The sequence below is a fragment of the Vombatus ursinus genome, unplaced genomic scaffold (genome assembly GCF_900497805.2).
Source record: "Vombatus ursinus unplaced genomic scaffold, bare-nosed wombat genome assembly UNPS02014770.1, whole genome shotgun sequence".
Classification (NCBI taxonomy): domain Eukaryota; kingdom Metazoa; phylum Chordata; class Mammalia; order Diprotodontia; family Vombatidae; genus Vombatus; species Vombatus ursinus.
The window spans coordinates 8,122,133-8,266,311 of NW_020954548.1; the positions used below are offsets into that span (position 1 = coordinate 8,122,133).

A 144,179-nucleotide genomic window follows, 5' to 3' on the forward strand; every position below is an offset into this window, starting at 1 on the left:
GGCTCTCACCACTTCACACCTAGACTATTAGCTGTCAAAGTGATCTTCCTAATGCAAAGGTCTGACCTTGCTAGCCTCCCATCCTCCCATTCAATAAACTCTAGTAACTCCCTACTGTCTTTAGGATCAAATATAAAATACTCTGGCTTTTAAAATACTTTGTAATTTGGCCTCTTTCATTTTAAATGGCTTTCTTTTGCCCTTCTTTGCATTTCCAAAGCTTAGCACAGAACTTACTATATCATAGGTGCTTAAAGGCTTTGCAAACTTATGTAACACTATATGAATGCTAGCTATTATTGTTATCCTGATATACCCCACAGGGCAGAATCAGGAACCAAGAGTAAAAAAGTTGCTGAGGCAAATTTGAGGCTTAAAAAGAAGTTTCTTGTGATTAGAACCATCCCAAAGAAGAAGGGCTACCTTGGAAGGTAACAGATCTTCACTGGAGGTTCACTTGAAAGTGAAGGCTAGATGCCTAGACCCAAGTGAGATTGTTTGACTCTTCAGATTCTTGTAGTCCTTCATCCTCTGGGAGATCATCTTTCAACATTGGAATAAGCCCTGGAACAGAACTGACTTGGCCCAAGATTGGAGACTGCTTGTCTTAAAACAGGACTCACACATTTATAACCAGCCAAACCTCTAGGACTCCTGCTCACCCCAGCCTGGATCTCCAGGAAGAACCAGTGACTCCTTACTTGGTCAGCAGATGCATATGCCTTACTTCCTTCCCCTACCAAATCAGGGACTGATAATCAAATCAACAGTATCATAGCTTCTTTGAAAAACACTTATGGTTTCAATCACAGGGATTCTAAGCTGTTGCTAGGCATGAGCTCCCTTCCCTGACCACCAATCCCTATCCCTTCATACCCACCCATGTCAGTCCCTACATTTCATTGTGTCTTTCTGAATTCCTATTGTTACCCAAATTGCCCTTCATATTAGACATGTGCCCTCCCCCTGGAAATTACTTTGTATATATTTTATTTTCCATGAATGCTACTTTTAGTGAATAAATGTCCCTTCTCCTTGCCAAGGTCAACTTTTCTGTATGCACTGTGTCCTTGATCACAAACCCTCCCAGCTTCCAGCCAATTGTCCCATATCTTATCTTCATTCTCTCATTATCTACAAATGTTTTTGATTAATGATGAACTTAAAAAAAAAAAAGCTTGATTCTACCAGATCCAGCTATAGTCTCATGTCTCCTCTCCTTAACTAAACTTGAAAAAGCTATCTGATTACATTAGGTGCTGTTTCTTCCCCTTCTCTCTTAATAAATATTCTGTTACCTGGCTTTAAACCTCCATCATTCAACTGAAACTACCCTCCAATTACCAGTGATAAGCTAGGTGGCACAGTGGATAGAGTGCTGGGCCTAGAGTCATGAGGACCCGAGTTCAAATTCAGCCTCAGACACGAGCTGTGTGAGCCTGGGCAAGTCACTTCACCCTGTTTGACTCAGTTTCCTCATTCGTAAAATGGGCTGAAAGAAATAGCAAAGCACTCCAATATCTTTGCCAAGAAAACCCCCAAATGGGGTCATGAAGAGTTGGACATAACTGAAATGACTCAAAAAATCTAAATTGCCAAATTTGTCTAATCTCAATACTCAGTCAGACTTCTCTGAAGCATATAACACTTCTGATAACCTTATGGATACACCCCTCTCTGAGTTTTTATGACACTACTCTTTTCTGTTTCTCCTGTTTCATACCTCCTCAGCCTCCTTTGCTGGACCTTCATCCAGGTCATGTCTACTTTGTATGTCCCCCAATACCCAGTCAAACTAGTCTCCTTTCTAAGCTTACACAATTTTGGATTACCACTTTTGAATATCTGGAAATAGATATCCCACAGGCATCTCAAACTCAGTTTATGCCCAAAACAGAATCTAAACCCTCTTTCTAAACCCTCCCTTCTTCAGAACCGAGTACTGCCTAGTACCATGCTAATAGTTATCCAACTTCACAATCTTAACTCTTCTCTCACCCTACATATTCAATGTTACCAAATTTTACTATCATACCATTACATCTTACTTTTCCCATTAAAAAAAATACTTTACCCTTTTTCACATGGGTACAATCCAGCAACATAGGACTACTTATTGTTCCTTGCATATGCACATGACATTTTATCTCCTGAGTGCATTTACATTGGCTGTCCCCAAACCTACAATGTTCTCATTCTCCACCTTCATTTCATTTCCCTGGCTTTCTATAATTCTCATGTAAAAACCCACTTTTAGCAAGATGTCTTCCCTTCTGAGGTTACCTCATTTACTCTGTATAATTTAATATGTATTTATGTCTTTTCCATTAGAATGTGAACTCTTTGAAGGCAGAGAGAGCTTCTACTTTCCTTTGTATCACCAGTACTTAACAAAGTGACTGATACACAGCAAGCATTAAAATGCTTTTCGGTTCCCCCCCAATAGAGAATGCAAGCTCCTAGAGGACAAAGACTGCCCTCTATTCGTATCCCCAGCACTTTGTTCCTGGCACCACCTCAACCGCATGGATGAAAAAGCAATTCACATGCTTATTATGTGCCAAAGGCTGAATATCCAGAGATGAAACAGTTCAAATCTCCAAAGGCTGGTCTCAGGTCCAGAAGGCAATGAGGCTAGTGAGAAGATGGCTGGGGACCTGGGAGGGACATTTAAAAAATGCTTGTTGGATCAGACTAATTCTGCCGAAAGGTAGTCACAGCTACCAAAGACCAGAAAAGAAAGTTTCCCCCACTAAAGTTCTTGGCAATGTCCAATGGTTCAACAACAAAAACAGATTTGGTTCTATCAATTAAAGAAGATGCATGTTCAATCTGACTTGTAGTTGAGACATTCTAAATGGGTTGTGTCCTCCATTATAAAGTGAATTTATTTCACAGACTGTAAGGTCTACATTGACTCACTTTCCGTACCCACACACATTCTATCTTCCATCTCAGTGCCTTTGTACAAGCTGTCCCACATAACCAAAATGTACTTGCATCTTCATTTTCAATGCTCAAGTTAAGCAAGCTTTGAAAATATTTCTATAAGGGTGTATATGTCTTTGCAGTCTTTTTTGACCCACTACTATAAAATAAAAAAAGCACATATTTAGGTTAATAAGGAAGCCAAAATGCATACAGTATTTTGTGCTGTACTTTTGATCTGATTGAGACCATGTACAGTTTTTGTAGGCTGATAATTAAACCTTCTCTGTCAAACATTTCAACCTTTGAGAACAAGAGAGAAAGGATTTCTGAGAGCTGACAAAAGTAGTCTGGTTTGTTCTACCAGGAATTATAAACTTGCTTAATTCTTCATTTTATTTTTTTGAGAAACCATGCATAAGCCATCATGGAAATCTGAACAGAGGGAAGGCTAAAAGAATAGCAGGGTTTTTTTTTGGTTTGTTTTTAAATCACAGAATCTCAAAATTACTAAAGGATCTAAGAGGTGATTCAGGCCAGCCTACACTAAATAATACTTGCTACAAACACACCCAACATGTAGTCTCAAAAGTCTTTGCCTGAAAACTTTCTAGCATGAGAGAATCTACTACTGTAGGAAGCAGCATATTATTTCACTTGGGGATAGTTCAGGTTCAAAGGCACTTCAATGGAGACTTCTCTCAAAGTTGGCATTGATTCATTAATGAATACTCTTTGGATCCAGTCATTCAACCAATTCTTAATCCATTTAACTGTACTATTATAACCTATCCCACCTCTCTCCACATTTCCCACAAGAATATCATGAAATATTTCAACAGTAAGTACTTGCAACTGTATAGTTGCCAAAACTCCTTTACCATTAACAATTAATTTGCTTAGAAAGAACTGTTGGTTAATCATGACTATATCAGTTGGAGCTCTGAAACATATCAGTAGTTATTATGAAGTTAAATCCTATCTTAATTCTTATAAGTTCTTAACTCAAATAATTGTAGAACATTTAAAAGACTCAATGAATTTTTCCATTTCCTCTTTGAGATGCCTTAAGTTTCCATTTCATAGCTCAAATTCATTTTCTATTGTCATAATATCCTGTAACATTTTCTATTACCTTTTTGACATATATTTTTTGTTACTGATCATTATGATAAAATCAACAATAAGTAGAACAATGAAGATTTGCGCCTATTCTACCTTTCAGCTTCAGGTATCCTATTCTAAACAATGATTTTATTCACTTGTGGCATGCAACAAAACATACAAATTCTTAATGATAATGGACTTGAATTTCAGGTTTCTTCATACTTTTAAACATATTAAGACGAGTATGGCTTGGATGGGATTAGACCAACCACGGTTAATGTACTCGCCAGTCTGCTATACTAAGAAACTGTCAAGATAAAAATATTCACATTTTCAGATAGACATTTAAAAATTAAACTACATAATAGCATTGTGGGAAAAAATCATAGTTTTGTTTATTTTCATAGGAGACAGAAGGTAACGAGTGCATGACATAGAAGCTCAAAAAAGCATCATCATCAAGCTGTGCTAAGGATATTGCAAGAGGTTACTTCAGGGAAAAATCTGTGCAAACTTCATCTTCCTACTCAGCATCACAGAGTCAAAATAAATTCAAAATTAGTTTTTTAAATAGTTAAGTTTATGTTAGGCCAAAATATCTTTGAGAAACAAGAGTGTAGATGCCTGCCCTCTCTGAGGATCAATTACCAAGATTTACAAAGGGAAATAAAAAGGGTAAAACAAAACAAAAGAAAGCCAACACTGCTATTAAGATTTTCCTTTTAATATGCCATGAGTTACCTTGATTGTTTGTCTATTTTCCAAAGTTTCATATCTTACCAGCTTCCATTTCCCAACCCTCCCAATAGGTTTTGCCCCTTTTTGTTCTAATGGAAGAAAAGTTGCTGGAGACAGTTCTATGCACTTTTTTTTTTTTTTAAAGAAAGCAATACAATGCCAGTGGCTTGAGTTGGCCATATACTCCTGCATGAGAAAGGGGAAAGTGTACAAGCATCAGAAAACTAGTTTTGAAATATCTCCTTCAATTTTATACTGGATCAGCTTTTTAATCAGTTAAAAAAGGTAGCAGTTGGAACTCAAAACATTTCTGCTGAGGGGAGGGGAGAGAGAAGGGAGAGTGAATGCTACATTTCTCCATTGGCCCCAAAAGTGCTCAGTTCACAATGGGATACATCAAAAGCAAACATGCAATGGTTATTTTAAAACTTTTACTGCAATATAACATTGAAGTAAACAGTAATTAGATTTCTACCATTTTTTCACCAAAAGAAAAAAAATCATCAACAGGAAAATAACTTTGCCTGTATGTGTACAGCTTCTTAAATCATGTTAGAAGGGGTCTCACATTCAATGATCAAGGAATTTTAAAATAGCAGTAATGATTTTTGTCAGAAAGGATTTCTCCCTGCCCCCCAGCAATTAACATGAAAGAATGGGCTTTCTTACATTAATTTCATATATATTTGAAGCAGCAAAAATAACCACCTATAATTTGGCATTTATGTTTACAGTTGCTCCAAAAATCTTTTGAATTTCACAAAGCCATCATCCAGTGTTGCCATGAAATAGAGATTGTAGATTCTAGGTAGCAAAGGCTCTCTCCAAAACCAATGTTAAGTCAAAAGAAACAAGAAGCAGGGCATTACACTAAATTTCTGGATCTAGTACACTAAAAAGAGTGAAAACCTAGGAAAAGTTACCTACAGTTTTTATAGAAGGAACTAAATACCTGCAAAAGCTGATTTTTGGTTGTATAGTATTTTACACTGTGTGGATTTTCTGCATCTGCTAATTTAAAGCAGACATGCACTGTATTTATTCCTGCCCTATTTCCTATATCCCCTCCCACCCCACCCCCAACCACCTACTACCTTATACCAAGTATTACGGATATGAGCCCAAATCATCCCAGACAATCCAGTGAACAAAGTTAGTGTAATGCACTGGTGTGAAATATGAGATTAAAAAAAAAAAAGTCCCTTTCAATCTTCATCAAAGTTCTGCTGTAGAAGAAAATTGGCAGCCAAATTTTCATTCTTCTCACAAGCAAAATAAGCCTGTATCACAAGTCCTTCAGGGAATCCTAATGCCTTTAACTGGAAAGAGAAAAAAATACATTTAGAAATGAAATCCAACACATTTGTAGTAGCACATGAATGGAAGTGTAAATTGCTAGTGCACAAATTCAACTGTAAAGGATCTTATCATTAACAAATAATTATTCATCAATAATGTGCTGAGGATAACCAAACATCTGAAACATTTTAAGCCTTATCAAAACTCAGTACGTGGATTAATCACCTAAACTAGAGGCTAGCTACCCAGAGCACCACTCTCATCATACCTCTACTTTTATTTATCCCATAAGCAAAAGAACAGATATCGTGGGTCAGGCTGCTGGGTGAACTAGAACCTCCCACATTCCCACAACATGAGACAGGTCTATAGTAAGTAAGAAGTTGAGGTACAGACCAGACAAGTTTGGTTTAACTTTGGTTCCCACTGGATTGATGTGAGACCCAGTTGCGGGCTCCTTAGGCAAGAAGAGTCTAACCATATGGAGTTCACAAGTCCTGAGGGATCTCTTTGATGAATACTTTATAACCTTTTGGCCAGTAGCCTTTGTTTGTGTTTATCCCTAGACTGGCTTCTTCTAAACTGTTTAGAGAACTGGAATATTATTTTTAATAAAATCACTGTTTGTTTGAACCTTAGTGCTCTAAGCTATCCATTGTACGAGACACAAATAGCCAAAATGGCAAGATTGCCTGGTTTTGTAATATTCCCTCAAAAACAAATGAGGGCAGAAGAAGGGCTATTAAAATACTTGGGACCATTTCATGCGATTATTGTTTTAAGAAAAAATCATATCCTGCTTTTTATGTCTATGTAGTCTAATTTTAAAAGAAGTCTAAATAAAACACTGCTCTTTGTATTAGATTTTACTATTTAAACTTATTCCAACCTAGTATTTTATACCAAAAAATGTCTAATATTTTATTACTAAGGAAAATTCTATTTAGCAGGATAACTTAGAAATGATCTTCTAAGATTACTGTTAATAAGAAATATTCTGTGATGTAAAGACATGGATAATGGCTTTCATTCTGCCTAATTTAGTAGATTTTAGATTAACACTGCATGTTAATTTTTCTTGTATACTTTTAGAAAGAGTTATTAACACCAAAATGCCTAGCAAAAATGATCACTGACGATAACTTTTATGAATCTTCAAAAACTGAAATTCAGAGAGATAACTAGTTTAGTTCATTTTCAGGTTATTATTGCAGCTTTTCCACATAAACATATTTATTATAGACCAATCCTAGCACTTAACAAAACTGTCTACATGTCCACCCATAGCTGGATGTTATCCTTAACAGGAATGGGATAAAGAGATGGGTCAATCCTACTATCAGTATTTCTGTGATATTCATGCAAATTGAAGAGAAGTGACAAAACTGAATAGAATCAACAGATTACACCTGGGAAATCTCTTACACAAGAGCAATGAAAGAATCAGATTGCAGAAAACAAAATTAGGACCTTTTTGTTGAATTGCTATCACGAGAACAATTTTGAACAAAGAATATTTTCCTCAAAAGAATAAACTTGCAGCATAAATTAATCATTTCTAATGAAAACAAATTCCTTCATGTTTCCCTACTGATGAATTTACAAAATTCACTGAAAAATGATGCCTTTAATACAAAGTGGAGAAATGGTACTCTCACTATTAAAAGATTCATCATGACAAATACAGAACCACAAACAAGGGCTTAACTAGCATGGTATTGCAGAATGAAATTGATTTGGAATCAGAAAATATGGGTTCAAATCATTGTTTTATTACTATGACTAGTACTGCTAACTTACTATCTGTGTGGTGTTAGAACCAATCAATTTAGTCAGTTGATAAGCATTTATTAAGTGTTCATGATGTGCCAGGCACTATGCTAAGCACTGGAGCTACACAGAAAGGAAGCATAGTTACTGCTCTCAAAGAGCTCAAATTTTAATGAGGGAGACAACATACAAAGAACTACGTGCATTTAGGATATACACATTAGTGGAAGGGAAGAACTGAGAAAAGTACCTCTTTTATTTGCAGAGGTGGGGAACCACGGATATGGAACATTCAATGTACTGTTAGACAAAGATGTAGTTACGTAAGACAATAGCTCCAGAGATGGAAGAGAGCTCAGAGGGTATATAATCCAACCCCTCATTTTACAGATGAAGAAGCAAATTGTTTTGTTGTTACAAAAACAGCTTATTAAGTAGGGGGCAGGGTGGAGGGATGGATATACTAGGGAATGAAGTGATGTAAACATAAAATATATCAGTTAAAACAAATAATATATGTTAAACATTCCACTTTGAATGTTTACGCTACTGATGTTTAGTAAATCCCCCTTTAAAATTATGCCAAGTTCTGCCTTATCCAAATAAAATTTTCGAGTTAGTGGGGTGTATTTTCATATTAGGCAGCTAGGTGGCACAGTGGATAGAGTGTCAGTCCTGGATTCAGGAAGACTCATCTTTCTGAGCTCAAATTGAGCCTCAGATACTAACTATGTAACCCTGGGCAAGTCACCCAACCCAGTTTGCCTCTATTTTCTCATCTGTAAAATGAGCTGGAGAAGGAAATGGCAAACAACTCTAGTATCTTTGCCAAGAAAACTCCAAATGGGGTCACAAAGAGTTGGACATGACTGAAACAACTGAACAAAATTTTCATGTCACTTTCAACAATGAGGAAAAAGCTGCTTCCAATGTGACTAAACATCTATGAAGGGTTCTTAAAGTTGATTAACCTTCAGTAAAATGCACAAATTTACTTTCATGGCATTTTGTATGTTTCGTGCACATATTGTTCTACTTTTTAATAAAAAATATTATTGACCAAACTATGATAATCTGGAGTATTGTCATATTTAATAGTTGTTTTGGTGCTGGGTCTTTATTAATTATTGAGATTCTCAGCTTTTCAAATACTGATAATTATATACTCTCATTCACTTGCCTACTGTATTCCTGACACACTATTATCAACCCTTTGGCTTCACAGCAGAGAGAAGCTGCCTTTATTACAGTAATCTCCTCACCTCTACTGGACATCTCTCACCAATTAACTACCTAACCTCCTTCATCTAATTCTAAAAAACTGTTTTCCCTACACATATGAACACAAATTTTAAAGAAGACCAGGACATTTATGTGGTTGTCTGATAGATTGTACATAACTATTTTAGCATGGGATGGAGTGTGTGATGTTAGTTTGGTACTAAGGAGATCTGAATTTAGTTCTGGCTCTACCGCCATGGGTGGGCAAGTCATATCAGTCCTCTGGCCCTAAGTTTTCTCATCCATAAAATGTGGAAGTCAGACTAAATGATCTCTTAATTCTCTACCACCCCTTACGTGATTCATAAGTAGTTACAATAAATTCATCAAGTCCTAGACCTACGCTACTATAGAACTTCTTTTACCAAAAGATAATTGAATTATATTGTATTGCATTGCATTATTTAGTTAGACAAAGCAAAAACTCCAGATAGCTGCTAATTTCATTTATATGAAGAATTTAAAATAGTAGATAGACTATAGGAAAAAAACAACCCAAAGACAACTTACCCTTTCTATAGCTTCTTTTTCCTGAGGTGTTACTTGAATGTAGTTCATGTGACCGCTTCCAGCTTCCGCTATTCCTCCACTGCCACCCCCACCTCCTCCTTGACCACCAGATTCTTGAACTGGTTCATTTAGCATTTGAATAAAATGCTCTTGATGTTGGCTGATTTGCTGCGGTGCATTGGAGGACAGAAGGAAACAATACACTGAAATAAAGCATTGTTGGTCTTTCTGATTGGTTGTTACGAACTATAAACAGTAATAGGAAGAAATGCTGAGTCATACAGAATTTTGTTGGACCTACTTTATATGCGTTAGCAAATCTATAAGTAGTTACAGTTTCTTAAAAAGCACAGTGCTTAACCTTATGTTTACATGTATTTACTATACTAAAAGCTCATTAAAGACAGAGGGACTCTGTCTTCTATTACTCAATAATGAATGTTCTTTAACTCATTAATGACTGGGCAAGAGCTGTAGCTTACTGGGGGGTGGGTCGGGCATCCACAGAAAGGAGTCTTTTGCAGAGCAGAACAAACACCCTAAAGTTAATGATGACTAAAAATACTGCTTAAAAAGTCACCTGCAGTAACTGCGGATTTTCTCGTCCTATTTGCTGTAACAAGGCTGGCAGAAGGGAAGGATTCTGTTGAATAATTTGTCTCATCTGCTGGAACTGAGGCTGGTTCCGTAAAAATTCAAGTGGATGTCCTGAAATTCACATAAGATTTTCCCATAAAAGAGAGTTGTAAATCAGAAAGGTAACATAAGGCATTCAGATATTTAACAATGAAAAATGAAAACAGAGACTTAAACTCTGCAATAAGTTTAAAAGGAGTAAATGAATTAAGTATCTTTTAAGTCTAAAAGTTTAGGAAATAGTCTAAAAAGTAAAAGGCTACAAATTTATCATAAAATGGTTGCTATCCAAATAACACATATCCCATTTAATTAAAATAATAGACATAAAGGATTTCTACTGGTCCAAGATTCATGAGAACAAGTTATTTAACCCACCAATTACTAAATGGCACACAAAGCTAAATGCAAAATAAATAACCGTCTGTACCCTCCCCCTAGAGTAGTAAATAATGTAAATTTCAAAAATAGTTAAGACATTAGGTCTCAGGAAATTCTAATTAATGAAAGTGGGAAAGGGATGTTTAAAATACAGTGAATAGAGAAATGTCACAAAGACTTTTTTTCCTCTCAGTTTCCTGATTTTCTTCTCATTTTAGCTGCACTGGTTTTGTTTGTAAATTTTTAAAAATATTATATAATCAAAATCATCCATTTTACCTTCCATAAGCCTTCTCTATCTTTTGTTTAGTTATGAACTGCTCTTCTCCTCTCCATAGATCTGATTGGCAATTTCTTCTATGTTCTACTAATTTGCTTATGATGTCATCTTCTATGTCTAATTCATGTATACATCTGAAGCAAATCTATACCTAGTTTCTGACAATTTCCCAGTTTTCCCAATAGTTTTTGTTGAATTGTGAGTTCTTGTCCAAGGATTTGTCACTAGACTACTGTGCTTGGTGCTTCTGCATATTGTGAATCTAATCTGCTCCATTAATTAACCTCTCTATTTCTTGCCAAATACCAAATTGTTATGATAATAACAGCTTACAGTATAGTTTGAGATATGGTACTGCTAGGACTTCTTCCTTTCCATTAAAAAAAAAAAAAGATTTTCTTGATAATTCTTAACCCTTTTTTCTACCACATGAAATTCTTTTTTAAAGCTCTATAAAAAGCAATTCTTTGGTAACTTGATTGGTACAGTACTGAATAAGTGAATTAATTTAGGTAATATAGTATTTTTATTATTTCTTTAATTATTTAAGTATATTCTTGTGTGAAGAGTGTTTTGTAACTGTGTTCATATAGTTCCCTCTGTGTGCCTTGGTAGATAGATTCCCAAGTATTTTATACTGTTTATAGTTAGCTATTTATAGTTATTTCAAATGTAATTTCTCTATCTCTTCCTTCTGGAGTTTGTTGGTAATATAGAGAAATGCTAATGATTTGTGTGGGTATGGTTTACATCCTGGAACTTTAAGTTAATTGTTTTGATCTTTTTAGTTGACTCTTTAGAGTTCTCTAAACCAGGGCCTTCTTAAACTTTTTCCACTCATGACCCCTGCAGCACTTCTTAAACTGCAACCCATATAGGGTCGCGATTCACAGTTTAAGATGCACTGGGAGTGTAAGCCATCATATCACCTGGGAAAAAAAGTGATAATTTTGTTTTCTCTTTTCTTGTTCATTCAATTTCTTTTTCTTCTCTTATTGCTATAGCTAGCATTTCTAGTACAATATTTAATAGTAATGGTAATAATGGATATTCTTGCTTTGAAAAAACTCTTAGTTTATCCCCATTATAGGAATGCTTGCTCTTGATTCTATAGATAGATACTATGTATTTTAAAGAAACCTCCATTTATTCTTGTGCTTTCTAGTGTTTAACAGGAATGGATGTTGTATTCTGCCTAAAGCTTTTTCTATATCTAATGAAATAATACAATTTTGTAGTTCTGTTATTAATATGGTCAGTTATGCTTATAGTGTTCCTTATATTGAATCTTTGCAGTTATCTCTGATAAAGATCTCACTTCTAAGAAATATAAGAACTGAGTAAAATATGAGAATAAGAGCCATTTCCCAATTGATAAATAGTCAAAGGATATGAATGTTGCTGTTCATCCTTCATTTTCAAAGACCATGAGCAATGTCTTGGTCTGCCCAATAAATCTAAGCTACCAATGCCAATTGAAAAAATGCTCTAAGTCACTAATAATTAGATAAATGAAAATTAAAAGAACTCTGAAGTACCATCTAACACTCAGATCAACTAAGAGGGGCTATGGGAAAATAGGCATAGTAATGCATGGACAGTAGAACTACAAATTAGCTCAACCCTTCTGCAAAGTTACTTGTAATTATGCCTCCAAAGGTATTAAACTGTGCATACCCTTTAAGTCGGTAATATTGCTGTTAGATCTATGGCCCCAAAACAATCAAAGAAAGGACCCATATGTATAAAAATATTTACAGCAGCTCTTTTTGTGGTGGCAAAGAATTGGCCTCTGGGAGAATGCCCATTAATTGGGGAATGGCTAAACAAATTATAGTATATGAATGAGATGGAATACTCTTGTATTTTAAGAAATGATGAAAGGAATGGTTTCAGAAAACCTTAGGAAGACTTGAATGAACTGATTCAAAGTGAAGCGAGCAGAACCAGAAGAATTTATAAAATAATAACAATACTGCAATAAACAATACTTTGACTGAGTAACTCTGAACAACACAATGAACCACAATTACAAAGAACTCCTGATGAAACATGTTATCTGTCTCTACACAGAAATGTGAAAAATTCAAGAGTGCACATTGATACATATGGTGTTTTTTCTTTTCCTCCCTCCTTCCCTTTTCTTTTTTTGGTCATGGTTGAAGCAGGAATTTCTTCTGTATAACTACATGTATTTAAAATTAGCTTTCTTTCTCTTGCCTTCTCAAAGGGTGGGGAAGGAAGAGAGAGGAGAAAGAGAATTAAGAACTGAAAATAAAAGTGAATTCTACAAAATATCCTGAAATCTAGCTAGACTTGAGCTCCACATGTAAGTACAAGCAAGCAATTTTACAAAGAACTAGGTGGTTAAAAATAAATTAGGATTATAAGGCAGGTTTTTAATCATTGTAGCAAAATCTCTTTGTGTATGTGTGTTTGCATGTATAACTATAAATCGAAAAAGAAATGAACTCTAAAGAAATCTCATACTAAAAACATCCACTGAGATTAAAGTTAGCCCAACAATACAAAGTTGACAAATTAACAATACAATTTTCAAAAGCTGGAAGATGGGGAGTTATAATTGGTTAACTTTATTAGAAATTTTAAAATCTGTGCAAGAAAAGATTTAGGTAAATTTGACAAAACAGTATGACAATGTAGGTAGACTATCTCCAGCCCAACCAAAAATCTTCAAAGAATGATAATGACCATTAATATTCATATTTCTTTATAACATTTCTCAAAGAAAAAATAAGTTACTATAACTAAATTATAGTTAATGATTTAATTCTTCAAACAAGACAAATACAATGATAAAATCTTGTTAACTGTAAATAAAAGTTAGTAATGATTTGGGGTGGAAGTTTTACTCAATAAGTGCAATTACTAGTACTTTGTTATAAGAGGAGACAGTTATTCCAACACTTCACAACAGATTGTTTTTCTTTTTCAGGAGAGTGAAATTTACCAAGTTTCCTATTTATAGAAATAATCACTCCTCTATAATAAACTCTTGGGGCAGCTAGATGGCGCAGTAGATAGAGCACCAGGCCTGGAGTCAGGAGGACCTGAGTTCAAATCCGGCCTCAGACACCTAACACTTATTAGCTGTGTGACCCCGGCCAAGTCACTTAAACCCACTGACTAGCCAAAAATAAATAAATAAATGGAATTAAAAAAAAATAATAATAAACACTATTATAACAATGAAATATTATACAGATATTATTTACATTCATCTGATAGGACTTACACACAGATTTCTCTAATATTTTTTTAAGTAAAAATGTATGAGGACTATAAGTGCTTCTGGAATGACTCATTTCTCCAAAGTGTTTTTATTTAATTAAGAAGTGTGTTCAGGAGTATTCCCTCCTCAACCCAAAGACTTTCACTTTACCTCCAGAAGTAGTAGTAGTAGTAGTTGTTGCTGTTGTTGTGGCTGCAGCTGCTGCCACTGCTGAAGACTGAGCAGCCCCTGTGCTGGCAGCCTGGGGGGGATCCACCACAGCCTGACTCTCTCTATCTCCTGGGATACCCTAAAACACACACGTAATTTCTAAATTTTAATATGCCTTAACATTAAATTAGGAAAATACATAACTTAGGTAAACAGAACGAAAAATGTTAGAGATTTCTATAATACTCACCAAATTGTTATCCCTATTAATGAGTAAAGTAAGTCATGGTTCTGTGTGTATGTTCGTTCTTACTCTGACAGTTCCACCTAACATCATTACAATTAACTAGGAGATCAAAAGGTGGGATGTATATGACTGGGAGACAGTACTGGGAAATTGGATTTATAGATAATGCAAAAAAATCTTCTACTTAACATCCAAAATGCTATCATTGTTTAAGGTAAAGGCATATGCTCATTTCTTTTTAAAAAATATTGGACCTCATTTAAATTATAAACTTAGAATATGATATAAAAATGAGGCACATTGCAATTTATTAAATGTAATGCTGAAGTCAATGGAGATTAAACAGTTCCAAGTACACAAAGCTATTTGTGGGGTTTTTTTTTGGGGGGGGGAGTATCATAGCTCACAAATCTTTAACAAAATTTAAAAGTCAAATGAAGGTTATTTTTAGAGGGTTGGGGGGGAGGGTACAGATTTTATCTAGTTGGGGAACTCCGGGTGTGGAAATTCCCTCTATTTTTGCAGCCATTGGTAATTCATTTATAAATCATACTTTTGGTAGGGGAGAGGGAGGAGGAGAAGCTGTATGCATGACACACCTTTAAGGTTGATCTGAATTAACATTTTCCAACACTTTCTTATGTCTAATTAATAAACCAATAAATCAAGCCCTGATTTATAATGTTTACATTTCTGACTGGCTTGCAATCATTACCTCCAACACACCCCTGCAGGAAAGCCAACCCCTATAACAAAGAATATTTTCTTAAAGGAAAAAAAAAAAGATGAAAAGAAACAATTGTCAAAACATTGGACATCTGAAAATATTTGCAATGTTCCATCCTACCACCACCACAGCATCCTCCTACCTGTGCAAAGGAGTAGGGGGATGGGACAGTCTCATATCTTTTCTTTAAGGCCATGCTTATTCTTTGCAATTTTGTAACATTCACTTTTGATTATTTTGTGGTTTTTGTACTTTCCATTTACATTATTATAATTATTGTGTGTAATTTACTCTGCATTGGGTTCACGTAAATCTTCCCATTTTCTCTGTAGTCACATGTTTCTTGGCAGTCATATTCTATTACATTCATGACTACAATCTGTTTAGTCATTCTGCAACTAACGGACACTCACTTTTTTCCCCCCGTTTGGTGCTACCACAAAAATCAATACTATAAATATTTTGATAACTTTTTAAAATCAATGACCTCCCAGGGGTATATGTCCATTAGTGGACTCTGGGTTAAAAGGCATAGACATTTGAGGCACTTCATTTCATGGCTCCACCAACAATGCACTAAGAAGTGTCCATCTACCTATGACCCCTCCAACACAGACTATTCCCATCTTTTGACATCAGTGCCAATATGAACAACTTTTTTTTCAATAAGAATGTGGACCCTTTCCTTAAAAAAAAAAAAAAGACAACAAACACTTATATAGGAAACAAGGAAAGGAGGGAAAGAATAAAGTCCAGTCTGAGCCTTTCAACAAAATAAAGGCTCCAAGAGGAACTCACTGATTGGAGGTGATAGGCCTTAGAGAGAGATGTTCTGCTGTGCCCAAAGGGCTATAAAAATGTGGATACCCTTTGATCTAGCAATACCACTTCTAGAGCTGTATCCCAAGGAGATCATACAAATGGGAAAAGGACCCATATGTACAAAAACATTTATAGTAGCTCTTTCTGTGGTGGCAAAGAATTGGGAATTGAGTGGATACCCATCAACTGGGGAATGGCTGAACAAGTTGTGGTATGTGAATGTAATGGAATACTACTGTGCTTTAAGAAATGATGAGCAAGCAGACCTCAGAAAAACCTGGAAAGATTTGTGTGAACTGATGCTGAGTGAAGTGAGCAGAACCAGGAGAACATTGTACACAGTAATAGCCATATTCTGTGATGACTTTAATAAACTGAGCTCTTCTCAGCAATGCAAGGATCTAAGACATCTCCAGAAGTCTCATGATGGAAAATGTTATCCACATCCAGAGAAAGAACTATGGAGTTTGAATACAGATCGAAGCATACTATTTGTTTTGTTTTATTTCTTCTTTCTTGTGGTTTTTCCTATTGGTTTTAATTCTTCTTTACAACATGACTAATATGAAAATGTCTAATAGGAATGTATATGTAGAGCCTATATCAGACTATATGCAGTCGTGGGGAGAGGGAGAAAATTTAAAACTCAAAAGCTTATGGAAATGATCGCTGAAAACTAAAAATAAATTAATTTTAAAAAGAGAGAGACAGACAAAGAGACAGATGTTGAGAAAGGCTAGCAGGGTTCATTGGATGTTCCAGAGCAAGGAAGCCCTAAGCATTAAGGGGAGTTCTAGGATGACTATATACTACTATAACTGTGGTGCTCCCTTGTGAGTCTATCCCTGAACCATTTCTTTACAATTTATTTGTAACATTCACTGTATTTTTAAAAGCTTTGAATCAATGGTTAAAGCCATTTAATAATGGGAAAACCAACAATTTTTTAGACCACACTAAAAAAACCAAGGCCTAAGTAAGTGTCACATAAGACTCACCTAGCTCTAAATTGATCTGGAATAAGAATAAACAAAAATACAGATAATTTTTAATTGGCCCCAGCCAACAAGAGTATCTGAACTATTACAGGTCACAACATGACAAACCCATATCATTTGCCATTAAGGATGCCTGAATTTCACATATAGATAAATTAGTGAATTATCAGTTTTATACAAATCACAGCTATTTATTATTCACTTACATACCAAATGGGGGAAGATGGAGAGGTGACTGGTATAGTGAAAAAGGCACTGAACTAAGGTTTAGAAGTTCAGTTCAACAAACATTTAATAAGTGCATAATCTCTCTGTGTATGTGTGTATATATATGTATATATGATGCTAGGAATACAAAGAGAAAATAAAAAACCATCCCTACCCTCAAAAGTAACTTCAGGATTCTAATTTCAGTCTTTTTTTTTTTTTTTAATTAGTATTTTATTTTGTCCAATTACATGTAAAGATAGTTTAACATTCATTTTTTATGAGATTCTGAGTTTCAAACTTTTTCTTCCTCCCTTCCATCCCCCCTCCCCAAGACAGCAAGCAAAGATATAGGTTATATATGACATAGGTTATACACGTATAATCATGTAAATACATTTCCACACTAGTCATGTTGTGAAAGAAAAAAAAAAACAGAACAAAAAGGGAAAAGCCACAAAAAATAAAAGTGAAAATAGTATGCTTTAATCTACATTCATACTCCATAGTTCTTTCTCTGGATGTGGGTATCATTTTCAATCATGAGTCTTTTGGAATTCTTGGATCATTGTATTGCTGAGAAGAGATAAGTTAATTATAGATGATCATAGCACAATGTTACTGTTACCGTGCACAATGTTGCCCTGGTTCTGCTCACTTCACTCAGCACCACTTCTTTCAGGTTTTTCTGAAATCCACTGGCTCATCATTTCTTACAGCACAATGGTATTTCATTACATTCATATACCCCAAGTTATTCAGCCATTCTCCAAGTGATCGGCATACTGTCAATTTCTAATTCTTTGTCACCACAAAAAAAGCTGCTATAAATATTCTTGTACATGTGGGTCCTTATCCTTTTTTTTTTTTAATGATCTCTTTGGGATACAGACCTAGAAGTTGTATTGTTGGATCAAAAGGTATGCACAGTTTGAATGCCCTATAGGCAAAGTTCCAAATTATTCTTCAGATTGGTTGGATCAGTTCACAACTCTACCAAAAACGCATTAATGTTCCAATTTTCCCAAATCTTCTCCAACATTTACCAATTTCCTTTCTGTCGTATTAGCCAATCTGATAGATGTGAGGTAGCATATATCAGAGTTGTTTTAATTTGCAGTTCTCTAATCAATAGTGATTGAAAGCATTTTCTCATATGACTATAGCTTTAATTTCTTCCTCTGAAAACTGTCTGTTCATATCCTCTGACCATTTATCAATTGGAGAATGACTTATGTTCTTATAAATTTGACTCAGTTCTTTATGTATCTGAGAAATGAGACCTTTATCAGAAACACTGGCTGTAAAAATTGTGTCGAAGCTTTCTGCTTTCCTTCTAATTTTGGTTGCAATGGCTTTGTCTGCGCAAAACCCTTTTAATTTAATATAATCAAAATTATCCATTTTGTATTTCATAATGTTCTTTATCTCTTGTTTGGTCATAAATTTTTCCCTTCTCCATAGATTTGACAGGTAAACTATTCCTTGCTCTCTTAAACTGCTTATGGTATCACCCTTTATGGACAAATCTTACACCCATTTTGACTTTATTTTGATACAGGGTGTGGGTTGCTGGTCTATGCCTAGTTTCTGCCATATTATTTTCGTTTTCCCAGCAGTTTTTGTCAAATAGTGAGTTCTTATCTCAGAAGCTAAAGTCTTTTGGTTTATCAAACAGTAGATTACTATAGTCATTTACTACTGTGTCTTATGTACCTAACCTATTCCACTGATCTACCACTCTATTTCTTAGCCAATACTAAATAGTTTTGATGATTGCTGCTTTATAATACAGTTTTAGATCTGGGACAGCAAGGCCACCTTCCTTTGCATTTTTTCCCCCATTAATTCCCTTCATATTCTTTACCTTTTGTTCTTCCATATTGTTTTTTTTTCCTAGCTCTATAAAATAATTTTTTGACAGTTTAATTGGCATGGCACTGAATAAGTAAATTCATTTAGGTAGAATTGCCATTTTTATTATATTAGCTCAGCCTACCCATGAACAATTGATATTTTGCCAACTGTTTAGATCTGACTTATTGTGAAAAGTGTTTTGTAATCGTGTCCATATAGTTCTTGGGTTTGTCTCAATAGGTAGACTCCCAAATATTTCATATTGTCTACGGTTACTTTAAATGGAATTTCTCTATCTCTTGCTGCTGGGCTTTGTTAGTAATATATAGAAATGACAATGATTATGTGGGTTTACTTTACATCCTGCAACTTTGCTAAAATTTGTTAATTATTTCAAGTAGTTTTTTTTAGCTGATTCTCTAAGACTCTCTAAGTATACCATCATATCATCTGCAAAGAGCGATAGTCTTGCTTCCTCATTGTCTATTCTAATTCCTTTGATTTCTTTTTCTTATTATTAAAGCTAACATTTCTAGTACAATATTGAATAACAGTGGTCATAATGGGCATCCATGTTTCACCTCTGATCTTACTGGGAAAGCTTCCAGCTCATCTCCATTACATATAATATTTGCTAATGGTTTTAGATAGATACTTCTTATCATTTTAAGGAAAACCCTATTGATTCCTATGATCTCTAGTGTTTTTTAAATAGGAATGGGTGCTGTATTTTGTCAAAAATAATTTCTGCATCTATTGAGATAATCATATGATTTCTGTTAGTTTTGTTATTGATGTGGTCAATTATGCTGATAGTTTCTCTCATTCTTTTTTTCTTTTTAAGGCAATTGGGGTTAAGTGACTTGTCCAGGGTCACACAGCTATTAAGTGTCAAATGTTTGGTCTGGGGCCAGATTTGAACTCAGGTTCTCCTGACTTCAGAGCCAGTGCTCTATCCACTGCGCCACCTAGCTGCCCCTTGATAGTTTCTCTAATACTAAACCAGCCCTGCATTCCTGGTATAAATCCCACTTGGCCATAGCGTATTATCTTGGTGATAAATTGCTATAATCTCTTTGCTAAATTTTTTTAAATTTTTGCATCAATTACGGAATCAATTAGGGAAATTGGCCTATAATTTTCTTTCTGTTTTGGCTCTTCCTGGTTTAGGTATCAGCACCACATTTGTGTCATAAAAAGAATTTGGTAAGACTCCTTCACCTGTTTTTCCAAATAGTTTACATAATATTAGAATTAATTATTTTCTAAATATTTGGTAGAAGTCATTTGTAAATCCATCTGGCCCTAGAAATCTTTGCTCAGGGAGTTCACTGATGACCTGTTCAGTTTCTTTTTCTAAAATGGGGTTAAGTATTTTATTTCCTCTTCTGTTAATCCGGGCAACTTATATTTTTGTATCTATTCATCCATTTCACTTAGAATGTCAGATTTATTGGTATACAGTTGGGCAAAATAGCTCCTAATTATTGCTTTAACTTACTCTTCATTGGTGGTGCATTCACCGTTTTCATTTTTGATACTAGTTATTTGGTTTTCTTTTTAAATCATATGAACCAATGGTTTATCTATTTTAATTTTTGCCCCCATAAAACCAGCTCTTAGTTTTATTTACTAGTTCAATAGTTTTCCTACTTTCAATTTTATTAGTATCACCTTTGATTTACAGAATTTCTAATTCATTGTGTAAGTGGGGATTTTGAATTTGTTCTTTTTCTAGCTTTTTTAGTTGCATGCACAATTCATTGATCAGTTCTTTCTCTATTTTATTCACGTAAGCGTTTAGAGATATAAAATCTCCTTTAAGTATTGCTCTGGCTGCATCCCATAAATTTTGGCATGTTGTCTCATTGTCATTCTCTCTGATGAAATTATTGATGGTTTCTATGATTTTTTGTTTGACCCACTCATTCTTTAGTATTAGATTATTTAGTTTCCAATTAATTTTTAATCTATCTTTCCATGGCCTTTTATTACATGTAATTTTTATTATATCACGATCTGAAAAGGATGCATTTAATATTTCTGCCTTTCTGCATTTGATTGAGAGGTTTTTATGCCCTAATACATGGTCAATTTTTGTGTAGGTGCCATGTACTACTAAAAAAAGGTATATTCCTTTTCATCTCCATTCGATGTTCTCTAGAGGTCTATCATAGCTAACTTTTCTAAAACCCTACTCACCTCCTTAACTTCTTTCTTATTTATTGTGTAGTTAGATGTATCCAGTTCTGAGAGTGGGCAGCCTGACGCCCCCCAAAAGTATAGTTTTACTGTCTATTTCTTCCTGTAACTCACTTTACTTCTCCTCTAAGAATTTGGATGCCATACCACTTGGTGAATTTATGTGTAGTATTGATATTATTTCTCATCTATGGTACCTTTTAGCAAGATGTAGTTTCCTTCCTTATCTCTTTTAATTAGATCTATTTTTGCTTTGTCTGAGATCAAGATTGCTATCCCTGCTTTTTCTACTTCAGTTGAAGCATAATATATTCTGATCCAGCCTTTTACCTTTACTCTGTGTGTATCTCCCTGCTTCAAAAGTATTTCTTGTAAACAATATATGGTAGGATTCTAGTTTTTAACCCACTCTGCTATCTGCTTCTGTTTTATGGGAGAGTTCATCCCATTCACATTCAGTTATGATTACTAACTGTGTATTTCTCTCCATCCTATTTTCCCCCATTTATACTCTTCTCTCTCCTTTCACCCTGTCCCTCTTCACCAGGGTTTCCTTTCTGCCCACTACCTCCCCTCAATCTGCCCTCCTTTTCTAACAGCTTCCCCTTTTTATCCCCTTCTACTTTTGCCCTTTCTTCTTATCCACCCCCTCCCTTTGCTTTCCCCTTCCCACTCCTACTTTTTTTTTGAAGAGTCAACAATTTTTATTTTTTCCATTTTAGTTTTTAGCTGAGACAATACAAATCTATAGAAGGGTTTGTTTTAGATATGACTGACTGATACGGATAGAAACCATCCTATATGTTGTTTACAATGCACCCCACTTATAGTATATAGGTCCTTTGATTCTAAGCTTTTGGAATATTTTAACAGCTATTTTCAGAAGCACATATTTTTTTTATTAATTTATTTCCATAAGCTTCCATAAGCTTTTAAGTTTTAAATTTTTCTCCCTCTCACCAAGACAGCGCTCAATCTTGATATAGGCTATATATATACATTCTTATTAAACATATTTTCACATTAGTGATGTTGTAAGGAAGAATTAGAACCAATAGAAGGAACCACCAAAAAGAGGAAACAAAACAAAACAGAAGAAAAAAATAGCAAATAGTATGATTCAGTCTGCATTCAAATTCCATAGTTCTTTCTTTTGATGGGGATAGCATTGCTGGGAAGGCCTAATTCTATCAACATTAGTCATCGCACAATGTGGCTGTTACTGTGTACAACATTCTCCTGGTTCTGCTCACTCCACTCAGCATCAGTCCATACAAGTCTTTCCAGGTTTTTCTGAAGTCCACCTACTCATTATTTCTTATAGCACAATAGTATTCCATTATATTCACATACCACAACTTGTTCAGTCATTCCCCAACTGATGGGCATTCCCTCAATTTCCAATTCTTTGCTACCACAAAAAGAGCTGCTATAAATATTTTGTATATGTGGATCCTTTTCCCATTTGTATGATCTGTTTGGAATATAGCCCTAGATCACTCCTACTTCTCTATAGGGTAAGATAAATTTCTATATCCAACTGAGTGTGTATGTTACTCCCTCTCTGAGCCAAATTTGATGAGAGTAAAGTTCAAACAATGTTCACCCACCCCCCCTTCCTTCTACTGGCATAGATCTTTCATGCCTCTTCACGTGATGCAATTTACCCTATTCTGCCTCCCTGTTTCCTCTTCTCCCAGTTTAATCCTTTTTTTCACCCCTTAACTTTTTTCATATTATCACATCAAAGTCAACTTATACCCACACCCTCTGTCTATATATACCCCTTCTAACTGTCCTAATAAAGATACAGTTCTCAAGAGTTACATGTATCATCGTCTTGTATAGGGATGTAAACAGTTTAACCTTACTGAATGAGGTTTTTTTTGTTTTCTTCTTTCTTTCCTGTTACCTTTTTATGCTTTTCTTGAGTCTTGTATTTGAAGATCCAATTTTCTGTTCAGCTGTGGTCTTTTCATCAGGAATGATTGAAAGTCCCCTATTTCACTGCATGCCCATCTTTTCCCCGGAAAGATTATGCTCAGTTTTGCTGGATAGTTGATTTTTGGTTGTAATTCAATCTCCTTTGCCTTACAGAATATTATATTCCAAGCCCTCTGATCCTTTAATGTAGAAGCTGCTAAGTCTTACATAATCCTGACTGTGGATCTTTGATATCTGAATGGTTTCTTTCTGGCTACTTGCAGTATTTTCTCCTTGATCTGATGAATTCGGCTACAATATTCCTTGGAGTTTTCATTTGGGCATCTCTTTTAGGAGGTGATCAATGGATTCTTTCAATGACTATTTTAGCCTTTGATTCTAGGATATCAGGGCAGTTTTCCTTGATAATTTCTTGAAAGATGCTGTCCAGGCTCTTTTTTTGATCATGGTTTTTAAGTAGTCCAAAAATTCTTAAATTATCTCTCCTGAATACATTTTCCAGGTCAGTTGTTTTTCCAATTAAGTATTTTACATTTTCTTCTGTTTTTTTCATTTTTTTGATTTTGTTCAACTGATTTTTGATAATGTCATAAAGTCATTAGCTTCCACTTGCCCCATTCTAATTTTTAAGGAATTATTTTCCTCAGTGAGATTTTGTAATTTCTTTTCCATTTGTCCAATTTTATTTTTTAAGGAGTTGTGTTTTTCCATTTGATCAACTGTATTTTTTAAGGAATTGTCTTCTTCAATTTTTGTCCTTCCTTTTCTGAGCTGCTGACTGTCTATTGCATACCTCTCATTTCTTTTCCCAATTTTTCTTCTACCTCTTATTTGACTTTAAAAATCTTTTTTGAGCTATTCCAAGAAGGCTTTTTGAGCTTGAGGACCAATTCATATTCCCCTTTAAGGTTTTGCATGTAGGCATTTTGACACTGGTGTCCTCTACTGAGTTTGTATTTTGATCTTTGTGGTCATCATAATAGCTTTCTATGTATGGTCAGAGCTCTTTTTTAATTCTTGCTCATTTTTTAGCCTATTTTGTGGCTTTTAAAGTTTAGGTCTGTTCCTGGGGCACAGGCGGCAATGTCCTAAGCTTGTTGTGCTGGGGTCCAAGGGCCTGGTCACTGGCTTTAAGCACTGGGGCCTTGGTGCTAATATGTGCTGTGGCTAAGAGCCTCCTGCTGGCTTGCCCAGACGTCGCTACGCTGGGCTGCACTTCCCTTTTACCCAAGTGAGACAGAGCTTTCCTGAAGTCCTTCTAAGTTATCTTAAGCTAGAAAATTGTTTTACTCCTTTTTTTTTTGCAGGTTCTGTTGCTCCAGAAACCATTAGAGGTTTGATTTAATGCTGTTTCCGAGGGAAATGGACGAGAGCTGAGACAACTTCCTGGATTTCCTCTGCCATCTTTCTCTAGTCTCAGTCTTGTTACTTATTCATCAAACCAGATTCTATCTTGGGCAAATCTCAGAGTCATTATGCCCTGATTTTTAAAATGTTTCGATACCACTCACTTGACCTGATCAAAGCACTTTCTCAATTACAAAAAAAATTACGTGTGGGATTAACAGAAGCAAAAACAAAACAGCCTCAAAACAAGAAAACAGGCAAAAATATGGTAACGTATTCTATGAGAAGTAGGATTATAGCTTCTAAACAGAGTAACTATGACAATTTTTACCAGTTACTATCTAACAATCGCAAAAAAAATAGGAAAAGTAAAATAGATTAAACCATTCTTATTTTAAAATATTAGCTTAAATGTACTATCAATTTAAGAGTAAGTTCTACTTTAACAACTTTTGAAAGCTAATTCCATTTTGTACCAAGCAAATGATGCTTTCTCCTATAGATGGATATTTGTTTCCACAAAGTACCAAGAGACTGGTTAGCAGGAAAAAAGAACATGCCCACTGTAACAAAAAAGTTACCAGAGGTGACATAAAAATAAAGAATATTCTTCTATCTTTAGTGAAACACAATGTCCAAAATGCCTGCCCTCTCCCTCAAAAGTCCTGTGCCAGTATATTTGTGAGATGGAACTACTGGATTAAAAACAAAACAAAACAAAACAAAACAGAACACTTAAATAAAGGCATCTTCCAATAAGTTACCATCCCCTGCTTTCTTTTGGACACAGGTGTGTCCCAAGAGTCTAAATATGTAGCTAATTGTAGGAGTACAGCATTTATTTACACCATAAAGATCACCTGGCTTAATTCTCTTTTTACAAATGAGGAAAGTAACACCTATATTGTACTTAAACTCAGTGCCTGACACATAGCAGGTATTTAATGTCTGCTGACTGACAACATGAACAAGGCTGGAAGTAGAGCAGGAATGTGAACCCAGCTTTTCTGGTGTCAACACTAGGTCTCATAGCAGTATCAACGAGGGAAGGGTAGAAACACATTTAGTTTCATATATTTAAATTTTGTTTTGGTACTTTTTCCATGCTCCAAATCTTTCAAAGATCACCACCAGCAGCTTGTCAATCACATTAGTTAGTACTTATGCTAGTTTGTCAAAATCTGGTGACCTGAACTCATCAAGGGCAGTCAGATTCTCTTTTATCTTGGATTTTAATTTCCTATTACCATTTTTATTTGGTTCTTTCCAATACAAAAATTATCCCAACAACAGCTTGTGATATATTTACCTAACTCAAGCATTTCATTTTTCTATGCGTGGCTTAAAAATATTTTTTTTTGTTTATTCAGACAAAGTACTCTATAGTATATTCTCTTACAATGTCATTTCTTTTTCTCTGAAGATTTTCTCCTTATAGTTTCCCACTACACATCTTACTACACAATACTACTCACTACTTCATATATCCTTCCTCCCCACCTCCTGTAATAGGATATATCATCCCAGAGCCATATTCCCATTCAGGGAGTCCCAAATTATTTCTCTATTTTGAACTATGGTTATAGGAATGCAAGACTTAATTTTTAGATATCATCTTTTAAACCAGGACAAATAGCTGCCTCAATACTCCTTCAGCAAGGAGCTATATCCACTATAATTTGTCTCCATTTTTTGACCCTCACTACCAGCTAAACTTTCTCCTTAATGGTACTTATGAATTTCCATCATCATTTCTTGAAACTGAAATAACTGTTTCCCCCACAGAAGTCAGCTACTTTCCAAGTAGCTCTTCCCAAAGAGCCTCAATTAGCACAAAGTGTTCAGTCATCCTTTTTCCTTCCCCTTCTCTCTCATCACATGGCACATTTTTTCACACACAATCTTCTGCCCAGAATCCCTACAACTACTCTTCTCTTTTCTTTGTTTCCACATTGAAGCTTTTCTTCTTTCTTTTTGTAAAGTATACTTTATTAACTAATAACCTAGAAAATAGAAAGGCATTCCTTGAAGCCCTTTATCTTCCCTTCTATGACACAGATCAGTACAGATAGCAATTACCTGACTACTACTGCATACCCTGTTGTAGCTTATTGCAAAATTCTTCCTCTTCCCTAGACATACCACAAACCAGATGTTTAATCTGACCTCTGTGTTTTATAAATAAACAAACTGATCCTACAGAATTTAAATGACTTAATCAAGATTACACAGGCTGATATGGTAGGGCCCCAGTGGAACTAAATATGTTTGTTTGGGGTTGGGAGTGGGGTATAACAGTGAGAGGAGAACCCAGCTATTTCTAAACAAACAGAATCTTAGAAGGTATCTTAGACAGCATCTATTCCAACTTTCTACCAGATGTTGGAATTTCTTATACAGCATTCCCACTGATCATTCAGTAAACAGGAAGCTCTCTATATTCAATGAAGCACTCACTCCATTCTATTTCCAGATAACTTTCATTGTTGGGAGGGCTTACACACTGGCCTCTCAACAATATTTCATCTAGACTCTCTTGTTTAGCTGCCAAGGAGTCTAAGACAATGCTCATTTGTGTTGGCTTGATGGAAATCCAGATAGATGAGATTCTATTCAAATTTTGGAGGGAAAAGGGGAAATCTTTTCCACTAAAAACATAACTGGAAAGTTGTCTAGTCTCACCATCCTGCAAAAGGCATCACAAGTCAGGTCAGCTAGGTGGTACAGTGGACAGAGCTCCAGCCTTGGACTCAAGAGGAGCAGAGTTCAAATCTGGCCTCCGACACATAACACTTACTAGCTGTGTGATTCTGGGCAAGTCACTTAACCACAAATACCTCATCAAAAAGAAAAAAAAAAGAAAAAAGAAAAAAGAAAAAAGAAAAAAGAAAAAAGAAAAGAAAAGAAAAGAAAAGGCACTACAAGTCAACTCTGCTACCCCCTCTTGCCTAAGGATTTGGCTAGTTCATTCTGGGAAAAACATTTAATTACACACTGGAAGAGTAAATTAGTATTAGTTATTCCAAAGAACAAAGGACAAATATGTAAGCTACAGCATTGTAAGAGTTCTGTTCCCTAAACAGACAATAGAGAGATTTTCTGCCTTTCTGTGAACCTAGGCTCTACAGCTATTTTAAGTGGGGAATATATTGAACAAGTCCTCATCATCTGCACTAATGAGGAGGGTGGTAGTACGGTAAATTAAATAATAATTTTTATTTAGTTTTAAAAGGATCTGTTTTCAGCTAGCAGCTATGATTTCCCAAAATATTCTACTCTGGACTACTATGAGACTGCATTCCCCGAGTACCTGACGGATAAAACTTGTTAAAGGGTAAGGGAAAGCTGGTCTGGGCTTAATATTTATCAGAGATAATTAACAGAGGTTAATTGATGATTAATCATAAAATTATCACAACTACCCAGCCTATTCCTTCAAAGGGGAGACCTGAGAATGATCAAGGCAGATTTTTAGATAATGATTTCCAAAACACTTTCCGTAGGTCTTTAAGCAAAGGCTTGATAACTAACCACTTATCAGGGATGTGTTACTGAGCATTCCTAAAATCAGGCTGGACTAAATAAAGAAACTTGGGCTCAGAGTACACAAGTGACTTTCTCAAAGCCACCTGGGTAGTGAGTGACTAGCAGAGCTAGGCTGGAACCAAATCTAGAGTTTTCTCACTATACAGTAGGTTTCCTCCACATCTGATTGTCAATGATTCTATACTATCAAGTGCCTCTGAGCTCCTCTACGGAAATGGCAAAGCAGGAAACCTAAGTTCAATTCCTGTTCACCTTACAAAAAGCACCTGACACTTAGAACACTCATAACATCTCTTTCACATTAACTTCAGGTTACAAAACATCATTTATATTATATAGACCAGGGGTCTATTCCTGATAGTGTGAGGGATGGACAAAGAGCTTTGCCTGTCCACAAACAGGTTCCATCTAATTCTCACTGGTTATCTATAAATGAAGAGGCTGAGTCACAGTGAGACATCTGGGGAACTGCTCAAGGGAGACATAGATGCTAAATGTAACCAACTTACAGGTAGGAAATTTGACACTAGACCACTTCCTTGATTCTGGCCTCTACATACTTAAAAACCTTAGGAATGAAAATACCATTTAATATTTATACATTATTTTTAGAAAGAAAGATAAGGATTCCTGCAGAGAGAGGAAAAGTGAGGAGGCAAGGAAGGGAAAAAAAGAAGGGATTAAAAAAAAGGAAAAAGGAGCAGCTAGGTGATATAGTGGATAGAGCACTGGCCCTGAAGTCAGAAGGACCAGATTTCAAATCTGGCCTCAGACACCAGACACTCACTAGCTGTGTGACCCTGGGCAAGTCACTTAACCCCATTGCCCAGCAAAAAAATAAAAGGGGGAAAAAAAAGAAAAAAGTGAAGCAGTAAGATGAAACAAACCACTCACCATTAAAAGATATTCCACTGCTCTATCAGGGTTGTTGAAACTGGCTCTCAGTGCTGCAATTACTTGTTCTCGCTCATAGCCCATTGACATGATCTCAGTCACCATATTTTCATAGGATTGGCCAGTCACTGAAAATGGGAGAAAAGGAGGATGCATGAAGATCACAATTAAAACACATTAATAAGTCTTGATGCATTCAATGACTTGATAAGACATCCACTGAAACGACAGATTTGGCAATTTTTATTAAGTTTTGTTTTTTAGATTTTAAGAATTCTTACATTTTGTACTAAATTGACAGTAACAGAACAAGTACACTAAGTTTGTCCAGATAAAGGGCTTATGTTGTATTCTAGCTCAAACATTATTATATTTATTATGTACATGCTGTATGAAATTAACATTCTGTTTCATGCATGTCAACCAGTAAGCTCATTTCAGCTAGTTTTCTAAAGGACTGAAATTTAATCTAAGGGTTACAAAATAAGTATAGCTAAAGACCTACTAACAAATGGAGCATGGAGACCCTAAAGTAGTTCAAAATTCTATTAGTACTACCTTTTGGGGAAAAACATCAAACCACTGGGTCAGAGTAATAAGATCTAGCTTGGAAGCTCAGAAATAAACATTTAAGGGAACCCTAAGATTTTGATGAGAAGAGGAAAGAAAATAACCTTGCTTTTCCTCACTAATATTCAGATTAAAAAAAAAAACACAAAACAGCCAAATGAAAAACCTGTGTTTATCTGTCTACAAATCTGGTAGGTGGGAAAAATATGGGGAGTGATATAGTCCATAATGATTTTATATACGTAAGGCAGAAGAATGGCAACAGGAACTAGTCATTTCACATAAATGTGAAAACAGTGAATGTTTTTGGAGAGTGAATGTTATTCAAGTATATAATCTATTTACTCTTTAAACTATTCAGAGGAAAAGACTGAAACATAAGACAAAGTTCCTAACATTTCCTTAGATGAAAGGTGATTCCGCCCAGGTCTCTAAGTTACGGTGTTGTACAATGGAATAGGTGTATGTTTGGTGTTATCAGCACATCCTTCAGCTGCAGGGAAGGATCCCAGGGGCATGAACTCAGGGTCTAAATTTGGATACTCTCTTATTTCAAGTCTCTTTGTTGCTCAAGGAAGTATGGGAGGGTGGGGGTGGAAGATATTGGAGATAAGAGAAGATAATTAAGACAGTAACAGAAAAGTACAGTAAAATGTAGTTAGCTCAATCATGCTCTGATTCAGCCTGATAAATTTGTTCACAAATAAAGTCTGGCTTCATTAGAAAAAGTCAAACCAACAAGGATTTAAGTGCTTGCTACTGCCAGGTTCTATGCCAGGCCTGCACAACATATAGCCCGTGGGCAGCTTACAACATGCCAAAGTAGCCCATGGGTGGTATGTTGTGCAGGTCTGTTTTACTTTCTTGAAATTGGGTAGGCAGCCCGAGGGACAAATATTGTTAAGTCCTGCTCCATGGTAATTACTGGGGCTACAAAAAAGGTCAAAAAGTCTGCCTTTTCAAGTAGTTTGTAATCTAATGATTAAGTAATGGCCATGCCTCAGTAACAAAGACTCCCCAAACCATTTGTTTCTTCAAGACCAGCAGAACATAATATCTCTCTCTCTTTCTCTCTTTTTCTCTTTTAGTGAGGGAATTGGGGTTAAGTGAGGATCATAGAGATAGTAAATGTCAAATGTCTGAGGTCAGACTCAGGCCCTCTTGACTCCAGGACCAGTGCTCTATCCACTGTGCCACCTAGATGCCCTAAGAATATAATCTCTTGAGGGAAAAGACTATTTCATTTTTGGTTTTTGTATTCCTAGGGGAGAGCACAATACCTTGCTATATAGTAGGTGTTTAGGAGGTAAGGAAATGCAGATTTACAAATGAGCTAATCGGAACAATTTTAGTGAACACAGAAAGTAAATAAGTATCAATTAAAATTTTAAGGAAACCCTCAGTGAGAAACTCCTACCAATTCATATTCTTTTGTTGTTATTAATGATAATGACCAGTATTTTGAAAAAAGCTTTTAAGGTTTACAAAGCACTTTACAGATAAGTTATCTCATTTGTAGTGAGCTGGGTGCTATTATTGTCCCTATTTGACAGATGAGGCTGAGAAGTCAGGTGACTTGCCCAGGGTCTCACACACACATAGCTCATAAGCATCTGAGGCAGGATTCAAATTCAGGTCTTCCTGACTCCAAATCTAACGAGCTATCCGCTAAACCAAATGGCCTCACTTAATCTAAACTAACCTGCAAATTTTTGTCTGAGAACTGCTTGGGGCAAGAATTTAAGTGACTTGTCCAGGATCATAGAACATTTATTAAAGGTGGACTTGATCTATAAAGTCTTCCTGACTCAGGGGGCTAGCTCTCTCTCCCCCTAAGCCATGCCACCTCTCAAGCACAATATTTAATAGTGTATCTTTTACTCGGGGAAGGATGAGAAGCAAGATGAATCAGGGAATTACTCAGATAATGTTCCTTATCCCTTTCTTCCAGGATCAAATATAAAAGTCTCTGGCATTAAAAGCCCTTCATCACCTGCCTCCCTCAAATGTTTACAGTTGCTTACACCTTACACAGTTCTCCCTACTGTCCCTCACATATTCTTTCATCCAGTAATACTGACCTCCTTGTTGTTCCTCAAACAAGACACTCTATCTCCTGATTCCAGGCATTTTCCTCGGCTTCCTTTCACGTATGGAATGCTCTCTTCATCTCTGCCTCTTGGCTTTCTTCAAATCCCAGCTAAAATCCTACCTTCTACAGGACAAGCCTTTCCATATGCCCTCTTCTTTTTTGTTTTGTTGTTATTTTTTTCTTTTTGGTGAGGCAATCGGGGTTAAGTGACTTGCCCAGGGTCACACAGCTAGTACGTGTCAAGTGTCTGAGGTACTGCAATGACTCCAAGGCCAGAGCTCTATAATCCCTCTTGATTCTAAAGTCTTCCCTCCGTTGATTATTTACTATTTATCCTGTTTTCTCTCTACACTGTGAGTTCCTTAAAGGCAGGGACTATCTGTTGCCTTTCTTTGTATCCCTAGCACTTATCACAGTACCTTGCATATAGTAGGCATGTTTAATGACTGATTGTTCCACTTGTTTCCTGAAACAGTTCTAATACAATAAACTCTAGAGACTTTACTGAAAGTATAGATGGAAAGTATAATGTATACTACTTTCTGCTTAAGAAAAAAGACAAATTCGGATATAATTTTATTAGCTTGGGGTGCAGCATAAAACAAAATCACGGCACCAAGAAAATGCAACCATCTCCATTCTTATCTACCAAGAAAAACTGAAAACAGATCTGCTAAAGAAAAAATAAGAATAAAAAAACCCAGAAGTTTATAAATATTTTTTTTTCCTTAGGGAAAAGGATGCTAAGGAGGTGATATTAAGAGTGTTTATTTATGCTCCATGGGCAAAATATCAATGGGGGGAGTGGTAGAGAAATAAGTACTGACTAAGCAACCTTCAATTTCTAACTATTGTTTTCTGACTAGGAGATAACCAATCCTGGCATTTCATACAGTTCCAAATCGTACAAAGTTCCTGATTCTTTTTCCTATGCTGTTTGATGAAAACAATATATCATTCTCTTAGATTACTAACTTGTAGCAGCTTATTGTAGTGGACTAAACACTGAATACGGAATCAAAGGACCTGGGACTGAGTCCTGGCTCCCAGAAATCTGAATGAATCTCAACTTTCTCATCAGTGAAACAGGGACAAATATTACTTGGACTACTTCTTTCAAAAACTTGTAAGGAATCTGTTCCATAAACTTTAAAGCACTATGTAAACTGAAATATTACCATCACTAGCAGCAGCAACAGCAATATTTGAATACTTACAAGGTACTATGCTAGATGCAATAATAAATTTAAACAAAGATAGTGCTTATCATGAAGGAAATTACAATTTAATCATCACGGTGATGATAAAATGGATATTTATATAGTGCTTACAGATTTATACAACTTTTTTCATTTGCACTAGGAAGAGGTAGTCCCAGGACTCTAAAGCCAGTCTGATCATGTCAGATCTTTAACTCAGAAAATAAATCAGGGCAATAGTAGCTACCACTTATATGTCTTAAGGTTTGCAAAGTGCTCTACATATGTTATTTTATTTAGTACCCACAAAAATTCTGTAGGATTGGTGATATTATTACCACACCCCACCCTCAACTCTGCCCATTTTACAGATGAGGAAACTGAAGCTTAGAGGTTAAGTAAGAGTAAAGGTAAAGATCTGAGACCAAATATGAACCCAGGTCTTCCTCACTCTAAGTCCTCTTCTATTGCAATACCTAGCAGCTAATATTAATATAAAGATCAAACTATGTTAAGCACAAGAGATATAAAAAAGAGCAAAAACATAGTTCGTGCTGGCATTCTATGGAGTAGACAATATGCAAATAACTAGGTAACAACAACAGCAACAGAAGCAGCTAACATTTATATAGTGCTTACTATGTGCCAAGCACCATGCTTACAAGCTTTACAATTATCATCTCATTTGCTCCTCATAACAACCCTTGAAAGGCAGTGCTATTATTACCCCTATTGTACAGTTGAGGAAACTTAAGTAAAAACAGGTTAAGTAATTTGCTAGGGTCACGTTGCTAGAAGAACTCAGATCTTCCTGACTCCAGACTAGCACTTTATCCATTATGCCACCCCACTGCCCATATAATATATGTGTGTGTGTATGTATATGCATACACACACAGTGTAAATGGCAGGGAGTCACAGAAGAAAACTGCATAAGATAGGATGTGGAAAGCCAGGGAAGCCTTGAGGAAAAGCATTTGAAGACTAGGGAACAGTTACTGAAAAGCCACTGAATTAGGAGATGGGAGTTTCATATTTGAGGAACAGCAAATAGGTCTGTATAGCTAAGACTGTAAAATATACGGAGGGAAATGAAGCAAAAGAAGATGGAAAAGGTAGGAAGGGGTCAGGTTGTGAAGAGTTTTAAAAGCAAAATAAAGAATTTTATGTTTGATTCTGGACATAATAGGGAGCCACTAAAGTTTAATGAATGTGAGACATGTGCTTTAGGAAAATCACTTTGGTATTAGAATGGAGAAGGGACTGAAGAAGTAAAGAGACCTGAGGCAAGGAAACCAGTCAGAAGTTCTTTCAATAGTCTAGGTGTGAGGTGATAAGAGTCTGAACTGGGGTGGGCAGCTGCCTGAGAAAAGGCAATGTATTTGGGAGATACTGACAATCAATCTTCAGGTACTGGAGAGAGTCTCTACTTTATTACGATGCCCAACTTAGTTAATTCTTCAGTATTAAAATTTAGTATTATTTATGGCATGTTAGAGGCTTCTTTTTCTGTGTAAATTTTATCTTTTATAAAATACATAGTCCTAAGCTCAAAAGTTCCAATAAGTTACCAATAAACCTTGACGCATAAGCAGATTTGGGGTTAAAGGAGAAGCAGTTATTTTTGAACAATCTGTATACCTGAAAATAAGTTCAAACACTCCTTTACTCACTTCATAAGCTCCTTTTCCTCCAAGAACTACTTAAATTTAAAGACAGGACTTTTTCCAGGCATTAGATTTTACTAAACTTATGACATCCCATTTTTATTGATATCTTTTATTTTTATGTCAGGCATCAGATTTTAGAAAGCAATCTAAACCACTCTATAAGTAAACAACTCTTCTTGTCAAGAAAATGTAATACTTTCATAAAATTTTATAAAATGCACAATTAGGCAGAAGACATTTGTTTTAAAGTATTCATTCACAGGTTTCCTTTAAATGGCAGTCCTTTATAGTAGGTCAACATGATTTAATTACAGAACTTTTATTTATTAAGTAAATAGGAGCAATATCACATACAAGGCCCCTAAGAAGTCAGCTATTTTCCCATAGTTAACAAAAACAAAGGAAAGTAAGCAAAAACTCACCAAGTGCACTTGTTGCATCTTCAAAAAGGTTTGATCGAGAAGAATCACCCAGGGTACTGTAACAAGAAAAATTACACTTAAAAATGTATAAAACTGAAAGTGAACTTACAAAAGCTATATTTAACACATGAAAGAGAAAAAATTCCATTTCAATCACATAATAAATATCTTCTTTACAAATAAAATAATTAATAAATTCTTCTACAAAGTCAAAATAGCCTCTATGTGGACTAATTAGGTTTTTTTTGAGAGTTCTTTGAAATCCTTCTAAAAAAGGTAATCTAAGAAGCTATCACTCTTTCACATAATCTAAGCAATTAACAAATACTTTCCATGTACATAGCACATACTTATTAAATGTTTGTTGAACTATTAGGTAAGGGCAAAAGGATAAGACAATTAAGTTTCCATAAGGGACTTAAAATACAGTTGGAAAAATAAGACAAGCCTGTAAAAATTATCCAAATACAACAAAACAAAAGGTCCCAATTTTCAGAGAGTTTACATGATGAATTTTCCTTCCTCAACAGAATTCACACACACACACACACACACACACACACACACACACACACACACACGGGGTGGGGAGAGTAAAAGGAGGGAGAAAACATGTAACTTACAAGAATTAAGGAAGGTTTTCCATAGGACATGACTTATGAGCTGCGCCTTGAAAGAGGCTAAGAAATCCTATCTGACAGAGGTGGACAGAGTGCATTCCAGGCATGAGACACTGAGGCAGAAGATGGAATACTGTATTTGGAGATAACAACAAGAAAGCCAGGCTGGTTGGAGCGCTGTGAGTGTGAAGGGGCACAACATAAAATAAAGCTGGAGAGGTAGAATGCAGCTGGATTGTGAAGGTCGTTAAATGACACACTAAAGAATTTGCATTCTGTCCTGGAGCCAACAGAAGGCCACTGAGAGTCTTTCAGCAAGGAAGGGATGGGGTGAGACTTCTGGCTAAGGCAGATGATTTTCTCACTACGTAAAGAATGGGTTACAGACACTTCAAGCTAGAAGGTGGAAGCCCAAATTAGGAGGCTGTTCCAAAAGACCAGGTAGGTCTGAAATAGGCTGGTGGAAGTGAAAATGGAGACAAGGGGATGAACGAGAGATGTGTTGTGGAAGCAGAATTGAAAAGACATGGCAACCGATTGGATGGGATGACTCCAATCATGGCTGTGAACCCAGACATATGAAGGGATGGACAGAGTTACCCTTAACAGAAGGAGGGGATTAAAAAGAAGGGGGAGGTTTAGAAAGAAAAGTCAACGAATTGTTTTGGATATACTGGGCTTGAGATTCCTACAGAACCTGTAGTTTGAAATATACCAAAAGATAGTTGGTGATAGAGGACTAGAACTTAGGAAAGATGAGGGCTAGATATAATCTGAATTTTGCTGTGTTTTAGGGTTGTTTTCCTTTATATTACTGTGTATATTATATTGTTCTTCTGATTTTATCAATTTGCTCATATATTTAAACAAGTCTTCCCAAGCTACAAATTACTTATGTTTGTTATTTCTTATGGCACAATAGTATTCTATTACAATCATACCATAACTTGTTCAGTCACTCCCAACCCCCTATCAATGCTACAGGAGTTACTTGTATAACTATTATTTTTACTTTTTAAACAATCTCTACTGACCCAGGCTGCCTATTATATAAAACCAAGGTGGACCCCTCAAGTCAAAGCTTTTATTCACATCATCCCAAATTCACAGATGAAACCTTTCTCCTTTTCACTGAAAAACATCTCTTTCTTCATGTAAATTGTTTATCAAGGGTCGTCTCTAAAAATACCTCCTTCAGCACTGCTGTCCACTATATCTAGTATACTATTTGACCCAACTATTTCCTTACAGCAGCCATTATGAAAGTTTATCTGTACATATTTATGTCAATATAACTATACATACATATTTATGTTGAGGCAGTGTGATGTGTGGACAGAATGCTTGCCTTGGAGTCAGGAAGACCTGTGTTAAAGTGCTTCCACTACACACTAGCTAGGCGAACACAAACAATCATTTAACTTTTCAGTGCCCTAAGTAACTCTAGAAGACTAAAAGTTATAGATGAAGTGACAAACTGCATAGGAAGAGCTTCCACAGTGGGAATTCTCTGCACACAATGAAATCACAGGTCTGGAACAAATAAAATTAAAAATTCTACCTCATTAGAATAAATTATAAATCCCTTAGAGCATAAATCAGGACAAAGGGCCTCTTCTTGTCATTGATTTGCCCCACTTTGACCTCATATATCGAGGAGCCAAAGAGAATTGGATAGGAATGGGATGGATTAGTAACCAGATATATGTTTTTGTACCATTTCCCCCCATGACTTATTTTCTCTGCTGACAGGTATATAACAGTGCTGTTGAAGAATATCACTCATAAGGAGATTGGTTTTTTTTCTGCTATTTTCACCATGATGCTTTTTAAGTAACTTCAGTACCTCAGACCCCAAGCTCCTTTAGAATCTGAATTTAAGCCACTGAATGTAAGATTAAAATACTCACCTCCCAAATCATGTCAAAATATTAATTAGGTTCACTAATATTGATGTAAGCATATCAACACAATCCACTTAAGGTGTTCATTATGAACTGAAAATACTGAGATGTTTTATATTAACCAAAACTAAAAAAGGACCATATCAAAATCCCATCTTCAACAAGAACTAGATAAAGTATATTTAAGTACTTGATAAATTCTTACACTTGATAAATAATAAAACACTTATTTTGGATATAATGCCCCTATTAATGAAGTCTAACTTTTTTGTCAAATTATTTAGTCACACTGAATTTACAATCTGCTATATACTCCAGATCTCTGACACAAGAACAACAGTCCAACCAAGTCTTATCTGTAATAGTACCTATGACTATACAAAACACACCTGTCAAGACTCCTGAATCCTGAAGATGGCCATTCATGTGGATGCTCACCCCATCAAATGTGTTATATGTAAGCATAATATCTATGTTTTCATCTAGGACACAGACAAAAATGTCAAACTATAGAAGGCCAAGGAAAAATCCATGGGACCCTCTACTCAAAACACCCCTCCCACCCAACATTTATGACTACTCCAATGATTCAACCAGTTCCAAATCCATCTAGTGTAGAATTATACAATAGATGTACTGTTACATAGTTCACATCTCTCTACTTTGTTGAAAGGGCCATCATGAGACTCAAACGCCTTGTTAAAAATCTTGATACACTATTGTGTGACATGATTATGAGACTGGGGATAATGATCAATCAAGAATGACTCCGAGGCTGGGAACCTGAGGGACTGGAAGGATGGTATCCTACTCAACAGTAAAAGAGAAGGTAGGAGGTGGGGATGGTTTAGGGGTAAAGATAATGAGTTCTGTTTTTGACACATTGACTTTAAGATGTCTACTGGACATCCAGTTTGAGATGTCTGAAAGGTAGCTGGAGATCAGCAAAGAGTTTAGGGCAGGAAAGTTAGACTTGGGAATCATTAGCATACAGATGGCAATTAAACCCACGGGAGATGATGAGATCACCAAGTGAAATAATATAGAGAAAGAAGAGAAGAAGGCCCAAGACAGAAAGAACCCTGAGGAACACCTATGGTAGGAGGGCATGATATGGTGGAGGATCCAGCAAAAGAGAAAGAGAAGGAGCAGTCAGATAGGTAGAAAAAACCAGGAGAGAGTAGTGTCCTGAAAATCTAGAGAATAGGATATCAAAGGAGGAGAGTGATTAATAATAACAAAGCCCACAGAGGTCAAGGAGAATGAAGACTGAAAAGGGCCATTTGGATTTGGCAACTAAGAGATCATTAAGAGTAGTTTCAGTGGAATAATAAGGTCAGCAATCAGATTGTAAGGGGTTGAGAAAAGAGGAGAGTGAGGAAAGAAAGTGAAGGCACCTACTATAGAGGACCTTAAGAGATTTAGGATGATGAGGGGGGGAGGAATGGAAAGATTAAATGGGGTTTAGCAGAAGAAAATTAGCCAATATAACAGGAAGAGATTGAAAATGAATGAAACAGTAGGGATGACAGAGCAGATGTTGGAGGAGACAGGATGAAATGGAATTGATTGAGTAGAGGGGTTAGTTTTTGTAAGGAGTAAGACCATTTCATCATATGAAATGGGTGAGGGGGGAGATAGTAGCAGGAGGTATCTGATTGATAGAAGATGAGGAAGAGGGAGCTCAAAATGAAGGAGACAAGGTTCTTACCTGAGTGGGTCGAGGGGGATATGGGAAATTTAAAGAAGGGCATATTACCTAAAGAGTCAGGCATCAAATAAATGCTACTTGTGTCCCTATTTCCTGATTGATGAGTCTGTGTGTGTGTGTGTGGGAGGGGGTTGTCCCTCAATTGTAGCTCTTGCTAAAAGAAAGTAATAAAAGCTTTAATAAGACACAACAAAGTCTGATTCTCCTAAACATCAAACTAGAATGAATACATTGTTGCACATGATTCTTGATCAGTTAGATTTGGAAGCAAATTTGTAGTTGAATACTATCTTCCAGCCTGGAATATTTTCCACCTAAATATAATGAGACAGTAAAAATATGTTTTCCTCACATAATGCTCTATTACTCCCCCCCAGATACATACTTTGAACCAGCAGCAGCTGTTGATACTAAAGATTTTTTGGCAAGAAATAAGAGATATTGACTAGGGTGAGGGAACTTAACCCTATCTGAATCTGGAAAGATCCTCTACACCTGCTTGCTTACTCCTAGCTGTCACTGCCTCCTTTACTGTATCCAGAGTGTAGAGATTTTCATCCAAAAATAGGATTCAAACTATGTGGGTAAGATTTAGAATACTCAGTATTAGCCTAAATTTTCTATAGCTGCCTAACACTAACCTCTGCTTAAGGGTACTTAAGACCAAAACCTGAAAGAGAAAAGTACCCTACAATTTACCATTCAACAAGGAGCACTGTCCCTAAACATGAGATGTAAATTAAGATAAAATTGAAAAACCAGAAAAGTAAAGCATTTAGACAATAACCACAATACAAAGACTCCAGTTTAAGAAGTTAACACCAAAATTACTATTTTCATGTAAAACTTGTTGAAATGGAAATATACTGCTCCAGTGAATAGCCATAAAAGATTTCTCATAAAGAGCTGGGTTAGAAAGGCTCTTTTTCTGTTGAGGCTCATACAAATGGTTTTTTTTTTAAATTAATAAAAAGAAACATGAAATGTTTAACTTAAAAAAGGGTGGGCAACACAAAATGTTATTCAATAAATAATACCCAAATTTATATTATCATCAGATAAATTAGAATTATAGGAATGAAAAAAGGAAGGTAAAAAAAAGTTGAGGAAATCAAGAAGAAAAGCAGGTTCTGAAGCCCTGACATAAATCAAGTTATTAGGCATGAAGCATTAGTTAACAGGAAATTACAGAGGATATTATAGAAAGGTAAAGTTTGCTCTTCAAAGCAAAAGTTATTAGGATGGTAAATACTATTTTGCCCATATACTATAACCGTATATAAATGCAATAAGGGGTTAAATAATGTATTCCCAGGCTGGTTGTGGTAACCATATAATAATAAAGTTGTGAAGTCTGCTCAGAGTAGAGAGAAAATCTGAGATTGCTTTTTATGTACAATATCAGTTGTCAGTTGCTTTCTTTTTTTAGGCAATTGGGGTTAAGTGACTCGCCCAGGGTCACAGAGCTAGTAAATGTCAAGTGTTTGGTCTGAGGCCAAATTTGAACTCAGGTCCTCCTGAATACAGGGCCGGTGCTCCATCCACTGTGCCACCTAGCTGCCCCAGTCAGTTGCTTTCTAAATGACCATATGTAAACTTAGTTAAACTTGAGATAAATGGGCTCTGCTAATTTTCTAGGCAGAAAATCTTGAGAAAATTCTCAAAGTACTTAATTTACTCTGTCTCTACCCTAGGATAAAGGACTTCCTATCGCTTTGCAGGCTGGTTAGCAACAGACAGGAAACATTTTCCATGAAACAATCATCAGTGTTCCCAAACTATACCAATTCATAAAATCAGGAACTATCAACACAATATTTTGAAAGAAATAAATTTTATTGGTATTCAGTTTAACAGCTATTCAAAAACAAATGCTGAAATACTTCATCAAAAGAACTATCCTTGTTAAATAGACAAATGCAGTTAAAAAACTTAAAAATTTTTAAAAATTAGGCTATGTACTTCATTTATTTAGTTATAGAGAAATGAAGTTTCTCACATGTTAATTTTCTGGATAACTGAAGCTCACTAGGTAAGTATCAATTAAAAAAATTTAACCATTTTAGAAGTCTTTTTACAACTGTATCCTGTATTTCCCCAATTTCTTAAACAGAGTATATTTAACCCTTTCTTTGACTTAGGGCAATAATGATGCACAATCAATGGGACTAGCGGAAGAAATCAGCACAATCATTGAGGTTTGAGGATTATTTATCTTTAATTAAATGGTAATACTTTTCCCCCCTAGTTATTCTGCCTGCTTTTTATATTATCTATGCTATACTCTGTTGTCACTTCCTGATGCTGTCAATGTTCCTACCAAAAGGAGCCCCTTTATAACCTGGGTGATTAAAACTGTGTCCCAAATAAGCAAATGGGTTTTGAGTGAGAGTATGAGGAGTTTTCTAATGAGTAAAAGGCATGAGTCTTATGGTCCTTATGACACCTATTCTGGCTGCTCAAAGGCTTCTTTTTTTTTTTGCTTACTGCCAGGTTCTTGGTAGCGTTCCGGATAGTTGAGGTTGCCGCATAGGCGGCCTCCGAATAAGTGAATTATTACTGTATCCACATCAGCAAAGCAATGTTAGTATGGACTGTTGGCCAGGATGTGGAAATATCCTCATTACATCATAATGGTATTCATTAAACTGAGATTCTGTGTGCCCATTAAGTCTGAAAGATAGTAAAGACAAATAAATAAATAAATAAAAACCATTGAGAGAAAACAGAAGAGGTGACCTATAATGAAAGCTCTCCCAAATGAAAATAATTCTATTATAATAGAAGATGCCAATTCTGAAAATATTTTAAAAGCAGCTATATTTTAAACAAAAAGAAAAATCAAAGAATGAACTAAAGCTAGAAATCTGAGACTAATTCCAGTATTACCTCACAAGAAACACAGCTATTTCAAACTGGAAAGGTAAGTAAATAAAATGTCTTCATAGAAAAGCAATTCCTTCATTTAATCAGGTTTAATTTAACTGCAGAAATTTATTATATTAAGAGCTAACTATCTACACGGCACTGTTTGGAAATGAAGATACAATTTTGGATAAGACAGGATCCCTGCCCTATTGCAGTGTAGTATTTAAGTAAGGGAATAATACCCATACAAAAGTAACTATAATATAAAATAACAAGAGGAAAGGTACAAAACAAAGTGTTACTGGATGGTGAAGCGTGGGATGATCATTAACTGGGGGAACAGAGAAGAATGAAGAAGAATTCATGAAGGTGTCATCTGAATTGGACTTTAAAAAATAGGGAATCAAAAGGCTGAGGGGACCAGGGTACATAGGCAAACTAAGAATGTGAATAAAGGCATGAAGACAGGAAAATTATGAGTATCAAGAGAAGATTATGAATATTAAGTAGTTTTGCTAGAATATACCATATATTGTGGACAGCAAGATGAGGTAAGTCTGGAAAGAAGGCATATCACCAGACTGGGGGTTGGAGGAAGGGAATAAGCATTTACATAGTGCTATTATGTGCCAGGCTTTGTGCTAATAAACTTTTATAAATATGATCTTATTTGATCATCCCAACAACTCTGATGTATGCTCAAATTATGAAGGACCTTCAATGTCAAGCTAAGGAAAGCAAACCTTAAAGACACTGACAGGCTTTAACATAGGTGAATGACATAAGGAAGAACAGTGTAACAGAGTTATGAAGGATGGATTGGAGTGGATATTTGTGGAGGCACAAAAACCTTTAAGAAGTTAATACAAAATTTCAGTTATGTAATATCTAGGGCCTGTACTAGTGTGGCTAAAGTGAGAATAAAACAAAGAGATATGAGAGATATTGTGGAAAATAATCGACTGATCTTTGAAAATAGTGACTATAATGAGGGTGGGAAAAAGACAAATACCAAAGTTTCTAATGCGGGAGAACGAGGTGAAGATTGGTAACACTGACAGAAACAATGGGAGACAGAAGGAAAAAAAAGAAAAAGAAAAAAAAAACAAATTTTAGGGAAAAGATGAGACAGCAAGAGAGGAAAAGACAGTGGATATTCAAATCAAGGGGCCCTGGGTTCAAACATTGACTGTTACTTTACCAGTGTGACTGGACAATTCATTGAACTTTTCTGGCCTTCAGTTTCATCTTTAAAATGAGAGGGTTAGCCTAGATAAACTTTGAGGTCCTTTCCAGCTCAACTGATCCCATACCAACCTAAGTTTTAGAGACGCAGAACTTGAGATGATTATAGACTACCTGGGTAGAGATGTTCTATAAGCAGCTGGCTAATTGGGTCTAGAGCTAAGGAGCTAAGAAGATCAGGGCAGTAGATATAACAGATTTGGGAATAATCTGAATAGAAATGATAACTGAAACTATGGGAATTCGTACTTGAACTCAAAAAAGATAAGATTTGTTGATGGTGTGAGAGTTTTGGTCCCTCCAAAAGACAGAATCAATAACACTGCTAAATATATTATAGCCAAACTTCACTAAAGTTGAGAATCTGACAACATCATATTACCTATCACACAACTATAACACTTTTCCTACGTGACTGCCAAGTAACTTTTTTCAATTAATGTGTTTACCTGGGGTGAGGGGGGAACAGGGGAGACAACACCTTAAAAAAAAAAGCTCTACATAATTGCACTGTGGATTCAAACACTAGAATATAAGATTAGTTTCATGATAGCCATACTTGCATACCATCTGGTAAAGCTGTGAATTGGTCCAACCATTCTTTAAAAAATTTGGAAATGTATGAGAAAAGTTACAGATATGTGCTACGCCCTGGCCTAGAAAACTACAAAGTATATCCCCTACAAGAAGATCAAAGATAGAAAAGTCTTGTATATACCAAAATATATGAAACAGCATTTTTTTGTAGCAGAAAAATTAGACAATAAAATTGGCACAAAAAAGTTAGTAAATGGATAAAAAAACAACTGGTATATAAATATGACAGATTATTACTGCAAGCTAAGAAATGGCAAATGAGAAATTCAAAGAAACAGTTAAGACTTGAAAGGATGCAGGGATGAGAAATTAATTAGAAGTAGAACAATATACACACGGACTACAATTTTGTAAATGAAAATAGCACCAAGACAGAGGTGAACTCAGGTTTCTTCCCTTCCCTAGCGAGGTGTGTAAGAATACAGAACTTTGCATAGGATATGAGACAGGGCTCTCTTTTGGTGAGCTACTTTTCTTTGTTACAAGGAAATGTGGGGACATACATGAAAATTACTATGATGTGAAATGGCAAATATATTTTTATGGTTGTTAAACAGGAAAAGCAATAAAGATGTCTCCTCATTGAGCTTAGTTCTCCACTGTATACTTCTCTCTCTAAGGCTATTAAAGATCAGAAGATCATAGGTTTAGAGCTGAAGAGACCCTAGAGACCATTTAAATCTAACTCCTTCATTTTACAGATAAGGTAATCTGAAGTAGGCAGAGAGATTAAGTAATAAGTGACAGAGGTAAGATCTGACTCCAAGTCCTGACCCAGAGCCAGTGCTCTTTCCAGGGCACCATGCTATCAGAAGCATATAGTATGGCAGAAGAAAGCATAACTAAGGAAAGAAAGAAAACCTTAATAAGCTTAACCCAGATGCTAAATTTCACAAAACTTACTATCCTTGTAATCATGAATTCTCCTCTTTTTATGTTAATTAAATTTAAGGTACAAGAAACTGGATCCTATTCAACTGATGTGAAAGTTTGGTGGCATTAAAACAACTTAAAGATAATAACACAAAAGCTCTCAAAACATACAATCTGGCTGCATAATGATGATAACAAAAATACACAAGAAATTTAAAACAGTACAAGATAAGGCACAAACACTATCATTCTAATATATATTAGAAAGTTAACATTAGGGGGAAAATTTAATATTTAGAATATTAAGTGTAAAAAAAACCCAGATTACTGCAATTTAAAAACCAAGCATTATTTTTAAGGGGGAAAAAAAGAATTACAATCCTCACTAATGCTCAATCTTTCCACTATGTCACTATCTCATTCTACAAAGAATGTTGATTTCTGCTTTTCAAGCGCCCAAACTCAAATCTTACCTCCTAATTACAACAAAATACTACTTAACATCCTACTTCACTGATGATTATTCTATGGAAAATGTTTCCTGTCTATTGCCAACCAGCCTGCAAAGTGATAGGAAGTCCTTTATCCTAGGGTAGAGACAGAGTAAATTAGGTACTTTGAGAATTTTCTCAAGATCTTCTGCCTAGAAAATTATCAGAGCACATTTATCTCAAGTTTAACTTAGTTTTACATGTGGTCATTTAGAAAACAACTGACTGGGGCAGCTAAGTGGCATAGAGCACCAGCCCTGTATTCAGGAGGACCTGAGCTCAAATCCAGCCTCAGACACATAATAGCTGTGTGACCCTAGGCAAGTCACTTAACCCCATTGCCTAGCCAAAAAAAAAGATTTACCATATCAAACACATCTCTTCCTAAATGGCACCACTCAAATTACCTAGAATTCAGTTAAGAAACCTTAAACCAGTCTCTCAGACCTTATGCTCTCCTTATCTGAATCCATCCTTTATACTATTGCCAGACTAAAAAACTAAATTTTCGTAAGACTAATCACTTTACTCCTCAATTCAAAAAGGTCCAAATTCCTTTTAAGATCCTCCATCTCTATTCAGAACAGTTCAATCTTCTAACAGTTTCATAATCTTGAATGAGAATTCTTTTGGCCTCAGTTTTCTCATGTACAATGTAAATAATAACACTTCAACTCAAAACACATTTATTAAAAAAACAACGTGGAAGACACTATGCTATACACCACAAAGTAAGGCTGTTGGGATCAAAGGAGCTAATGGATATAAAAATGTACTTTATAAGTAAAGTTGCTACATAAAACAAAAGCTATTAATATTTCACTACAACGTATGAAAGTTTTTTCTAGTAAGTTCCAAATGGTTGCATATTTTAAAATCTTGGTCAAAATACAGTAACAACACTACTATCTCATAAATTTCTATTTTTAAATCCTGAGTAAGTGAAATTAGTAATAACATGAAATGGATAGCAAACAAAAGTCTTCTGAATAGTCTTTTACTTACTATTCTCTATTTTAAGTGGAAATACATCAAATAATAGATTTAACCATTGAGTAATGGTTAAGTATGACCAAAGAATACTAGGAAACTACAACCTGATTCAGGTGCAATTGAAAGCTGTAGGTCATTTTAAATGTGATGTTCCCATAATCTTATTTTTAGAAATCATTTTAGGGGAGTGAAGACCAGCTAACAATCTATGAATCATATCACATGTTTTGATTAATTGTAATAAAAACAAAATAAAATCCATAATCCTCCATCTCGTGGTGTTGGCAGTGGGGATTTGAGCCCAAACCTTTCTTCCAAAAACATCCTTGCAACAATTTTCCTAAGTCTTCACATCCCTCTACCTTGCATGGTGCCAAGCCAAATACTAAGTGTATGTGTGATCATGAAAAAAGGAATACAGATAACCAAATTTATAATGGACAGACTTCAGGATGAGGATGAGTGTGATAATAGGTTTCTAAGCATATTGCTCACTGCAGTTTAGAAAATTCTTCAACACAAACATTTTCTTGTTTGATCTGTCGAAAAATATTGTGAGAGGTTGTATTCAAATATGAGGAATCCAGAATATATCTATTAGATAGGCTTTAAGACACTTCTTACAGGACAGTTTTCTCTTCATGCCTCAGTTTTTTGAGGTTAAATAACTTATCCAGGATAACACAGCTAGTAAGCCTTGGAGCTGAGATTTTAACACAGATCTTTCTGATGCCAATTCTAGCACTGAACTATGCCATGCTGCCTAAAAATGTAAGTTTGCTATTATTACTATTCCTATTTTATAATTCAGAAAGCAGGCTCAGAGTCTTATCTAAGGTCACACAGCACAAAACTTGATGACGGTAGTTAAAATAACTTCATTTTCTACATTATATACAAAGGCATTTGGGGCCTCATATCAAAATGCAAATATGCAATTATACAGCTAGCTCTAAAAATCCAAAAATTTTCTATCCTGTAACTGTTTTCTACCCTATCCTTAAAAGATTTACTGAGATGCTGGTGTAAGATTGAATGTTCTCAATAATTCTGGTGAAGATTTAATAAAACAGAATATATATCCTGTCTGGCTACTACGGTTATGTTTAATCCCCCCTAGTAAATTATCAGAAGCTCTAGTAAACTAATTAATGTTTACTTCCAACATTCCAACAAATCAAAATTGAAATTAGATGTCAAAATAAGCTTCCTCATATGGAAGAGTTTTGATCCACAGTTTCCTAGAGGGTGATCATACCTGTCAGATGATGTTGGGCTAATACCAATAGGAGCTTCTACTGGCTTCTCTGCTGGTTTCTCTTCCTTAGGAGCACTAGTAGGTATAAGTTCACAAGCTGCTGCAGCTGGTGTTGGAGTGACAGATGGAGGTGTAGGGGTGGGAGCCAAGGCAGGGGAAGGAGCTGGGGCTTGAGCCACAGATGCTGCTGTAGATGAACTAACTGTAGTAGTGGGAGCAGGATTTGATTGTTGAGTTGTAGATGGTGATGGTGTTGAAGTAGCTGCTGCTTTGGGCTAAATGTATAAAAACAAAATCAAATCTTAAGACAAAGATACATACCATTTTCTCCATCACACTATATTGCTAATTGCTACACAATTTAACCTCTACCCTTCTGGGATCCCACCGAAAGACCATGCTAATTTTGGACAATGAAAACACAAACAATTTCATCTAGATGTGGTGTCAAACATTCTACTTATTTCACTTAAGGTTGATTAACATACAAGGAGAGTATATGAATATATATGAAAAGTATATACATTTACTCAAACTGATTTGCATTAAATTCTCCATGTCTATAGCATTCTGCTTCAGTGAGCCTTCATTTAAAAAAAAAAGTAATTTAGTTTTGATAGGTTACCAAATTAATTTAAAACAAAAAAAATCAAGTTAAATCACTGCTTTAAATTGTAAAATATATACTTCTAAAAATGAAGCCTATATTACCTAATTTGAAGATATTAAGGTTATAGCAAACAAAAGTTTCTGTAGGAAAATAATCTATCTTGGCCTTTATTTAAACCATACACACCCAACTTATGGACAATGATTTAGCCTCCATGCCTCGCATTTCTTTAGTAGTAAGGGCTGACTATTGTGGAAAATTCATCTCCCAGCCTGCCCCTCAAACCCCACACAGAATATAATCTCTTTAACTTCCACTGTTATAGAGTTGCATGGGGGTGCTGAGGGGTTAAGTGCCTTGCTGATATCACATAACTAGGTATTAGAAGGAAGCCTTGAAATCAGGTCTTCCAGAATGCCATGCTGCCCTTTTAAAATATAAATATAAATAAATGCTATTTAATATGCTCACTAATTATCCTAAATTACCACTGTTTCAAGGAGGAAAAAATACTAATATTTACTGCAAACTAACAGGTTTTACATATCCTTTTTGATGTGTGATAGAGAATATGTTTAATTCCATACTTTGAGACCCCATGATTATATTGGTATCAGTGTTCCCTCTACCTGTCCTTGCCATCCCAAACTCTGCAATAACTTAGTGATCTTCATTGGTAGTCTAGTCCTAACCTGACAAGACTTGCCATAGCTGCACTCCACTGCCATAACTTTCAAAAATGAAGGTTGACTCAGCATCATGATGAGGAATGGGGTGGTGATAGGTTTAACCTACCAAATATGCCATTAAAAACAAATTTATAGTTGGCTTATCGAAATAAAGGTTTCAAACAATCATGCTCATAATGTAAAGCACAGTTGTTCTTCAACTAAATAGCATTCTTCTGAAGTGGAAACCAGAAGGTATCATGGAGACTGGAGAAAGGAATAAAATAATCACACAAAGTTCTACCCTTCAGTAAGGCCCAAGAACATGCACAGCTCTTAAGATCCTTAAAGGCCAAAGGTACTTAGGTAGAAGCAATACTTTAAAGTCATTAGCCTAAAGGCAGAGAAAGAATCATAAAATTTTTTGCTTCTGGTAAGCTATCTATGGAGAGGAAAACAGAGCTGCTTTAACTCTTGTTTAATTCAGTTGGTTGACACAGAATTGACTATATTTGTACTATCTCTCAGGTTCACCTGTGTTGGAAATTTATGGGAAAATACATTTATATGATCTTCCCTTTCCTACCTCTGTGCCTTTGCACAGATTGTCTTCCACGCTTGGAATGATTTCTCTCTTCAACTCCCTCTCATCAAATCATTATTTGCTTTCTCCAAAACATAGCTTAGGTATTAGCACCCCCAGAAAGTCCACCAATATATCCTGTCTGCCTCCCCAACCCCCTGCTTTCCTCAAATTACTTTGGATTTACTTGGCATACATCTTGTATAGATTTAATAATATACATGATACGGCCCACTTCCCAGCAAAATGTAAATACCTTTAGAGTAGGCATAATTTTCTTTATCTTTATATAATCCAGCACAGACTGAGATGCTCAAATGCTTACTGAATTGACCTCCTTAAAGAAAGTTCTAGATAAGTGCCCAACTATCCAACACAGTAATTTTGCACATAGGAAAAACTTAATACACTAAAATCTTGACTACATCTAAAGTCCTTCTGGATAGTTAATTATTCTAGATAGCTGGGAGTGCTTTCTTTGAAGCACCATAATTTAAACTTTAACCATGCTGGACAGAAATGTTCTTAAATTCATTTCATACATCAATGTATTCTTAAACAGTATTACAAATTAACCATTTCTTGACAACTTGAATTAGTATTGTGTACGTTAATTATACTGTGTAATACCGAACAATTTGTTTCTACATTAAATTATCATCTAGACATTGAACTTTTTGATCAGTTCTTTCATGTGTAATAGAGAAAAGATCACAGGATCATAGATTTATAGCTGGAAGGTATCTTAGGATCACATGGAGATCTAAAACTGGAAATTACCTCAAAGACATCCAGTCTAATTCCTTCATTTTATAGATGTGGAACTTAAAAGACTCATGTGCCCCCCAAAGTCAGATAGTGGTAAAAAGTGGGATATGAACCTATGGCCTCACTCCAAATCCTGTGCTCTTTCCTCTGTACCTTGTTCACTCCAGCCCTAGGCAAGTTACTTAACTTTTTAATGTTTTAAGCCTATGAGTTACAGAGGAGTTGGCAATTTGCACAAGTACAGGCAGAGTTTCCCTTTAAATTACAGATCAAGATTTCCCTCTCACTTCTTCCCAACCCCTCCAAATCTCTTTCCTTGAGATGTAGCTTCAGCTCTACATTCCTCCTCTACTGCCAACTCCTTTCCTTTCCAATTGGTTGTTTTACAAAACACATAACTAACTTTTATAGTGTATGTAAATTAAGAATTAAAAGTATATTCTCTCTTACGAACAAACCAAGCTTTTAGTGAGCAGTTTTTGTTTTTACTTTGCCATGTATCTGGATATTAAGAGGGATTTTTTATTTATTTCACAGTTGGAGGTGTCACACAGATGAGTAAAGTTGTAGATACCTGAATTCCAGACAGATGAGGTATTACTGTAATACAATAAAAAACGGGAGGGAAAACCCAACACGCTACTAAATTAAAATGTTATGATGGCAGATACTGTCTTATTTAAACTTTGTGTCTCTCAAAGCAGCTTACCACAGCACTCTGTACAGTTAGCCTTTAAAAAATCTTTGTGGAAATGAATACAGTAATTTAGGACATGCCTATAAAAAATGTTACTCCCACCTAAGGAGTCTGCCACAACATATTCTCTTTTCTTAAAAACTTAATAGTATTTAATGGGTATGTACACGAACACAACAAAATCAATTTGTTAATATGGTTCTGAACTAGATCCATAATTATGAACTACATCACATGGAAATGTTACACTGCACTCAAAACTGATGTTACTTTCCAATACAAGCATTCAATGACAAATTTTTCAGCTTGAACTCTGCTGCTATATACCCTGCAAAACAATTTTAAATTTTAACCCATTTCCTATCCCTTAAACAATTACATTTCTTTTACCCCAAGACCTCCATCAATCTTTTTTTTTTCTCTGATTAAAGTGTCTGCCAGTGCTTTGGAGACCTATTTTCTCCAAATAAAGAGTATAAACACTATTTCCACATAAATCCCATTTTTTTTGCTCATTCCTGAGAAAGAAGAAATGTTGGAGGCCCTGTTTTATGGAAAGATTTTCTTTAAATGAATTTAGTTTTTCCTTGATGTTAAATCCATTAAATCATAATTTTCTCATCTAAGACTTAAATACCCTGTTTGCTAATTTCTTTTGTCTACTAGCTCTTCTTAGTTCTCATTTTGGATGTAATTTGCTTTGTTGTTATTCTTATTGACTAGAGAACATGAAGCTTTTTGTCTTTTAAAATTAATGAGACAATTAAATATGATAAGCTGATTCTTTAATGTGACCTGCTAATTTCAAAATAAAGCACATCTGTCCCAATTTTAGTAAGCTTACCCTTTTCATGGCTATACAGCAAATTCCTCTATTTCAGCAAAATCCATGACCTCAGAAGATTTGCCAAGGCAGTAACACTAACTGTAAATATGTAAAATCATTAACTGTATTATTACTCCGGTGTAAACTGTTATAATCTGTGACATATCTACGGCTTCATTATGTTCATTTATAAAGAATAAAGGTGTAAGTAAGGTGAATTTTAGTGTAAGTGGGATTTTGTTATTCCTTTTTATATAACAGTTCCAGGATCTTAGGTAATATTTCCCACGAATTATGGTTGAAAACTTCTACCACTCTTGCACAGGGAGATACAGGGATGATATGTGATATTTACTATGCTTGTGCTGAATGACAATGGTGTTAAAGTTAACCTCTGAACTTAAGGTTGGCAAGATGCCTTCTTTGTCTGTTGCCCTACAAAGCAAGTAGGCACTGGTCAGTGAGTGGAGAATCCATTTTGGGATTTGGGTAATGCACAGAGGAATGTATGCACCTGCCTTGACTGGCCCCCATCAAGGCTTGGGGGGAATCAGTGTTTGCCCCAACTGGCCCCACATTGAGGCTTAGGGGACTGGTAGGAGTCATAGCTCCTATCATTCTCGCCCACCCCTTTGAGAAGAGTGATTAGGGAATGCTGCAGGAGTTGGAGCTCCCATTATCAGCAATTCCTTTTGAGAAGACTAGACTAAAATAAAGTAAGCTTATTTAACCCCTCTGAAGCTGTCTTCCTGTCTGACCAGATCAAAAAGTGAACCTATGCTAGAGTGAACCTATTACTGTTAGAAGCCCTTCCGTGCTCTCCTGCCCAACAAATGGTGTCACTTGTATGTTTACCTGTGAAACAATACTGAAGGATTTAGGTTAATTTTATACACACATGTAGCATACTCAAATGCAAAATAATATATCAAAACTTACTTTTGTCACCATAACCACCACAAAGTTCTTCTCATCAATTTTGTACTCTTTGAGAGCAGTATCATCATTAAGGATTTTGCCTAGTGAATTAAAAGAAATTCAATGAAGTAAATGAATAGACCTTAGAGACTTAAAGCTGACTAAGCAGATTAGTTCAAATGATTAAAAAGGCATATACAATACAAGCACAATTTATTGAAAAGTCTTTAAAAACTGACTTACATGAATGATACCCAATAACCTCAAACATTTAAATTTCGGGCTTGGGTAGGGAATTCAAAGGGAATCCAAAGAGCATCTAACATCTCATTTAAGAAAATATATGGGGACAGCTAGGTGATGCAGTGGATGGAGCACCAGCCCTGGATTCAGGAGGTCCTGAGTTCAAATCTGGCCTGAGACACCTGGTACTTATTAGCTGTGCGATCCTCGGCAAGTTATTAAACCCGGATCGTCTCACCAAAAAAAAAAAAAAAAAGGAAATCAGCATTTGTGTTTTACAGAAGATCTCCTGAAGGGATGACCTTACTTCCACTACTTGAGAATAAATAACAGTTATTTATTCTCCAAATATCCAAAAAGGCATACACATTATCACATGCCATTATCCAGGTTGGTCAGCTATAACACATAACAGAACTAGAAGGGATACATCAAAATATATGTCATTTAGTTGAAACACTTCATTTTTTATAGTTTTGAGGCCCAGAGAAGTTAAATGACTAAGTGGCAGAGCTAGGATTAAAGTTCAAAGAGAAGGGGGGAGGAGAAGGCACCTACTATGTACCAGGCATTGGGCTAAGCATTTTTACAAATATCTCATCTGATCCTCTTAACAACCCTGTGAGGTAGGTGCAAATATTATCTCCCTTTAACAGAAGAGGAGACTGTTGGAATAGTTTAGTGACTTACCTAGGGTCATACAGCATCTGATTTTCTGAGGCTGGGTTTGAACGCAGGTCTTCCTCCAGGCTCTGAGCTCTATCAACTACACCACCTCCTGCCCCAAACTGTCCCTTACTCAAAGTTTCATATTCTTTTCTCTAAATTACAGTTCTTAACTTCTTCTATCCCAGACTAACAAAAATAGAGGCACAGAAGAAACTATTCAATAATTCCTAACTTTTTACGTGAACTAAAGCATACAAAGGAGAGGGGAAACTTCTACAAACTCTCCTTTTTCAGATGGACAAAACCACAAGTATGGCATTAATGAAGCCACAACCTCAATATAATTTATGCAAATTATTTATTTGCAAGTTTGTCACATAGAAAAGAGACATAAATGTTGACATGATTCAGCTAATGATAGTTCCCTTTTTGCTCCAGCACTGAACATTAAGCTGCAACAGGGACAAAACTCCAAACTCAAATATCTGACCAAATGGTGCCAAGCAAAATGGTTTTGGCTAAAACTAATCTATGGGCTTTATTACATTTAAGATTATTGGGAACAGAGTGGCCAGCCTTATTATACCCAACCTTCCCCACTCCCTACAAAACACATTCCTATTTTAATATTAAAATAAATTAGATTCTTTGTGTTTTACTGATAATCTAATTCAATTTCCCTCTGCAATGCAAAGATATAATTACTGTTAGTACAAATTAGTTTGGCTTTCTTCATTAGCTATATCCCTAACACTTGTCACCCATATCCTAAATGTAGGCTCTTAATTTATACTCTGAATACCAGATCAAAAACTATGAATGATCAATGCTCCTGAGGTAGCCAGAACTAAATTGACCTAATGTTCTCTTTCACACAGAGCACTGTTATTTAAAACAAAACCTCAACAGGAAGAAGAAAAATTAAACAATCTGAATGAAAAATGCTTACTACAAAGTTTGGTTACTTGGGGGAACACCAATTACTGGCAAAAACAAAAAGATATTTTCAAGCAAAGTTTAAAATCTTAAAAAAACAAAACAAAACAAAACAAAACACTTCATGGGAGGCATTATGGTACAGAATGTGGAATTTGCAGTTAGAGGACCTGAGTCTGAATCCTAGCTCTGCCATTTACTACCTGTGGGATCTTAGGCAAGCCAGATAACTTTTCCTGACTCGCAGTTTCCTTCTCTATAAAGTTGGATTAGATGAGCACTAGGTCCTTCCCTCGTCCAAATCTATGGCTATATGACCACAGCAAATGTACACCTTAGAGGTGCAAAGCACTGTGTCAAAAATTTCATTTGAAGCAAATTTTAATTTAAGTTAGCCTAACATGAACAGGTCAAATCAAAGACCATTTACACACTTCTGATACAAGTACTCAGTTAGCAATGCAGTAGCTATAAAACCTCTGCAGAGGATCTGACCAACATATTGGTGGCATGCTCTACAATTCTGTTTTTTATTTTTAATTTTTAACATTTGATTGGTATCAGAACAGCAGCCAGTAAGTTAGTACAGTGTCTAGAGTATTGGATTTGGAATCACAAGTCTTGGGTTCAAAACTTGGCTATACCATTTACTATCTTATAAACTTGAGCTACTCACAGCTTCTCTGAGTCTTAGTTTCCTTACCTATAAAATGATAAGGCTCAACAAGATTCTGTTAACTTTATAGAATCTCAGAGATGAAAGAGGACCTATAAGCAAATTAGTCAAAATTCATACTTAATGTTATCATCCTTTCAATAATATGCATATGGTTTATGTCCAATATGACCTAATTATCTTTAAGAACCCTTCCAGCCCTAATATTCTGTAATTCCATAAACTAATTTTTATATTATTTCCTACAATACAATGTCCATTTTGGAGGACACAAGTTGAAACAATGCAACCAAATTAAAAACTCCCATGATAGTTTAGAGGCAAACTAACAAAAATATTGATTTGAGGAAAGAATATCATGGCATAAAAGCACCATCTAATTTAAAAGCAGTACTATCTAGTTTAATTCTCTGAATGTATGCTTTTAAAAAAGACAATCCAAAGCCTTTTCTTTTAATATTTTATTATACTTGTTTATTTTGGTTTAATTAGTATAAAATTTGTTTTTAAAAAAGCTACAAAATCATATTTGCCACAAAAATAATGAATTTTTCAGGAATTTCATTAGAGGGAACTTGTTATTTTTCTGGTGAACTCTAACCAATGAGTAATAATACCAATTTAGAGATTTTGACTTAGGACTTAGCACTTTACAAATTGTTTTGTTTTGTTTTGTTTTTTAAAGTAAGCAATGTACTACATACCTATGACTTGCCAAAGCTTGCAAAATAAAATTCCTTATTTGCTTAAAGACATTTAATTCTTTTATTTTTTACTTTAACAATTACAAAACATGAATAAATTTAATTTTTATAAAGAGTTAGGACAGAAGGAGAATTCTTTACACACAAAATGAAAGAGTTGGCCTAGAAGAACTTTAAGGTCCTTTCTAGGAGAATCTATAATTGGAAAATGATGGACTAGACATTATGAGCTTCTAAGGTCCTTTCCGGCTTTTAACATTCTGTGTCCTTTTTCCTTAGTTATTTAATAATAGAAAATGTCTCAGTTAAAAAATACATAGAAATCTTAAGGATTATTTGAATATTTTCTTCACCACTTTGACTTAACATTTCTATTTAAAAAAAAAAAAGGGACAGCTAGATGGGGCAGTGGATAGAGCTCTGGCCATGGAGTCAGGAGAACTTGAGTTCAAATCTGGCCTCAGACACTTGACACTTACTAGCTGTGTGACGGCAAGTCACTTAATCCTGGTTGCCTCACCAAAATGCAAAAAGTAGATAAAAATAGGATCTTATTGTATTGTTATTAATAGCACATGAGGGAAAAGAAATGAAATAAAATTCATTGACTTTATTGCTTCCTGATAGTGTGGTTAAGATGGTCTTAAGAAGAAAAAGTTGAAACAGAAAGCTAAAATAAAACTTTATTAATATCTTCCAATTTCAGTCATATTGTTCCAGGCACATACCACCAAAAATAACTGAAAGTTGGTCATTAAACTATTCCAAGTAATAGAGGAACTGACAATATCTTAAATATTAATTTACTCTTGTTCTCTCATTCACTCAACAATGTGAATAAAAATATTCTGATACCCCAGAACTTCAGGCAAAAGTCAAATGAACTAAAGAGTAATTTAAAATACTAAATAAACTTTTATTAAAAACAAAAAACAACCCTTTAAGCTGTCCAACACATGTCCCAAAACACATAAGAATCTGCCCAGTGCAATAGCCAAAGGTAACATGGATAAAGATGCTCTTTCTTCCCACTTAATTAGAAGCCAATATTTTTCCTAAAATGAAAAGTTAAACCAAAACCAAAATCTATCACTTCCTAAGAAAAAGCAGTAGATGAATCTTTTCAAGTAGAGGAAGATTTTCCCCAAGCCTTTAATGACAGAAAGTAAAAGAAGAATTAAGTTGAACGACTTTTCCTATTCTACCCTCATTATTGACTATTTCCCTAGTCTACTGGTATGGCCCTATACTTCCAAGGTGCAACAATGAGATTAGGATGAAACTCCTTTTTTCATATAATCACAGAAACTAAGAAAAGGGCTTCACAAGCCATCTAGTCCAATCCACACTTAAATAAGAATTCCCTCTTAACTGAGGGTAAGCGGAAAGAATAGATATTTTGTCTGAAGAAGAAAAGACCAAAGGGTGGGGAAATGGATATAATAGTTGTCCTTTGAAGGGCTCTCATGCAGAAGGGAATTAAATTTATTCTGCTTGAGATCAGTGGGAGACCTAGGAACAAAGGACAAAAGTCAAAAAAGGGTAGATTTAGGTTTAATTTAAAGGGAAAAAAACAAAAACAAAAACAATCTTAAAATCAAATTTTGGGTGCCCTTTTTGTTTAGAAGTTTGAAACAAATGGCCTTGTGGGGTTCCTAACAACCTTTGAAAGTAATTTAACATAAATATATATGCCTCAAGTTTAAAAAAAAAAGGGAAAAAATATTCAATTTAAGCTACATATTTTTAAGAAATCTATGAGATCTATAAATGAAGTATCCTTTGAACTACAATTTTCATACAGATGGAGTGAAAAAGTTGATTTGTTTCAGAAAGCCAAAAGTTCAAAATATAGAAGTGCATCTATAAAAAACCCATCAAAAGCACTGATGGACTGAATGATTTGTGCAAAAATCTTGGGAAAACCCAAGAGACCACCTTAATGAGATCACCTAAAACTTCAAAAAGTACCTACAGAAAAATGTCTTTTAAATGACTTTATGTCATAGACCTTATTACTTTGAAAAGATAAAGGCTAGCACTATCAACAGATTCAGAGAAGGTTATAGAAGCTTATTAGGAAAAAATAGGCATGTCTGGGGCATACTCAACCTCTTAGGGGCTATATTTAGAAGGAAAATATGCTTAAAAAAAAAAAGACCTAACATTTACATAATTCTTTTAAGGTATACACCCAAATACCAATTTATTTTTAGTAGCCATTAAAGTTTATAATAATACTTGAAAAAAAATTTTTATTTTTAAAATATTCTTCAGATCTTCACTTGCTTCCATATTTTATTTTAAAAATGAACAAGAAACTATTTTTTGGACTTTCTGAAAGTTTTGCCTTCATTACTAGAATGGTACAGATAGTATTATTACGTAGATGCCAGTGAATCCACTATTCAGCTCAAAATCCATTACATATTTGTTTCAAATATATTCAAAAGCAATCAACAAATTTTAGTGTTCCATTGAAAAAGATGTAATCATTAGTTTTAAAGAGACATCCTCAAATCTGCAATAGTAGAAGATTCAACAAATTAAAAATTCAAATTCTTGGAACTAAATAAGATTTAAGCAGTAAAAATCAGTTTGCATAAGAAGGAAAACTTCAGGATGAAAGACTGGATCTGAATTTATCACTGCAATTTTGAAAAATAAGCTGTCATATTTCAAGTATAAGATCTTTTATTACAATGACCCCAGAGCTCAGCAAAAGTGATCAAAAGCATATGGAGACTGTTAAAAGCAGAGTGCTTGAAGTCATTTAAAAAGGATAAAACCAGTAATGACAAAACACAAAGCAATCTTACCTCTAAGTTAAATGGTATATACTCATTATGTACAGTACAGATAATTTTACGTATATTACTTATTATGTTTAAAGGACAAGAAAAAGCAGAATTAGAAGTACAATAAAAATAACTAATATATACAGTACTTTTAAGGTTTATACACTGACTTCTTCATAATGACTTTGTGAAGTAATTTTATTTTTTCCATTTTATAGCGGGTACAAGTAAGGTATCTTGTTCACACTCACACAATTATTAAATTCCTAAGGTGAGAATCAAGGTCTCCTGACTACAAGTTCAAAATTCTATTTATTATGCCATGCTGCTGCCTCTCAGAACTGGCTGCTAATTCCAAATCTGCTGCTAGCTAGGCATGTAAGATGTGCTAGTTACTTAACTTTCTATGCCTCAGTTTTCTCCACATGTATATCTTTCTACTTGTTACATATAGTTGTTTTTAGGGATAAAATAAAGTAATATATATTTATAAAATGATTTTGTGAAAACAAAGAGAAACACACAATGCTTGATACTACTGAATGTGAGCAGGAGAGTGGTACAGTAGGGAGAACTAGCCTCACCATCAGGAAGAACCAGGTTCAATTACTACCTCTGACATGCTGTGTGGCAAGAGGGGTATCAAGTGCCCTGGGTAATTCTCTAAGACAAAGCTGCACAGCAGTTACCAAATATTATTGATTGGCAGAGGGAATTTTCTCACTGACAGAAATTTCTTACCCTAACGAAAGCATGGGTTTAGATTTCCTAAAAAATCTACTGAATATGGGTTGTTCCTAAATATAGGCCACATTGAAAGTTCTTTGAAAGAAAAAAAGCATATAGGATAAGGGAAACCATAAGTATAACTTATTGAAAGGTGTATTAAATATAAAAAAATAATTTTACTATGAAAGTTGGTCAGTTGAACTGGACAGAGTCTGCTGGTGCTTAAGAGACATGTCTTGACAAAGGCAAGCAGGAAGGGAACTAGGAATAACATCTCACTTACCACTGAAGGCTAGAGACAGGGTACACAAAATACATTAAAGCACAATTACACAAGAGTCTTCTCTAAATGTTTCCAATTAGAATTGAGCCCACCAGAAGATAAGATGTTCAGCCAAATGAGTTAAGGTAATCTGAATTTAGGTGTGACATACAAAGATAAACAGACTGCTGGCTTTTTTTTTTAATGCCCTGACCTCTCTCACATTTATAAATAAGCTTTAAAAAAGAAATCTGGAAAAAGTTTTTCATCCTAAAAGTTAGTCAACACGGGGATTTTTTTCCCAAAGTCCACATTTGGGTATATGAAATATTTAGGCAATTCACAAGTGTTTTTATAATTAGTCTGCAAAATTTTTATCTGGCTACAGTATTGCTTTTATGTTCAGGCCAATTTTAACAATTTTATTATTTTCTACCAAAGAATCCATTTATTGATTTTGTTTCTTTCTTTGGTTCTTAGTCTTCATTGTCACAGAAAGAAAATAAAACTCCAGATGGAGATTCTCAAGGCAAGGAACCATACAGCTAAAAAGGACAAAAGGAATAGAAAAAGGAGAAAACAATTCATGGTCTTGTACTTCTCTTAATGCAATCTTCCCTTGTTACCATCACCATTTCTCTACCAAGGCTCATGTTATATGCCCTTACCAGATTCTGAGAAAAAATCTTTGTTTCCCTCCTGGAGAACAGCAAAGGGAAAATCAAAAGTGGAGCTTACCTTGGGGGAGTCAAGAAATTTGGAAAGGGTAGCCTATAGCCCATCAGAGGGCCATTCAATCCTTTTAATGAAACCAGGTCCCAAAATTCTACAGAGTAGGCCATCATAACGATTAAGTGATATAAAGGGTGTCCCAAAAGACTGATAGCTTAAAGCCGCATTAAGACTTTGGACACATGCTATATTCTTTGCTATTCTTAAAATATTAAATCAGTATTTTCCACAGTATCAACCAGGTGAAAGGACAGAAGACAAAAGTGGGAGAAAAAGGAAGTGGGTAAAGAAACTCCTGAGATGAAAAATAAAATCAAATTAAAATTAAAGCTTCAATATGTCAGTAGCAAATAACAGGAAAAGACCTTCTTAAAAGGAGTTAAGAAGTCCTAAAAGGCCTGCAATCCAAAGCTGTGTAATAGCAGGGGTTAGACGTTATAAATGGTGTTTCAAAGTTTCTGAGTTGCACATTGAATCCTAATAAAATATAACCATTTGTAAAAGCATTGCTTTTTGGTGTTAAAACTATTATTTCTATGTGTCAATTCTTATAAAGAAGATTGTTTTAAGGATAAACATTCTCAATGAAGACAACTTGTAGACTTTTTATTTTAATCAATAATTTATAGGATGTAATTAATTACCTGCATAAATTAATTTTTGGCCTGCTACTGGAAAGGCATCCTTTCCCTTTTCAGATTCAATCTTCTCTTTCAGTGCCTTAACCTGTAGGAAAAACAAACAGTTAATTTCCATGCATCTACCCGTACTGAGTACAGAATTGTGGTATTAGATATAAGATACAAACATTTACTTAATTTCATTTTTAATAATCTAACAGAAGATTGAATTTTTGAAGAGGTTTTATGGAAAAGTCATTTTTTTTCAGTTACACAGCATACTTTAAAAATGCAAAATGTTTCCCTGACAATCAATCTGCTGATTCCTACAACTTCCTAAAATCGGGTCTAAAAGCAATACATTTGAGGTTTGATATGCAAGATTTTGACCTAAGCCTAAACCCAAGTTATTAACCTTATACTTTTCCCTGAATACGTTCAGTCTTTCTGTAGTGAAAGAACAAACAGTATTATGTGCTCCAGAATAAGAGGGGACAGAAAAGGACCTTGTATTTTCCAAACCTCATTCACAAGAACAATTTATGCTTTAACAACAGTATCACAGAGACAATCAATTTTGATCAATACAACAATCAACCACGGTTCCAGAGTACTTATATGTCAATGTGAATTTTTTTTTTGTTTGACTATACATTATAAACAAGGGAAAACATTATTGTAGTCATATTAGAGATGAAGGAAAGGTTAGAGAGAGAGAAGGTAGATCTTCATAAAAAAAAATCAAAACTTATATTCACTTTTAACAACCATCTTCTGATATATGATCACTGACATTTTGGAGGAAAATAAGCTGATGAGAGTTACACTATACATCTTTAGTAAAGTCTAGTATTAGGTTCAGTAATCTGAGGCCATCACTTACTCTAAGCCAGTGGTGTCAAGTTCAAATAGAAATGGGATCCCAGGAGCCAAGATGGCAGAATAAGAAGTAAGTTGCTCTTTCCCTCCCTTATCAACCTCTGAAAGCCCAGAAAATATCGCCCTAGGAAAACCCTGGAACTGCTGAACCAAAAGAAAGATGAGGTGTAGCAGTCCAGTAGCCCAGGTAGCTTGAGGGAAAGGCCCCTCTTGCCCTGGAGGAAGGGGAGCAGTACTGAATGGGAGGTGTCCCAGCAAGCTAGTGGAAAGCCCTACCTCAGCATACCAGGAGGAGATCCCGAAACCCAGCTGGTGGAACAGGCAAATACCAACATCTGGACCCCTGAGTGCCTCAGTGAGGGAGGGGGAACTGGTGGAAACCAACTCAGAAAACCACCAGGTGCCTTGGCATTCTACAGCAGTCTCCCAGTGCCTCAGCAAAACTCTGTGAAGCACTCCAAGGGGCCCTAAAACATACTGCAACATCCATCTGAAAGGAAGCTGAAGAAAGCGAAAGGAAAGGAAAAGCAGGCAACCTCTAGGGGCCAGACTACCCAATCCTACGCCTAGATTTCCAGTGTTACTGATTCTAGCCCAACACCAGGTAAGCTGCCAGAACCCTACAGCCTCCAACTGCCAACATCAGAGGCCCCAGCACACAAAGCCAGTGACCAGGCCCTAGGATCCCAACACAAGAAGCTTGGGTCAGTGCCCTCTGCTCCCCAGCAGGAGAGCTCAATCTCTTTAAAGGCCAGGACATAAGCAAACACCATGAGCTAAAAGAAACGTATGATAGATTCTTATTATGGGAAGAGTGAAGATCAAGGCAGAAATTCTGAAGAACATTGTCAACAAACACACACCAGGAACCTCAAAAGGGAATATGAACTGATCTGAAGCCCAAAAAGCCTTCTTAGAAGAGCTCAATAAGGATTTTAAGAGTCAAATGAGAGAGGTAGAAGAAAAAATGGGAAAAGAAATGAGAGGTATGCAGGAGAGTCAATAGCTTGGAAAAAGGACAAAAATTAACTGTAGAAAACAAGTCCCTAAAAAATACAATTGGCCAAATGGGGAAGGAGGTACAAAATCTAATAGAAGAAAACAATTTGTTAAAAATTAGAATTGGGCAAATGGAAGCTAATGACTCTATGAAATCAAGAATCAGTCAAACAAACAAAAGAATGAAAAAAGAGATAAAAATATAAAATACCTCACTGGTAAAACAACTTACCTGGAAAATCGATCCAGGAGAGACAATTTAAAAATTACTGGTCTACCTGAAAATCACAATGAAAAAAAGAGCCTGAACAGTATCTTTCAGGAAATCATAAAGGAAAACTGCCCTGAGGTCCTAGAACCAGAGGGTAAAATAGCCATGTAAAGAATTCACCCATCATCTCCTGAAAGAGATCCCAAATTGAAAACACAAGGGATATAGCAGCCAAATTCCAAAATTACCAGGTCAAAGAAAAAATACTGCAAGCAGCCAGAAACAAACAATTTAAATATCATGGAACCACAGTCAGGATTACACAGGACCTTGCAGCTTCTACATTAAAAGACCGTAGGGCATGGAACATCATATTCCATAAGGCAAAGGAGCGTGGATTACAACCAATGATCAACTACTCAACAAAAATTAGCATGATCTTTCAGGGGAGGAGATGGATATTCAATGAAATAGGGGACTTCCAAACCTTCCTGATAAAAAGAACAGAGCTCAACAGAAAATCTGATCTTCAAATACAAGACTCAAGAGAGACATAAAAAGTTTAAGTCAGAAAGATACAACATGTTGTTAATAAGGGCAAACTGTTTACATCCCTACAAGGGAAGATGACACTTGTAACTCTTGAGAACTGTATTGTTATTACACTACATTAAAGGGGTATACATAAAGGGGATGGATAACTTGACTTTGATGTAATGATAAAAAAATAATCTAATCAAGTGAGTTAAATGGATCCAAGTAAATGGATTAATCTGATCTAAGAAAATGTACTAAGAGAAAAGAAAAGAAGGGGGCAGACAAGGGTAAATTACATTACAGGAAAAGGCACAAAAACCTACTACAGCAGAGGGAAAGAAGAGAGGGAGATGAGCATTGTTTGAACCTTACTCTCATCAGATTTGGCTCAAGAAGGGAATAACATTAGTGAGGAGGGAAAAGGAGAAAGGAGAAAGGAAAGCATAAACAGGAAAGAAAAAGGATAGAGAGAAATACACAGATAGTAATCATAACTGTGAATGTGAATATGATAAACTCTCCTATAAAATGGAAGTGGATAGCAGAATGGATTAAAAACCTTAATCCCACAATGTTATTTACAGGAAACACATTTAAAATAGAGCAACACACACAGGGGAAAGGTAAAACGCTGGAGCAGAATATATTATGCTTCAGCTAAAGTAAAAAAAGCAGGGGTAGCAATCCTTATCTCAGACAAAGCAAAAGCAAAAATAGATCTTGTCAAAAGAGATAAGGAAGGAAACCATATCCTGCTAAAAGGCACCACAGACAACAAAGGAACATCATTATGAAACATATATGCACCAAATGGTATAGCATCCAAATTCTTAGAGGGGAAGTTCAGGAATTACAGGAAGAAATAAACAGCAAAACTATACTAGTGGGGGACCTCAACCCCCCCTTCTCTGAACTAGATAAATCTACCCATAAAATAAACAAGAGAGAAGTTAAGGAGTTGAATAGAATATTAGAAAAGTTAGCTATGATAGACCTCTGGAGAAAACTGAATGGGGATAGGAAGGAATATACTTTTTTTTCAGCAGTTCAAGGCACATACACAAAAACTGACCATGTACTAGGGCATAAAAACATCACAATCTAATGCAGAAAGGTAGAAATATTAAATGCATCCTTTTCAGATCATGATGCAATAAAAATTATATGTAATAAAGGGCCATGGAAAGATAGACTAAAAAAATAATTGGAAACTAGATAATTTAATCCTAAAAAATGATTGGGTCAAACAACAAATCACAGAAAGAATTAATAACTTCATTCAAGAGAATGAGAGTAATGAGACAACATATCAAAACTTATGGGATACAGTGAAAGCAGTTCTTAGGGGAAGTTTTATATCTCTAAATGCTTACATGAATAAAACAGAAAAAGAGGAGAACAATGAATTGGGCATACAAATAAAAAAACTAGAAAAAGAACAAATTAAAAATCCCCAATTAAACACCAAATTAGAAATATTGAAAACCAAAGGAGAAATTAATAAAATTGAAATTAAGAAAACTATTGAACTAATAAATAAAACTAACGAGTTGGTTTTATGAAAAAAATCCAATAAAATAGATAAACCTTTGGTTAATTTAATTTAAAAAAAGAAAGAAGAAAACCAAATTACCAGTATCAAAAATGAGAAGGATGAATCCACCACCAAGGAGGAGGAAATTAAAACAATAATTAGGAACTATTTTGCCCAACTGTATGCCAATAAATTTGACAATCTAAGTGAAATGGATACATATTTACAAAAATATAAATTGCCCAGATTAACAGAAGAGGAAGTAAAATACTTAAGTAACACTATCTCAGAAAAAGAAATTGAACAAGCCATTGATGAACTCCCTAGGAAAAAATCTTCAGGGCCAGATGGATTTACAAGCAAATTCTATCAAACATTTAAAGAACAATTAATTTCAATACCATATAGACTATTTGGGAAAACAGATGAAGGAGGAGTCTTACCAAATTCTTTTTATGATACAAATATGGTGCTGATACCTAAACTGGGAAGAGTCAAAACAGAGAAAGAAAATTATAGACCAATTTCCCTAATGAATATAGATGGAAAATTTTTAAATAAAATACCAGCAAATAGATTACAGCAACTTATTACAAGAATAATATACTATGTGAGAAACAAGAAGTAGCGTAAAAAATGGGAAGAAAAATGAGTGATGCAAGAAAATCATGAAAAACAAGTCAACAGCTTGCTAAAGGAAACCCCCAAAAAATACTGAAGAAAATATCACCTTAAAAAATAGCCTAACCCAAATGGCAAAAGAGGTCCAAAAAGCCAGCGGGGAGAAGAATGCCATACAAAGCAAAATTGGCCAAATGGAAAAGGAAGTCCAAAAGCTTACTGAAGAAAATACTTTCTTAGGGGCAGCTAGGTGGCGCAGTGGATAGAGCACCGGCCCTGGATTCAGGAGAATCTGAGTTCAAATTCAGCCTCAGGCATGTAACACTTACCAGCTGTGTGACCTTGGGCAAGTCACTTAACCCCACTGCTTAGCCAAAAAAAAAAAAAAAAAAAAAAAAAAAGAAAAAGAAAATACTTCCTTAAAAATTAGAATGGGGCAATGGGAAGCTAGTGACTCTATGAGAAATCAAGACACTGTAAAACAAATCCAAAAGAATGAAAAATTAGAAAACAATGTGAAATATCTCATTGGAAAAACAACTGATCTGGAAAACAGATCCAGGAGAATTTAAAAATTACTGGATTATCTGAAAGCCATGATCAAAAAAAGAGCCTAGACATTATCTTTCAAGAAATTATCAAGAAAAACTGCCCTGATATTCAAGAATCAGAGGGAAAAATAGAAATGGAAAGAATCCACCCATCACCTCCTGAAAGAGATCCCCAAAGAAAAACTCCTAGGAATATTGTAGCCAAATTCCAGAGTTCCCAGGTCAAGGAGAAAACATTGCAAGCAGCCAGAAAGAAACAATTCAAATTTTGTGGAAACACAATCAGGATAGCACAAGATTTAGCAGCTTCTACATTAAGGGACAGGAGGACATGAAATACATAATATTCTGGAGGGCAAAAGAGACAGGATTACAACCAAGAATCACCTACTCAGCAAAACTGAGTATAATCGTACAGGGGAAAAGTAGACATTCAGTGAAATAGAGGACTTTCAAGCATTCTTGATTAAAAGACCAGAGCTGAATGGAAAATTTGACTTTCTGATGCAAAATTCAAGTGAAACATGGAAAGGTAAATAGGAAAGAGAAATCATAAGAGACTTATTAAGGTTGAACTGTTTACATTCCTTCATGGAAAGATGATATTCACAACTCATGAGATCTTTGTCAGTATTAGGGTAGTTGGAGGGAAAAATTTATATGCATGTGTATATATACATAGATAGATAGATAGATAGACAGAGGGCACAGAGTGAGTTGAAAATGAAGGAGTGATATCTGAAGAATAAAATTAAGGAGTGATACAGGATTATACTGGGAGAAGGAGAAAGGGAGAGGTAAATTATCTCACATAAAACAGTTACGAAAAGGATTTTACAATGTAGGGGAAATGGGATAAGGTGAGAGGGAATGAATGAATCTTATTCTCATAGTATTTGGCTTAAGGAGAGAATAATATATATACTCAATTTGGTAGGGAAATCTATCTTACCCTATAGGAAAATAAGGGAGGAAGGGGTCAAGAGAGCAGGGGGATGACAGAGGGAAGAGCAAATTGGGGGAGGGGATAGTCAGAAGCAAACACTTTTGAGGAGGGACAGAGTCAAAAGAGAGAATAGAATAAGTGGGAGATGGGATAGGATTAAGGGAAATATAGTTAATTTTTCACAACATGACTACTATGGAAATGTTTTGCATAACTACACATGTATAACCTGTATCAAGTTGCTTGCCTTTTCAATGAGGGTGGGTGGGGAAGGAGGAAGGGAGAAAATTTGGAACCCAAAGTTTTAAAAACACATTTAAAAAAATTGTTTTCACGTGCAATTGGGAAATAAGAAATACAGGAAATGAAATATAGAAATCTATCCTGCCCTACAGGAAAAAAGAAGGGGAAGGGGATAAGAGAAGGGGGGAGACATAGAAGGGAGGGCAGATTAGGGGATGGGGTATTTAGAATGCATGCCATCCTGGATTGGGGGGAGGGACGAGATGGGGAGAAAATCTGGAACTCAAAATCTTGTGGAAGTGAATGTTGAAAACTAAAAATAAATCAATTAAAAAAAAAATAATAATACACTATGACCAGGTAGGATTTGTACCAGCAATGCACGGCTGGTTCAACATTAGGAAAACTATCAGCATAACTGATCATAACAACAAAACTAACAGAAACCACATGATCATCTCAATAGATGCAGAAAAAGCTTTTGACAAAATACAATACCCATTCCTATTAAAAACACTAGAGAACACAGGAATAAATCTTCCTTAAAATAATAAATAGCATCGACCTAAAACCTTCAGCAAGCATTATATCTAATGGGGACAAGCTAGAAGCACTTCCAATAAGATTGGAGTGAAACAAGGATGTCCATTATCTCCACTGTTATTCAACATCATACTGGAAACGTTAGTTTTAGCAACGGAAGAAAAAAAGACATTGAAGGTATTAGAATAGGCAAAGAAGAAACAAGCTATCACTCTTTGCAGATGATATGATGTTATACTTAGAGAATTCTAGAGAATCAAGTAAAAAGCTACTTGAAATAATAAACAACTTTAGCAAAGTTGCAGGCTATAAAATAAACTCACATAAATCATTGTCATGTCTATATATTACCAACAAAGTCCAACAGCAAGAGATAGAAAGAGAAATTCCATTTAAAGTTACTGTAGACATTACAAAATATGTGAGTCTATCTCCTGAAACAAAACCAGGAACTATATGAACACAATTACAAAATGCTTTTCACACAAATAAAGTCAGATCTAAATAATTGGAAAAACATCAGTGGCTCATGGGTAGGCCGAGCTAATATAATAAAAATGACAATTCTACCTAAGCTAATTTACTTATTCAGTGCCATACCAATCAAACTACCAAAAAATTATTTTATAGTTAGAAAAAATAATAAAATTCATTTGGAATAATAAAAGATCCAGAATATCAAGGGAACTAATGAAAAGAAATGCAGGGGAAGGTGGCCTAGCCATTCCAGATCTTAAATTGTATTATAAAGCAGCAATCATCAAAACTGCTTGGTACTGGCTAAGAAACAGAGTGGTGGATCAGTAGAATAGGTTAAGTATGCAAGACACAGTAGTCAATGACTATAGTAATCTATTATTTGATAAACCTGAAGACCCCAGCCTTTGGGATAAGAACTCACTCTTTGACAAAAACTGCTGGGAAAACTGGAAAAGAGTATGGCAGAAACTAGGCTTCGGCCAAAATCTCACACCATATACCAAAATAAAGTCAAAATGGGTTCATGATTTAGATATAAAGGCTGATACTACAAGAAAACTGGGAGCGCAAGGGATAGTTTACCTATCAGATTTATGGAGAACAGAAGAATTCATGACCAAACAGGAGATAGAGAACATTATGAAATGCAAAACAGACAACTTTGATTACATTAAACTGAAAAGTTTTTGCACAAACAAAGCCAATGCAACCAGTATTAGAAGGAAAGTAGAAAACTGGGAAAGAATTTTTACAACCAGGGCAGCTAGGTGGCGCAGTGGGGGGCAGCTAGGTTGCACAGTGGATAGAGCACTGGCTCTGAAGTCAGGAGGACCTGAGTTCAAATCTGGCCTCAGACCAAACACATGACACTTACTAGCTGTGTGACCCTGGGCAAGTCACTTAAACCCAATTGCCTTAAAAAAAAAAAAAATGAAAAAGAATTTTTACAACCAGTCTTTCTGGAAAGGGCCTCATTTCTAAAATATCTAGAGAATTAAGTTAAATTTATAAGAATACAAGTCATGCCCCAATTGATAAATGGTCAAAGGATATGAACAGGAAGCTCACAGATGAAGAAATTAAAGCCATCTAGTAATATGAAAAAATGCTCTAAATCACTGCTGATTAGAGAAATGCAAATTAAAACAACTCTGAGGTACCACATCACACCTATCAGATTGGCCAACATGACAAAACAGGAAAATAATAAATGTTGGAGAAGATGTGGGAAAACTGGAACACTAATGCATTGTTGGTGGAGTTGTGAAATGATCCAACCATTTTGGAGAGCAATTTGGAACTATGCCCAGAGGGCTATAAAAATTTGCAAACCCTTTGACCCAGCAATAGCACTTCTAGGGCTATATCCCAGAGAGATCATACAAATGAGAAAAGGAACCACATGTACAAAAATATTTATAGCAGCTCTTTTTGTTGTGGGAAAGAACTGGAAATTGAGAGAATGCCCATCAATTGGGGAATGGCTGAATAAGTTGTGGTGTATGAATGTAATGGAATACTATTGGGCTATAAGAAATGATGAACAGGCTGACTTCAGAAAAACCTGGAAAGACTTGCATGGTTTGATGCTGAGTGAAGTGAGCAGAACCAAGAGAAAGTTGTACACAGTAACAGCCACGTTGTACAATGACTAACATTAATAGACTTCACCCTTCTCAGCAATACAAGGATCTAAGACATCTCCAAAGGCCTCATGATGGGAAATGCTATTCACAACCAGAAAAAGAACTATGGAGTTTGAATGCAGATTGAAGCATTCTATTTGCTCTTTTTTTTCTTCTGTTGTGTTTTGTTTCCTCTTTCTGGTGGTTCCTCCTATTAGTTCTAATTCTTACTTACAGCATCATTAATGTGAAAATATGTTTAATAGGAATGTGTATGTATAGCCTATAACAGATTGCACACCGTCTTGGGGAAGAAAGCGGAGGAGGGGGAGAAAAATTTAAAACTCAAAAGCTTATGGAAATGATTGTTAATAATTCAATAAAATTAATTAAAATTTAAAAAAAAAGAAAGAAAAGAAATGGGATCCCGTACATAAGGATCCCTTAAGATCGAATACCAGCAGTTTTAAAATGTAGTATTATCTGTTTTATTGTATTATTTACTTCTTTAAATACTTCCCAACTGCACTTTAATCTAGTTTAGGTAGCACTCAGGAGTGTTATGGGCCTGAGAGATGTGTTCTACATTTCTGACACCTCTGTTCTAAGTCATACATGAAGCATAAAACTAAAAGATGTGTCTAACACCTAACGAACTAACAAAAGCTACTCTCATAAAAATATTTTTCTGGTGATCACATCAATAGGATAAACAACTCTGTTAATACTTTATTCCATTTAACTTAAAAAGTATTTGATACCTTTTAAACACTTAGTACTTCACCTAAAACACTCAGTACTAGGTGCAGTATGGGTATGAACAGAAAGTAGTCCAATTTGCCCAGGGCATACATAGTTCAATTAAACTGAGAAGCCTAGAAAGTTATAAGGCTGGGAATAAGTGATGCCATTTTGAAACACTAATGTCCACATCTGCAAATATTCCTTGAGGGTTTTGTAAGTATTTGTAAAAGTAGGGAAAGGGCACATACACAAGAGATTCGGTGGTGGAGGGTGTTAGAAGAGACCTCAGAGATCATCTGGTCCAACCCCCTCCTCATTTTACAGTTGAGGAGACTGAGGCCCAGGAAGGCTAAGTGACTTGCCCACAGTCACATAAGTAGCAAAACATCAGATGCTGGACTCGGCCTTTGATTCCACTGTTTTTTCCACAGTCCCCACACTACCTCTCATTTTGGACGTGAAAATGTAACTCCCTCTCAAAAAATATGTATGTTGTACGTGTGTGTGTGTGTGTGTGTGTGTGTGTGTGTGTGTGTGTGTGTGATTTCAATATTAGGTTGCAAGATACCTGAGCATTTCTTCATCTTGTGGTAGGTGGTGAGAGGGAATATTGGGGAAAAGACCCAAAACAGACTAGAAGGCAATGTGGTTAAATCCAGTCTAGCATTCTGTAGCTGAACTGTGCAAGCACGGTATGCTATTCTAGAGAATATAACACATGTTCTTTTACATAACAAGTAAACTTCCATAACTTTTTTGAGTCTCTCCTACTTCTCATGTTTCCCTTTTTGACCTAGTTATCCTAATTATCTCATAATCACTTGTAATTATTTGTATATGTGTGTCACCCGCATATTAGATTGAAAGATATTTGAAGGGTTTTTCATCTGGGCAATTCCCAGTGGCTGTCATAATGCTTCTACTTAGTAAAGCTTCATGGTGTTATATTATTTGGTGCTTTAGAACATCCTTTTCTAAAAATGAGAAATCAAAAGCAAGTTATGCTTTTACAGTTCAGCTATGGAATGCTAGACTGGATCCAACCACAGTGCCTTCTAATCTGTTTTGGGTCTTTTCCCCAATATTCACTTTCACCACCCACCACAAGATGAAAAACTTCTAGTCTATATTGGGTCTTATCCCCAATATTCATTCCCCATAACTTTTTTCAGGAAGAAAAGTGCTGGGCCCTAAAGGGAGCAAAGGATTTCAACAAGTAGAGATGTGGAAGAAATTCACAAAGGATTAGATTTAGAACTAGAAGTCAACTCTAAGGTCATCTAGTCCAATTCTCTCATTTACAGATAAGGAAACTGATGACCAGAAAGGTTAACTGACTTACCCAAAATTATACAGGTGATAAGTGGCAGAGATGGACTTTAAATTCAAGCTCTTTAACTCTAAATCTAGCACTTTTTCCCCTGAATTCCAGATATAAGAAATTGCTTGAGAGAATGTACCTAGGCAGAATGGGATCAGAGAACAGTTAACTAGCAGTTCAGTTTCGCTAAAATGGAATATGTAAAAAGGAGTAGCAATAAGAAATTAGGCTAGAAGCAGTCCTTGTATAGTGAAACATTTTATTTTATCAAGTGGGCAACTGAAGAATAAGTGTTTGAGCAAGACAGTGACATGATCATACTTTTGCAATGGTGTTTGGGCAGATTAGAGAAATGGTAGTAAAAGAGACCAGTTAAAGGGGTTTTATAATAATCCAGGTGGTGATAAGGGTCTGAATTAAGGCAGTATCAGTGTAGAGAGATGAGACAGGTGAGAGATATTATAGCTATGATCAATGGTTAGATGTGGGAGGAAAAGGAAGAAGGCAAAGTAGACTATTGATTTGAGTCTAGGGTAATGGGAGAATGGCTGAAAAAAGGTTCTGAGGAAGAACAAATAAGGTATATTAAATGCTACGCTAAAGTGTATGGATTTGATTCAAGAGGCAGTGAAGATCCACTGGTTTTGACCAAGGGCGTGACAGTAGAACTGCTGTGCCTGAAGATTATTCTGGAAGCAATATACAGAATGGATTCCAGTTGGGGGGGGGGGGGGGAGAAGAGGAGATGAATCAAAGAAACCAGTTAAGAGACTACTAAACAGTCTGGATGATTTGTGAAGACCTGAACTTGGTCTGTGGCAGTGGTAACAGAAAAATGGGGATGGTTTCATTTACTGTGGAGGTAGAATTGATAGGAAGGACTTAGTCATTCATTGGTTATAGGATAATGGAGGGACAAGATTTAGGCAAAGTTGGAATCTAATTGGTTTGGTCACCTTTAAATCTGAATCACCTATAGGAAATTCAGGTAAAAACAAACAGTAAGTAATTAACATTAATGTAAATATTTAGAATGTACTTTTTCACACCAACAACCCTAGCTAGGAGCAAACTCTATTACAAGTCATTTAACAGATTAGGAAAGTGAGGTTCAGTGACATTAAGTGACTCGCCCACATAGTTAGCACATATAGTTAGCAGGTCTCTCTTGATTTCAAGACTATAACTATTTCCACAAAACCACACTGTCTCTCCAAATAACAACTGTCATTTACATAGATATTTAAAATTAATAATTATCTTTCAACTAATTTGTGTTAAGCTCTGAGGATACAAAGAAAGGCAAAAACAAGGTTCCCTGAACTCAAAGAGCTCACATTCTAATGAGACCACATGCAAACAACTATGTAGATAAGGGACATAGAGGGTAAATGGAAGTGAAAAATCACATGACAAGTTACTGAAAAGTGAGAAGAGAAAGCTGAGACTGCTCTGTATGCAGACTATACTTTAGACATTAGATTGTGAATGGAAAGTAATGGCAAAATTACATCTAACATTTAAAGTCATAATTGATTATTAGTACTGTCTACAGCATTTCCTAGGTGTGTCAAGCCATATAAGTTTGAAAAGAAAATTGTCACATATTAATTGTATAAAAAGCCTAAAAACAGAAGTTGTATATAAATCCTCCAGGCTATATAAAATGGATGTGGAATTTTAAGGCAGAGAGTTGGGCTTTTGAATACAGAATTACTCAATGATAACCAAATTGTTCACTAAGAAAACAAACAAAAATGGATGACATTTAGAGTTGGAAAGAACTCAAACTCTAGACTAGCCCTCTCATTTACAGATGAGAAAATTGAGACTCAAAGAGTTAAATGAGGTAACACTGACAGCAATTTTAGGTTAAACAGAATCACAGAAACTTACTACATTTCCAAGAGCTATTAAATTTTTTTTTTTGTGTGGTTTTTGTAATGTTTTGATTGACTGGTTATTAGGTCAACTTTGCTGAATCATATATACTAAACTAACACCTTTCCTTCTCTACAAAGGTGAAATTTCCTTTTTACTACACTTTATCTGGCAAGCTCAAAGCTATGGTGGTGTCTTAATGAGTGGAAATTGGAAGGGTAGGCAGTGGGACTGGAACTAGTTAAGGACCCAAGGGAAGTAAGAATGAGATATGGGGAAGGAATGAATTGTATACTAAGTAGCCAGAAGGCAAAGAATATAAAAGAAAGTGAGGAGAAACAAGACTGGTGCCCAATGGCTCAACTATGTCATGAAACACCACATAAACCAACTAATTTAAGAATACGCTTTGAAGTTTTTTTTAATAGAAATCTGTCGCAAAAATACTAAGTTATCAAAGATATTATAAAAATGAACCATTTGTAGTATTCTAATCATAATTTGTCAAATGTTGAGCCAAAATAAGCCTATCAAATTTTGATAGGCTTATCAAATCCTACCTGCCTGAATAATTTCAACCATGCCTTTTCTTCTACATAACCCTTTCTGCTACAGAGAAAGGGATCAGGGATTGAAAAGAAAGGAAATGAGAGGGAAAGGAGAAAAGAAGGAAGATGGAAGGGAGGTAGAATGATAAGACATGATCTCAAATACAGATGGAATTTTAAGGCAGAGAGTTGGGCTTTTGAATACAGAATTACTCAATGATAACCAAATTGTTCACTGACTAAGAAAACAAACAAAAATTAAATAGATCTCTCTTCTAGTTGTTTGGGTCTTTACTGGACTAAAATATGTTGAAAATACATCATAAGCTTAATTAGCGATTACTAATTTGTTCTCCTTTAGCCACACTCTCTCTCTCTGCCATCCACATGTTATCAACGTCCTGAATAACTGAAACAGGTCTGCAGGATTTCAAGGTAAGGTCTATCACCCTGGGGGGGGGGAGAGGAAGAATCTCACAGATCCATCCATGCTTGATCAAAACATGGACCTAGGCTACATCACAGTCTTATAACAGTGAGCTAAGAAGACACCTAACAACTATTCAACCAATTTCAAAAGTACAGGAAGGAGGTGTGGCTACACAATAGTTCATATAAATAAGACACTAGTTTTGATGGCTAAATTCAAACAAAAAGTATGACATGCAGGCAAAAAAGTGTCAAAGCAAGATGATGGCATTTAGAGTTGGAAAGAACTCAAACTCTAGACTAGCCCTCTCATTTACAGATGAGAAATTGAGACTCAAAGAGTTAAATGAGGTAACACTGACAGCAATTTTAGGTTAAACAGAATCACAGAAACTAAGTGCTGGAAGTGATCTCAGAAACCATTTAGTTCACTCCACACCTGAACAAGAATCATTTCTAAAATACACTCAACAAGTTTTTGAAGACTTCCAGTGAATGAGAACCCAATACATTTCCTAAGATAGCCCACTACTTTTCTGAACAATCATTAGGACATTTTTCCTTACACTAATCCTAAATATGCTCTCCCTAACTTCCACCCATTCCTCCTAGTTCTGCTTTTTAGAGGTAAGCAGAAAAGGGCTATTCTCTATTCTACATGCCAGTCTTTCAAATACTTACTATCCAAGTTACTCCCTTCAGGATATGTCTGAGGTTGTCCTTCCCAAAACATAGCACCAAAAAGTGGACACAGTGGGTACAGACCATCTGTGGTACAAGACACTCTCATCTTCTTCCTGGAATCCCCGACTCCCTCAATGTAACCCAGGATAGCACTAGATTTTCAGTCTGCCAGGTTAACAATGCTGGCTTACAAAGACTTAGAGTGTTAGCCCCCATATATCCCTCTTACAGTCCAAAGGACTAGGCCACACAGTCCCATCTAATATTTTGAAATGTATTTTTGAATAGAAACGTAGAACTAGTAGGCACTCCATTAGAGAACTTTGTCCATACTGACGTAGTCCCATTAGTGACTACTATTTGAGTTTGATCATTCCATTCCACCTGTTTCAAATCTACCTAATTGCACTACTACCTAACCCATTTCTCTTCCATCTTCTCCTGAAGGAAAAGCATGAAAAATTCTGTCAAATGGTCTACTGAAATTTGAGTTTAAAGATATTCAGAAACCTCCTAATCTACTAGTCTGTCAAAAAGAAAATGACATTAGCTTGTTCTTGATACAGTCATGTTGTTTTTTAGTGATCACTACTTCCTCTTCTACATGCTCACAAAACCCTCTATTTAATATGTCCTAGAATTTTTCCAAGAACAGAAATCAAACTCATTGGCCTTGTACTTTGCAGACTCTACCATATTCTTTTTCCAACTGGGTAACATCTGCCTTTCTCCTATCCTATGGAAATCCCCCATACTCCAAGCTCTTTAAAGGATCAACCAGGGCTCAACAATCACTTCTGTAGGTTCTTTTGGAAGCCTAGGCTGAAGTTCATCTGGGTCTAGTGACCTCTGAACTCATTAAAGGTGCTCTCCTGCCATCTCCTCACTTATCTGAGGTTTCAACTACCTGTTAAGCATTTTTGTTCTACCCTTCCCAGTCCAAGATCACACTTTGAAGAGAAACAAAAGTAAAATAAGAGTTGAATAGTTTAGCCTTCTCACCATCATCATCTCACCCACTCTGAGCAGCAGGGATACCAATTTTTTGATCCTTTTCTCATCCCAACAGAAATTATAGAATTCCTTTTGCTTCCCTTAGCTTCTATCACCAACTTCAGATCATCAGGGGTTTATCAATCCTGAAAGCATTTACTCTTATTCTCAAGTTATCTGCACTTGCTTCCACTTTTGATACATTTTTGTTGAAAGGCTGAATCAGTCATGGAGTTTCTTATGCAGCCACACTGGTCTCTTTAGAGAATTTTTCCCTATGTCTTCACCCTCCTCCCTTCCACACCTTCTTCCTCATCAAAACCATTTGTTCATGTTTTCATAATTTCCTTCTTGAGTGCTTACCATCTGCAGATTTTCTCTGCAGAATATCCATACCTGGATTTCTACTAATCCTTTCTTTGGAAACAGGTCTCTGAAAAAATAGTGTATATTTCAGAGTGTTTGGTTGTCACAAATTCTGTAATCATACACTCAGCTATCCCCTAGGTTTCCCTCATTTCTTCTTGAGAAATTAGTTCCTCTTTTAAAATGAGATCCAAAATAGTTTCCCTTTGTTTTCTACTCCACTTTTTGGACAATGACTTCAGTGACGGAGGTGATAGTCCTTCTATACTTTGCCTTTGTAGCCTATATTTTGTGAAAGACCTTGCTTGACAAGATGAACTCCATCTACAAGAGCAGTCAGGATAGTAAATGGGTTGGAAATCAGTGTATGTTAACACTGATGGAAAGAACTAAGTATGTTTAGCCTGTGGAAGAAACCTTAAAGGGAACCCAAGAGTTGCCATCAAGCCTTTTAAGGACTTTCTGGTGGAAGAGGAGTCAGACTTATCAGGTTGGCCCCTGAACTTTTTTTGGGGGGGGCTAGGCAATGGGGTTAAGTGACTTGCCCAGGGTCACACAGCTAGTAAGTGTCAAGTGTCTGAGCCGGATTTGAACTCAGGTCCTCCTGACTCCAGGGCCGGTGCTCTATCCACTGCGCCACTGAGCTGCCCCTCCTGAACTTCTTTTTAAAGCCCAATGAAAGCAAAAACTTAACAACTGGCACTCTCTAAAAGTAGAATAGCCTACTAAATGAGGTATTATTTGGCTATCACAACAGGTTTCCAAGTGGAGCCTGGATGATCGCTTGTCAGGTACATAACAGAGCTAACCCCTGTTCAAATACAGATGGAAGGGCAGCTAGGTGGCACAGTGGATAGAGCACCGGACCTGAAGTCAGGAGGACATGAGTTCAAATCTGACCTCAGACCAAACACTTGACACTTACTAGCTGTGTGACCCTGGGCAAGTCACTTAACTCCAACTGACTAAAAATTAAAAAAAAAAATTAATCAAATACAGATGGAACTAGAGTTCCGTTCCAATATCAAGAATTCTATATTTTTTAATAATAAGATTCACCTGTAAGAACAAAAGGTCCAGAATATCAAGGAAACTAATGAAAAGAAATGCTAGGGAAGGTGGCCTAGTCATGCCATATCTTAAATTGTATTATAAAGCAGCAATCATCAAAACTACTTGGTACTGGCTAAGAAATAGAGTGGTGGATCAGTGGAAGAGGTTAGGTATATAAGACACAGCAGTAAATGACTATTGTAATCTACTGTTTGATAAACCCAAAGACCTCAGCTTCTGGGATATGAACTCACTATTTGACAAAAACTGCTGGGAAAAAAAAAAGTATGGCATAAACTAGGCATAGACCAAAATCTTACACCATATACCAAAATAAAGTCAAAATGGGCATACAGCAAACTGGGAGAGCAAGGAATAGTTTACCTGTCAGATTTATGGAGAACAGATGAATTTATGACCAAACGAGATAGAGAACATTATGAAATGCAAAATAGATAATTTTGATTACATTAAATCAAAAAGTTTTGCACAAAGCCAATGCAACCAAAATTAGGAGGGAAGCAGAAAACCAAGAAAGAATTTTTACAACCATTGTCTCTGATAAGGGCCTCATTTCTAAAATATATAGAGAACTGAGTCAAATTTATAATACAAGTCATTTCCCAATTGATAAATGGTCAAAGGATATGAACAGGCAGCTCACAGATAAAGAAATTAAAGCCATCTAGTCATATGAAAAAATGCTCTACATCACAAATTGATTGCAGAAATGCAAATCAAAACGACTCTGAGGTACCAGTCACACCTATCAGACTGGCTTACATGACAAAACAGGAAAATGATAAATGTTGGAGAAGATGTGGGAAAAGTGGAACACTAATGCATTGTTGGTGGAGTTGTGAAATGATCCAACCATTTTGGAGAGCAATTTGAAACTATGCCCCAAAATATAAAAAATTAAATATAAAATTAAAATTAAATATAAAAATTTGCATATGCTTTGAACCAGCAATAGCACTTCTAGGGCTATATCCCAGAGAGATCATACAAATGGGAAAAGGAACCACATGTACAAAAATATTTATAGCAGCTCTTTTTGTGGTGGCAAAGAATTGGAATTTGAGAGGATGCCCATCAATTAGGGAATGGCTGAATAAGTTGTGGTATATGAATGTAATGGAATACTATTGTTATAAGAAATGATGAACAGGCTGACTTCAGAAAAACCTAGAAAGACTTGCATGGTTTGATGCTGAGTGAAGTGAGTAGAACCAGGAGAAAGTTGTACACAATAACAGCCACATTGTGCAATGACTAATGTTGACAGACTTAACCCTTCTCAGCAATACAAGGATCTAAGACATCTCCTAAGGCCTCATGATGGAAAATGCTGTCCACAACCAGAGAAAGAACTATGGATTTTGAACGCAGATGAAAGCATACTATTTGCTCTTTTTTTAGTTCTGTTGTGTTTTGTTTCCTCTTTCTGGTAGTTCCCCTTACTGGTTCTAATTCTTCTTTAAAACATGACTAATATGAAAATATGTTTAATAGGAATGTATATGGAGAATCTATATCAGATTGCACGCTGCCTTAGGGAGGAAGGTAGGGAAGGTGGGGGAAAAATTTAAAACTCAAAAGCTTATGGAAGTGAATGCTGAAAACTAAAAATAAATTAAATAATAATAACAATAAAAAGAATTTTATATTTTTGTAAGAAACCTGGGTTCTGTTTTAGCTAGTTACTTAACCTCTCTGGAACTCAGTTTATCAGCATTTATCTGAATGTGCTGGACTGAATTAGATGAAGCATAGCTCTAAAAGTTTATAGCTGTGAACAAATTTAGTCTATCTTTCCCTTTACTCTTTCCCAGGCCTTCTAAAGGTCCAAGAAACCTGACCCAAAGTTGATGTCATTAAAATGGTAGAACAGAAGTAATGAAATTTTTTTTTTAATATAAGACCCCCATGAATTTAACTGTATGAGTAATTAAATACAATTTGAATTAGAATAATTAATTATCTAATGCTGCATTCATGATATTCTGAGGGTGGTTGAACAATACCAACAGTGGAGAGGTGGTTAAACCTTCCTTTATATTAGTTAATACTGGCTAGTAAATTAGGCTTAAAATAAATTAAATACCTTCAATGGACCTTAACTTAGTGTCAACAAAAGCAAAGATTTGGAGAAGACTGTCAATATATCCAAGTAAAGATAATGCAACAGAATTAACACATTCAAATCAATAGTGTTAAAGTCAGCTTCCTCACACAGGTCCTGAAAGAATCACTTACAAAATACTAGCCCTTGTCTTTGATGGGATCTGTCATCTTATCTGAAGAAAATAATGTGATCTCTGCCAGTACAGAATAATCCCTACCTGCCCTCCCATGCTCTACAATTTTTGCTCAGGGTTTTTTTTTGGTTTTTTTTTTTTTGGTAAAAACTTAGTAGAATGTAAGATAAATGTGTTGGTCATTTTAATACCATTAATTTTGTGGATACCACTATAGCACTAAGGCTATAATACTTCACTCTTAAATAAGCAGCCCATCTCCTTTTCCAGTCGTGAGTACCTGATAATTTTTTTTTTTTATAAATCTTTTCCTACTGAAATACTCATAAAATGGTCAAAAAGAAAGTTTGGGTTTTGTTAAGAAACGTATCCTTATATCAAGTCTAAATCTGCCTTTTAACACTTTCCACCCACTGATCCAGGTCTGCCCTCTGGATCCAAAAAAGATCCATCTTCTATATAGGGGCCTGAAAGACAGCTATGATGTTGCTCTTAAGATGACCAAATGGAGGCTCTGAGATCCTAAATGGCTTGTCACAATGATCAGAATCAGAATACAAACCCTAATTCCAAGTCAAGCACTTGTTCCATTCAGTCATGCAGCTACCTATGCCAGCCATGCTCCTACTACTACTGCCATCTGATTTATCTGCAATTCTGATGTCTTCTGGAATTATGGTGTTCAATGACTCATTGCCTTATAGGATTACTCAACAACAATGGTGTTAAAAAAGATGGGCCTTAAAAAGAAAGGTTATTTAAGTATTTTTAAAATGAACAGAAGAAAACAGAAATTAGAAATAGATAAGCTAGATAGCTCTGAAAGTATGTTGAATTTATTATGTACTTACAAGCAGTACATATTAGAAATTTGTGGTTTCACATATAATATTCTTTTTATATTCTCCTTTACATATAGGAACACATTACAAGATGGGCTTTTGACAAGCAGTTTGGAATCACTGGAAGTACTATATGATTTTTGAAATGTGATCTAGGACTATGTTTTCTTCCTACTCAATTCTAGGGCCAACCAACTGTCCTTTACCTTTCAAAAAGCATACAGTAATCTGAAGAGGTTTTTTGTTTTTATGTCTAAGCCGACTTTGGGAATAACTGTGAAATCCTAATTTCTATATAAAAAATTGTCAGCTTGATAACACAGCACAGTATAGATGATAGGTGGCTCTTATTTTGTGGAAAGAAGAGAGCCCATGATTTCAAAGCAAAATTAATTTTTCTAATGGGAATTATTACGTGTATAATTCACAAGAACATAAGTTTCTGTTATTTTTTAGTTTCATTTGTAGACTTTCATCTTTCCTGAGTTCCCTTAAGGGACTGAATTGAAAGCTACTAGGAAATAACAAGTCTACTGGCTATCAATCTAAAAAGAAAAACAAACAAAAAAAGGAACAATAAAGCTTTAGTAAGTTAACAATTAGCAAAGAGAAATAATACTACAAGTCTAAATGGGCTTATAAAGAGTATTCCATGAATACTACTGTACTATACGAAATGATGAGCAGGACGCTCGCAGAAAAACCTGGAAAGACTTGCAGGGGCTGATGCATAGTGAAATGTACTGTGTACAAAGTAACAGCAATATTGTAAGATGGTCAGCTGTGAATGACTTAGCTGATCAGCAATACAATGATCCAAGATAACTCTGAAGGACTTATAATTAAAAGTGCTATCCATCCTCAGAGAAAGAACTGATGGTGTCTGAATACAGACTGAAGTACACTTTTTTTTTAAACTTTATTTTTCTTGAATTTTATTTTGTCTGTGTTTTCTTTCACAACATGACTATTATGGATATGTATTGCATGACTACACATGTATAACATATATAAAACTGCTTGCCTTCTCAATGATGGGGGATGGGGAGTGAGGAAGGGAAAGAATTTGGGAACTCTAAAGTTTTGGAAACAAATGTTAAAAATTGTTTTTATACATAACTGGGGGAAAATAAAATTCTAAATAAAAAAGGGGAAAATAAGAGTATTCCATGTAGTGTTTTCTCTTATTGCTATTCTAACTTTTGGTTCCTAAATACGATTTAAGGCAACGAATAGCAATTATGGATAGTCTCTTGGTGTGAAGAGCAGTAACTCCTAAAACTGATTATTTTCCCATATCAACTTTAGAAAGGCAGAGAAATTTTTTTTAGTTGAAAGCAGAGATGCTTTTTTCTTTTTCGGAAAAAATATTTAAAGAGTAATAAGACATCCTTCCATTAACTCAAACTATTTATATTTTCCCATGTCATGGTGAGATCTGAGATGCAACTTCTTGTATATAACAAGAGGAAAGTGACCATGAACATATGCATTTCTGACTTATAATTTTAAATTTTTTGCTCTTCTTTTATTAAGTGACTGAGTTAACAAATCACTTTCTAGTGATAAAAATACATGCCTTTAAAAAGTACACAGTTTTAGCACCACCCCTTAAGTCAGGAGGACCTGAGTTCAAATCAGGCCTCAGACCAAACACTTGACACTTACGAGCTGTGTGACCCTGGGCAAGTCACTTAACCCCAATTGCCTTAAAAAGAAAAAAAAAAAGAAAAGAAAAAAAGAGTACATAGTTTTTAAAAGAAGTTTGCTTAACAAGGGTTAAGAAAACTTTCAAGTGGGGCAGGTAGGTGGCACAGTGGATAGAGCACTGAACCTGGAGTCAAGATAATAAGTACACTTATTTAAAACCATAATGTACCATAGTACAAAACCTTAGTTGAACAAATATGAATATTTCCATACAGTCTAGTACCAGAATTCTACTGTAAATCCAACTGAAACAAAAAGTTTTGCTTTTTTTCCTTTCTGCAGTTCCTTTATAGCCAATTCAATTTCCTTTTCTGAAACGGGTTTAAGATCTCTATTTGGTGTTTATAATTTTGGGTATTTTTGCTGTTGATAATCCTGTATTTCTTTTTCAATTCTGTTCTGATTTAGTGGTTTTATTTACCTTTCCCTCCCCCTTTAATCAAGTTAACTAAAGGCTTATCAACTTTGTTAAGTTTTTTCAAAGTACCAGTTTTTAGTTTTATTATCTTTTGTTTTCTAAGTTATCTATTCCTTCTTTAATTTTCCAAATTTCCTGTCATATTTATTCTGGGGTTATCTGTTGGTTTTTAAATTTTTTAAAATTCCATATGAATGAAAGAAAAAGTATTTATTAAGTGCTTACTTTGTAACAAGCAGGATAATAAGTTCCAGGGATACAAATACTAAAGTGAGTCCAGTCCTTGCTCTCAAGAAACTCGCATAACTAGGGGAAGCAATACATAAAAGAAAATTCAGCTGTGATCCAACAGGTTCAAGAGGGTGGGATGGCAAAGCTAAAAGGTGCCTGGGTTATATCATTAGGTGATATGACAATGCTAGAGGTATGGAAAGAATAAGAGTTATATGGTAAGATGTGATGGTTCTCCATCTCATTTTGGAAACTGAGTTCATGAATTCTGTGAAGAAAAGCCTACTAATACTACCCTCTTCTGGAAGCTGATCCAAGTAAGGGCACCATACTTTCCCCTGCTTCCATATTCTATAATATTTTGCAAAATTTAATTTGACTGGTGGCTTCCCTATGCAGACATCTCTATCTCTCTGGACTATTTCCTAGTCACTGGAATGATTTCCCTGTGTGCCTTCATAATTCCAATTTTCAGTTTCTATTTTCTCCTGGGCTGACTTTTTTTTTTGCCGTACATCATTCAGAACTAGGTCTCCATTTCACACCCAGCCCAGTAGTTCCAAACCATGCTGCCTGAACTACATATTCAGTTCATTAACCTTCTTTTTTCTATTTTGTTAATGTATTTATCTAGGATATGGTTTTTCCTCAGAGAACTGTTTTAAGGCATCCCAGAAATTTTGTCATGTTGTCTTATAATTATCATTGTATTTCATAGTTATTATTTCTATGATTTGTTTCTCTACCCTACCCAATATTTCAGATATTATTAAGTCTCTATTTAGGTGTATGTCTTTTTCTTGTGGTTTCTTGTATTGACTACTAAATTTTACTGTATTATGGTCCATTAAGGATGTTTAATATTTGGGCTCTTTTACATTTATTTATAATTCCTGTGCCTTGCACATGGCCTATTTTGGAAAAGGTATCATTTCATTCTGATTATAAGTATTAATGTTCCCATTTAGAAGATGCCATAGGTCTTTCAGCTCTAAATTTTCTGACAATTTGTTGTTTAGTATTTTCTCTTTTCTTATTTTTCTAACACACCTGTAACCCAGAATATTAGTTTCCTAGTGTTACTATCTTTATCTTTTTGCAATACATTTAATTTTTCTTTTACAGGCTATTCCACATGGTACATATACATTCAGTATTAATATACAGTATAGTTTCCCTGTGTATGACTGATAGTGAAACTGTTCATTTTTCTTTGTCTTAATAGCATGATTGCAACTCCTGGGTGTTTTGTTTTTAATTCACCTGCCTGATGTTGAATATGTTTTGTCTGAGACTCTCATAAAAAAGGGAAAGCAATAGAGGGGGAGAAAATTTTGTTTCAACTCAGATAAGGGTCTGGAATTCAAGTTGTAAACAAGACACCCACACCCACACCCCCACAACACACCCCTTTAGATATATCTAGATGTAGATACACACACACACACACACACCCTTTAGATATATCTAGATCTAGATATATGTAATAGATAACCTCAATAGAAATGGTCAAAGTTTATGAACAAATTTCTCAAAAGAAGTGCATACCACATAATAACTATATAAAAGACTGCTCCAAATCACAATAAGAGAAATGCAAGGCAAAAATATTGTACTAACTACAAAATGACAGACCACTATGAAGTTTTTCTTAGTGAAATCCATAATACTGTGAAAAGATCAAGCCTGACCAACCTTGTTAGAAAGTGGAGAAAAAAAGCAACTAGAGAAAAAGCTTATCAAGTTCGTCCATTGACAAAAGTATCTTGGGCACTACAAATTAGGTTCAGCAATGAGTGAGCTGCTGCAGATCAAACATGGAAAAAACACTCAAAGACATAAAAATTCATTTCTAACCAATGTTCTCCCACTTTTGCTATCTATTCAAGGCTTAAAGTATGAAACACCATGATCTTAGGAGAATCAAATTACTGAGTTTGGTGTATTTTTTTTTTTTAAAGATTCACTTCAGTATTCATTTTATTAAATGACTTCTGGATGAACACCAATGAACTAGGTGCTGTAACTCAAAGAATATATGCAATGTAGAAATCCAAATACTTTAGAACACTTTCCCCTGGAGCCTGACTATGGGTCCTCCTGGCTATTTTCTAACCTGTTGTGGTTGCTTCCACCTTCCAACCCCAGTCCTTCTCAACCATCCCATCTCCACTTCTTGCTCTGATAACCAAATTCAAAATAAACTCTACCATTTTTGCTCTGGAAAGGGAGTGCCAACAGACCTGTCCCACTATTTTACTGACTAATCCAGTGATCTCTCAAACCAAAACACTCTTCCCTGGACACCATTTTCCTTAATATGTTTTCTTCTCCTATTACAATGTAAACTCTTTGTCAACAAGGGCTCTCTTTTTGTATTTGTATCTCCAGTGTTTAGTACAGAGATTGGCACACAGTAAGCACTTAATCCTCCTATCCCTTATTTTCATAAGACTACTAGTTTTTTAAGGAAAAGGAGGTAGTGGATTCAAGAAATCTAGGTTCAAATTCTACCTTTGACACTTATTAGACCATTAGCAAGTTGCTTAACCTCTCCAAGCCACCAATTCCTCACTTGAAAAATGGAGGTAATATCTGTAGTATCTGCTTTGGGAGTTTCTGTGAGACTATGACAGATCACTATAAATTGGGGCTTCCACAGTAGCAAGAGATTTGCAGTAAATGCTAATGAGGATATGTTACATGCTTATGTTTAATTTTAAAAAATTTTAGAGGAGGGGCATGGGGACTAAGGTGCCTACCTTGAGAATGAGGAGGTCTCAATGGTTATACATAGGAAAAATGCCAAATACAGCCATATTCTAGAAAACCATGGGCTTATAAAAACAAACCATATAATTTCCTCTCTTCTCTACTGTGTCCTTTTCTGGTGAAGAAAAACAGAATCACTATTCAGATTAAGTATCAAGTGCTGGAAGAACTCTTTTGTTTTAAAATTTTATCCTAGTGGGACAAAGTACACATTCTAATAAAAAATTCTGAAGCTTAAATTATCTAGATGATGGACTGTTAACAGAGCAACTACCTGAGGACCCCATTTATTCTTGCCTCCACATATCAAGTCTTAAGATCAGAATTAACATTTTCCCATTAATCCAAGAATGGATTTCCTGTTAAAATAAAGTACAGATTTAAATTAAGAGGAATAGTGAAGAAAAAGAAGTTTTCCTGTTAAATCGAGTTGATAAAACCCTATCATTATTTCTATCTGGCATAGTTTTATAAATGTTAGTTATGACAATAAGGCTGGAAAAAAGAAATTAAGAAAATAAGCACAGGTAAAAATAAGATTTTCTATTTTCTAAGTCATAATATAGTTAGAAATTTGTTAGAAACACCAAAAAATTTAAATCAATAGTTTCAGCATAGAACAGGATATAAGAAACTCAGAAGAATGAGCATTTCAACATATATAAAAAGAAAATTAATAACCTATTTATTACCATTGCAGAAAGTTATTTAACAAAGATGAGACTATAGATGTATTACATTTCATAAAAATTAAGTTTGTACATAGCAAAATACAATGAATCAAGAATAAAAGTAAATCAAGTTTACAGGGCACTTCTTTTTTCTTTTTTCGCTTTTTGGCTAGGCAGTGGGGTTAAGTGACTTGCGGTCACGCAGCTAGGAAGTGTGAAGTATCTGAGGCCACATTTGAACTCAGGTCCTCCTGACTCCATGGCTGAGCTCTATTCACTGCACCACCTAACAACCCCATGCAGAGTATTTCACTATCTTCATTATTTACGTGTATTAAAATGTTTATTTCTATTCACTAAATTTAGGATAATTATTTTCAAAAGTTTGATCCTTGATTGACTTTGGTTGGGCATAAGATTTTTAACGGATTACCTCAAAACCATGATAAAATAATAACAACAACAACAAAAAGAAAAAGAAAAAAGAGCCCTAAACATCATATTTCAAGAAATTATCAAGGAAAACTGTCCCAATATCCTAGAACTAGAGGTTAAAAAAGAAATTGGAAGAATCCACTGATCATCACCTGAAAAAGTTCCCAAAATGAAAATTTCCAGAAATATTATAGCCAAATGTCAGCGCTCCCCATGTAATGAAAGAATACTACAAACAGTTATACTATTCAAATACTATGAAGCCACAGTCAGGATCACATGAGATTTAGCAGTTACCACATTACGGGGGTGGGGGGGGGGGAGGGGGGGCTTGGAATATGATACAGTAGAAGGCAAAGGAGCTAGGATTACAACCAAAAATAACATACCCAGCAAAACTGAGTACACTTCTTCAGGAGGAAAAAAAAGGGCATTTAATCATAAAGGACTTTCAAGCATTCTCGATGAAAAGACCAGAGCTAATGAAATAGATGACATTCGAGCATTTCTGGTGAAAAGACCAGAGCTAAACAGAAAATCTGACAGTCAAATACAAGATTCAAGAGAGGCATAAGAAGGTAAAAGTGAAAGAGAAATCATAAAGAACTTAAGTAGGTTAAAATGTTTATATGCTTATGTGGGAAGGTGATACATATAACCCCTAACAGAAACCAAAAACATTTAAATATGAAAAACAAACAGGTTATTGTTATCATTAGAGCAGTTAGAAGGAGTCTTTACAAATGGGGGGATAAGGTATGGGATTAGGTTGGGATGATCTCCAAAAAAAATGGAGGGATGAGGCAGAGGAGAAGGGGGAAAGGAAAGGTAGAATGGGGGAAATTTTCTCACATTAAAAAAGATGTGAAAGAGCTTTTACAGTGGAGGAGAGAATTGGGGGCTGGGGAGCCTGCAACACTTGAGCCTCATTCTCATCTGAACTAGCTCAAAGAAGGAAGACTATATAAACTCATTCACTTCGGTATAAAAAAAAATCTATCTTACCCAACAAGAAAGTAGGAGAGAAAGGGGGTAAAAGAAAGGGGGAAGGTGAGGGTGGTAATAAGAGAGAGGGCGGATTAAGGCAGTGGTCAGAAGTAAAAGATTTTTGAGGAAAGACAGTTAAAAAAAGAGGATGAAGAGAAGAAAATAGGATGGGGGAAAACACATAATAATCATAACTGTGAAAGTAAATGGGAAGAACTCACCATAAAATGGAAGTGGATAGCAAAATGGATTAGAAACCAGAATCCAACACAGGTTGTTTATAAGAAACACATGAAAAAGAAAGGCAAACACCAAGTTAAAAATAAGAGGCTAGAACAGAATCTATTATACTTCAACTTAAGTAAAAAAGGTAGGAGTAGCAGTCATGATCTCAGATTAAGCAAAAGCAAAAATAGACCTAAATAAAAGAGATAATTAGGGAAACTATATTTTGCTAAAAGACAGACAAAAAGAAATATTAATAACATATATATGCTAAATGCCATAGCATAAAAATTCTTAAAGGAAAAGTTAAATGAGCTGCAGGAGGAAATAGTAAAACTATTCTAGTGGGGGGACCTCAACTTTCTCCTCTCAGAATAAATCTAACCATAAAATAAATAAGAAAGAAATTAAGGAGATGGATAGAATTCTAGAAAAGTAAGCTATGATAGACCACTGGAGAAAACTGAATGGGAATAAAAAGGACTATACTTTTTTCTTAGCTGTGGACGGTACCTTCAAAAAAATTGATCATGCATTAGGGAATAAAAATCTCATCAACAAATGCAGAAATACTAAATGCATCTTTTGGGGACCATAATACAATAAGAATTACATTCAATAAAGGGTCTCTGAAACACAGATTAAAAATTAATTGGCAACAAAATAATCCTAAAGAATAAGTAGGTCAAAGAACAAATCATAAGAACAATCGATAATTTCATCAAAGATAATGACAACAGTGAGACAACATACGAAAATTTGTAGAATGTAACCAAAGCACTACTTGGGGGTAAAATTCACATGTCTAAATGCTTACATCAATAAAAGAGAAAGAACAGATTAATGAATTCAGCATGCAACTAAAATATCACGATAATTAGCTGCCATATCTTCATCATCACTTAACTCTTTGGTAATTTTAACACTATACAACTGAACTTGATTTTTAAAGTAAATGAACCAATCAATGCATACAGCAAAAATTTATTATCCACTTCACTTCTATTTTCTTTCACTGCCTTCAATAAACTAAAGTTTTTGTTCGAATGACTGCTCTACTATGAGGAATGTGTTTTTGACTACAATCTTTAATCCATTTGGCTAAAGATGCTTCGGTTCTAACACTGTACCACTTCTATTCCTTTTAGCTGTTTACAAACCACAAAAAGCAGATGCAACTTTGCCCTTTTCTTTTATTTCATCTTTAAATATTTTATAATAGATCCAGGCTTTATAGCATTTCATCCTATTTTAGAGTTACTATGGCCACGCTTATTTTGTTCAATTACATCAAATTTTCATTCTAATGTAATAACAAGCCTTGTCTTTTTTGGGCTGACAGTGTTTCCATCTGAAGTATGCTTCCTTTTGTCCATTTCATTAAGCAATCTTCAAAAAAAAAAAAAAATATTGACAACCGTTGGTAATATGGTACACAGCAGTATATCACATTCATACAGAATGACAAACAAATGCAACATGATAACATAAATGTGTTAAAATTCCTGACTAGCTCATATATATATGTCACATTAAGTGAATTTTGATATGCATTAAATGTGACCTCGTATCCTTTTATAATCTGTACTAAATCAAAATTCATATTATTTGAACTCATGTTAATTATGACCTAGCTGTATTTCTGATTTAGTATTCACAAAGATGTAGAGAATATAATATCCTACCTTTATCTATTTGTTTCTGGATTTTAAAAAGCCCTTGACTCAGAAAAAAGATGCTAATCTGGGGTCTCACTACTAAGAATATTTCTCCCACATATGTATTTTACAAAATACAAGTTTATATGACAAATACAACTAACAATTCTGTTCACTAACTAGCTGAGTATTAGTATTAAGTGAGGTATAAAATGTAAGTACATGCTCACCTAAGATCATGGAGAATGTTCTGCTCAAAGTCCAAACAGAAATGATGTCTTTAAATGGCAAGGTTCTCCAAATGCTCCTATGCACAGATGATATGGTACTAATTATATCTAGTCCTAGAACATTATAAACTGCCTCAGTGAAACCTATGATTATATTTAATCATCTACATTTGGAAAACAAAGTTGATGAAAAAGTGAAACAAAACATACCATCCAGATGATGACATGCAGCTGGACGGACTGCATTGATTGGTTGGTTGTTGTCCTTCGTTCTTGAAGAAGACCAAAGGGACATTACTATGCTAGAGTCAAGTTACAGTGTGCCTGGATGCAGCTGATCAGACCAGTAAGAGCTTGGAATGCTCTACCACAGGTCAGGCACAAATAGTCCATGTGAATATTTGGGGTGGATTCTCTAATTTTACGCATCTCACGTTTCTTTTGAGCTACTTCAATTCTGCTTTGCTCATAGCTTCTCTGATGCTAAGTGGTCCTGTGCCAGTGTCTCCCATGTCACACAATCAATTCCAAAGTTCTTTAGAGAGACCTTGAGAGTGTCTTCATACTGCTTCTTCTGACCACCATGTGAGCGCTTGCCTGGTGTAAGTTTTCCATAAAACAGTCTTTTTGGCAAGTGTTCATTTTGCATTCACACAATGTGGCCAGTACATCGGAGTTGCTGCAGTAGTGTGTATAAATATCTACACACACACACACACACACACACACACACTGTAGACCATTCAAGAGAAGAGTTTTCAGGGCTGCTAACCTATTTCTATAAATCTCTTCTTCTACACTAATAAAAATATGTTTATGTCTGTGAAATGGGAAAACCCATGATCTTAGAACAAAAAATTATATGTAACCAGAAAGACAATGGAAAATTCATGGTGGGTATAAGCAGGACTCCTCAAGTTGGCAACAACGACTTGAGGGCAAGAACTATTGCAAAAGTCATCACTGGATATGTTGCTAGAAGAGAACCAGCTGGAGGCCTGAGGAGTATATTGGGAACACTGAAATATTTTTTAAAGGAAGAAAGGGTGGGAGGGAAGAGGAAACTGAGTTAGGGAGGGAGAGAAAAGGAGAAAGTGAATAAGAGAAAGCACAGTTGTTTGGATAAATCCTTCATAAAGGATTCATGAAAAATTATGCACAAGAATCACACAAGATAAAAAGTAGAAAAGTCACTATTTTAGTAGTAAGAATATCCACGATGATGAAATTGTAGATCCATCAAAACATTAAAATTGCCTGTTAGGTTTCATTTTTTTTTTTTAATGACTGGATCCCCCCCATCTCAATTAGACTGGAAGTGCAGCAACCACTAATGGGCCTAATCGCACTATTAAACAGTAACAGAAGCTTTGACTGGCCTCTTTCTGACTTTGAATGGTTCACCCCTCCTTAGGAAACCTGGTGGCCTCCCGGGTTCCCAGTGGCTCACCATACTGAAGCTGCACTTAGTGCAGACACTCAATCTACATCAGCCACTGCAATTCAAAATTCTCAAACTCAAGTGATAAACTTTAGTCTCCCAGGAAGCTGGGATTATAGTTATGTGCCTCTAATCCAATTATTTTTCAAGTACATTTAACCCAGCAGTGCCATCCCAAGACAGGGTAGCTATGCATGAATATTATTAATCAGCCTCTCTATTTTTGTCTTAATTAACTCATTAACATTTCTTAAACTTTATATTCTTCTCCCCTCCCGTATTGTATATAGGAAGTGAATTAATAAAGCAGTGCTATTCAAAATAAGTATATCTTCTATAAGTAATGTAGTGTAGGGGTAAAGTGCATTATATCAGAAATCAGAAGACTTGAATCCTAGTACCTCGGCCCTAGGCGAGTTGCTCAATTACTTCGGGCCAATTTTTCCATTTATAAAATGAGAGGGTAGGCTTAAACTATCTCCACAGTCACTTCTGGGTCTAAAATTATCTGAAATTAGATGCCAATATACAATGAAGTTCTATGAAAGAAGAATAAGCTTACAAAAAATTACTAAATCACATTTTGCTGACTAGCAATTTAAGGTATTCATATACTGCTATCTGGTTATTACTCACCCCAAATTATGCAACATGATAGTTTCAATGTAAAACTAGCAACAGAATTCACTATGTCTGAATCAGAATTATTTTTTAACCAATATTTCTTACATAACAGCACAGAAAAAAACTAAATTGCTTCTGTACTTTATATATATACCAAAAACAGTAAGGTTAAGACTTTACTAAAAAACAACAGGAAACATTCTGTTGCCAGTTACTTTGTGCTGCTGAGAATAAATAAATGAAAAAGCATTTATTAGATGCTTAATATGTGCTTGGCACCATGCAAAGAGACAGGAATACAAACATAAACAAGACAATCCTTGACAACAAATAGTTTACATTCCAACCTGGGAAGATAGCACATATAGGGAAACGATGGCCAAGAAAGAGTGCTTTGGATAGGAAACTGGAATCATAGGACAAATGATTAGCATGTCCTCTCTAGGAATGGAAGTATAATTTGAATACTGTTCTCAGAGTTAAGTTGGAAAATGTGAGCAAGAAAAGCATGGGAATGAATATTTACAGCAGCTCCTTCTGTGGTGGCAAAGAATTGGAAATTGAGGGGATGCCCATCAATTGGGGAATGACTGAACAAGTTGTGGTATATGAATGTCATGGAATACTATTATACTATAAGAAATGATGAGCAAGCAGACTTCAGAAAAACCTGTAAAGACTTGTATGGACTGATGCTGAGTGAAGTGAGCAGAACCAGGAGAACGTTGTACACAGTAACAGACACATTGTGTGATGACTAATATTGATAGACTTAGCTCTTCTCAGCAAGGATCTAAGATACCTCCATAAGTCTCATGATGGAAAATGCTATCCACATCCAGAGAAAGAACTATGGAGTTTGAATGCAGATCAAAGCATACTATTTGCTCTTTTTTTTTGCTTCTGTTTTGTTTCTTCTTTCTTGTGGTTCCTCCTATTGGTTCTAATTCTTCTTTACAACATGACTAATATGAAAATATGTTTACTAGGAATGTATATGTAGAGCCTATATCAGATTGCATGCCATCTTGGGGAGTGAGGGGGAGAAAACCTAAAACTCAGAAGCTTATGGCCTGGAGTCAGGAAGACTTGAGGTCAAATCTGGCCTCAGACACTTGACACTTACTAGCTGTGTGACCCTGGGCAAGTCATTTAACCCAAGTCCCCCCTGCCCCCCCCCAAAAAGCTTATGGAAGTGATTGTGGAAAACTAAAAATAAATTAATTTTTAAAAAAAGAAAAGAAAACATGGAGATAACAAAGGAAATGACATGGTGGTTTTTAGACTGGACAAGATAAGGTAAATACTCTCTAATCAGAAATCATGGGAGCATGGGTGCAGAAGAGAGATGGAGTCTGAACAGCACGCAGCATGGAATGGAAATGAACTCAATATTCAAAAGCAGACTAACTTGATGGTAATACTATAATATTTAGCTAAATTATAAAGCAAGACATGAGATGTGATATTAGGTAGTAACTTTGAAACATACAAGATTATACTGAATGAACATGCTTAAGATGTTTTGGTCCAGATATGCAGACTCTAGTTCTGCCAAGAAAATAATTTAACTACAACAAAACGGCAAGGTCTTTACAATGCAGTCTCTCACTGGTCTTTTTGGAAAGCTTCCCTTTGATTTCCCCAACTCCATCCATCTCTGAAGCTCTATAGAAAATTCCTCTACTTTTTCAAGGCTCACCTCCATATGAAAGGTTTCCCTAGTCTAATCCCATTCTCATACCATACCTTGTGGGGATCACTCATTCCATTAAATGCCCCAGTGCTGACTTAACCCAGTACTTTGTATGTAGTAAGCACTTAATAAATCTTTTTTTCTATTCATTATTATTACAGTCATTTCAGGCACCATTCCAATTAAACTCTTAAGTTATACAAAGGTAAGAACTGTAGCTATGTTCCTACAGTAACATATGTGTATATGTGCGTGCACGCGAGAGCACTTAAAGTTTTGTTGAACTGAATCAAATCTTTAAGTGCTTGTAAAATAATTAGTTCTATTTTCAAAAATGTATCAAATCAAGAAATGAACCAACATATCAAAGGGTAGAAAGCCTGCCTTAATGTAGGCAAACGTTTACTTATCAGACGTCAGTGAAAATTGATGTCAATAAAGTAGAATCTGTCATTATTGATAGATCAAAAAATTATAAGAAAAATTCAAGATAGCAAAAGTTGAATGTACCTATGGTTTTCACCACAGCTTCTCTTTTTTAAAATGAGTGTTTCTATATTTCCTTGACACCTTGGAGATCAAGAATAACACGATTTTATTTGTTTTGCTATCACGTATACGGATTCTACTGTTCAAGTTTTCCTGTTTTTAAAATAGTAACAGCTAAGAGAGCTAGATGAGACATCAGCAACTTCTGTATCTATTGTAATGAAAGTTTAAAATATTTCAAATAAATCAGCCAATTTTAAAGTTATAATATACCAAATAACTACTTTTATGCAATCTCTCATTTCTAAATTAACAAAATGACTTTAAATCTGCAAAATCAAGTCAACAAGTATCTATTAAACACCAATTATGTGCGAAGTGCTAATTAGTAAAGATACAAGGAACAACCTTTGCTCTCAAGAAGCTCACAGTCTAAAGGGGAGACAATATGCATACAATTATGTTCAATCAAGCTACTTACTAGACATAATACTAGATAATCTCAGAAGAAAGGCCACTAACATTAAGAACTGGGAAAGCTTCATGTACAAGGTGACTTTACACTTTAAGGAACTGAGGGAATGTAGGAAACAAAGATTAGCAAAATAGAGAATTCTAGGCATACACTATAGCCAATGTCACTGGATTGCAAAGCAGGGGAAGAGGGGAGTATGAGGCAAAGGAAGGGGCCAAGTTAGGAGAGGGCTTCAAAATGCAAAAAAAGAAATTTATATTTATTCCCAGGGAGCTACTAGACTTGATTAAATAGGTAGGTGTACCTGAGATCATTTTGCCAGCTGAGAGAAGGATAGACTTGAATAGGGAGAACCTTGTGCCAAGAAGACCAACGAGCAGGCTATTATAATAGTCAGGTGTGAGATAATGGGGACCTGCACTAGGGTGGTGGCAGGGTCAGGTGAAGAGCATACTAAACATATTCTTAAGTTCAAGATCATACGACTTGGGAACTGACTAGACATAGGTGAATGAAAGACTGAGGACTGGAAGGATAGAAGTGACCTCCATAGTAATAAGGAAGTTAGGAAGAAAGGAGGGTTTTGGGGAAAAGATAATGAGTTCAGTTTTGTATATGTTCAATCTAAGATAGCTATGGAATATATAGTTTGAGATGTTTGAATTGTGGAATTTGAATTGTGGAAGTTGGGAGAAGTTTACTACTAGTAGTTATACTGATCTGGTAATCATCTGCATAGAGATAATTGAAACCATGGAATCACTAAGTAAGACAGTATAGAAAAGGAAGAGAAAAGAGATCCAAGGACAGAAACTTGGGGACACCCTCAATCAGTGTGACCTGGATGACAATCCTGGAAAGGAAAATGTCAGACAGGTAGGAGGAAAACGAGGAGGGACCAGTGTCTCAAAAACCTAGAGAGAAGAGAATTTTTAAGAAGAGGGTGATGGACAGCCTGAAAGGCTGCAGAAATGTCAACAAGGAGGATTTAGAAAAAGTCATTATATTTGGCAATTAAGAGATCACTGGTAAGCAATTTCAGTTGAATGATGAGACTGGAATTAGATTGCAGAGAATTTAAAAGACTGTGAGGAAAGAAGTGGAAGCTTTGATTATACATGGCTTTCTCAAGGAGTTTAGCCACAAAAGGGAGGAGAGGGGGATAATAGTTGTAGGGGTGAGAAGGGAGAGGTGGATAGATCAAGTGAAGGTTTTCTGAGGATGAGAGAGATATGGGTATTTTACAGGCAGTAGGGAAGCAGCCAGGAAAGAGGGAGAGATTGAAGATAACTGAGAGAATGGGGATAAGAAAAGCGCAATATACTTAAGACAGAGTGGCATGCAATCATTAGGGCACGTGAGGGGTGGGATTACCTTAGCAAGGAGAAAGCCTACCGCCTCTAAGAAGGAGGGCTGCAAAGGGAGGTCTTGGTCTGTGGCTTAGATTTTTTTTTTTTTCAGTGAAATATGAGGCAAGGTTCTTAGCTGAGAGGGTGGGGGAACCATGGAAGGTTTGAGAAAGTTTGGAAAAGCAGCTGTGGTGAGTGGGATAATAAATTGATTAGGGAGATGTAAAAGGATTGCTTTTTCTTAGTCAGGGCTTAGCTGACATTATTGAATATATTTCATTTTCTTTTAAAATAATGTTTTCCTTCCATCTCCCAGATCCCAACTGCTCAGCTTTAAACTTCACCGGAATTTTGTATTTTTGTACCTCAAATGCCAAATAAAATGTGGTTATGGCAATATTGTTCATCTTCTTTCATCTGAAGTTGCTAATTCTGCCCTCTGGGGTCAAACAGAACAAGTCGAATCCCTTTTCTAATATTGAAGAAGTACTTGAAAACATTTTTGTCATTCCCTTAAATCTCTTTTCCAGGTTAACCATACCCATTTCCTATAAAGATCCTAATAAGGAATAATCTCAAGGCCTTTCCACACCCTATTGGCCTTATTTTGGATGCTGTTCAAGTTGCCATAAACATAATATTCCTGATGTGATCTGAGGAGGGTAGAATATAGAGGAAATACCTCCCTAGTCCTAGATTCCACGTCTCCGTTATCAAACTCTAAGATGCCAATAACTTTTTTGGCTGCTGATTCATACTTAAACTTCAGTCCACTATAGTCATCAGATAATTGCAAACTGTTTAGCTGTTTCCCTGACACACTGTATTTGCAAGGCTGATTTTTTTTGGATTGCAAGTCTAAAACTTTATATTTAATCCTATTAAATGTTATTCTATTAGCTCTTAAACTCTTCTGACCTTCATCTTGACCCCAGTGGACTTTTCATTTTTTCCCCCGCTTAGGCAGTTGGAGTTAAATGACTTGCCCAGGGTCACACTGCTAGTAAGTGTCAAGTGTTTGGTCTGAGGCCGCATTTGAACTCAGGTCCTCCTGACTTCAGGGCCTGTGCTCTATCCACTGCACCACCTCGCTGCCCCACCAGTGGACTTTTCAACCTAGAGTTGCCTCCACCCTTGTAACTGCCCCCTTTTCTCACCATCCCCTCCCATCCAAGTATCTGTCCAGAACCTTCATATGATGAAGTGCCTGGGGCCAGGTACAGCTTACTTCTCTCTCATGTCCCTATCCAGACTCTGGACCAATAAATGAATGAATAAATAAACAAAAACAATAAAAATACATTCCAGGTAACTTCTGAGTCTGAGGAAAGAAATTCATATAAATCAGTCTTTCAGTATATTACTAACAAAATCAGCAAGAAGAGACATAAAGATAAATTCCATTGAAATAACTATAGAATGTATACGGCACTGGGGAGTCCACTTAGCAGGGCATATCTAAGAATTATATGAATATAACATAAAACATTCTTTACAGAAATAAAGTTAAATAACTGGAGATTAATTACTCATGGTTGGCCATGCCTACAAAATAGATACTACCACCGAAATTGACAGATTCAGTCCCATACCAAACTACTAAATAGTTATTTACTTTATAGGACCAAGAAAAAAAAATATTAAAATTCATACAAAGGAGCAAAAGGTCAAGAATTTCAGAGAAAATAATGAAACAAAGTAGTAAGAAAAGAGTGAGAAGGAAGAAATGGCACCGAATCTCAAGCTACACCATCAAGCAATAATCAATACTACTTGGCTCTAATTAAAAAGCAGAAAGGTTGATTAGTGACAACATCCAGAAGCAAAAGACCTTCCAACTACTAGGGAAAGGATCCGCTATTTGGCAAAAATTAGAAAAGATGGAAAATAGTCTGGCATATACCACCAAAAAAAAAAACCAAAAAACAAACAAAAAAAACCAACCCACCTCTAAATGGACACATGACCTAGATATAAAAGGTATGGCTACAGACATATAGTATAAAAGGTATAAATATAAAAAAATTAGAGGAGGGTAGGAAACAACCTTTAACAATTAAGGAAAGAGAATGTTTATTGCTGAACATGGGATAAGATCAAAGTATACAAATGGACAATTTTGATTACATTACTTTTTGGGGGGGGGCTAGGCAATGGGGTTAAGTGACTTGCTCAGGGTCACACAGCTAGTAACTGTCAAGTGTCTGAGACCAAATTTGAACTCAGGTCCTCCTGACTCCAGGGCCAGTGCTCTATCCACTGCGCCACCTAGCTGTCCCTTGATTATATTACATTGAAAAATTCTTTCACAAATAATGCAGTTCAAATTAGAAGGTAACTGGGGAAAAATAACTGAAGCAAATGTCTCTAAGGTTTCATTCAAGACATATAGGGAATTGCTGCAAATACACAAATATCATTTTTCAATAGGTATATGGTCAAAGAATTCCAACAGGCAATCCTCAAAGAAAACTATCAACAATATAAAAAAAGGCTCCGTATCACTAAAAAAGAAACGTAAATCAAAACTTTAAGGTTCCACTTCATACCAATCAGGTACACAAAAATGACAAAAAAGGAAAATGCTAATTGATGAAGAACCAATGAGAGAACAGGCATGGGTAGAGCCATTCAGAAAGCAATTTGGAATTATAACCCAAAAGTCACTAAACTGTTCATACTCTTTGACTCATGACACTTCTATTAGAAATATATACCCCAAGAGGTCAAAGACAGAGGAAAATGACCCAAACGCACAAAAATATTTCTAGTAGCCACCTTTTGTTATAGCTGTCAGTCAACACTCAACAAACCTTTATTAAGCATTTCATGTACCAGGCACAGTACTAAGCACCAAGGACACAAAGAAAGCAAAGAAAAAAGGAAAAGAGGTTCCTTGTTCTCAAGGAGCTCAGATTTTAATGGGAAAAATAACAAATAACCATGTACCTTCTTGATATTTACAAAATAAATGGAAGATAATCTCAGAGGAGAAAGCACTAGCAGCTGAGGGGATCAAAAAAGGCCTCCTGTAAAAGGTGGAATTTGAGCTGACTTAAATAAATTAGGAAGTCATGAGACAGAGTTGTTCAGGAAGGGGAGACAGGGCAGCGAAAAGGTATGGAGGTGGGAATGGAGTACTGCATCCAAGTAACAGCAATTAGGACAGAGTAGCTATATTGCAGAGTTCACAAAAAGGAACAATAACATGTAAGAAGACTAGAGAGGTAGAAAATGGCCAAGTTATGAACATACTTTAGAAAAATCACTTTGGCAATGGAAGTGGAAAATGGACTGAATAGGAAATCTGACTTGGGGCAGGAAGACTAGTAAAGGGTTGTTGCGGTAGTCCAGGTGAAAGGTGATGGGGACATGAATGAGAATGTTGGCTATGTGAGTGAAGAGAACAAACTGTGAGAGATGGTGTTAAAGTAGAAATGACAAGTTGGAAACAGGTTGAATAAGTGGTGTGAGTGAGGAATTATGAATGATACTGAGGTTTCAAGTTCCATCAAAGGAGAGATGATACAAACAAGAGGACTACACAACTGACTGGATACTGGGGGAGACAAGAGTACATGAGAAATAGAAAATGATACCTAGGTTGCAAGCCTGGCATATATACGATTGGGAAGATGGTGGTGTCACTAATAGCAACAGGGAAGTTTGGAAGGAGGGAAGTGTTTTTAGGGAAAGATAATGAGGTTTGTTTTGAACATGATGAATGAGTTGTATCCAGTTCAAGATTTACAAAATGTAATTGGGCATTTGCAACTGTATCTCCAGAGAATGACTAGGGCTGAATATCTAGATCTCAGAATTATGAAAAAATTCTGAAAGGGACAGATTTGTAGAAACCTGGGGCTACTTAAATGAACTGATGTGACTACAATATTGTAAAGGAAATTGATTTTGAAAGACTTAAGAACTATGATCATATGCAATGACCAACCATAACTCTGGAAGACCTATGATGAATCATGCTTCCCCTTTGACAGGGACAAGGACTCAGGGTAGAATTTTTTTTTTTTTAAAGACTCAGGCGACGTGTGGATATTTTGCTAAAAAACAGGGCTTTTCTTCAGCAAGTGGGGATGGGCAGAGGCAGGATAGTAACAATAAACCTCCAGACCAAAAAAGAAAAAGCAACATTTTTCAAAGTACTATATTAAATTATGTCTTTAAAAAGACATAAGCTATGTGTAATAGTTTTGTAGTTTCATATATAATCCTCATGCCTTTTTACAAATTGTGTTTGTTGATGAATGTCAAGTTCTTAAAATTTAAAACTACACTCTAAAATTATCTCAGGAATTAAAGGTTAAATATCATAATCTACAGATTGTACTCTTACCATACTTTCTTGGGAAACAATTAAATTGGGTCATGTTTGTTCTCGTCCTGCAGTATGCCTCTTACACGATCTTTTAAAGCTCAATAGTGTCTCAGCAATCACATCTGTCAGTTTTTTTAGTACCCTAGGATGCACACTTCTTGCTGTCTCAAACAAAAGTGGTCCATTTCCAAGTTCCATGAACTTTGAAATTTCTTTACTTGATCTTTTAGAATTCTCGATTTCCTTTTGCTGACGGCTCCTAACCCTGATCTTCATCCTAACTGTGACTTCCAATCCCTCCACCCTTTAGTTCTTTTTCTCCCAGGCCATCACCCTTGACTGGCTACAAATACTCCCTCCCTTCCCTATCCTAACTCTTCGTTGAATCAGTTCAAGTACACACACTATCCTCTATACTTGAATCCCTTTCCCCATCTTCCCATCACTAATATGGTTTGCCAAGTCCAAGCCTTGGATTATCCCCACCATACACTGTCTTTGCTCCTAATTCACATGATATCAAATGAATGAATCTGGGGGACAATCACAAAACCATGCTTGCTGGGTCCAACACAAATTCTATCTTACGTAATCTGAAATGGGCCCTCCATACAGCAAGGCAATTATTTTATACCTCCCTATCTATGCACTATCCCACTCATCACAATGGCTATTTCCAACTTTTTTATCCTTCCCCAAACCTTCTCAGGTGAGAACCCTGCCTCATGTTTCACAAAAAAAGTTAAAGACATGTGCTAAGCTCTCTCTCATCACCCCAATCACTCAAATATTTTTCCATACTATTTCTGCCTTCAACTCTTTACATGAAGAAGTTGCCAAGGCAAACCACTCTATGTTAATCTTTGATCCTACACCATCCTGCCTTCTCCAGCAGATTGCTTTATCATCCCCATTCTCTTACTCATCTTCAATTTTTCCCTGAATGCTGGCTGTTTTCCTGCTGCCTACAATCATGGCCATATCTCCCCCATTCTCCATCCCACCCCAACCCCCCAAAAAGCAATAACAAAAAAACCTCAATTGACTTTACCATTCTCAATAACTATTGTTTTATCTCTCCTTTTTGTAGCTAAATTACTAGAGAAATTCACTTAAAATTGAAGCCTTCACCTCTTATTTTCTTCCAAACCCTCTGAAAAGTTTGACTTCCAAAGGTACCAATGATCTCTTAATTGCCAAATTTATGAGGGAGTCTGTGGACCCCAGGTTAAGAAACCCTGTAATAGAACATTCTCTCATTTTTCTTAAAGACTGTTCTCATCCTTGATAAATTCTACTTAATCACATATCTAGCACCAGGGTAAGGAATGCTAATTTTGAAATTCCCCTTATAACCACTTATATTTGTATTATTTTTAAATGTTTATAAAAGTAATTTTTTCCTGAAAACATCTTTGTAAGGTAGGCAGTACGATTATTATCCTACTCATTTTAAAGATAAGGAAACTTGAGGTATAGAGCCTGAATCCAAATCTTTTACCTCCTTCTACTAGACTAATCAAGCAACACAATCACCTGCCCTACCTGAATCTGATCATCAATCTCAACCCCTGGACTCCTCCCCATTTCCCCACCCCTGTCCTTGTCCAACACACGAATTCTGGTTTTACTTTAATCAATCAACAAACATTGTCCAATCCCCTCATTTTATAGAGTAAGAAACTGGGACCCAGAAAGGTTAAATGACTTGCTCAAGGTCACACAGATGCACTCAAGAAGCCTACATTCTATTGGCAGGGATGGGCCACAGAGTGAGAGACATATGACATTACATCAAGATAACAAACATTTATTAAATGCTTACATGTATTATGCTAATTGTTGAGAATACAAACACAAGCAAAAAACAAGAAGTTCCTGTAGTCAAGGCATCTACATTCTTCTAAATGGAAGAAGACAACACATAAAAGGAAGCAGAAGGGGGCAGAGTGAGAAAAGGACCTGTGGGCATACAGATACAAAAATACACATATGAATCAAATACAATGTAACTTGGAAGGGTAGTGGTTAGGGTAGACACTAGCACCAGGGGAAATCACAAAAGGCCTCACTAAGTTGAGCTTTGAAAGAAATGAAAGAAACCACAGAGAATAGGCTAGCAAGGCAAAGGTTATGTTGTGGCAAGGCCAGTTTGGCTAGTATGAAAAATGTGTAGGAAAGTAATGTGTAATAAACCCAAAAGGCAGGATGTGAGAGTTTTACATGAAAGGCAGAGTAATTTGTATTTGATTCTAGAGGTAGTGCTACTAGAGTTTACTAAACAGGGGAGTGATACACAGACCAGGACAATTATTTCAGCAACCATGTGGAGGGTTCTTTGGAGAGTTGAGAATTGAGGAACATAAGACAATTAGGGAGGCAACTAGGTAGTAAAGTGGATAGAGTGTTGGGCCTGGAGTCATGAGGACCTGAGTTCAAATGCTTGCTTAGCTTAGCTTACTTACTAAGCTGTGTGACCCTGGCCAAGGCACTTAACCCTGTTTACCTCAGTTCTCATCTGTAAAATAAGCTGGAGAAGAAAATGGCAAACCACTCCAGTGTCTTTGCCAAGAAACTTCAAATGGGGTCATGAAGAACTGAAGAGACTGAAACAGACAATTAGGAAGCTATTACAATAGATGAAGCAAACAATGATAAGGGCTTGAATTAGAACTGTGTCGATATAAGTGGAGAAAGGGGGACAGACACAAGAGATATGGAGGCAGAATCAAAAAACTTGGCAAGATGGTTTACGTGAGGACAAGGGAGAATGAGTCTACCTGAGGTTGAGAACCTGGAGGACTGGAAGGATGGTGATACTCTTGACAGATAATTTTGGAAGAGGGTTGGGTTTAGGGAAAAAGTTGAGATGCCTATGGGACATCCTATCTACTAGTCATTTATGTAATATGAGACTGGAGTTCAGCAGAAAAATAAGCTTAATATGTAAATTGGTTAATAAACTTCATAGATGACAATCTGATCCATGGAAGTGACGAGATCACCAAAAGAAGACTATAGAGAGACAGAGAGACAGCCTAGGACAGTGTCTTGGAGGAACTCCCAGAGTTACAGGGAAGGACACAGATACAGACCAGCAAAGAAGGCTGAAAGATCAGACAGGCAGGAGGAAAACCAAGTTAAATTAATGTCACAAAATCGCCAAAAGGACAAAGTATACAGGAGGAAAGGGTGGTCAAGTGTTAAATGCTGCAGAGAAATAAAGAATAATAAGGGCTAGAAAGCCAGATTTAGGGAAAATGAGATCTCAGGTAAACTTGAAGAGATTTCAGTTGAGTGATCTGATCAGAAGCCAGATCAGGAAGTGGAGTTAACTAGTGTAGAAAACTGTTTCCAGAAGCAGCTAGGTGGCTTAGTGGAGAGAGTACCGGCCCTGCAGTCCGGAGGGCCCGAGTTCAACTCTAACTTCAGACACTTGACTCCTACTAGCTGTGTGATCCTGGGCCAAGTCACTTACCCCCAAATGCCTCACCAAAAAAACAAAAACAGGATATGAAAAAAACAGGAGACAGGATGTGAAATTAAGGAAAGATACACCAGGATAGCTTGAGGGGATAGTACAAAGTATAAGTGAATGCACTTGCTTCCCACTCAGCCTATGCTCAAATTAGATTAAAAGTCAGCCATTTGAGCAAAGCAATCACCACTTTTCACCCTCAATTACTTATTACTGTCTTGATTCTCCAGGGGTTGTTATTCTCAAGTTTAAGCAATTCCCACTACGTGCTTTTCTTAGTCTGGTTCCCTCAACTGATGATTTTATGACACCTCAGAGCAGTTCGTGCCTTTTTTACGTTTATATGTATATTTTAAAAATTATGTGCAACTTATTTCCTCTATTAAACTGTAAACTAAGAACTGAGACTTTTGTATCTCCCTTAGCACCTAGCTGAGTTCCTCGTTCACACTGGAGGATGAGTAAATGAAAGAAAAAGCATTTATTAAGCAATTACTATTTATATAACACATCCAGGGTACTGGGAATACAAAGTCAGTTGCTGCCCTCAAGAAACTTATATTCTAATATGGAAAAACAATACATATGTCATAGAGGAATAGTGGCCAGGTGAGGAAGTTTTGATTTGAGAAGTCAAAAGAGTTGTTCATCCACAAAGGCCTGCCAATTGACCTGTTCTTTCTAGAAGCAAAAACAGTTAAGTTGTTGGTTTTGTTAGCATATAATTGGGTAAAATAGTTTCTAATGCTACCCGTTACTTCTTCATTTGTTTTAAGTTCTTTTTTTCTTTCATTTTGGTAATTTAGTTTTCCACTTTCTTTTTGAAACAAACTTAACTAATCTTTTAAACCAGATTGTAAGAAAAAAAAAAGGAGCTATTAATTTTTTTTGGTTTTCAATTTTAATTTTTTCTTGAATCTTCAGGATTTCTATTTTGGTATTTAATTTGAGATTCCCCCTCCCCCCCAGGCAGGTAGAAGGTACCACAGATAGAGTGACAGGCCTGGAGTCAGGAAGACTATCTTCCTGAGTTCAAATGTGACCTCAGACACGTACTAGCTGTGTGACCCTGAGCAAGTCATTTCAGCCTATGTGCCTCAGTTTCCTCATCTGTTAAATGAGCTGGAGAAGGAAATGGTAAATCAGTCCAGTATCTCTGCGAAGAAAATCCCAAATGGGGTCACAAAGAGTCAGACACAACTGAAATGACTGAACCAAAAAAAAAAAAGTATTTTTAGTGGCATTCTCAACTCATTAACCTGTTACTTCTCTTTTTTGTCAATAAAAGTAGGTAGAGATATACATTTTTTTCATAAAGACTCTGAAATGTAAATGTAAATACAAAATGAATCAATAAACTCTTTTTTTAAACTAAGCAATGGCAGTATGTTGATTTGATTATTGTGCCTAGAGCAGGAAGTAACACTTCTTGTGGTATGAAGGTTAATTCTATTACCTTACAACTTCAACTCAAAATTTCTGGAAGATGCAACACACATACTAACTGTACAACGATCACTCGTGTTCAAAAAGCCAATTTGTCACTGTTGTGTACTAAAAACCTTTGTATAATTGAGAATACACATTATTAACATAGTGAAAAACATTGCTAACAAGTAAAATCATTTAAATCATGATCACAGATTTAGAGCCCTTAAGGGACTGGTGCAACAGCTTCATTTTAAAGCGCGGTTAGGCCTAAAATAGCTAAGTGACTTGCTCAAGGTCACACCGGAAGTAAGTGGTGTATCCACAGTTACAAGGTATACTTCTAAAATGTTAGGTTTAATAGAGGCGAGTAACCTTCATTTCTCATCCTGGACTGACAAGTTAAATGTTTCTTACCAAAAGGGCTACAGATGACCCTTTGCAATATTTAGACGAACTAGCTGAAAGAAAAATTTCACTTATCCTATTTTAGTTTTTAGGAAATGACCTAAATTACTTGTATAACTTTTATAGAGTACAACTCTCAAAGCACTTTCCTCACAAAAATAGTTACTGAAAGTATTTCCCCCCTTTTACAGATGAAGAAACTGAGGTTCAGAGTGGTGAAGTGATTTTTCCCCAGGTCATACAACTAGTAAACGTCTAAACCAAAAATTAAAAATTAGTCTCACCTTAACTCCAAACTGAGTGCTCTTTCTTACAAGCTAGGCGAGCTTCTAAGAATTGCTTTAAATGATATGTAGGTACTGAACAATCAATCAGAGGATGCAGGGTGAGGGGGCACTACATGGCACATTTTGAACAAAAGTGAAGCACTGAGGAGAAAGATAAGGGATACAGAAAAGGTACACTATTTCCCTTTGTAATTTAAAAGCTAGAGCTAAAGTGGTTTAAGAAATCCAAACCCCAAACTTTTATAATATTTAATGCCAAAAACTAGAGACAACATATTTAACTGGCTAAAGTCAACATTAAATATCTGGATCTACTGATTCAGTAAGTCATCATTGGGGAACCTGCAGCCATTTAGGTCCTTAGGTGTGGCCTTCTGACTGAGTTCAAGTTTTATAGAAAAAATCCTTTTATTAAAGGGATTTGTTCTGTGAAGTTTGGATTCAAAGGTCTGCACTTGAGGACTTAGAGGACCACAGGTTCCCCACCCCTGATTTAGACTGTGTGAAATAATGTATATGAAAACATTTAAAGTTGACACAGATAACGTAGGAAGAATTAGAGACATAAGCAAGTGATACCAGTTGCATGGTATTAAGAGAAATAGTGTAACATGTCAAGATATTTCCAATCTTGGAATGTCCTCCAACCACCCTCAACATACTGAATGACTATATATCCTTTATAGTAGTGTCAAACTCAAATAGAAACTGGCCATTACAAGATCTGCATCCCTACTGGCTGTATACTATATACTACTTTAAAAACCATATATTAACATTATCTATATTCTATTGTATTTTTATTTATTTTTGTTAAGTATTTCCCAATACATTTTAATATGGTTCAGGTCCACTCCAAGTGTTGAAGGCTTAAGGCTTACATACTGCATAGGGAATTTGGGGTTAGATAAGTATAATGTTAAACAGATATGCATGGTAAACTCTAGAACTGATTTCCTTTCACAAAGAATAGAAACTAAAAAACACAATAAAATGTAGATAATGTTCATTTGTGGTTTTCTAAATCAACATGCAGTTGCAGGGATCCCTTTCTATTTGAGTTTGACAGCACTGTTTTAAAGCATCTATCAAATACTGCATTCTCCATAAAACGTTATCAGTCTCTCATATTTAAAAAAGAACTTTGCACCTTTCACTTACATTATAAAGTTACTTTAATTTTTAATATCCCCTCTACTAAACTACAACCTCTATGAGTACTGAGATCACACCTAAATTTTCTCACCCAAGCTCCTAACCTAGTACTCTACATTCAAAACAGACTTCATAAAATATTTGTTGAATTGATTTTGTTCATATCAACACACAAAAAAATAGTTTTTCTAACTGTTAGTAAATAAAGAAACAATCCAAGGAGATTTTAAGTGATTCCCAACTTTATAACAGGGAGTCAGTAATTATTCCAATGGGGAACCAGGGAAAGGAACAAGCATTTATTAAGCACTTAGCACTATAGTAAGCACTTTACAAATACAACCTCATTTGACCCTCACAACCACCCTGAGAGCTAGGTGTTCCCCTACCTCCCCATTTTACAGTTGAGGAAACTAAAGCAGACTGAGGTTAAATGACTTGCCTAGGCTCACACAACTAGTTAAGTGTCTGAGGTCTGATTTAAACTCAGCTCCAGGCAAAGTGCTCTCTATTCATTGTATCTGAGCTACTTGAAAACACAAAATTTTTAACACAAAAATGATGTTAATTTTTTAAAAATAAATTTGCTATTCAAAATTCATATTAAACATTGTCAAAACTCCAGATTAGGAATTCCTAAACCAGACACTTTTATATGGGGTAGCTAGTGAAGCAATGTATAGACTGCCAGGCCTGCAGTTTGAAAGATGAGTCTTCTTGAGTTCAAATCTGGCCTCAGATGCTTACTATTTGGGTGACCCTGGGCAAATCACATAACCCTATTTGCCTCAGTTTCCTCATCTGAAAAATGAGCCAAGAAAATCCCAATCAGGATCACAGAAGAGTCAGACACAACTGAACAAGGCTTTTATACACTCATTTGAGGGCTTAGATGGGATTTTAATAAATATGTAAAGCATGACTAAATGTCCTTACTCATGGACCAAGAAGGGTGGCTAATAAAAAGTACATATTAAATTACCAACTTTCTTCATTAGGGAAAAAATAATTTTTGTCATTAACATTAGGACTACCACAATTCATTGAGTCATTTATTAAGTTTATGGTCTGTCAGATGTTAAGGGAGATTCAAAGATACAAAGATAAATAAGAGGCAATCTAAAAGTAAGGAACCTACAAATCAAGAGAAGCAGAGATATGCATAAATAAATACAAATTAGAATGTTAAGTACAAGAGTAAAAATTGCCATGCGATCAAATAGGAAGAAATCACTTCCATCTGGATGAATCAAGGGAGGCTTCACTTTTGGCATAGACAATTCCAAAGCATAATTGGTAAATCTATGTTCTGAGGACTTCCAGATACTTTGAATAAACTTGTGGTGACCTCAGCTTAGTGGATGCACCTTAACTCTCCTAGCTTGTCACAAGTACTGAAACTTATTGCAGTGAGTTTTGATAGTACTAAAGTGTGCAAATGCTAGCCAGATTAGTTTATTCCTGACGTATGCTGCTTAAGTTCTTCGAAAAATTAGTATACCTACAACCTCAAAACTAAGGGAAGATGAGAAAGAAGTGGTATGATGCAGTGTAGAGTGGGAACACAGGAAACCCAAGGTCCTAGTCCTGAATTTTCCATTACTCACTTTGTCTCTTCCATACCTCAGATGTAAAATAGTGCAAATGATCTCTTCAAGCTCTAATATTCTATGATTTTACCTACAGAATTCAGGCCTACAAGATGTGTAGGAAGACCTGGAAGCATGAGGCTCTCTGCCCCAAGAGCAAAGAACACTTGTATAATTTGTATCTGGTTCAGAAAGGATACATATTCACAAAGAGTCACATATTATACAAGGAATTGGACTAAGGTTCTCATCCCTCGGGTTTGTGGGTCCCAAGGAGTGTTTTACTTGTCTATGTACACCTGCAGGGAGGTGGCAAACACAGCAGCTGCATGGCCTAGGGCCTAGAAAGCTACCTTCCTCACTTCTCTCCCAACTTCTGATTGCCACCGCAACTCGATCCCAGTTAAACAGGTTCCTAAGTCTCCATTACCACCCTCCAATAGCCCAGCTCCCAAACAGGTCCTCCCGCAGCAGCAGCAGTAACAGCTTTCTTCCCAATCCCACCCCGAGGACTCCCACAGCCTCCGGGCTCCACCCCCAAGCACTCGACTTGCCTAGGCTCCCCTCCCCCCAGAGCAGACCAAGGGCTCAGGCGACTCTCCACACCCTCCCCCCAGTAGCGGATTCAGCACTGCCATCTGCCCCCAGGTTCCAACCCGCGGTCGGTCACCTCCTCCCTCCTCACTCCCGACGCTTCTCTAGTCCTAACCCTGAGTCACTGGAGTCACTCTAGCACGGATTCCTGCTCCCCGCAACCGCCCGCCCCCCACGCAATGGCAATTCTGAATCTTCTGCTCCCCACCCCACCCCACCCCCCAGGCTCGGGCCGCATTGCCCACCGCCTGCTGCTCCCTTGGAGTCTCCAGTTCCGCGCAGCCGCGGTTCTTCCTCCCGTCCGCCCCTCCTAAATCTCTCGTGGCGCTCTCCCCGCGCGTCTAACACCGCCCGAGGGGCTAAGACAAGGTTAGGGAAGCCCAACTTCCCTCCCTCAAGTCCTTCCCGTCCCTCTAGGGGACGACCACCCAGCTTCCCGCGGATAGAGCAGCAGGAGCCCCCTCCCATCCGCAGGGGTAGGGGTTAGGGGAGGAGGCGGATGGCCCAGGGTCTGCGCCCGCCAGCCCAGTCTCTCCCGCCTCAAAACTCTGGCTTCCCCCAGCGGGAGGCGGCGCGCGCGCCCCTCCCCGCCCCACCCCACCCCCGTGCCCCAGCCCCCGCCCGAGCCCGCGCGCTCCCTGCCCCTCCCCCCACTCGCGCGGGCGGCCCTCCCCTCCGTACCGTCTCCTCAGGGCTGATGTCGATCTTGAAGGTCTGTTGCTGGAGGGTCTTCAGAGTGATCTGCATGGTGTCGCCGCCGCCCCCGGACGCCATGGTTGCTGTGGGCTCGGTCGGCCTCTCGGGCCCGCTGGGAGGGAGGTCGGGGTGGCTGGTGGGGTTGGTCACATTCACCCTGCGGGGCGGCCTCTCCCCCGGGCCTGGGCCGCCGCCGCTCCCGCTGTCGCTTTCCCCCGGCGTGATCGGCCGCGATCGCCTTCTCCCCAAGGCACGGGGCCAGAGGGGAGTCCGTCCTCAGAAGCTGCGGGCAGGTCTGGGAGGCAGGGAGTGAATCCGCTAGTTCATCAGGGCCTGGTTGCCACCATCATGACTCGCTTCGACATCCCCCCCTCCCCCTCCCGAAGAAGTTGGGGGAGGGGTCAAGAGGGGGGTGTCGGGAAGCGCGCAGGCGCAGGGGAGGAGGGCGGATTATGCGCACGCGCAGCACGTAGTCCTCGTTCACGCAGGTTCCGAGACTGGAGATGGGGGGCGGGGTGGAGTAGCGGCTGCTGGAATTCTGGCTGCTGGGCTGGCACCTCGTGCTTTGGATCCCCCCACGTCCGGAGCTGCTTGTGCTTTTCGCTGCTCCGCCGACTTTCTCTACGAAATGGTGGAGTCGAGTGGGAGGGCTATCCTGGAGCAAGCGTGGTGCCTGAAGCCAGGATATTAAAGGAGTTTCAGATTCTTCCTTGTCACTTGTATCTCCTGTTTTCGCCTACCCCGCTCTCTCTCCCAGTCTGGGTTGCACAATTTACCTCCTAGTGAATTGCATTTACCTCCCTAGTGTGAGTGGTAGACGTGTTTGGAGCTAAAATTAATGTTAGACTGGACTAGTCTAGCTTCTTTACGCACTCCTCCATTTTACTGAAACTCACACAAGCCTTTCGAAATTAATCAACTAGCTTTAATTAAGCTCCCGCTATGTGCCAGATACTGGTTAAACGCTGGGTATACAAAGAAAAGCTCACGGACTCACTGGGGACAGAACATGCAAACAACTATTTACAAAAACGGGAAACAACTATGTACAAACAAGTTAGATACAGGCTAAATTGATAACTTATACCTACATAGTATTTTAAAGCATTTACTAAATGTGCTCATTGAATCTCACGATAGTATTAAAGAGGTGGTATAAATACAACTTCTAGCATTTTACAAATGAGGAAATTGAAGCCGGCCGAGGGGGTTAAGTGGCTTAACCAAGATCCCATAGCTATTAATGGCAAAGGCAGACTGGGCAGCTAGTTTTGTTTCTATTTTGTTGATATCTGACTTCTCAGGAATTCCCCCTTACCCTTTCAGTCTCTGTTTATTCATCTCAAAAATGAGTTTAGATAATCAGTCAGTCAACAAGCATTTATTAAGAACCTACTGTGTGCCAGCCACTGTCCTAGGTGCTAGAGATACAACTGCAAAGAACTAAGTAGTCTTTATTCAAACAAGTATTAAACATTTGCTCTGTGCCAGGCATTGTGGTAGGCACTTGGGGATATTTTAAAAAGGAACAAAATAATCCCTTCTCTTGAGGAGCCTACATTCTAATAGGAGAGACAAATAGATGTAAGAATATATGTGGCATAAATATAAAATACATACAGAGAGGTTAAATATGATGCAGCATTACCTAATTAAGCATATACAAAATAAATGCAGAGTATGAATACAACTTATTTAGAGAGGAAGGGCACCAGCACAGGAAAGGCTTGGTTTTGAAGGTGGTCCTTGATTTGAATCTTGAAGGAAGATAAAAAAAATTCCTTGAGATAGAGGTGAGGAGGGAGTATATTTTAGGAGTAGGGGAGAACAAGTAACAGGTGTGGAGAGGTGAAATGGAGTGCCTTGTATAAGGAACAGAAAAGGCAAGTTTGGCTGAACTATAGAGTGTAAGACAGAAGTGATGTATAGTGAAGGTAGAAAGATCAGTTGGGGCCAGGTTGTGAAGGACTTTAAAAGCCAAACAGAGGAGTTTATATTTGATCCTACAGCATATATGCAACCACTGAAGTTTCAGTAAGATCAGATCTGTGCTTAAGGAAAATCACTTTGGAAGCTCTTGTGGAAGACAGATTTGGAGTAGTAGACTGGAGTGAGGGCACCAATTAGGATATTACTGCAATAGTCTAGGCAAGAGGTGATGAGGGCCTGATCTAGTGTGATGGCTATCTGAGTAGAGAAAAGGAGTTTCGTGAGATGTTGTGGAATTATCAATAAGATTTGGCATCTAAATGAATGTGTGGGGTGAAGGAGAGTGCGCAAATCAGGAATAACACTGAGGTTAGGAACCTAGAAGACTGGAAGAATGATGGTACTTTTAATAGAAATATGGGAGTTTTAGAAGAGGGATAAAATTGCTTTTTAAAGAAAAGATATGAGTTGTATTTTAGACATATTAAGTTTGAGATGTCTCTTGGACATCCAGTTTGTAATATCCAATAGTCAGTGAGTGATTTGGGATGGAAGCTCAGGGGAGAAATTGGGACTGGACTTATAGATCTGTGAGTCATTTGCACAAATATAATTAAACCCATGGGAACTGATACAGGTTAACTAGAGAGAGTAGAGAAAGAGAAGAAAAATGAGCCCAGGATAGAGCCAGTAAGGGGATGTAATATGAATGAGCTAGCCAAGGAGACTGAAAGAGTGGTCAGGTAGGTAGAAGAACCAGGAGAGAATCGTTTCTTGAAACACAAAGAGGAGAGACTATTCAGGAAAAAAGAGTACTCAACAATTTCAAATGGTATTGATAAAGACTGAGAACAGATCATCAGACTTGGTAATTAAGAAATTGCTGACATTTTATGAGAGAACAGTTTCAACTGAGTGATGAGGTTAGAAGCTAGGCTACAAAAGTGTAAGGAGAGAGTGAGACAAGAGGAAAGGGAGGAAACGAGGGCCGACTTTTTCTAGGAATTTGGCTGCACAGGGAAGGAGAGATTTAGGATAATAACTTGAGAGAATGTTAGAGTCTAATGAAGATTTTTAAAAGGATGATGTAAGGGCGGCTAAGTGGCACAGTGGCCTGAGTTTGGCCTCACTAGCTGTGTGACTAGGCAAGTCACTTAAACTCAATTGCTCTCACCAAAAACAAACAAGCAAAAAATAAAGGATGATGAAGATGGGTATGTTCGAAGACAGTGGTCAAAGAACCAATGGACAGGGAGAGGAAAGAGAAATAAGATTAGGGTGGTTGAGGGAACAGTCTGCTTCTGAAGACAAGCTCATCAGACTGGAGGAAAAGAGGCAAAAATAAAGGTTTGTGAGATGAAGAAAGAAGGGAAGTTATGATGATTGGTCATAATTTTCTCAGTAAAGAGAGATATGGTTTTTAGCCAAGAAGGTGGGGGTAGTGGAAAGTATAAGGTATGGGAAGCCAGAGTAAAGAAGAAAGTTTAGAATAGCTTCTATGGGTTATAGGATCAGGGATTAATTAGGGGAAATGAAAGTTTCACCAAGACCCTTTCTAGCTTTCAAATTCTCTTGTTCTATAGCTTCTTTGGTGGGGGTGGGGCTGGGGGGAGCTGTACTCTATGGAGTATATTGTTAACAACTGCAAGGATAAATGGCAGTTTTGAGCAATGTTCATGGAATGCTTGGCTTTAATTTTTTCTTGTGGTTTGATCAGACCAAGAGGCAGAAACTGAAGTTCTCTGCTGTTTAAAAATACTTGGTAACAAGCCAGGTATTTCTATGGACAAAAGTCCACAGGGCAGTCGATTGTTTGCAAGAGACAAACTCATGTAAAATGAGTGGGTGAGATTAGACGATCTTTGAGGTCTCTTGCAACTGTAAATCCCATGAACCCAATAAAAATTTGGGAGCTATTTTTCTCTTGCAACTAAATTTATACACACACACCTCAGAAGATAGATGAATGAATATACAAAGGTTACATATGCATAAACTGGCTAATACTGGGATATCTAGCTCAGTGATCATAATAGCTGACATATATAAGGTGCTTTAATGTTTGTAAAACCTTAGGGCACATTATTTCATTGGAGCCTTACAGTAGCCCTATGAAATAGGTACTAAAGGTTATATTATCCCCATGAAGAATGAACATTTAAAGAAGTTAAGTGATTTTGCCCATGGTCAGTCAGTAAGTATTTAAGTTAGGATTCAAAGCCAGATCTTCCTGACTCTCCATTCCCTAAGCTACACTGTTAAGTTCACTCACAACAGATTTTCAGGATTCTGAGATGGCAAGGATTTAACTGGTAACTTATTCATGTAAAGTTTGTACTCTTCCCTTGAACTGTAATCCTCCCCCTAAAATTTTGAAGTTTATAATTGTATCTGATATATGTGTGATTCTGAATTCTCACAGAATTCTTGTATTTTTAGATTGGTGCCAAGTCTCTGTACATAATATTTTTCTACTAAAATACATATTAGATCCTTTTATTCAAATGAATAGCTTGATTCATTTGAAAAAATATTGATTGATTGCCTCCTGTGCTCTATGTTAACAGTACCTCTTGGTTAAGATGGAGTTGGCATTATGACCTAATAAAAAGATGATTGAATTTGTAGTCAGAAGATCTGGATTTGATCCCAGGTTTACTACTTATTTTGTGTGACTCTGGGCATGTCACTTAACCTCTCTGGGTCTCACTTTCCTCACCTGTAAAATTTGAGAATTGATTCTAAATTTGATGGTAAAAGTGCTCTTGCCAGGAATTAACCATTCTCCTTTTTCTTCAGCAAGGTACAGTGACGGGGCAGGCAGCGTGTGATGGCTGAGTCAAAGCATTTCTACCACCTTGACTACCATCTCTTCTCAGACCCTAGTAGAGGCAGCTCAGGATCTGGAACCCAAAAGTCCCAGGAATAACAGTATTTCCTACACTTCCAGCCTTGTTCCTGCAGCTACCATAGAACAAAACATTCCACGAGAAGGGGTTCCAGTATTTTTGCCATCACCAGCAACAACACCACTAAAAAGCAAGTAAGCCCGAGACACCCAAGAATAGCAGTTCTCCTTCCCCCCCTCCTCATATTACACCACCGAGAGCCCTTCTCCTAAAGTCCAGGCAAACAAGCCTTATGGAGGTGAAACCTGGCAACTCCCTTTGTAGATGCTGCTGACCCAACCTCCTCAATAGCTATAACATCAAAAGAACTTGGGGGTGGGGTGGGGGTGGGGGGGGAGTACCCCCCCACAAAGTCCTTAGCTTTGTCAAATGTTTCAGCATCAGAAATCAAGATGATTTTATCAATGAAAATGACATTTAAAAAGATGCATTGCCTTCTGCTTTTTTCCTATACTCTAAGAACCACTGGGCCTTTCCATCTGACTTGCAGCTGAGCCCATCTCTATGTATTGTTTATCCTATTAGAATATGAACTCCTTAAGTTCAGGGACCATATTGCTTTTCTATTCATATCTCTGCCGTTTGGTGCAATGCTTTGGAAATAGCAAGTACTTAATAAATGCTTTGTAATTCATTTGTCCACTAAAAATTAAAACAACGTGGACTCACACAACCTCATTCTCTCCTCACCTAGGCTCTACCACATTTTTACCCGTGTTTAGAATAACTTTTCTCTATGATTTGATTCATGTACTGTTTTAAAAAAATGACTATTAAGAAGATGGTTTTTTTAGTTATTCTAGCTTGCAGAGGATTTTCTTTACAATGACTTCACGGCAATACAAATCCCCAAAACAACTTAAAATCCAAATGTCTTGTTAAAACGAAACAAAGCCTCCAAAAAGAGGTCTCAGATTTCTCCTACTATTTTGCCTGAACCTCTCCTTTGCACTTCTCACATTCTCCTTTGTGTCATAATGATTTGTGCACGTTGCATTTCCACCACAATGCTTGTAAGCTCCTCAAGAGCAATTTATAGACCAAGTACTCAGCATAGTTTGTTGTTCATAGTTAATGCATAATTTTATTCGACAAACATTTATCAGGCACATATAATATGCAAGGTACTTTGTTGGTCTCTAGAGATTCAAAGGCAAAAACAACAATTTCTGCCTTCAAGGAGTTTACATTCTATTAGAAGAAAAAAAAACACGTCCACAAATAAGTAAATGCAAAGGTCTTCCTAACTTCACTACCATTTACCCCATACCTGCATCCAATACCTGTATGACTTTGGACAAGTCAAACTCAGTCAGTTTTAGTTTCCTAATTTATAAAATAATGATAATAATGATAATAACTATGATAACTTCTTCACAACTTTGTGAGGATCAAGTGAGATATGATACATGTAAATTGTTTCACAAGTCTTAAAGCCCTACATAAATAAATGCCATTTATTTTAAATGGAAAATTTGTTTTTTAATTAGTAATTTTATGGGGGGGTTGAAATTGAGGCATTCTCTATTAATAGAGTATACTGATTCTCTTTCATTTGAATTGTCATAAATGATAGTAGACATGCCATCAACAATTCTAGTTCTTTGTTTAACATCACAGCTTATCTATGATATTGACTGATCAAAGTTTTATATCATTCAGTTTGGATTGTGTGTGTGTGTGTGTGTGTGTGTGTGTGTGTGTGTGTGTGTGTTTACGTTATATGTTGGTATGACTGCCCGTTAGAATAAGACGACAGCTCTTGAGAGGAATGCTTTGGCCTGTGTGTTGCAAGTGAACCATTGAAGGACAATCATTCAGTATAATAATTGTAGCTCATATTATGGTATTAATAAATAGTTTTTGGTAGTCCTTAGTTAATAAATAGATATTGTACATAGTACTTGAGGTATATAGTACATGAATTACCTCCATTTTATAGGTAAAAAAACTAAGGCGTGTTATAATGGAAAATGCTATCCACATCTAGAGAAAGAACTATGGAGTTTGAATGCAGATCGAAGCATGCTATTTGCTATTTTTTTTTCTTCTGTTGTGTTTTGTTTCCTCTTCAGTTTCCTCCTATTAGTTCTAATTCTTACTTACAACATCACTAATGTGAACATACGTTTAATAGGAATGTATATGCATAAGCTATATCAGATTGCAGTGCCTTCTTGGGGTGGAGGTGGGGAAGAAGGGGGAGAAAAATTTAAAACTCAAAAGCTTATGGAGGTGATTGTTGATAATTCAAAATAAATTAATTAAAATAAAATAAAAATTTCTAAAACAAAAACAAAAACAAAACCTAAGGCCTAGGTGGTGAGTGATTTGCCCAAAGTCACACTCAGCTCTAGTGCATCTTGGTTGTCTGAGGCTAAATCCAGTTTTCTTCCCCCTCTACTACCCTTTCTCTACACTGGAAAAACATATATCAAAAAGATTCTAAAATACAGACATCCTAGAGTTGTTGGTGATGGAACATTAAAGGTACATTGAAAGGTTAGGTTGTTTGGTTGGTTTTTTTTTTTTTTTGGTGGGAGGGTGGGAAAATAGGGGCCTATGCTTTCATTGTTACAGGGAATATATTTTAATCTTTCCTTTTAATTGTTTTTTTCTAAGCTAGTAAAACCAACTACAGAAAAACACTGAACATTTTCAAAGAGACAGTGGAATTTATATGGGACTTCTCTTTCCAACACTGTTAGCTGTAGTTAACACTGAATGCAGTGTCCAGGGTACTGCATTTAACTTGATTAGAAAAGAGGTAGTCACTATGAAAATTTCTGATTATGAAAAAAAAGGCTTTGTCAATGCAATAAAATTTCATGTTCATTTTTTATTTTCTTCTCAAATATATGAACTATAACTTGGTCTTTATATGTCTTATGCTGATGGTTTCTCTACTTTTTTCAAACAAGCCCAGACCACCTAAGCTCTGTGCCAGTACTAAAGTTCTGGTACCAGCAGGCTAAAGACAAGGAGATCCTGAGAAAAGAAGTGAGGGTAGTAGTGAGGAAAACAACCCATTTATTACTGAGGGATCAAGTAGGGAAGGTAATGTGCAGTACTATTTCTGAAATTTTACTGAGGTTCAGGCCTAATACCCCAACGCAGCATTACTTCTCATCTGTGATATGTTGCCAGCTATTCATAATATGACAGACATTCATTCCCACATCTGCCAGTATACAGCAATTGTTCAGTAGTAGAATTGAGGGAGAAAATTGCTAGGTGTAAATTTTGAACTACAGTTTTTATTGAAATTCAGCAACTTGGTTTAAACAATTTCTCTTATGCAGTTGAATATTCTCATCTTCATTTTCTCATTTCAGGCTGTTTTGTTTGTATTCAAATATTATATCTTAATTTAGTTGCGTTTTATGCCTTTCTGATGTTCATTGAGCAATGAAAATTCTAATAGACATTTGTTACCCAGGAATGAATATCTGCTTTTTGGTTAGTTTGGAGGATCTGTGATTCATTGATTTCTATAAAGCACTTCACCATGGCTATCTAACATAAGTATTGGCAAATTATTCTGAAACTTTAACATTGTTTTCAGGTAAAGCAAGCTGAAAAAGCAATCAATAGGTTTCATATGAAAATATGCTAAAATACAGCTCCTCAATACAATGTAGTAGAATGTAAACTCCTTGGGAGGAAGGACAGTTTCATTCATATTCTGGTTTTTCTCAGTGCCTAAAACAGTACTTAGCACATAGTAAGTACTTAGTAATCTTTTCATTGAATTGAATCCATTTGACAATAATGCATCCCTCAGGAGCCAGGGGTTGACCTTTAACTAGTCAACTAGTTAATCTCCATTTAATTTAATTTCTAACTAGTTTAGCCTGAAAAGTAGGAATGCACATCTTTGACCTTACATCTTTACCTTTAGTTAATTTTTTCTTCAACTTTTCTCATTATTGCTACTTACCATTTGCAGGTAAATGGTAAAAAGATCAGTGACACTACTGATTTATCACATACTTAAGCCTTAAAAGTAGTAAATGCTAAATATGCTTGTGAGATAGCCTCATGTAGCTCATTATACCAAATATGATCACACGTTACACCAAATACGTTAGATACAGTAGTTAGTGGGACATATATTAAATATTAATAAGACTTAAAACAAAAAAAACACCTTTGGAGTTTATATAACATCTGTCACTATAGCACAACCTGTGTTATAGGGTTCATTACTTACAATTACTGTGAGATTGCCTTTCTAGCTTTCAAACCTCAGGTGCCCATGTGGTTTTCCAGTCTGTGGAGTCCTGAGATGCTTCAGTGCAAGTTCCATGTAATTGAATAACTAGTTGATTTAGTCTACGCTGCCAGTTAGCAAAGAATTATCTGGAAAGGATTCCCAACCTCAATGGTTTATGTAGCTGTCAGTAGCACCTGTGGCTACCACAAAGCTACACTAGAAAGCCAGGACTCTGTCAGGAAAAGAACACTGCTGACTCTTTGTTGTGTATGAGAATCCAATGTACTTGGCAGAAGGTTGCATTGCATTTGGTGCCATTCAAATAACAAGTGATATTCAGTTGCTGGTCATTTTGTACACAACAGTGTTTAAAAGCTTCTTCAAAACATCTCTTGTCCTGTTATACTGCTTGTTTGTGCAGCTAATTTAAACCTAGTGGTTCATTTAGAAATAGTTAAATTATTTAATGGGACTTTCCTTAACAGCATAGATTTCAAACATTCTGTTTTACAGTTGCTGCCTATCTTTGTTAATTTGTAAAAGTCCAGTGCCAGAATTGGAATATTGTCAAATTTAATAATTTGAGAGCAATGTATTGTTACAATGCAGCATTTCACTTTTGAGAGAAAGGGTTTAGCTTTCCAATTTAGAGATTTGAATGGAAGAAATAATTGCTGCAAAACATAAGCTACTATTATATAAGTATACAATAATAGAAGAAGCAGCTAGATGGTTCAGTGGATAGAGAACTGGGCCTGGAGTCAGGAATACCTGAGTTCAAATCTGGCTTCAGACATTTGCTAGCTGTGTGACCTTGGGCAAGTCAAACTTCTATATGCCTAGGAGGCAGCTAAGTGGATCTGTAGATAGAGTGCTGGGCTTGGAGTTATGAAGACCTGAATTCAAATCCAGACCCAGACACTAGCTATGTGACCCTGGGACTGGGCAAGTCACTTACCTAATTCACCAGAGAAGGAAATGGCAAATCATTCCAGTATCTTTGCCAAGAAAACTCTAGGGACAGTATGTTCCACAGGGTAATCAAGAGTCAGATGCTACTGAATGGCTGAATAACAACAAAATAACAGCAATAATGCCCCCCAAACCTTTTTTTCGCAACTTTAAATGCAGCTTTGACTTTGTATGTCTGCTTAATAAGGAAACAAATCAAATACATTATGAAGTTTTATGGTTTTTTTGTTAAATACTTAAATCTTAAAGCCATGATAATAGACAAAAGACAGTTCTTTTGGGGAAGGAAAGAATGTAAAAATTCCAAAGGGAAAGGAAAAACTCCAAAACTCCATAGTACATGTCTGCCCCAGTTTGTTGCTTATACCTAAATAGCATGGAAAGGTCAGGTCAAACAGTACGGTACTTTAAAAATTCTATGCTCATTTTGCAAATTTGGACAAGTCTTATGAGCAGTACTTTGCAAAAGCATTGATTGAAGATACTAAAATATGTAATAATGAATAGCTAATTTTAAGTGTCAAATTTGTTGAAAACATTCTTACTAATTGAAAAGAACTTTAATAATTAAACAAATAAAATCAAACAGCTATAAATTTAGATATGCCTTATATGTAATAACTAGAAAATTGACTGATATGTAGTAGTAGAGAAGAAGAATTGGCAAATCCATGATTAGGACTCTTTTTATGTTTGAAACATAAGGATGATAATTTCCCAGCTTAAATGTTGCTAGGACACATTGATGGATCCAAGGTTCCTGCTTTAAACATCAATGTAAAATGTATATGTAACTAGGAAATTCAAACACTTTAATTTGTTTCAACAAAGGTAGAACATTTCAATTAAGGGATTATATTTTGTATTATGAATGTAAACAAGATGCCAAAAATGAATTTACTAATTGGTCTTTCTTGCTTCATTAGGCATGTCCAACTTTAGACAAACTGATTATGAACTTCAGATTTACAGCACTTTGGAAGATGATTATTTGCTTTTATGAAAAAAATTTGTTAGATATCACTAAATATGAATTCATTCTTTAACTCTACAAACCAGCTTCTCATCCCATTTATTACTTCTGTTAGGTACTCATCAGTCAACTCCATCACATATCTTGAATCTTTTCCTTTTTACTGACTCCTTTTTTCCTTCCTGCAGTACACTTAGGTCTCCTTAGTCCTTTAAAAAAAAAAAAAAAGACCTACCTCTACCTTTCTCTTTCCCTCTACACTTTTAGTCCCATCATTTTCCTTTTCACCACTGAAATTCTTTAGAAAGTGGCTGCATTTAAAACTCCCATTTTTTCACAACTACTTGTCTTAAATTTATTTGTCTTTAACATTCTATTAGACCTGTTTTTACAAAAGTAATCAGTGAAATGATAATTGCCAAATTTAATGGTATTTTCTCAACCATTATCTTCCTTGACCTTTTCACAGCATTTGGCACTGTTAATTGAATTCTTAATATATTCTCTAGTTCTTCCCTTCTACTGCTCTTCTGCCTCTTTACCATTTCCTTCACTGGCTCCGTTTCCTCTTCCCAAATATTTAAGGAACATATTTCCTAAGTTTCTATCTGTGTCTCTCTTTCTTTATGTTCTCCCTTAACAATCTCATCATGGGATAGTGAAAAGATTATTAAATCTATAGTTAGAAGACTTGGGTTTGAAAGTTGGCTCTGCTGCATATACAGCAGTGTGTCTGTGGCCATGAACAAATCACTAATTAATCTTTCTGAGCCTGTTTACTCACCCATGAAATGCAGGTAATGCCTGTATTGCTTACTTCGTGGGATTGTTGTGAGGAACCAGTTTTATATTGGAAAACTGCTATTATGTCTCAGCAGTCTTTGGTTCCCTCCAGTTGGAGGGATGTTTAAGAAATTCATAAATATTTCTAAACCATTCAACTCTATTAACTGAAAAAGTTATAGTTATTCCTTTTTAGTAGATTTTAATTCATAAACCTATAATATGTAATTCATTATTTTGTCACTGTCCCCTAGCACAGTCTTACAAACAAAAGATTATGCAATCGTTTACCTTTATATTACTATTTTTTTTTTAATTGGAGGATATAGATAAAAGTAGTATGATATGGGCAATACGTGGATGGGCTGTGATTTTGCATTACTGGAGCTAGAACAGATCTTGATAAGTTCACAAATCAATTTGCATATTCTCTTTTAATTATTCCTTTAATTTAATAGTTTAAAGTGATTTTCCTAAAGCACAGGTCTGACCACATAACCTTCTTACTTAGTAAACTCCAGTGGCTCCCTGTTGTCTCCAGGATTAAATAGAAAATCCTCTGCTTGGTGTTCATAGTACTTCATAACCTAGCCCTCTCCTGTCTTTCTTACACCTTACCCCCTATCACCTATTCTTCAATCTAGTGACAATGGCCTACTGGTTGTTCCTCACACAAGACACTATCTTCAGACTCCAGGCATTTTTGTTGGCTGTCCCTCAAGCCTAGAGTGCCCTCCTTATCTCCAAACTATGACCTTCCAGACTTCCATTAAATCTCAACTGAAATCATATCTTCTACTGGTAGCCTCTCCTAACCTCTCTTAATTATAGTGCTTTCCCTTTCAATTATTTCCTGTTTATCCAGCTTATAGCTTGTTTATATGTATTTGTTTATTTGGCGTATCTTCCATTAGATTTTTAGCTCCTTAAGGGCAGGGATTCAGTCAAAGAGCCACATTTGAGGACCAAGAGGTCCTCTTAATATTAATATTATACTTTTAACATTAAAAGATTTATTGACAGACTGATTAAAGGCAGAACTTAACATCTTTTTAAGTAATTCACAGTATTCTTTGTAGTTGCATCAGACTTTCAGCCATGCAGGGTCTTGGTGTCTCTGGTATAGATAATATTATTATTCTAATAGAAAAAAAAATAGCTGATTAATATTGACCTTAGTAGTTTACTATGTTTTCTCCCACATCCAGTGATCTAGGTAAGACAAATTATTATCCACATTTTATAGATGAAGAATTGAGGCCCAGAAAGAAGAAATGTTACCCTAGTTCACGTACCAGGTCTACTCCTGAGGGCCAGATCTTTTATTCCATTTCCCATTCTTGTTCCCCCTGTACTGTGTGGCTTCTCTCCACACTTTTCTTTCTAATAACTGTATTCTATTTAACCCCACCCCCAACTATTTACAGCAGTGAGAAGACTAACTTTGGATACTAGCCCTCCTTCCATGTGACTTTTTCTAACTACATTCTCAACTGGTCACAAAAAATCTCCCAACTTCATAACTCTGATTCAGTCAATAAAAGAGAGACATGAACCAGAAATAGAGTAGAAGAAGCTTACCAGTATATTCAGTACAATGCAATTCCACAACTATTTGTTGAATACCCATTCTACTAAAAGGGATTCAGAGAGGAATAAGACATGTTCTGTGACCTCATGGAACTAAGTTTTTATTTGGAGAGTTTAGATAAGGTAGTGATAAATGTTGTAAGGTAAGGCTCAACATATTGCAGTAGAGGAGAGGCAAGAACAAATTTACCAAGAAGAATCTAGAAAGTCTTCATTAAGGAGAGAGTATTAGAGCTGGGCCTTAAAGGATGAGCAGAATTTCAAGAGGTGCAAATATAGGAGTATGGGATTTCCATTTGTTGGAAAATTGATGAACAAAGGCACAGAGGCATTAAAGTCCAGAGCATAATTGGTTAACTGTGAATATTTTCATGGTACTAAGTACTTGTACAGCAGTAAGAGGTAAATTAGTGTTGTATTGCTTTGAGTACTATGGACTAGTGGAATGAGTGTTTGCTAAGAGATCTGGGTTCTATTCCGGCTCTGTCTTAGCTATTTGTGTGATCTTGAGCAGAATCCTTAATCTGTTTCAGATTAGATAACCGTTCAGGTTTCTTCCAGATCTTAAAGTTTATTTTGTAGCTAATGGGGTAACATTGGGTCCCCAGTAGAAGGATTTTGAGCAGAGGTTGCCCCTTCTCTTTCTTCTGCATTCCTTTTCAGGTATTTGAAACTGTGTTAGAAACTGCCTGGCTCTCTCACATTTCACTTCTATCCAAATGGGTCTACTTGACCTCATTTGTGAGCTTAGTTCCAACCATGTACTAACCTCAGTTCTTATCTTGAGATGACAGTGTTAGCCTATGGACTTTCCATCACCCCAAGATGTGAAGTAGAAGCCCCCCAATTGTAATTAGGTTAATATATTATTGCCAGTATGTTATCTCAAGGATAAGATAGAAACCTCAGACTTTCCTTAACTGAAGCCAGAGAAACAGCAGTGACCATAAAATTATAGGATCATGGGATCACAGATTTAGATCTGGAGGTCATTGACTCCAACCACCTCATTTTTAATATGAGGACCCTCAGGCCCAGAGAAATTAATTGACTGTCCCAACTAAAATTCTATCTTCTACAGGAATCTTTCCCTAATCCATCTTAATTCCAGTGCTTTCCCTCTTTTAATTATTTGCTATTTATCCTGTATATCCTTGCTCCATATACATATATTATATGTATATGGAATAAGCTGTATTAGTGGTATGTGTGTGTGTGTGTGTGTGTGTATGTGTGCGTGTGTATAAATACACACACACACATAAAACAAGCTATATAAGGGCTGGAGATTTAAAAAAAAATATTCTACAAAAGCAAACATGTATGCTCTCTCCAACCATTACAGTACAAATTCCATGTGGGCAGGGACTGTCTTTTACCACTTTTTATATCCCTAGCTCTTAGCACAGTGCCTGACACATAGTGAGTGCTTAATAAATGTTATATTGATTGATTGATTTCTTAACCTCACACTGCTAGGAAGTGCTTGAAGCAGGTTTTGAACTCAAGTCTTCCCCACTCCCAAAGCTCAGGCTCTATCTACTATACCTCATTGCCTAATGAGCAGTTAGATCATAATTATTATGAGACAACCAGAAAGGCAAATAGAAGATATCTGCATCTATGAAGTAATTAGAAATGGACAGAGTGACCCTGGAAGGATCAGAGTATGAGAGATCTCCTCTGGCCTCTGAAGAGGGCAATCAGATTGTGAGCCCATAACTCTGCTCCTGTCACTAACCTTAGTCACATGAGACTGTAAAGTGCTTGGCTAGATCAATGACAGTTGAGTTTCCCTTATTGTGTTTGTTATACCTCTTACTGCTGTAGTAGAGTTGTACAATGGAGAAGAATATGAAAAAGGTCACTTTCCCATAATGCCAGGAGTCCAAGCCACAGATGCTGATTTGAAGGAGGACAGTAGAGTGCTGCAAGCAAGAAGTCAGCACCCTGCAGGACAAGAGAAAGATTTCCAAAATTATGGAAGCAAAAAGAGATGTAGTGGTGGGAGGGAGGCAGGTAGGATCTAAGAGGCAGACATGGAACATGGAAACCAGCACAAGGAGGCCCAGGGCTGCAGGGGAGACAGACCATGTGAAGAAATAAAGATAGTGATTCCACCAAAATTTTCCAGCTCCATTTATGTTATTAAGACTTTTCCTTTTGATAGGGTGAGATTATTTAAACAAGACAGGAAGGGAAGAGTTGGGGAGGGGTGGAGAATTGAACCCTCTGCAAAGGGAAAAGAAGAATGGCCCTATTACCCTGCTACTGCTTTGGGAGGTAGTCCTGTTTATGTTTTTATATACTTGAAATAAAATTGTTATATTCACAATGCTTATTGATTGTCATAAGTGAGCTAACTTAAATACCCATTGTGGAGTGCCAGAAACCAGCTAACTTCAGATATTTCACCCCAAATAAGAGTAAAATACAAGACATATTGATAATATCACAAGTTCCTTGTGATCTATCTAAAGCTAAGTCCAGAACTTTAGTTCTCAAAATTCAAGTTATTTGTAAAATGGTTTTGGGAAGTGTTAACAGTAGATCGGCTTTAAGGAACTTGTCACAAAATTGTAGCACTCTACCCTGTGGCCAACAGAAACAGCCTTGACCTCCTACCCTTCCATGTATATATAATGACCAAGATATGAGCAGGGAGGGGAACAGAACATTCAGTGCGATGTCTCTGAGCAATGTCTTCCTTCACTGGGGAGGAGAGATTGAGTTTAATATTAATTTAACCTCCTAGGATCAGAAGAGAAGGTGACTTCTAGCTAGGCATGTGCCCCAGCAAGCTTGTTACCCATAGCCTTTATCTAAACCTATGCAGACCTAATATTATATTATTTCGGGCATCTTTTATGACACTCAATGACCTGAGAAGACCATGCAGTGTCCATGAAGGAAGGGAAGGTTCAAGGTGGAACATGCATCCTGAAGACCCCATCTCAGAAGAGGCTATCAGAGATAATCTTAATGTTTATTCCTCAGAACCTGTTACTCAGCTTCTTGGTTTGGTTCTGCCCTAGTTGCTTTGTCTCTGTACCCCCTGGCCAATCACTCTGTGGTAGGTCCAGATCTACTGCTCCATCTCTACATGCCTAGATTCCTATACCTCTACCCCTAGGCCATCCCCCCCTTCCATTTTTATAAATTCTGAATCAACTGCTAAAACAAGCACTTCCATATGTACAATAGAATAGAGAGAGGATATGCACAAAATTGCAAATCTCTATTATTGTGTAGTTTGCTTTTCAAGTATAAAATAAATTCAACATTTTACTTTCAAAGCTGTCCTGGTTATCTGTGATTTCTTCTGGCTTTTTTGAGTTCTCATCTATGCATTTCAAAAACATGTTTACATGACCTGCCTGTCTTTCTTTTTCTTTCTTTGGCAACCCTATTCCTGGCTCTCCTCTTCTACTCCCACCCTACCCCCCAAAACAAACAAAAAAACCCCTTTGTAATAAATATGCATAATTGATTAAGCAAACAAATATCCACATTGGCTGTTTTTGAAAAAGAAAAAAAAAAGTCTTATTCTGTAACCTAAGGCCATCTCTCTGTCAGGAGAACCCCTAGGTCTTTTACTCCAGGAAGAGGAATAGTAAAAAGAACACCTGTGAGTCAGGAAACCTGGGTTTGCTATTACAGTACCTAGGAAGCTGGGAACATCTCTTTCCTTTTAAGGGCTTCAGTTTCCTCATCTCTCAAATGAAGGGATTGAACTCAATGATTGGTAAAGGTCCTTCTGGCTTTGACATTGAGTGATGTCTGTGCAATATGGTTTTTTCTCAAGAGGGAAAAAAGACAGGTTTAATTAAAGGAGGATGAGGAGGCAGATAGAAACTTGTTGGAATTCTGATGGGGATTTTTGAGCTATTTCAAGGACTTTAGAAATTCTTTATTATACTTAACTCCACAACAATACTCACTGCTTTTATTTTCCTTGATGTAAGTATAGCTCTAGTCTGTTCACCCTTAGTCAGTTGTGTTGTGAGGTCACAGATGGAATGAAGAGAGGAAGAGGGAAAAATTAAAAGAGAAAGATTTTTCTTGGATTAACTATGAAGAAAGAGAAGAAAAAGAGGGTCTATCTGAATATTAGAGTTGGAAGGAACATTAGAGATAGTTACTCAAAAGTCCTTTATGAATAAAGTAGCAAACAAAGAGTCATAAAATGACTTACCCAAAGTAATGTAGCTGGTTAGTGGAAAAATTGGAACCCAAGTCTCCTGACTCTCATTCCAGTACTAATTTCACTATACTATAATTCCTCTCAGTTAAGCACCATGAGGGAAGAGATTAGGTTTTGCTAATATTGTACTTCTTTCCCATGTCTTGCATATTATTCTTTATTCTATAAGTCTTTGGTGAATATTTGTTGAATTGCTTCTGTGTGATAAAAATTACATAAGATAGATTTTAAAATTTGTGATCAGATAATAACAGGAAAAAAAGGAATAGGCATTGTCCCCTTGAGAGGAAACGAAGGGGGCAGTGGGACAGTGATAGTGGATCAGATAGTTCTCCACTCCAACCACCAGATAGCACTATTGGTCCATGAGAAGACTGGTTGCTCTTTTAGAGTGGATGTCAGAGGAAGGAGAAGACAATGCCACCAGGCATTCCTAGTAATGGATAATGGCAAGTTGGATTATCTTTGTATTTATTCTGGAAGCTAAAGTCAAAGCAGAAGTTCCTACTTCTTACAAACTCCAAAATACATAAACAATACCTAACTTTGGGAATAGAAATGTAAACAGAAGCACAATTCACAGATTAACAAATTGCTATGTATTACAGATGTCTGTAGTTCCAACTTTAACAATAATATGCTATACCAATATTATATAGTACATGTAATTTGAAAAATCCTTTACATTTAGCGTATTCTTAATTGGTATTATGTAGTCATTTGGAGGAGGGCATAATTAAGAATTGAATTTCTCTTTTAGTGAAGATGTAACATTTTGGTAACTAGTCTTTCCCTCACTCAAAGACGTAAAGGGAGTCAAGCCAGTTTGATTCAACTATTAAGTCCTGGCTTTACCACTTCCTATTTGTGACATCGGACAACTTATTTGACTTCTTTCCATCTTACTTTCCACTTGAATTACGTGTCTTATGAGAGGCTATATACCCCTATATAAATGTGAACTGTTTTTAATAAGGCACCACATTTCTAGAATTGTTTTTCTCTTTTTGCTCATTGTACCTGTTTTCAGGTTTCCAGGGTACAGAGTCCTCTTATGAGTGAAATATTTGCATTGTACTATTAGACAATCAGTAAACTTAATTTTGAATACTACATTATTTTGTCTTTTACTGTGCTTTGTGCTAGTTTTGGAGTTCGTTGTCATTTCCATAGCTATTAAGAATAATAGAATGATAGCAACAATTAGAGGTTAAGAAGCCACAGAAATTAGTCTGAGTGAAATATGATCATGGGATCATAGATTTAGAGATGAAAAAGATGTTAGAAGTTATCCAATCTAACCCCCACATTTTACAGATTAAAAATTGAGACACAGAAAATTTAAGTCACTTGCCCAAAGTAACATAAGTAGTAAGTCACAGAGCCAGGATTGTCCTTTAAATGTTTGCCAAAGATACGCTTTTAATATATGTCAAGAGAAAGGAATAAAAATTTAAGTGTCTACTATGTGCCAGACACTGTACTAAGTGCTTTACAGATATCTCATTATAGGCATCTCACAACTCAATGAGGTAGGTCCTATTACGAGCCACATTTTACAGTTGAGGAAACTGAGGCAAACAGTGGTTAAGTGACTTGCTAAGTATCTGAAGCTGAATTTGAATTCAGGTCTTCCTGACTCCAGTTCTGGTGTTCTAGTGTTTAGTCTCCATGCCTCCTATCTGCCTGTGCCTTATACACAGTAGACACTCAATGATGTTCATTGTATTGAAACAAAATATTTGCTTTGATAAAGAAACAAAATCTATTTTACTATGTAAGTATTAATATTTATAGAAACTTGGTCTTTATTGTTCTTCATATCCCATACTTAATCAATTTCACAGTGCTCTTGGTACTATCTCCACAATATATATCACATTTTCCATTTACACTGCCCTCACTCTGATTTGGACTCTTATCACCTCTCCCTTGGACAAAACTGGAGGGCATTTTACTTCCGGTCTCTCCTCTCTTCAATTCATCTGTCCCCCAACTGCCCAAATAATCTTCTTAATGCATAATCTGATATCATTCTCCTGACCAAAACCCTTTAGTGGGTTACTTTTACAATAACATGCAAACTCATTAGCTTGGTATTTAAGGCCCTCAACAATCTGTGTCCAATCTACCATAACAGCCTTACTTCACACTATTCCTTTTCACGTATCCTATCTTCCAGCCAAACTGTATGACTGGATATTTTCCAGTGTTGCCCTATCCTCATGACTTTAAGGAAGGCCATCTCCCATGCATTACTCCCTTCTCAGCACTTCCTATTTAAATCTTTCTTTCCTTTCAAGGCAAAGCTCAGTGATACCAGCTCTGTGATGTCTTCCCAGATCCTCTCAGCTGATAATGGTGCCTCTCTCTTCAATTTTTCTAATGTATTTTGTCTTTATCAAGATAAGGTCAAAATGGATATGTGACCCAGAATATAAAGGGAGATATCATAAGTAAATTAGAAGAATATGGAATGTATTACCTATCAGACTTATGGATAGGAGAAGAATTGATGAATAAACAAGACATAGCATTGTGAGATGCTTTGGTTTTGTACAAGTAGAACTAATGTAGTCAAGATTAGAAGGAAAGCAGAAAGTTGAGGGGAAAATTTTATAGACAATTTCTTGGATAAAGGCCTCATTTCAAATATATAGAAAACTTTTTCAAATTCATAAAAAGATGAGTCATTCCCCAATTGATAAATGGTCAAAGGATATAAACAAGCAGTTTGATGAAGAAATCAATGTTACATATAGTCATATGAAAAAATTCTCTAAATCATTATTGATTAGAGAAATGCAAATTAAAACAATTTTGAGATATCTCACATCTATCAGATTGGCTAAAATGATAGAAAGGGAAAATGACAAATGTTGGTGGGGATGTAGAAAAATTGGGACACCAATAATACACTGTTGGTGGAATTATGAACTGATCCAATCATTTTGGAGAGCAATCTGGAATTATGTCATGTGTTTATCCTTTGACTTAGCAATGCCATTATTGGGGCCGTTTCTCAAGGTGATTAGGGAAAAAGGAAAGAAAAAACCCTATATGTTCTAAAATATGTATAGCAGCTTTCTTTGGGGTAGCAAAAAACTGGAAATTGAGGGGATGCCCATCAATTGGGGAATAGCTGAACAAGTTGTGGTATATGATGGTGATAGAATACAACTGCACTGTAAGAAATGATGAACAAGCTGATTTTAGAAAAATCATGGAAAGACTTTCATGAAATAATGAAGAGTGAAATGAGCAGAACCAAGAGAATGTTCTATACAATAACAGCAATATTGTTAGAAGAATAACTGTGAATAATTAAGCTATTCTGAGTATTATAAATATCCAAATCAACTACAAAGGACCTATGAAGGAAGATGCTATCCACCTCCAGAGAAAAAGCTGATAAATAGAAGTATGCATAGTATGGTTTCATATATATATATGTATACATACACATATTACATACACATATATATTACATACACACACACATATATATATGTGAAATGGTGGTCTTCTCTAGTGTGGGGTTGGGAGGTAGGAAGGAGACAGTTTGGAACTTAAAATATAACAAAAAAAATTTACTTAAAAAAAGTACTTTGTCAGGATCGTTGCTTTGCTCTTATGCTATTGTACTTTGTATTCTACTTAATAATGTTCATTATACCCCTTTACTTGACCATAACCTTCTTGAGGATAGGGAGTGGGTTCTTTCTCATCTTTGCGTCTCCAGGGACTAGCACTGAATGTATGTTGAGAATTGACTTGAATCTATATAAATGTTACTAGCACTTTTGAAAGCAAACGTTGCAAAGAAAGTATGTCTAATTGGTTGTGATTAATAATCGCTCATTTATGAAGAATTTATGCACTATTTTAAAGGGAGAAAATATTTTTTCTAACTGATCATAACTCACTATTCTAAAAAGTTTATCATCCTGTAAACCTTGTGAAAGAATATTGATTAAATATTGAAATTGGACTTAATCTCAGCAAGTCTGTAAAGACTGAATAATTAGTTATCTTTAGGACAATCATAATTTTAAGAGACATGAGATTATGGATGTAGAGCCAGAAATATGCCTAGTATCTAGTCCATGCTCTTCATGTTATAGATGAGGGAAATAAGGCCCAGAGAGGGTAAGTGATTTGACCACGGTCCCACAGGTCTTAAGTGGCAGAGCTGGAATTGTAAACTAGGTTCTCTCACTTCCAGTCTAGCAATCTTTCTTCTGCATGATACAGTGGAATACAGCCATTTTGTTAAGATTCTATTTTAAAGAGAAGAAAAACAAGTTAAAAGTATTTGGCTTCAGTAATTGCCTACAGCAAAAACTATTGGCCTCTTGGATAATGTCCACAAGAATAATCCAATTGGATGTTCTACTTTCTTTTAGTGAAATATGTGGAAAATGATAGAAGGGGAAAATGACAAATGTTGGAGGGCAAGTGGAAATACCACTATGGAGACAAAGAATTGGTAAGCACACATTCTTTCTTTAGAGTTGTTATTTGATTGTTCATTGGGTCATCTCTGTCTCAAACCTGTAGTTCTTCAGTGTGGCAGCTACTTATTCTTTGTTGGGAGAGCACTTGTCACAATGATTCAAATATAGAGACAAAGTGATATTCTTTAGCTCCTATGGAGAAAGAGTCCCTGGCTTATGTATGCTTTATATTTGTATATACCTTATAGAGCTCACATTTGTATGTTGTTGTATGATTGACAAAGTACTTTCTTCAATGACACTGCATGTTGGGGATTGAAGTTATTCCCATTTTACAAATAGGGAAACTGAGGCTCAGAGAAGGAGAATGACTTATTCACCATCACACGGCTAATAAGTATGAACTTCTACTCCAGCTGTGCTGGGTAACTACATAATTCCTCTCTCCTCCCTCCTATTAATAGGGATTTCATGATTTCTGTTCTGCTTCCCCTTAGTCACTGTAGACCTTGCTACTCTCTGGAAATCCCTTTCCCCTGCCTTCTTCACCACACAAGCACACACATTGTCCCATAGCCTTTCTCATCACCCTACCTCCCAACCCCTAGCCAGTCCAAGTTCTATTTTTCAACTTATTCCAGTGCCAAAAAGGTATGGATCAAAGAAGAGCAATTTTTACTCTGCCCCTGCAGAGCCTCATCCAAACTCTATGTACTTTGTATATAATAAGTGCTTAATAAATGTTTATTAAACTGACTGAGGATCCCATTTCTATTGTGCTGGAGCCTTAGCTCTAGTTCTTAGGAGCCTCCAACAGCAACTTGATAGGGAAGAGAATTTATAGTTCTAATTGTAACTATGTAGTAAGAAGAGTGCCTAAGGATTCCTTTTTTCCAGGGCTAAAGGAGGAGGAGGAAATGTATCTATGGTTTCTCCATGTGGAATTTCAAATATATTTTCCATATAAAGATGTATACATAGTGGTTAGCTTTTTAAAATAGTATTATTAATAATATACTTCTGGTGAATCGTGGGTTAAATAGGCTTTCCAGATTGGTCAGTTAACCTCTCCATTATGTATATCATTCCAAGTTCCAAACAATCCCTTTAAAATCAACTTTAAAACACATACCAAATTTATACCACTGTAAGTTCAGAACTATGTCTTTTCCTACAACAAGAGAAGCCATGTATGATATCCAGAGTAAAGGTCACCTCCAATGTTATGTAAAGAAGTGAGCCAAGGAAATAAAACCATATTTTAATGTTTCTCAGAAAAAAGAAATAAAATGTTTATATATTGAATCAGGCCCTTGGCCTGATTAGTATTTCAGTGGAACCACAAGGGATTTTGTGTAAGAACATGGTTGTACACTCAGATGCCAATTTCAGAGTTAGAAATATACTCCTAAATAGTCAGTTTTCCCTCAAAAATCTACCATGGATGTAAATAGCAAATAGTTTCCTAAAGCATGTACCCTAAGCCTTATCTGAGTAGATGATTATTCTGATATCAGTTTGGAATAGGTTCTATTGGTCTGGAGTAGTTCTTGGTCAATCTTAAGTAGCCAACATAGATTCAGAATTTGATTCCATTTGAATGCTAAAATAATCTCTTACTCATGGCTCTCTAAATTTGTCTAATGATCTACCTCTACAAGGAGGTGGTAAATATAATGCTTGACACAATATAATTAAAAGTGTGTGGACTAAGATGGAGTATGGTTTGCTGTAGGAAATAGTCTACAAAAGCCTGCCTCTTCTCATGTTTTAAACAAAGATATTCTCAATGTTAGAATACCACAAAATTCCAAATCTGATATCTCATTGTGGCATGAAGGTTATTATTCCCCTTTAAAGAGAACATAAGCTTTGGCAAGTTTTACCAAAGTAGAAAGGCTTTGAGGAAAGCCTTGGAGACAGACAGTCTGCTTCTCTTTTCCTGCCCCCAGTATGAACCTGAAAAGATCTCCTTGGGATTTCTCCTTCCCTACAAGCCTTCCTACCAATGTCTCCTTCCCTTTTCCTTTTTCCCACTCTCACACCCTGACAAAGCACCTGCTCCATTGTGATCTTTGGGCTTATTTCCCTCTCCAGCACCCTGGCTGTTGGGCAGTTATGGACACTCACCCTAATTCAGTGAGCTAGGTGTTACCAACCAGTCATTTTGATAAGCTGGAAGGCCACTGCACCTGCCTTATCATTGACTCTGCAGATGCACCCTCAAATGCCCTGTTGATGTTTTATAAGAACCTTTGGGCTCTGCCATCTACCCTGCCTCTAAAGCCTAAGGACCACCAAGTGTTTCTCCCTGCCTTACAGCTAACTTGTCCTATGTGTGATCTCTTCCAATTAGAATGTGTGCTTATTGAGAACAGGGACTGTCTCACTTTTCCCTATGTACCTTCAATACTTAGCATAGGGATTTGAATAAAATAATTGCTTAATAAACACTTTTTCATTAATATGTTAATTGCCAAAAACCAAGCCTCGCTAAATACAGAGAATTTCATTACTTGAATGTTAACCACTAGTCTGGTGTTAGCCCTCAAACCCATTTTTTTTAGTCTAGTCTAGGTCTTTTTTTCTACTGCATCCCATGGAGGGTGAAGATTGAAGAATAATGTAGGGACTGAAACTTTCAGAGAGGCATCCAAGAAGTCTTTTTGTCCTGGATGACTAGGATTGGTCAAGGGAATAGTGAATGCCATGCACTCAACAATCTTCCTTCACCTTCTAAAATCTATGTGGAGCCTCACAGATATAAATAATGCTTGTAGGCATCACCCAATCAGGGCCCCACATTTGACCACACATCCATAGAAGTCCTATATTAAGCCTTTCCAAAGATACTCTAATAGTCAGGGTCTGTTCTTTGGTTGTCTCCTCTTTACATGGTTATCACCGGTCTTTCTCATTCAATCAGGAACAGTCTGTGTCTTCTTCCTTTGTCCTCAAGATAACATGATTGCAACAGTATATTCTTAAAACAAAATTAACATGATTATTGCAAAAAAAATCTTTTTAATATATCTACTTTTCATCTTCTTTGAGGGTCACAGCTCAGGCTAACAGTGATGAAGTTTTTTGGAGACAGTAATTCATGATATATGCAAAAACCAAAATGGCCCTCAGTCTTTCTAATTCCCCCACTACTGGTGAAGTTAGAAAAAGGGGCAGAAGTAGCTAAGAATCACATAGTTCTTAGTCTACAAGCTCTAATATAATTGTTGGTATTATTAATATTAATGGAGTGACATGAAAAGATCTGATCTATATTCATATTGGCAATCTTGCTATAGAATAAACCAGAATATATGTCTTTGGATAGCCTGATATATATGAAAGGCCAGAAATGGAGACAACTGAATACATACAGAAAAAAATCTATAATGGAAACAAAATAATTATAAAGACACTCAAGTCAACTTTAAGGATATCTAAAATGTGGAAAAGAAAAAAAATAACCATTGACAATACTTTTACCCAAAAATCATGACCAAAAAAGCAATAGCAACTAGAAACTTATATGCCTATTTCCATATGTGTGTAAACATTTTATGTAGTTTACATGTGCATAAAGGGCATCTTTGCTGGAAAAATGAGAAGGAAACAGGTTTTTGCAGATGATTATCTATGGAAAACCACATCTTTACAGTTACATAATTGAAAAAGAGTAGTAAAGCATCCAAGATCCCTTATTATTTATTGAGTTTTCAAAAAGTCTTTGACTCAGTAGAGCAAAATGCAGCCTTAAAGGAGCTTCTTCACCAATGTTTTGCCTATTCATTAATATTGTGCCAGACTATAATAGATGCAAATACAGAGTTGATTTTGTGTAACAATGGACTGACTATTCAATCAATCAAGTATTAAGTGTCTACTATGTGGCAGGTGCTATGCTAGACACTGGGCATTCAAGTATATAAAATTGTAGTGAATTTACATTCTAATGGGGAGACAAGTTCATATAAAATATTTATACAGCATAAATAAAAACTGAATATGTATGATAGATATTAACACAGAAAATAATTAAATTCAAAGTACTGTGTGAGAGACAGCTCTTGTAGTGGAGAGGATCAGAAAAAGCTTCAAGCAGAAATTAGTCTCTGAGTCGCTCTTTAAAGTTGATCTTAAAAGAAGAAAGGGACCTTTCAACGAAGAGATAAGGAGGTAATACATTCCAGGCATGAGGGACAGCTAGCACAACAGCATGGTGATAAGAGATAGAGTATTATGAGTAAGGAACAGAGGGAAGGTCAATTTGGCTGGATTGCAGTGTGTGGGAGTGGGGAATAATATGCAATGAGGCTGTAAAGGTAGGTTGGGACCAGGTTGTGAGAACTCTAAAACCTAAACAGGGGTATTTATATTTTATTACAGACGCAATAGAAAGACACTGGAGTTGGTTGGCATGCTTACCTAAGGTGTTTACCAATACATAGAAATGTCTTGTAAAATGTAAACAAAAGAATTCTGTATTGATGGTAAAGTTTTCCACAGATGAAATGTTACCAATTGCTTCAAGACCCAGAATACATCTGCAGTGAAATAGACATCAGTATGAAAAAGATAAGTGTAACCATTCACAATGCAAAGACAAATTGGAAGAAAAAATATTGCCCAGACTATGACATTCAACTAATGCAAGGCACTGATACTATGGATATAAGTACAAAAATAAATAAATAAAACACAGGAACTTTTCAAGCTTTCTACACTATAACTGCTTGCTACCCTTCCTGCCTTATTTCATATTATTCCCTTTCTTATACTACTCTCCATTCCAATCAACCTGGTCTAAGCTGGTCTCCATTTATTTATGACATCATCTCATACTCTTATGCCTTCTCTTATTATCTTCACCTCTTAAAACTTCTCTCTTCTTTCAAGGCTTAGCTGAGGTGCTGCCTCCTTTTTGAGATCTCCCTCAATTGCACCCCACCCCTGCCAGTTTTTAGCACTCTAAAAAGTACTTCATAATACTTTGTGTTTCTTTATTTGGGTACATGTTGTATATCTCTGCTGTCCTTCCCCCTTTTCCCCACTTGTAGAGTTTGAACAGTTCAATTTTGATAAAAGTTTCACACACTTTGTGTTCCAGCCAAATTGGCCTCATTCCCTGTCCGTGCACATTCCATCTTCCACCTCAGTGACTTTGCATAGGCTGTCCCTTATACCTAGAATGCTGTCTCTCCTCACCTCTGCCTCTTTAGAATACCTTGTTCCTTTGAAGGCTCACTTCAGAGTCCAGGTGTTGTATGAGGTCTTTCCTGAAGCCCTTTGTGGTAACAGCTCTTCCTTTCCTCTGAACTGATTTTGAATTTATGTAACAAATAATACTTTGTATTACCTTGTATATATTTTTCCATGTATATTGTATCCCCTAGTAGAATGTAAACTCTTGATGATAGGGCAAACCAAAAAAATAGTCCTTATCCTTAAGAAGCATTTAGTCTACTTATATGAACTGCTGTCTAGGGGAGTGGGAGAAAGTGCTCCCCCTACCATGTGCCAGGCACTGTGCTAAGCATTGTACAAATATTATTTAATATCTACCATCACTTATTTTTTTTAATCCAAGTATATGACTTTACATTCATCTATCTTTTTCATTATATCTAATCCAATTTTGAGTTTTTTAAGATCTTTTTGCATCTTGACTCTGTCATCTAATGTGTGATTACTTTCATGTTATCTAGAAATAACATAAATAACATTTAATATGCCATCCATGCTTTCATCCAAATGATTTGATTTTTAAAAAACAGAATAGAACTAGGTCAAAGATCCCTTCCAGTTGACATCAATTCATTAATGACTACTCTTTGGGTTTGGCCGTTCAACCAGTTCCAAATTTACCTAATTAACCTATCATCTAACCCACATTTCTCCATCTTGTCCACAAGGATAGCATGGGAAACTTTGTCAAATGCTCCACTGAAATCCACATATATTATTTCTACAATACAAAGGGGCAACCTCCCGGGGAAAAAGTGTATTTTTGCCTAAAATTTGTGGTGCAATAGTAGTTGTCAACGTAGGCTCACTGTGTACTATAACTGGTTTGCATTCATCAAATATGTAATATCATTTATATCAAGGAATGATTTGTCTCACAGAAGGGGCGGCAAAGTGGGTGGCATAGACCAACAAGGAGGGAGGAACTAGGTTACAGTGAATCATCTCTTAAAAGGAATGAGTAAGTAGCTCTGGATTATGGTTGAATACTTTGCTTTGTATAATTCTCAAGAAGAACAAACTGAAGCCTTATTGATGCCCAAAGTATTTAGCAGATGATCTCACAAGTAAGGCCTGATGAAGGGTCTATCCCTTAGGAAAATCAGGTTAATCCTTCACTGGCTTGAGATGTTTGCATATGTGATATGAGAAAATTATTCTACATCTGTTTTAAAACTGCTCTTTTTAAAATTTAAACTGTTTAAAACTTAAAACTGTTCTTTTTAAAAAGTTTTGGCATGGGTAAGGATTTTAGTGACTTCTAGACCTTTGATGATAAAACAGAAGCTGAGCTGTTAAAAGTTTGTAAAATTTGAAAGTTTCTAAAAGTGTTTAATGAGTAAAGTTTATTAATTGCATGCTTATTTCCAGAAAATTTATTAAAAGAGGGAACTAAGAGTACCTAGAGAAGCCAGCTGCCAAGTAAACAGCTGATTGGAAAAATATTTTAGGATTTTTTTGTGGAACAGCAGTATCATAATAGGACATTTTAAAAATTTTCCTTATCCATGAGGCAAGGAAATTACTTCTCAGAGAGCAAGGCAGGACTGGCCAGAAACAGTGGCCAAGAATCCTCCATGGTTTTGGGGTCTATAGACCAAGCTGTCCTCATCAGGATTTGTAGAGTCAAAGATTGATTCCAGAAAGGGTCAATTACTAGTTGAAGGAGCACAAAATATAAAACAAATCATGGCTAGAGACAGGAGATATTTCCAGAGCTCAGAAAAAAAGTATGTAGGTCAGAAACAAGATATCTACAATATGAAACAGTCTGAAATGAAGGTGAGGGTTCAAGTGTAAGGGTGGTTGATTAGGCGATCAATTTGATGAGTTCTCCAACTATTTTAATGAGATGACATGGGAATGGCCTTTTTTTTTTTGAGGCATCTGAGGAGCCAATCCCTGTCTTATTCAGAAAAACTGGGTATGCAACAAGGTCTGAACTTGGACAGAATCCCTGCATCCTTTAGGTTTCTTGTGTGATCTTAAGTCCACTTTTCTTGTTTCTCTGAGCAGGCTTCTGTGTGAATAATAATCATTCATGTCCATACAATACTTTAAGGTATTCAGAGCGCTTTCCTCACACTCTGTGAGGCAGATAATACAAGTATTACTAGCCTATTTTACAAATGAGGGAACAAGTTCAGAAGGATTAAATCACATGGGTCATAGAGCTGATGGGGGGTTGGAATCCAGGTCTCCTCCCTTCAGACCTAGTGTTTTGAGCTACTTCCAAAATGCCTTGCATGAGAAGTAGAAAGATAAGATTTTTGAAGCCAAACTGCCTGGAAGCATCAGCATCTTCTGCAAATCTTTTGATATGATAAAGGTGGTTGTGGTGAGTTACCTGGTGGTGTCAACTCTAGCCTAAAGGAAAGCCAGGGTTACATTAAGGAATGATTGAAAATAGCTGCAATTTAGTGATAATTTCAGTCAAGAAGTGTTTCTAGAATCCCTATTATCTGCTGTGCTAAGCACTAAGCAAGATACGAGAATATCTTTGTTCTCAAGGAATTCAAGTCAAATTGGGGAACAGGAGAGGGAAAGACAATAAAATAAATATAAATTCATAAGAAAAAGTGCATCCAAAGTTCCATAAGAATTCGCTGGAAGGATGTAGTAGGTGCTTACTAAGTATTTGTTAAATGGAATTGTATTGAAGGAGAAATTTTTTTTAGCTATAAAGGCTCCACTGAAGGAGCAGCATTTGAATTAGATGAACACCTACTTGCATCTAAAAGTCTGAATTTTTTACAACTTTGCCCTGCTGTATTATCTTTTAAAGTATAATTAGTAATTATGACATTTTATAGTTTTAAGAAAAGTTTGTATTTTGATAGAATGAATGCACTTGAACATATTTTGACAAGTTAGGCTGTTTAGATCATGAAGGCATAACCCAGGTTATGTGGTTTAGAATTTCTGGGAACCCCGAAATGTCAGGGTACAGGTTGGCATATGCCTGGGATGAATTCATGCACTCAAACCATCTTCCAGTCAAATAGCAGTTTATTATAATGCCAAAGAAGCAGGCAGGGTTCGCAGTGAAGCTGCAACTTAATTGACTGATGCTTACTTATATACAAAAAGGGAGAGTGAAAGGATCTGCGTGAGATTAAGGAGTGGTAAGTAGTCTGGGGTAGATCTGGTGTAAGGACTATCAAAGCTAATTAGCTGTTCTAGATGGGATTGAAGAGTGATAGGTATATGTAAGTAGTCTGGGATGGGCCAAGAGAGACAGTGAAAGGAATGTCAAATAAGCTAATTAGGTGATCTAGGTGGGCTGGGGTGGGCCAGGTGCCTTGGGTGGAAGTGCTGTTGAGGTTTAGGGGTGGTGGGACCCCAAAATCACAGCACACGGGTCCTGCCCGAAAGAATTCTACCCAACCCTTCTTTCAGCCAAAGACATTAAAGATCTGCCATGTTGGCTAGACTCTTAAGGAATCTGAACACCGGTGAGCTATTGGCTAGATTGTAAAAATCTGAGCAGTGGCTAGATTATAAGAATCAGAGCATCTTAATGGAGACAAGATGGACCTTATATACAGAAAGACTATGGGAGGGATCTAGGAGTGGCCAAGTAGTCTATGAGGTAATAGAACTCCTGTAACCTGGATCAGATGGCCAGGGGAGAATGGAGTCTAGATAGGATTAAGGGTAGGAAGTGACCTGAGGCCATAGGGAAGTAAAACAATGGAGGACTAGGCTAGGTTAATGGTAACAGAATTGGGATAGCCACAGCGAAAGGCCAATTTATGTGATCATAGCCTCAGGCAAACGCCAGAGATTTGGCCACGTGGGAAAGTCCAGGGTTTTCCTTTCTGGGGTCCAGATCCCAACCCCATCAATGAGGGAAACAAAATCTGTTTAGAGTATTGTTTCTTGCCAAAAAACTTTATAATCTCTGGAAATATTTTACATGTAATACAATTATGTTTTGTGGACGTGCCCTTTCTCATATTGGCATGTTCTTCCTAGAAACTGTTTTTAAGAAGGTTCCAAACCAGCCATTCTTGCTTCTCTGGACTTTGTCCCCTCATCACCATGAGGATATCTTTCTTTTCTCTCCCTAGTTCTTCTGCTTTTTAGCTTCCTGTTATGTGTGGTCTTCTCTCATTAGAATGTAAGCTTCTTGAGACAAGGACTGTTTTTATTTTTGCTTGCATTTGCATCCTTAGAGCTTGTCATAGTGCTGGACTTCTAGTAAGTAGATTTGGCCATGTGGAAAAGTCCAGAGTTTTTCCTTTTTGGGGTCTAGATCCCATCCTCATCAGTGCCAGTGATCTGGGCTGCTGAAATGTATGGGGAAAAATCAGGGACTAGGTTGCTTTAGTCTTTTCTTTTTAGGGATGCAGGTCCAATCACCCCATCACAGGCATCCCTCTCTGCTGGGAAGAAACCACACAAACTGTAGGTATCACCAAGGAGGAAAGAATAGCCTAGAAGGTAATGGCAAAGACCACAATGGAGTAATCTAGGATGTGAAAGTCATAAACTTTTCTCCAGAGTCAGTGGTTTTAATGAAGCTGACTGGTTAGGTCACCCAAGCTGCAAGGAGGGTGGAACTCGGTTATATGATTCATCCTTTAAAGGAATGAGTGCTGATTAAATATGTAGAGATAAGAGTTAAATTGTGTAATCAGAAGGCTTTGGATTCTCACTGTTCACTCCCACCTTTGCCATCTAACTTAAATTTCTGAGGGGAAAAAGAAGCAAGTAATTCTGACTAGTGAGGAAACAAAGATTTTTCTGAAACTCTTTGTTTCTAAACAATATGAATGTATTCATTTAGGTCTGCTCTGAGAGGAATTCCAAACTCACTAGTTTTTTCTTTGGAGGGGTCCCAGAAAGAAGGGGCTAAATTGCTGTGAAGGAAAAAACTGAAAGTTGTGTCTTAGGACTTCTAAAAAATAAGCTTGCTATTAAAGTAGAGCTGTATGTTATAGATTAACCTGAAAGCAAACATACTTCCTAAGAGTGCAATTCATTTTAAGGGGTTTCATTGCACTGAAGATCAGGATTAGACATTGCTGTACCCCAAAGATGACCTGGGTATTGCTAAAACACTGATATGTCCCTGTTATCCTCAGCTCTAGCTAGGTGACTTACCTACTTCCTTTTCAAGTCATATGTCACTTTGGTATACACACACACACACACACACACACACACACGTGTATATATGTATGTGTATGTATGGGTATATATACACATATAGTATGTGTATGTTATCATAGGTATGTACATGTATTGTATCTACATCTACACACCTACACACATGCACATATAAATATACCATGTATACATGCATTTGTGTGTTTTGTGTGTGTGAATATACACACATTTGATTCCAGCATGCACTTAATCTTTTGTAAGAGTATCCAGGAGGAAAGACTGGTCAATAGTGTTAAAATCTGCAAAAAAGATCAAAGAGTGTGAGGCCTGAGAAAAGTCCATCAAACTGCTAGTTAAGAGATCATCACTAACCTTTGTGAATTTGTGAGAATAGTTTCAGTTGAGGAGGTTTAGGATCTGTTGAGGTTTAGGGGTGCTGGGACCCTGAGATCACAACACACGGGTCTTGCCCGAAAGAATTTGACCTAAGCCTTCTTTCAGCCAAAGAAAAGTTTTATTACAACATCCATCATATTGGGCAGACTCTTAAGGAGTCTGAACATTAATAAGCTATTGGCTAGATTTTAAGAATCTAAGCAGTGATTAGATTATAAGAATCTAAGCAGTGATTAGATTATAAGAATCAGCATCTTAATGGATACAAGATGGACCTTATATACAGAAAGACTATGGGAGGGATCTAGGAGTGTCCAAGTAGTCTATGAGGTAATAGAACTCCAGGGGTGGCCAAGGCAGAATGGAGCCTAGATAGGATTAAGGGTGGGAAGTGGCCAGGGGATTTAGGGACTTAGTCTAGGCTAGGTTAGGGGTACAGAGAATTGAGAGATTGGGTGTAGCCACAAAGAAAGGCCAGTTGATGGGATTATAGCTTCAGGGGATCTCCAGAGATTTGGCCTTGTGGGAAAGTCCAGGGTTTTTCCTTTTGGGAGTCTAGATCCCATCCTCATCAGATCCACATTTTGAGGTACCGAGAAATGAATGGGTGACGAGGAAATACAGACTGTCAGTGAAGAATGA

At 36.3% G+C, this 144,179-nt stretch overlaps 1 protein-coding gene across 2 annotated transcripts; it reads right to left on the reverse strand.

Moving 5' to 3' along the window:
• Window positions 1-4,408: 4,408 nt before the first annotated feature.
• RAD23B (RAD23 homolog B, nucleotide excision repair protein) lies at window positions 4,409-111,144 on the reverse strand. 2 transcript variants are annotated; one of them, XM_027863043.1, is made up of 10 exons: window positions 110,735-111,144; window positions 61,101-61,182; window positions 52,729-52,808; window positions 47,638-47,912; window positions 35,078-35,133; window positions 29,125-29,252; window positions 14,334-14,472; window positions 10,214-10,341; window positions 9,634-9,801; window positions 4,409-6,092 (listed from the first exon to the last, which is right to left on the reverse strand). In XM_027863043.1, exons 1-10 carry the CDS (start codon window positions 110,825-110,827, stop codon window positions 5,979-5,981), a joined length of 1,263 nt encoding a protein of 420 aa, XP_027718844.1. In that variant the 5' UTR covers window positions 110,828-111,144; the 3' UTR covers window positions 4,409-5,978. The 2 variants fall into 2 exon arrangements, with proteins under 2 accessions (XP_027718844.1, XP_027718842.1); XM_027863041.1 differs by having other exon boundaries at window positions 9,634-9,819.
• Window positions 111,145-144,179: the final 33,035 nt, after the last annotated feature.

Bases quoted from the DNA above. Each gene is read 5' to 3' on its own strand.
- RAD23B (XM_027863041.1), bottom strand. From the start codon at position 110,827: ATGGCGTCCGGGGGCGGCGGCGACACCATGCAGATCACTCTGAAGACC. The intron at 61,183-110,734 runs GTACGGAGGGGA...TTTTTCCTACAG, and splicing joins ACATCAGCCCTGAGGAGACG to GTTAAGGCACTGAAAGAGAA. The intron at 14,473-29,124 runs GTGAGTGGTTTG...TGTGTGTTTTAG, and splicing joins CAGTGGAATATCTTTTAATG to GGTATCCCAGGAGATAGAGA.